We start from the raw sequence: 144,179 nt of genomic DNA, 5'->3' as shown, positions 1-144,179 counted from the left end.
TTAATACACATGTGAAGTCACTGCTTTTTAATAGCACAGCTTTCATTTGACACCACATGGTTGGAATTCCAGCTGAACCATGAATGGTCGCCATGATCACACCTCATATCTAAACACAGCAGGAGTTTAAATACTGTAGATTTTTTTTCTTTATCTTCATGACATTTATGCAGCAATAAGATGCCTGCAGTTACTCAATGAAATGTTTAAAATGGACACAAAGTGAAAAATATTTTCTAGCTCCACAAACACATAGTATTCCTGCTCATTTTAGTGACAAATGCACTGCATTTCCTGGGGATGTAATGTGAAGAAAAACTGGTTTTGCATTAACAGTAACTTAATATAATCCTGTTACAGCTAGAAAAGCTATCAGTGAACAGAGACTTTTCTATCACTTATGTAGATGAAATTATTAATAGTAAACCTAGAAAGCGTGCAAGGATTATTTCTGCCACTCCCTGGTCTATGTGTGTGTAGTTAGTCAGGCATGGGGACGGTGAACTATGAAAAAAGAAAACTATTACTCGAGACTATAAATCTACAATAAGTATATAAAATACTCAACAAAAGAATGGCGCTTGAGATGATAGAAATCTAAAATGTTATGACTTTCAGAAGAGCGCTTAAAGTAAGAGTAATTGATTTCTTACAAGATTACACACTTTGTGACTTTTGCTGGACTTGTTTAATCAGCCCACATCTGCCGACCATTATGTACCTACATCTGTATGCATTACTGTCCGTGATGACCAATGTTTCCCCACATGTCCAGTGTACTTGTTCGTACACTCTCTCTTGCACTCCTCAGCCAGCCACCGTGTGCTGCCTGCCCTCCACCAGCGCCCTTAATTCCAAATGACAAGAACAAGAAGGTTATAAGCAGCAAGAGTGAAGACAAGTGACAAGAGTCGGCTCAGATCTGAGAACAGCAACAACATTTTAAAGAAGTCAGTCGTGCTCTAGTGTCTATTATAAGAAATGTAAGAAAAAATACAATTTTTTTTCTGGCTTAGGTTGATGGCGGCAACTGCAGGATGGAAACGTAAAAAATTTTCAGTTGGGCTAAAGGTGCTTGGAAAAGAAGTGCTTCAAAGAACAAATCCTTCATTGATTCAAGATTCAAGACCTGTATTTATCACAAACACAACTAGAAAAGAACTCAGAGAGTGCAGTACTTGGCCAAGGCTGCTGAGCTGACGTATCATTTCCGACAGATGAAATCTTTAATAAAAAATGACCTTGCATTGAGCACAGGCATGTGTTATGCATGTGCATGTTATGTATGGATACCAAATTGTGTGTAAATTGCTCTTATAAAGGTCTGTTGATCAGTTCATCACTTTTGACAAGCCTTTGTTTTGCTAGTGTCATAATAACCGTTCCCTCCATGCTTTTATTTTGAAGGCATATATATATATATATATATATATATATATATATATATATATATATATATGAACATGTATTTATTGCTTTTATGTATTTATACATTGGACAAACATTACAATGTACAAACAAATTCTGAACAGTCCCGCAACAAGAACATATGCAGTTTCAAAAATAATAAAATAAAAATAAAAATGAAATATTTCTGTAAAATAGAGTCCATTCCTCATAATATACGTGGTACCGTCATAATCACATCATATCTCCAGCACCTCTTCATTATCACCCTTTCTAACAAATTCCAAAAACAACCCCCAGATTTTTTTAAACTCAGAAGCTTTCTTTCTAACTATATAAGTGAGTTTCTTGACAGCCAAACTAGATATTAGATTTTTTGACTAGTAGCCAAGAGAGGGTCAGCTAGCACATTTCCAGAACAGCATGATAGAGCGCCTGGCTTGTAGTAAACAAAGGTCAATCATTTTCCTTTCTCTGCTGGACAGAAGGCAGTTGTCTGGGTAAATGCCTAAAATGCAAATCTTAGAACATGGAGGAATTGGGGAAGATGTCATCTGGAAGATATATTCTAACACCAAACTCCAAATCTTTTTAAATCACCCCTCATTTCCATAGACAATGATACAGTGTACCCTGGTGAATACTCTTGCAGCATAGGTCAAGTATCTTAGGATCAAATTTATTTAACTTTGTGAAACAAAGTTTGTTTCATTATGTTGGCCTACCACTGATCAAATAAGCAGCAGAACCTACTCTTTCCATTGAGAGTAATTGTTCCTTTGTGCGATGAAGATTAGTTTGGTTTGGAGAAAAAAAGCTAGTTCTGACATTACATCCAACTTTGTATGAAAAATAAACATCAAATAACAGAGTCGTTAGATTAGATTCATTTTTATTGCAATGATTCATAAGTTGTGATCAAATATCCAACACGTGTCAGAGACTGAGGACCCGATGGATAGTTAGCATTCCTTGTTTGGGGATGGAAGAGGGGCAAACATTTGTTTAGTTTGCTATCTCTCCATAGGAGGCTACTGCATATGGATACTTCAGTGAATTAAATTATTTCTGTTAGGCACAAAACACATCTTTAAGCACATTTTCTAAGTCATACTGTATTCTGCCATCACGACTCTGATATTAACAGATACTCGACAATCTCAATGACACAGTTAGGAAAAGATATCTCTACTGCCAGCATGAAGATAAAAAACATGAAATTTCATAATCTAAAATGTTTTTACTTGATATAAAAGCGAATATAAAAAATAGGTACAGCATGTATCTGGTTCTTACAATGACTAATAGCTTTAAAATAAAGTTGGTGAAATTACCCTGAAAATAATCAAGGGCTCATAGGGGCCCTGCTAGCCAGCTACTCTAAATCTGAGTGTGATGAACACTGTTGGGTAACATAAAAAAGCACACAAATGGTGGCAAGTGTGAATGAGATTGACCCAGTTGTATGTGAGGGATGTTCTGAGTCAAATGATTTGATAACTGAAAGGTTTCACGTTAACTGCTCCCAGTAACTTCAGCTTCCATTTCCACTGAAGATGACACCAAGCATAACTTCATATTCATAGGTAAAGACAAAATAAAATAAGCCTCTCAAGCAGAATATCATCAATACATCAACCTGAACTATAAAGTAAAACAAAAAGCCATTTTCAGTCTAATTATTAAGCTAACTGATTAGCAATGTAGTGCAGGATGCCGTGCCATTATCCCTCTGTTACACCTACGAGGACCCACTGTGGGCGCACCTGCAGTCAAAAGCTCTTTCTTCTTTGGATTTAAATATCTCTCAAGATGACACCTGACATGGAGTGGCTGGGCAGTGGGAGGGAGAGAGCAGAGTGATGATAGAGAGTGAAAATGACAGTAAGTAAAATGAGGGAAGGTAATGAAAATGAGGACAGCTTGACAAAAAGAGGTCAAGGGAGACTGAACTGCGTGAGAGGAAGTCATGCTAATATGTGGTCGGCCTGTCAGCTGGACAGAAGCAGGACTGTTGGGTTGCTAGTTCTTCGACTTCTTGCCATGTTTGTGTGGTTACGTATTAATGGAGAGTAATAAAAGCCTGAAATTGGTTAGAAATCTCACAGGCATCATTGTGCTGGCCATCAGAATAATAGACTGTCTGGATGCAATATCTAGTTGCATTATCTCCTTCTGGCTGAAGCCGTAGCTTGGATCGCATCCCAGAGCAAAGTGATTGAGGAGCAAGAAGAATCAGGAATGGGGCAAGTGAGGCTAACCAGTAATATATGATAAAATACAACAGATTCACCACACTTGGATATCAGGAGGTGAGAGCGAGAGAGAGATTGTAAGTGCGGCAGAAATTGAGACTGAGAAGAAAAGCATGAAATGATTTAGGATGATGGACTGAGCCGTTTGTTGGATGACAGTTTATGAAGGTTTATGTGGCAGAGAGGTACCTCGCACATCCCACGCACACGCTTTAACACTGTCAGACTAACATCATGACAGCCCACTTCTACACAGACGCGTACAAAGAACCTGGTCCCTGTCGAACTTTTCAGATGAGAAAAGTAGAAGCCACTCCCCAACAACACTCCTGTTGTAAAAAAAAAGAAGAAAAAAAAGGGTGCAGGGTTTTATAATAACCTGTGCTGCAACAGTGGAAGTAATAGGACCAAGCCTATGGACTTGAGACAAGCAGCCATTTTATAATGAGGGATGGAACCGCTCAGCCATACAGCACCACTCTTCCTGTTAGGATCCTTAAATTAAAGAAGCAAACGATGCGTGCAGTAAATTCTGGGCCCTAAATCTCCAGGGCTACCTTTCTCTGAGTGGAATCTAACTCCACTTTCTTCCAGCTCAGCTCTCATCTGCTCCACTGAATCAGCCCTGCTCTTGGAAAAGGGAAACGACTTGCTGTCTTTAGTGTATCATTGAAGTGGAACTGTATTTATCTATGGACCATTTTAAGCAGTTACTTGTGCATTTCATCACTCTGAAATCTATGGCACTTTCTCCGGTGTTCCTTCAAATTCTGGAGTGTTTGCTTCTTTTACTTTATGTGGCAATTAAGATGCCACCAAAATCCTCCTAAGATGCCTGGAAAATTATCGGAGGTCGTGACCAGGTATCAAACGAGCTGAAGTGCAGATGATTATAAACGAAGATGTGATATGAACTAATTAGAAAATATGCTGAAGTTGTGAGTCAGTCTTAAAGGTCTAAACATACTGCAATATAACTTCAAGGAACTTAAAGGTGGAGTGTCTAATTCTGGAAAGAAATTATTAATATATAGCAAGTTACTATATTTAGATAGTTGGCATGTGCACCCTTTACACCTGTTCTCCCCTTTCTCTCCTTCTCTTTCCCCTTGGTATGTGCACGAGCACAAGCCTTGATGAGTACTGCGTTGATCGGTCAGACATTTCTCTTGATTCCCATTTGAAGAGGCACAGGTGTTGTGTGGATTTCTTGTCAGCACAGACGCAGAATGGGCAGTTAACGGACCATGAGGAGATTCTTCTTCTTTTTTTTTCCTGAAAAACACAGTGTTACCCAGGTCAGACACTTCAGTGTATTTTACACATAGATTTTGTTCTGTTAATCTGACAGAATGCAAATGTGTGGACTTCTGCTCACTTTTCCTTAAACTGCAACTACAATCTTACAAGGTTGGCCCTTATTTCTGTGTCACTTTTAACTTTACTTCAAATTTAGTGCAACAGTTTTGGGAAGGCTTTTTCCACAATACAGCACCAATATTGGTCCAAAAAAAACATTGCAGCCAAAATCAGGAAACACTTTTCTAATTCACCGACTTGCCCACTATAATTTCACATTAGTTACATAAAATGTCCATTAAAAAAAATTGTACTGTGATGAAGTTGAGGACGAACAAGTCTAACAAGTTGCGATATCTTAGGTCTTACTTTATCTAGGTGTGACCATTGCTGTAGTTAAAGGTCCCATATTGTGCCCTTTTTCAACAAATGAATGAAGTCTTATTTGTCCCCATATGCATTTCAAAATTTCAGCTCAAAATATTTCTTGTTTATTGGTTTCAAATAGCTCTCAACGTTTCCAACATCTTTGAATTGTCATAAAGCAATCTAAGTATTCCAACCAACCTTCAGCTCAGGAATGCATGAAGATTATTGTGTTCACTCTTGCAGGCAACAGAAGAATATATCTGGTGAGCTTTGCTTGTGTCTGAAACATTTTTCAGTTAGCAGAAGCTGCTCTAGAAGTAAATAAATCCAGTGGACTCTGAGGCAGCAGCTCATTCTGAATAGCTCTAACAAAATCAATTGGTCAGCAATTCATAAAGCAATGTTTGAGCTGGATGAATATTGGTTTATTAGCTGGTATGTAATAAAATTGAAACTGACTTGGAAAGCTAAGATGCCACCCAGTTGTGAAGAATGGCAGAAGAAGTAAATGTCTTCATATCTGAACAGCTTTTGGTGCCAATTCAATTAAAAACACAAATTTAATTAAGCAAAGCAACATGTTCATTAAAAATTAAGGTAATTTTCTATATTTATTTGTGGTATCTAGGAGATTAAGCATCGGCATGGTAAATACAGTTTCACATTTCTAAATGTTTTTGATAATTTGGTGCTGCTTGGGTATCAAGTGGAAAGAAAGGGATATTCTTCATCAACCTTGCCCAGTATTAACTTTATGAAACAAAAACATGTTGTACAGAACTGTCTGTGATAATAGTATTGATTCTGAATGTATTCATTTTTGGAAGGAAAAAAGAATATTCAACATGCACTACCAGTACTAAACAAACAAAAAAACTTGGAGGAGTAAAGGCTACAGGTAGCAGGAATCCAAAGACAAACAAGTGCTGAATCTATTGTCTGACTCTGACGCATGAACAAATACGATGAGCCCTGAAGCCCCCAGAGAACTCAAAACTATTCTGAGGTTGTAGTTGTACAGAAAGTGTAGAGGGCAGTGAATATGTATGAGAGGAGGTATCTACAGCTGAGTTGAGCATACAGATTCAAAGGGGTTTGGAGTAAACAGTAGTACACAGCCTCAGCAGTGAGTGTATTCAACTATTGTAAACTTTGAGGGAAATACATACATCAGTCAGCCACCATATGCACTGGAAAAAGTTGCTCACATAGTGTTTGATTGAACTTGAAACACTCGTAAGAGTTCTCTAGCTGTAGAGGTATGTAGGCTTTTGTCAGTGTCGGACTTGTATGAATACATTCCTATTTCCTTCAGGCACAGGTACAGATCAGGTACTAATTGGCTTAATTTCAATCTCCACACTCTTTGACTTTAACTTGCATTTCTGCCAAGTGTCAAATCATCAATTGCATCAGGGCTCTGATGGTAAATGATGCAACCCATCTGTGAATCTGCATATCTGTAGACTTTTCTGAGGGACTTGATCAAGTTCAAGACAAAATTGGTGACATATCAACATGATTGTCTTGTCCGTGGTGTAGAAAAAAATCTGATATGAAGTTTACCAGTCAGTGAGAGCATCTGTCTCTTCACTGTTGTGGTTATTTAGTATATGAAGAGTTCATTTGCAAAAACAGGTAATTCCGTTTTCAGAAAACTCTGTTTTTTTATTGTTAACTTGAGATAATAATAATAATAATAACACTAATAATTTATTTTTTTCTCCATTTTGTCATGTATTTTTCTACTGAGTCAAATCCACTCAACTTCAGTTTGATTGGTATTATCTGAAGTAAACAATAAAAAAAAGTTTTCTGAAAATTTATCAAAAAAGCAGTTATCTGTTTTTACAAATGAACTCTTCATATATTTGTACAGCTGTATTCAGGTTTAGTGAAACATTCGCAAGGTTCATGGATTTCCTGATATTTGGTAGCTTTCTAAAATATGTAAACCCTGTACTGACTTAAACAGAGAGTTATCAACTGAAGAATGAATCAAACTGTGAAGGAAACATAGGTCCAAATGAACTTTATTTTTGATGCTGTGCTGTTTCAAGGTTATGTATGCTGATACACACATGGTGGAGCACTGTAGATGGGCACAGCTGGATAGATTAATGGAACGTACATGATTTAAGAAAAATGGGAAAATTATGACTTAACATGCCAAAATACAGTTGGGCAGTTGAAAAGTCCACTTGAAGAGTCAATCAGTATTAAGCAGTTGAACATTTTCACATTTGGAATAGAAATGCTCTGTCATGGGGCTGTTTTTCATGCACAGTTACTGTTGTGTTGTATCACATACAGATGCCTGGTTTTCACATATAGGAGTTTCAAGACGAATTTAACATCAGATCCTAATGATTGGAAAGTTTTTCTCTATTCTGCACACTGAGCCTCGGACCATGAAATCTTTACTCCAGTTGTTCAAGGCAAACAACATCAGGACATACATTATGTATAGTCACACCTAAACAAGGCTGTGTGAAGAAGTTTGATTCCTCTGCTTAATATGTTTTGCCCTTAAGGCCTGTCCGTAAAGATGGTAGCGAAAACATGTTCAATATAGAACGTACACGGCATAAAGAATCAGCTGAGGACAAACTGCAAATGGCTTCATGTTTTCTGAACTAATATAAACCCAAGAAAAAGTCAATGTAGGAGAATGCAGTAGGAGTATAATTAGTAATAGGTGTATGCTACTGAGTCTATATGTGGTTTATTAGGTCTGGCTGGAATTGTACAAAGAAGCTGAAATAACTAAGGATAGTGCAGTCAACATTTTCCACTCTGTCCTAGTGCAAAGAGAGAAAACTTATAGGTTTAAATGCACTTCAACTTTCAAGATTTGAAAGATCAGCAATCAATCCACTCTTCTCACACCTTGTTGTAACAGGGAAAACCCCCTGTCATCTGTCCTTTTACTAACGCAGACTGCCTCTGGTCCAGCCTGAGCAGGATATAGCTACAGGCCTGTGGACTAAAATCTCTCAGCCATGGATCATAAACTTTGAAGGCTCAAACTGGGGAGAATGAAAATAAATGAGGTATAAACACATAGTGGATAAATGTGTGCTTTCAGATCAGTGTAAACACTGGTTATTCATTATTAAACGGGAAGTTTAATTGGTGGCAGACTATACGCCAGCAAACCTTACAGTATGAAAAATCATATGACAGCTTTGTCAAAGGGTCGACTCCTGTGCGATTTCTTTTGAGAAATGAGTTTGGCTGTAATGATTAGAAACGTAAACCAGGAGTACAACTGCCAACAGGAGCTTGCAAACCGGCTGTCGTGCATACATATAGATTATAGGGAATTTGCATTTATTAATCAAGCTTGTAGGAAATTATATAAATAACAACTGGCAACCGCTGCAGTTGAAACTAATTATCCACATTCTTTATTAAGCACCATTCGGTAATCCCACTAAAGATTCGCTTCCATGGCAACTTTCCAACACTCTCCCCTGCAGTCAGCCGGTCACAAGAGAGAAGCAAATGTTCTGCACGCATACTTCATCAAATCCTGATTGTCCTAGTCAACTTGGCCATCTACTACATGCAACTGCACAAGTTTAGACCAGTGTGGACCTTGGAGAGATTCCCCACAGAGACATAGATCAGCTACACAACTTATGAAAACTTCCCAGTCCCTTTGGATATTTTTGTGTCTTACAGCATTGAATCAAAGCAGATTTAAAGACTGCATCTGAGATCAATCAACAAAAAAAAAAAACTATGAAAAGAAAATTATTTAAATTATAAACCGATATAAAGCAAAACAACAACAACAAACAAACATACTTGTGTACGTGTTGTCCTGCTTTATTTATACACCTACAGTTGATTTTAAAGGTCACACAATTAAGTTTAACTTAGTTCAGATGTTTCAAGTAAAGGGATTTCAACTCACTGTAGAATGAATAAATCTGTATCTGTGGAACTTTTTAATGAGTGAGTATGGTGCCAAACATCTCTATCAAATAGACAAAGAAACACTCCACAAAAAAGGTGCAGTCAAAGAATGGATACAGGACAACTTCCAAGTCACTTAGCATCTATCGTTACTCTGAATGAGCACCAATGTTGGTCAGTCACTTGTTCTGTCTGCCTCTTTGGTCCTGACTGATTCTGTATAAGACCTCTAGGGTGCTTGTGGTGTCTGGTACAAGACACTGGGAGCAGATCTTCAAAGTCTACTATGACACTGGTGAAGGAGCTGCAGGCACAAGGTTGTCCTTCGAAAATTGTGGATCCCTGATGCTTGCTACAGACTTTTAGGGTCAATAGTAGATACTAGACAGATACTATTCCAGACTTGAACTTTGGATTTTACTTTAAAGCCACCATCGGGAGCAGTTTAGAGGCTGTGGTTAAGAAAAAGGCAAGTGACAATCAAGAGATTGAAGTGTGTGTTTTGTTGTTAGGACTGCTTTACAACTGTCTGATTGTTTGAGCGTAGTTCATTTTAGTAATGTTGCAGTTCTCTGCTGTCAGTAGTGAGTACATTACCATCTAACAAAACCCAGGAAAAGAAGATGTGGGATGTAAGAAATCTGAATTATAAATAACTATTTAAAAAAACTGAGATGCTACAGCTTATTAGTAGCTATGATGCTTTAAGCTAAACGCATACCACATAAATATGCTGACATGCTCCCAATGATAATGCAAACATACTGCTGTTCAGCATGCATGATTCTGATGATCTTAGTCTTGTGTGTTTGCATGCTAATATTTGCTAATTAGCAGCAAACACAAATTAATAATTTATCCCTCAGCAGAGATGAATACCCATAACAGATTCATTGCTATCCATTCAGTACTTGATGAGACATTCAACCTAATAGCAAATTAATACCTGGCGTGCCATCTGACTGCATCATTTAAACTGATCAGCGCCACATATAAATGAACATGTAACATTTGAGGCTCAGAGCATCACAGTTTGCCTTAGAAGATCCCTGGATTAACTCTGATGAGTTATTTGTTTTTCATATATTGCCCATATAGTTCTTACACATTCATTCATGTAGATATTACCTGTAATCAGCATTATAACCAGGACATGCAAAGCGTATTTTAGGATCTGTATGGGCTATGTAACAGGAATGTTATGAATTTCACTGTTTTCCTCATTTTTGCTCATATTTAGATGTTTTTAGGATTTGCTCTTCTGAAGAAATTCCAGTAAATTTGCAGACGAATCCATATTTTTAAGAGCCCATATACATAAAACTGTGTGTGTGTTTTTCCACTTCCTTTAATGAATTGTCTAGGTGTTTAGAGCATGTAAAAGGTCTACAGTCTTTTGAAATTCATTACATGCTGTAAAACATGTATAAAGAGTATGTGGCTGAACGTGAGACTGGTCAAAGTGTCCTCATAGACTCAAGACAGTGAAAGCTGTGCCTGCACTAAATACTCACTTGATGAAATGAATACTTAACCATATATTCAGAATTTTATTTATAATGGTGATTAATTAACTCTGTAAAAAACTGTTTTTTGAAATTAAAGTGGTATTTTGCTATTAATCAGAGTCAATAAATCCACATAAAATTTACTTGGAGTCAATGTCGCAAAATAATAAAATGTGAAACTTTCCTTCAGGGCTGAATTGGCTTCATAGGTACTGAACTGTACTGAAGCTCCTGTTGGAAAGGGATCCCTTGATGTCAGGCGCCCCTTCACACCAGCACGACAAAGCCATGCATAATTTAGGTCAATTTATTGCAAAGCCACTTCTCGGCTGATGAGCTGTCAAGAAACGCAACGACAAAACTGGGCCTCTAATGGCAATAAACAATCCGGGCTAACAAGCCTCCTCTGGCAGTATGGAGCACAAATAAACACAACAGAGTTGGCAGATCAAATGAAAGCAGACAAATAGAAAAGTTTCATGCAAAGGAGGTTGTTAGTAGGACACACAAGTCATATGCACGCACACACATTGTGGTACACATAAATGTGCTTCTGACGATAGGAGTGCTGTATAAAAGCTGAAGTCAATAAGCCTTACTGGAGTAGGCATGCTCACAATTATATAATCAACATCATATTCTCTGCTGTAGCCGGCTATCCATACGCTGTCTGTGCACTGAATCTCTTGGTGAAGCTGTGACTTCGAAAGCATTCGTAGTTTAATCAATTTAACACTGTCAAGTCACTGGCTGGCTAACAAGCAGAAGGGGTGGAGGATGGAGGGTGGTTGGTTGGGTGTGTGTGGGGGGAAATCAAGCCTCATCAAAAGAGGCTTGATTTGCTGTCAGGAAAAGGTTAGGGTGCATTTTGTAGGGAAATTCTAAAGTTTGTTGAGTTGCAAAAGCAGAAGGAAAACAACATTAAAAAGCGTAGAGCCAGAAAATCAACACATCTCTCTGCTGAAGTGCCGAGCAGAGAGCCATCTTTGTGAAAATTGTGCCATTCGTGAGTCATCACGCCTTTACCCATGAGTGTCCAATTTGCATAACTACAGTTGCAACAACCTGGGAAAATCTGCTTCTCTGTGCTAAGTTCTGTCCTATCTTGTTTCTCAGTGGTTCCAATTGTTGCCAAGGGAAATACTTCCGTCATCTCAGCACTTAATACTGTGCAAGGTTCAGGATAGAAGATCTTTTATCAAAACAGCAGATGCCAACATGATTAGATCATGTAGAATCCCCCTCTTGCTTCCTGACTGATTCTACAGGAGAGTCACACTGCAGCTAGCATTTCACACTTCTGCACTTATCACACCTGGTATATTCTGTGACGTTTTTCAACCATCTGTTAACTTTAGGTGTATCCTACATCCTAGCAGAGAGGGTCATAATCTTATGCAAAATGAGTCTCTGTTTATTTCCTGTTGAGGTTAACATTGAGGTCTCAAGGACATTTGACTGAGGAGTTGGCTCGGAGCAACTTCTCCTGACACCAGCCAAGCAAAGGTTGCAGGAGCTGCTTTAATACAATGTTTGTTCTTCTACCTCCGCCCCCGAATAGGAACAGATGGTGAGCTTTCACAGCATTTTGTTGGCTGGAAAACACCCTTTTGATTGAGACGCCCATTCTTTTACATGTCTGAAAAATTATGTTTAGAGAGCAAACAGTAAGAAGCAGAGCCAAATGATATCCTGCTATGTATGCAATGTCTTATAGACCATCTGGCTGGTTCATTTGGCCGTTCAGGTTTCACTGCACTTCCAAGAAAGCTCATTCTGTGACTACAATCACTTTTACAGCTCATGCCTTTCAGATAAACAGTCCAGTGACGTCTGTTTATTCTGTTCCTGTGTTTATTGTGGTGATTTCTTAAGACTGAATAAGAATTAAAGCATTTATTTGCCCCCCGTTTGACATTAGCTGCAGCAATCAGCTAATGGCCAACTCTGCTCGCAAACCACAGGGCTCTTCAAGGCTATGTTACAGTCACCATTAGCCTTATATTGGTAGTGACAGCGCATGTTAGTCCAGCACTCTAAGTGACTCCTGGTATTGTGTCTCCTAATCCAGTAATTGGTAGAGAGAAGAAATGAGAAAGTGTGAGGAGAAGAGAGAAAGGGAGTGTACGCAGAACACACGGAGAGGATTGACCCTTTTCTCTCTTTCTCTAATTAGCAGTATTAGACAAAGGCCCTGGGAGAAGACAGATTGCATCCCATCTCGAGTGTGAGATCACTCATGTTGGAGTGGCCCTCTGAGCAAACTGAGTGCAACGTGCCAGTGTCAGAAATAAAACAGCCAACCCAATGCACCTCCTGTGGTTGTGGAAGGACAGGGGCAGAACCTCTGACATCAAAGCTGGGACATGAAATGACTGAAAGGACTGTTTGCTTGGATAAATGTCCTGGTGTTTTCATACATTAAAAGCATTGCATAATGAATAGTATGAAAATTTGACCAAAATATTAAGATTTATCCCACTTGTTCACATGCAAACTTTGGATCTCTGCTTTTGATTTGTCAAGTCTTCACCTATATGTGAAGTGTTACGACATGACATGTTGTGAGTTGATGCTATATAAATTGAATTGAACTGGTTAAATCAAAACTTACACTGAAGAAGGATCTTTCTGCATGGAGTTTGCATGTTCTCCCTGTGTATGCATGGGTTTTCTCCGGGCTGATATGCTAAGTATATATGCTGAGGTTAATTGATTATTCTAAATTGCCTGTAGGTGTGAATGTGAGTGTGATTGTTTGTCTGTATATGTAGCCCTGTGACAGACTGGTGACCTGTCCAGGGTGTCCCCTGCCTTCGCCCGAGTCAGCTGGGATAGACTCCAGCACCCCCCGCGACCCTCGTGAGGATAAAGCGGTGTACAGAGAATGGATGGACGGATTGATGAAAAATGCTTAAAAATTATTTTGCAATAGTACATATTTGAAGAGTTCATTTGCAAAAACAGGGAACTCCGTTTTATAAATTTTCAGAAAACTTATTTTTTTATCGTTTACTTGAGATAATAACGTTAATAATTAATTTTTTCTTGATTTTGTCATGCATTTTTCTACAGAGTCAAATCCACTCAACTTCAGTTTGATTGATATAAGTTTTCTGAAAATGTATCAAAACTGAGTTATCTGTTTTTGCAAATGAACTCTTCATTTGTATAAACCAACACAAACAGATTTTTGATAACAATGTACAGTTGACAATTAGCTTTGATGGCATGATTTTATGATGTGTTTCATACTATTCACTCCTACTAGCTTTTCTCTAGCTTCAACTAAATTTGCATTGCTTTTAAAAATATTTTGGTGGGCGCTCCTGCAACTCATCAAGTTGAGTGGGCGACCCATAAGCAAGGGCTATGCAGCAGTCATGGGTCCGAGTCTGACCCATGGACATTTACTGCATTCCTCCCACTCCTCTCCCTGTGTTTCCCGTCTCTCTCTCTCTCCACTGTACACTATAATAATTGGCAAAATAACTTTATAGTAAATATATTTTGGTAAAGGTATGTCAGCACTTTAAAGTATCTACGGCTAACATATTGGTAAGCAGTTGCCTATTTACACATCCAGCAGATTTAGAAAAAGCATGTCTGCTAGAAGTGCTGTAGAGACTATATCAGCTTTACTGGGAACAGTAATTAAAGCAATAGACAGATGTTAAAAAGCTCTGTAAAGTTGAGAGGAACTACAGACTTGGGTGCCACATTCTTCACCCTGGCTACAATAAGTTTCAATTTTAAAATGGTGTTTCAAAGCAGAAATGATCTCTGTCCAGGCAAGCTTTATGCATGCTAACAAGGCTGAAAATCCCATCACATGATCATTCACCTACACTTGGCATGTGGGCACCAGTGTAAACATGAAGCTGTACTTGGCTTATACTGTACTTATATTTATCTGTATATATGATGGAGGACAAACAGCATCAGTTAAAAGTAAGACCAGAGATTTTCTTAACTGCACAGCATCTGATGGCAGAGACAACAAGGCAAGAAACACCTGTAATTTATTATCCATGTTAAATTAAGTACTGCTAGTCAAGACTGACTAGTCAAGACTGCATGATAGGAGTGTTAAAAATCAGTGAATGACAAGTGGCAACAGTTTAGACTTAGTCACAAATATTTGTGTCTGCGTCATGCTTCCAACAGTCTGACTCCCCATATGTAGGCAGCTGTAAGCCTGTCATTGGCAAATCATTTCAATCGGCTTCATAAAATGTTATGAAAGGAAATGTATTAGAATGGAAAATGTACATCAACTCTCTGTATAAATAAGTTTCTTGTTTTGAATAAAGCAGTTTCCTTAAGCACCAAACATACAGAGACTAAGTCATTCTTTTTTGCAAAGAATTTCTTTTCCACTTTAGTTCATTCATTCTGTTTGTGTAGCCAAGAGGCCCAGGGCAATTTTCCATGTTGCACTGAGGCAATTACACTAAAAAGACATTCTCCTTGAAGTCCTATGTTAGAGCTTTTAGCAGGATAATTTGGAAAGAGGATGCAGTTAATCTGAGGACAAGAACTCTGTTGAAGGTGTCCTCCACTCTGAAAAGTACAACTGCTTTATCCACCACACAAATGCATCCAAACCAAACCTTTTGATTATCTCAACATTAATATGAGCTAAGGCTGGATAAAATAATGATGACGTGAGATAAAAATCACTGATGGGATAAGAATGGAATATATCTTTATCACCTGACTCATCGCCTATGCAGAAATACAATGATTAAATAGAAACAAGGAGATGTTCTTTTATTTCCGTTGATCTCATATTGAAAAGTGCTGAAGATGAAGCCTGAGGCTTACAGAGCGGGATGCGAGGGGGACTGCAGCCCATACATACCAATGACATTGATCCCTGAGCAGGGCTTGAAAGAATGCTGAGACAGCCATATCCACATTTTTTATTCCGGTAAGAAAAGTGCGCTATGCTCTAACATCAAGACATCTCAGGGCTGTTTTGATGATCTGGGCGGTATTTAGGATGAGTGAGCCATTTCTGTGTCCTTCAATTTTGAAACAGCAGCAGAGCTGGCTGGAAAACGGCCTTTATTGTGTTAAGTAGCAGTGATCCGAAAAAGGACCCTTTGCTCCTTTCAGGACCCCCCTCGCCTACCCTTCCAAGGACCCCAGCGTGCAATGTTCTACCAGGCCTTGAATCACAATGCACCGCCGCTCTCACTCCAGGGATCCATCAGGCTTCCTGCACCCTGAGCTTTATTCTAATGTCAACTCACACATTTCTGTGCAGCCAAACGTGTGTGTGAGCAGCTTGTATTATTTCAACACATTGTTTTGTCTGCATTCTTTACCTGATGCAATGTTTACCTTTACATTGGCATGTTTGTTTTACTGCATCCAAACAATTTATATTCACAAATATAACCTTAACTAACCGCCTGTTTTTTGAATATGTAGTAGCTCGGGTAAACAGTGGGGCAAAAAAGTATTTAGTCAGCCACAGATTGTGCAAGTTCTCCCACTTAAAATGATGGCAGAGGTCTGTAATTTTCATCACTGGTACACTTCAACTGTGAGAGAATGTGAAAAAATATCCAGGAAATCACATTGTAGGATTTTTAAAGAATTTATTTGTAAATTATGGTGGAAAATAAGCATTTGGTCACCTACAAACAGGCAAGTTCTCTGGCTCTCACAGACCTGTAACTACTTCTTTAAGAAGCTCTTCTGTCCTCCACTTGTTACCTGTATTGATGGCACCTGTTTGAACTCATTATCTATATAAAAGACACCTGTCCTCAGACTCCAAACTCCAGCATGACCAAGACCAAAGAGCTGTCGAAGGACACCAGGAACAAAATTGTAGACCTGCACCAGCCTGGGTAGAGTGGATCTACAATAGGCAAGCAGCTTGGTGTTAATAAATCAACTATGGGAGCAATTATTAGAAAATGGAAGATATACAAGACCACTGATAATCTCCCTCGATCTGGGGCTCCACACATCTCATCCCGTGGGGTCAAAATGATCATGAGAACAGTGAGCAAAAATCCCAGAACTACACGGGGGGAACTGGTGAATGAGCTGCAGAGAGCTGGCACCAAAGTAACAAAGGCTACCATCAGTAACACACTGCGGCGACAGGCAATCAAATCCTACAGTGCCAGACGTGTCCCCCTGCTTAAGCCAGTACATGTCCAGGCCCGTCTGAAGTTTGCCAGACAGCATATGGATGATCCAGAAGAGGATTGGGAGAATGTCATGTGGTCAGATGAAACCAAAATAGAACTTTTTGGTATAAACTCGTCGAGTTTGGAGGAAGAAGAATGCCGAGTTGCATCCCAAGAACACCATACCTACTGTGAAGCATGGGGGCGGAAACATCATGCTTTGGGGCTGTTTTTCTGCAAAGGGGACAGGACAACTGATCTGCGTTAAGGAAAGAATCAATGGGGCCATATATTGGGAGATTTTGAGCCAAAACCTCCTTCCATCACTGAAGATAAAACGTGGCTGGGTCTTCCAGCATGACAATGATCCCAAACACACCACCCGGACAACAAAGGAGCGGCTCCATAAGAAGCATTTCAAAGTCCTGGAGTGGCCTAGCCAGTCTCCAGACCTCAACCCCATAGAAACTCTGTGGAGGGAGTTGAAAGTCCGTGTTGCCTGGCAACAGCCCCAAAACATCCCTGCTCTAGAGGAGATCTGCATGGAGGAATGGGCCAAAATACCAGCCACAGTGTGTGCAAACCTGAAGAACTACTGTAAACATTTGACCTCTGTCACTGACAACAAGGGTTATATTACAAAGTATTGAGTTGGACTTTTGTTATTACCAAATACTTATTTTCCACCATAATTTACAAATAAATTCTTTAAAAATCCTATGTGATTTCCTGGATTTTTTTTCTCATATTCTGTCTCTCACAGTTGAAGTGTACCCATGATGAAAATTACAGACCTGTCATCGTTTTAAGTGGGAGAACTTGCACAATTGGTGACTGACTAAATACTTTTTTGTCCCACTGTATTTTTCTTCTACATTACAGTTTACATTCATTAAAGTAAAACATATTCTACTCTTGTTGCTCTGTATTTTCAGAGGCGCTTGAATTGAAAAGAGTTGTTGTTGGTGTCATTAAGGTCTCTTGCATTTTTCCTACGATGAAAAGTCATCACGTTGATATGAAAAAGGCACAAAAATTCATCAAATAAGCCAACCAGGTCAGATTTCTTTAGTGTGGTTAACGTTTATCAAGCTATAACTTTGAAACCAAACACCCACTATGTTACACTTCACTGTTTCTTCTTATTTCATTCAACACCTAGACTGTGCATAGTATTTTTTCAAGTCTCGAAAAAAACAAGACATCTTAGATTAGTCTGACTTAATGGATGTAGTGTAGATTATGAGTATAAGCCTGACAAGGGTCCATCCTGGGACCAGTTCTGTTTTCGTTACATATGCTGCCGCTTGGAGCCATCATTGCAAAGCATAACCTGTCTTTCCACCTGTATGCTGATGACCTCCAGCTCTATCTGCCTGTGCTCCCCAATGCTGCGTCTGCACTGGAGTCTCTACACAGCTGCCTATCAGACATTAAACTTTGACTGGCTTAGAACTTTATTCACTTGAATGAAAGTAAAACTGAATGTATCCTCTTTGGCCCCCCCCCTGCACCTCAATGTATTGTCCAGTTCATCGCTGAGTTTCCCTGTCAGTCAATCACTAAAAAACCTTGGAGTCAATTTTGATAGTAAGTTGAGATTTGACAGGCAAATTGCTTCTATTGTCAAGGCTAGCTTTTTCCAGCTACGTCTCCTCACTAAAGTCCGGACTGAAAACCCACCTATTCAGACGCGTCTTTGAATCCTAAGACTGTTTTATTTTCCTGTCCTCGCTGAAATGGTACCAATTCAACTATGCTGCATCTATGATTTTATGGTATTCCAAGCTTATGGTCCAGCGGGGAGCAAATGAATGAACAGAGTTTATATACCAGGAGGTGTGATCGTGAACAGATGAGTTGGGTGAGCTGATTGTTGCAGCTGATCTTCATCCCAGCAATCAGCAGTGGCGGCAGTGAGAGCAGGAAGAGCAAGAGGGCGAGTGACTGGGAGAAAGAGACAGGAGGGAGAGATGACAGACAGAGGGAGCCAAAGAAAGACAGGTCAAAACACACACAGATGAGCAATAATGGGGGAAAGAAGGAAAAAAGAGGAAAAAGGAGGAAGAAGGGCAGGGGCTGGAGCAGGATCATAACAGGTGCAGATTAAATCCATGGTGCGGTTCTTTATAGTGTGAGCACTATTAGCTCAAACTCAAAGTGATGTAACTTCAACATGAACTCAAAAGCTGAACTAATGATAAATAGACCTGCTGAATGTGAATTGTTCAGAAAGCAATTTTACAATCAATCTGTGATATACAGGTACATATTTATGTAAATCAGTTGTAAACTATGGAATCATGTATGTCAGCTTGTTAATGTGGACATCAGTTAGACAGTCAAAAACAATTCATTAATTATTAATACCCCTTGTAGCACTTCTGCACCAGACATTTGTTTTGTCCTCTCCCTAAACTTGTCGGTCATTCACAACATGAAGTGGATTTTTACTTTAATAATATCAATAATTAAAATGTTTGGATGTGATTCAAGTCTGAGCCTCTCAATATGATGCATGTCAAATACTAAGTCTAATCCAATGCTTGAATTTACCTTGATGTTTAATAAATATGAAGCTGACACACATCAGCTTACACTTCAATGGCTGTACCTTCTAAATCTGACACATTTTTCGCAAGATGCTTGATCAAAATACGCTGATTCAGAAATTACTAACAAAAAAGAACAAACAGTTTATGATCGGCAATATAGCTTATTACGGGCTCTTTCATCAGCATCAGTGGAATCAGACAAACACATCAGAAACGTTGCATGAGAAGTTCTGTGAGACCTGCTGTCAGTCACCACGGTTTGAATTCCCCTCTCGGATCCTGACGATGCACCGGTGATGCAGAATGACATCACCAAAACAGTCCAATGAGTGGGTTACCTATCCGTATGACTTCATGCCTGCTCTTTGTGGTTCCTTTGCTAAAAAACCAGTGTGAACATGAACCAGACCAGAACTAAATTGCAGCAATGCATAATTTTTTCCATTTATATCAAATAAAACAAACCGCAGGCAGAATTGTCAGATGCATCGTCTCGCCTGACATACACTATGATATTGGTGTGAATTAGAGTGCTACAGTGCCCAGTTAATTTAATTAGTCTTTACTATCGATTGCTACTTGTTTGTTGTTAAAAACCAGAGAAACAGTATAGTAGTCTCGTGCTATAATCAACAAGGTTGTTTGTGAACCTTTCCAAGCAACGTTTCTTGCCTTTAAAGTGAGTCCTGTTTTAGCCACAAGTGCTTAAACCCCAGGCAGTTTTTGGATGCTTTTTTTGCTCCCGTAACATTTCCACTGCAATATAAAGCCATGAACCTCCATGGAAACAGCACAATCACGGCTAGAGGTAGAAAGAACTCAAAAATGCGTTTTGTACAGAATAACAAAGCTAGAATGCAATAAGTAAAGAAACATACAAACAACAAAGCAAAAGTTTAATTTCTTTGACTAATTATCCCAGATAGCAAACTATGGGTGAATCAATGTTGAATCTATGTTGAGACCTAAAGTAGAAATTATACAGAAAGTGCAAGGTCGATAAAATGTTGAGTCAACGTTTGCTTTTCAACCATAAATCACACTTTACCCAGATAGCAAAAGATGTTAAATCAATGTTGAATTAGGGTTAAGAAGGTTGAATTGTGGTTATGGTTGAAGATTGATGGTTGGATCAACGTTGATTCAACAACATTTTGTCAACATTGAAGTTTGTGTTTAAAAGATACCATTGAATCTACATTGTATTTTGGTTTAATTAAAATGTTTGACAGGTCAATGTTTAATTAATGTTGAATCTATGTTTGCAAACATGTAATCTATGTAAGCAAACGTTGACTCAACATTTTATCAACCTTGCGCTTTCTGTATAATTTCTACTTTAAGTCTCAACATACACACGTGGACAAAATTGTTGGTACCCCTCAGTTAAAGAAGGAAAAACCCACAATTCTCACTGAAATCACTTGAAACTCACAAAAGTAACAATAAATAAAAATTTATTGAAAATTAAATAATCAAAAACAGCCATTACTTTTGAATTGTTGATTAACATTATTATTTAAAAAAACAAACTAATGAAACAGGCCTGGACAAAAATGATGGTACCTCTATAAAAGATTGAAAACTATTTGACCAGAGTGACATGATTAACTCAGGTGTGTCATTTAATTGACATCACAGGTGTTTCCAAACTCATAATCAGTCAGTCTGCCTATTTAAAGGGAGACAAGTAGTCACCCTGCTGTTTGGTGAAAAGGTGTGTACCACACTGAACATGGACAACAGAAAGCGAAGGAGAGAATTGTCACAGGACATCCGAAAAAAAATTATAGACAAACATCTTAAAGGTAAAGGCTATAAGACCATCTCTAAACAGCTTGAAGTTCCTGTGACAACAGTGGCTCATATTATTCAGAAGTTCAAGACCCACGGGACAGTAGCCAACCTCCCTGGACGTGGCCGCAAGAGGAAAATTGATGACAAATCGAAGAGACGGATCGTTGGAATTGTATCCAAAGAGCCCAGAGCAACCTCCAAAGAAATTAAAGGTGAACTCCAAGGCCAAGGTACATCAGTGTCAGATCGCACCATTCGTCGTTGTTTGAGCCAAAGTGGACTTCATGGGAGACGACCAAGGAGGACACCACTGCTGAAAAAAACTCATAAAAAAGCCAGACTGGAATTTGCAAAAATGCATGTTGACAAGCCACAAAGCTTCTGGGAGAATGTCCTTTGGACAGATGAGACCAAACTGGAGCTTTTTGGTAAGGCACATCAACTCTATGTTCATAGACTCAAAAACCAAGCATACGAAGAAAAGAACACTGTCCCTGCGGTGAAACATGGAGGAGGCTCAGTAATGTTTTGGGGCTGCTTTGCTGCATCTGGCACAGGGTGTCTTGAAAGTGTGCAAGGTACGATGAAATCTGAAGACTATCAAGGCATTCTGGAGAGAAATGTGCTGCCTAGTGTCAGAAAGCTTGGTCTCAGTCGCAGGTCATGGGTCTTCCAACAGGACAACGATCCAAAACACACAGCCAAAAACACCCAAGAATGGCTGAGAGAAAAGCGTTGGACTATTCTAAAGTGCCCTTCTATGAGCCCAGATCTGAATCCCATTGAACATATGTGGAAGGAGCTGAAACATGCCATTTGGAGAAGACACCCATCAAACCTGAGACAACTGGAGCTGTTTGCTCATGAGGAGTGGGCCAAAATACCTGTTGACAGCTGCAGAACGCTCATTGACAAATACAGAAATCCTTTAATTGCAGTGATTGCCTCAAAAGGTTGTGCAACAAAATATGAAGTTATGGGTACCATCATTTTTGTCCAGCCCTATTTCATTAGTTTGTTTTTTTAAATAATTATGTTAATCAACAATTCAAAAGTGATGGCTGATTTTGATTATTTAATTTTCAATAAATTTTTATTTATTGTTACTTTTGTGAGTTTCAAGTGATTTCAGTGAGAATTGTGGGTTTTTCCTTCTTTAACTGAGGGGTACCAACAATTTTGTCCACGTGTGTAGATTCAACATTGATTCACCCATAGTTTGCTATCTGGTAATATTCACAGTATTTTATCAAATGCCATAAGAGTCAGAAAACTGGTGGTTTTACACAATTGTTAAAATATTTTACTGCTTAAAAATTATTATTTTTTCCCATTCTCCGATCTACTCTGGGTAAACACAGCCCAGTCCTGTTGTGTAAGTCCCTCCATAGTTGACCTCATAGACAGTCCAGGGTCATTCTGTGCTCCTCCACAGAATGATTTGTTTTTGCTGAATCTGGTTATTGAAAATGTTCTGTTTTTTTTAAAAAAAAAAACAAATGATGCATGTAAGTGTCGTAGATGAAATATTACAACCTTATTAGGGTACTTCAAAAAGTTCTTGGCTCACCAAGAAACACAGAGTGTACTCCATTTCGGGTCATAACTGTGTACTATAAAGCCTTATGTCAATGTCCACAAAAACTTTTAAAAAATGTTTGCCAACATTTCTTTGCAAGAAGAGAAAAGTTCTGGGCTGGAGTGTTGTTGCTTCAGGACAATTTGTCCATCCACACAGCACATGAGGCAGAAACAGTTAAATGTGGCTTTGAAGTGTTGCCCCGTTAACCTTTCTAACCTGGTCTGGCACAATCTGACTTCTGATTAACAAACTGAAATCTCATTTTTGTGGTTCCCATTTTTAGAATGATGAAGTCATTGACGCTGTTCAGGAATATCTGGAGTCGCAAGATATGACTTTCTTCCACAAAAGGATAGCAATACTTGAACAACGGTGGACCAAATGCATTAGAGTTAAACGAGACTATGTTGACAAATAATACAAGAAAAATCTTTCTTTTTAAAAGCACTCTTGTAAGCTTAGATATGGTTGTCTTTTCTGACTGAACTGCAAATCACAAATGATTGGTACAAGAACCATCTCATAATTGAAACTTTACAATGATTCTCTGTTTTTACTGTCTCTGATAAATGGTGTTATATGGATGATTTAAAAAAAAAGAAAACATGACTTTGAAAACTGCTGACAGGTTTTGGCATTCAGAGGGTTAAAACAATCTGATTTACAGTGCTGTGAAAAATTATTTGCTCCCTTCTTGAATTCTTATTTTTTGGAATATTTCCCCCACTTACATGTTTAAGATCATCAAACAAATTTAAATATTAGACCAAAGTAAACACAAAATGCAGTTTTTATATGATGATTTAATCATTTAAAGAAAAAAAAGCTGTCCAAACTTACCTGGCCATATGTCAAAAGGTAATTCCACCCCTTGTTAAATCATGAATTAACTGTGGTTATTCACATTTACTGGAAAGCAAGTTCAGTGTCACTGATCACACCCAAGCCTGATTACCTCCAGACTTATTCAATCAAGAAATCATTTAAATAGAACCTGTCTGACAAAATGAAGTCAGCCAAATATTCTTAAAAAGCTGTAACAAAATGCTGTGATCCAAAGAAATTCAAGAACAGAAGAGAAATAAAGTATTTCACATCTATCAGTCTGGAAAGGGTTGCAAAGCCATTTCTAAAGCTTCTGGACTCCAGCGAATCACGGTGGGAGCCATTATCCACAAATGGAGAAAGCATGGAACAGTGGTGAACCTTCCCTGGAGTGGCCAGACTACCAAAATTGCCATAAGAGCACAGCAACAACTCATCCAGGAGGTCACAAAGGAACCCAGAACAACATCTAAAGAACTGCAGGCCTCCCTTGCCTCAGTTAAGGTTCATGACTCAACAATAAGGAAGAGAGCTCCAAGGCAAAAACCACTGATGACCAAAAAGAACATAAACGCTTGTCTTACTTTTGCAAACAACCATCTGAATGATCCCCAAGACTTTTGGGAGAATATTTTGTGGACAGATGAGACCAAAGTTGAACTTTTTGGAAGGTGTGTGTCTCGTTTCATCTGGCATAAAAGTAACACAGAAAAAGAACATCATACCAACAGTCAAACATGGCGGTGGGAGTGGTGGTCTGGGGCATTAATAAATTATTTAAATTATGTTGCATTTCAACATAAAGAAGCTGAGAGATCAGACACACTCATTTTCATGTTTTGTGTGTTGAATTCGAGCTTCTATATCCTGGTGTGCTGTGTAGTGTTGTTGAGCAGCTCGACCCCTGTCATTCCATTGTTTCCCCATAAGAGGCAGTGTCAGCAGGCAGACACTCTCTTTATTTGAAATCATAATGAAGGTCAGTCTGGGTTGTCATTCTCTAGAGTCTCTGCAGGGAAGCTACTGTTTGTCCTGTCTGTCTCACACACACACACACGCGAGAGAAACACACACCTGCCACACACAACTTGCAAATGCATTTTCTTCCAACTACACGCAATGTGAAAAGTACACTCATATGAGAGTACGCATGTAGTCATACACACAGGCCGACACACTCAGTGACACAAAGCCAGCTCAGCACAGCTGTGTTGAGGTTTGATGTGTGCATGGTCATCCAGGCAGAAGAGGTCGTTTCCCAGCTTCACTCATGGGTACAACCTTTGATCTCTGTCTCTATCTGTCTGTCTTCTGTTCTCCCCATTCTGTGTCTGTCTTTCTCTGAATTTCTATCAGTGCCTCATTCTGGATTCCATAATGGATCAATGTAGAGGTCAAGATGTTAAATGCAAACCAGTTTTAAAGTCCAACTAACATTAGAAACCGCCACTGTTCCTCATTGAAGTCATAAATTATGTCCAATTGGTTGTAATTTCTGCTTTGCTTATAGGAGAGAGGGCAGACATTTTATTAGCAGCCGTACTGAATCATAACAACTGTGCCATTTCATTTTAAGCTGTTCAAATTAGCTATTTAGTCAGCAAATTGGCATTAGCGCCAAACTTTTCCAGGTCAGATGTTTGTTTGGCACCTAGGGAAAACAAGATGACACACAAATGTGTCCTTAGGTGAAGTTTACATTAGGAACAAAGCTAAAGTGAGAGGCCAGTCAAAGTCTGAGGCTCTTTTTGCGTCCTGTGGCTGGCTGTTGTCTGTTACCATTGTTGCAAACTGTTTCAAGAGGATTGTAGCTAACATACAGTGGATATGACATTCTTATTCTCAAGTAAAAATAGCCATATACATAAAACACTAAAAATATCATGGAGAAACTTTTTTCCCCACAAATGAGGTGTTATTGTTCTGATCCCTGCTCCAGCCCGTTCTTCTCCTTCCTTCTCCCTCCTTCTTCCTGTCTCTGTCATCTGTCTCCCTGTTCTCTCTCTCCCCATCCGCTCTCATTTTATTTTTCATACACCAAAGGACAAGTGTGAACACACTTTCTGAATGGAAATGGATTTAAGCTGCATGCCTCTGGAGACTTCCAAAAAGTCCAACAAGTTTAATTGGATGAAAGCACTAGAATAAGGCAGAGGTATCCGAATCACAAAACGAGTTCAGCAGTCAAAAAACAGGCTGGGTCACAAACACACAGGGAGAAATGGCTTGGACAGTTTTACAAAGACACAAGAAGAACCAGCGAGAAACATGAGGAAAGTCTGGAGGAGGGAGACAGTTTCACACACAGGTAGAAAACATTAGGACAGGTGATCACAGAGGGAGGAAAGCATAGACCGGGGAGTGTAAAGGCACCTGCAATGAGACAAGAGTGAGTGCAGCACGCAACAGGAAATAACAAAATAAAACAGAAATTAAGTCAAACAAATGACCTAAGAGTGGGAGCTAACCCTCCAGAAACCGACATCGCATCTATTAATCACAGTCATGGATGAAGTTTCAAAGTGTATTGCAAATCACCGTTAGCACAACACTCAAGGAAACACGGAACAGCAAATTTAGAAATGTCAGACAACAGTCAAGGACCATTAATTGCAACACCCCAACCAGCTGGAGAGAAGCAAGAAGACTCCACAATAGTAGAAATTCAAGTTGGTGAAAAACCAGGTAGGGACCCAACCCAGCCTTAGAAGGATGCCTTAGCCATAGGAATCAAGTTTTCCACAACCTCACAATATTTACCTGAACTGTAGTCAGCCTCATCACAGCCACAGAATCAGCCATAAGGAACTAGAATCTAGCAGAAGAACTGGGGTTGGACGTTTCAGCAGTAATCGAGAGTGCTTAACCCTCAAGCAACCGAGTGGGGTCATTTATGACCCCAGCCATATAATTATATTTGCCGTTTTATATCTTTTATCTGAAAAATGTTTCCTACCATGAATTTGTCAATCTACTTGTCCTACAGCTGCTCATAGTTTTTTGTAGAGATCGGCCAACTGGTGTGACAAGGATAATGGAAACTTGTCTGGGGTCACTTATGACCCCAGAAAGATGTATAGGTTTTTCACTATTGTAGGCCTTAGTTTTATTTATTTATTTCTATCTCTAATCGCTATATTTCAGTGTTTTGCAGTGCACTATAGCTGGTACACCTATATTTATAGCCACAGCTGCCCTGGGGCAGACTGACTGGCTGCCAATCCACTCCTACAACCCCTCTGACCACCACCAACATTACACAGCATACACATTCATACACCAGTGTAAGTGGCAGCACTGGAAGTAAGGTGGGTAAAGTGTCTTGCATTGGATGAACGGCTCTGCCACCTGAGCCACAGCCGCCCCTAATCTAAATACTTCTCTGCATGTTACATTTCACACATACAGACAAGATGTTTGTGTAGATTTGATTTACTATTGAGGAAACAAAGCGTGTCTAAATAAATGTTATTGCGTTCTTACAATGCATCGTATTGTTCATATGGTTTTACTTTAGCTCTGAGTCAAAAATGATTAAAATCCATGAATAATTATAGAAGGTTATTTTAGAATATCCATCTTAAACTGCAGTGGAGTGGAATAGGTAAGAAAGCACAAAAAGAGGCACTAAAGTAGACATATTCCTGAGTAAAATATAGCGGGGTCATAAATGACCCCAGTCGGTCATTTTAGTGGCTAAAATAGCTTGGTCGCTTGAGGGTTAAAAACATCCTTCTAACCTGACAGCCCATGCAAGTATAGTAGTAACATCACTAAGTAAAGAGGAGCATCACAAATTATTTTGCTATTATTTCACTATATCAAATCATCACGTCAGAAGTTTAAATGCCCTGAGTCCACTGTGGCATGGTAAATTCCAGAAAATTATTTCATGGCTTTATAAATGTCTGATGAATTTGCATCATTGGCAGAATCGGCATCATTTTAACTGATATGTACAGTCAGGGGTTGTCATCAACTAACCAGAAAATTTTGAACTTCTTCTATATACATTTCTTCTTCTTTAACAGATATTTAATCTCCAAAAAGAGAGTTCTAAATTACTCTATCTTGTGACAGAACAAAGATGTACCTTGTCTTTTAGTCTGAATGATGAACTAAGATTGGAGATCTGAAAAATATGAAAATATGTATCATCTACAGAGCAGATGAGACATAGAATGACTTTGTCTTTCTTGCAGCCCTCAGGCAGCTCTCAATCCCCACAGTGTTGAGACAGAAAGGGTTGATGGGAAATATGGTAGCTGGGGCAGTTTACGTCATGTGAATGTGGCCCTGGACATATGGATGATGAAGAAACAGAGAGCCTGGAGATCTCATTAGTATCCCACAAACCATAACACATAAAGGCGTTTTGCTTTCAGCATCGGCTACTGTTTGTTTTGTCTTTGTTCAATTATCAATGTCCACAATATTGCTAAATTTATGTGCTGGCTTTCTCTGCAGCCCCTGAAATTCACTACGGTACATGAAAAAATCTCTCAGGAGAGATGCAGGGTTTGAAGCAACTCTGGGTAATGAGCTGGAAAACTGCATTGATAATGTTGACCGTCACTCACCAGAATGATGTGAGTGTGTCAGGCTCGATAAATAATGTGTGAGGTGTGGTCTCAATTTTGTGAAAGCTCTCCTCCCCTTTCGCTCGTCTATATCTCAGTGAGACTGTTTAATTATGTAAGCTTAGAGCTAGAGATGGGGACCATCATTTTGATGCTTGTGCAATATAGAGAAATGAACACAAAACAAAAACTGAGTGCCAAAAGAAGCACCAGCTGTGGTGCTTGTTAGTTGAATTTGGTATCCACTTCTAATGTGTTTAAGGCTTATTTGTGCCTTCCTCACAAATAAGCCTTGTGGTTTTTGTTATGGGGGATGTGTTTGAAGGAGAATGCACAAAGCAGAATATACAGAAAATATTTCAGCTCACAGTCTATGCAGAAATGGAAAATGCAAGATTCTAAAATGAATTTCCCTCAATAATAACGGCAACACCAACCTGGGAAGCAAGCTTTGCTTGGGTTTGGGAGGCACAGCAGATATCAAAAGAAATTGAAAGATAGCTGAAAGGTCCATGAAAGATAGAAGGAAGGACGTGCATCAGTATGACAGACCATTTGGAAAATTTATGCTCTAGAATTGCATCTATGTTCCCTTCACTTCAGTGGGGGAGAGCATGTGGGTAGAATCCAGGCTAGATGAGAGCAGGGAAAGGACAAGGTTGATGCTCTTCTTTAATTTCTCTTCCCTGCTCAGGGAAAGCCCCTGCTCTGAGAAAACGGTCTTATATTGGCAGCTGTGACCCAGTTTTTCAAATTTGTGTTCAAACTATGATATACACATACACACACCAATACGCCCACACATGCTACTAACGCGTCAGTGAAGAGGAAAACAGAGGCATCTGGAAAAGTCGTCCTCTGGGAGGCATTGACATGATTTGCGGGGGCTCACTGCATTTCCCATAACTTAGGGAGTGTAGTGCTCTGCTAGGTGACTTTCCAGTGCATTTAGGGTGGGAACTGATGGCAGCACAACTAACTGGTGAACTGCATCAGCAGGTCAGCAGTGAGGAATGTACTGTACACTACTGAAAGGAGGCATGTGAGACCACACAATGTATAAATAATTGCACATTAATGTTTGATTCTAGTTTAAGTGTCTCCTCAGGAGTGAAGGGGAACATTGAAATTCCCTGTGGCTCAGATGGAGCTGAATCGACAAATGCCATTTTAAATGTGATGACCTTGTTTAAATGGTTTCTGAATTCCCAAACATATACTGCAAGCTCAGGTTATTCTTATTTAAGGAATCCGGGGGGTGGGGTGGTGGTGGTGGATGTAGACACAAATTTGCAATTTGTTCTCTGGTTTTAAAGCCCAAGTAAGTAGAATTTAAAACCATTTGACTGTGGTGCCACCAGCGCTTAAAATCAACATGTGAAAACAGTCACATGTGAAAAAAGTGTACTTTTTCATCAACCTATTCAATGCACATTTTCAATTTATGAGGACATAACACAAAGAGAAGAGTTTCCAAAAATTACAAAAAAATAAAGCAGTTCATGCTCGGCTGAGGTGGAAAAGTTGGCAATAGCAATACACAAGAAGTGTTTGGAACGGAAGCAGACTCAGTGAATTAATCATGACGTACATGAAGCATGTGACTTCAACATCCACTGAAGCTTCCACTCCACTGGAGAGACAAAAAACAACATCAGATGAAAACATCAGATCTGTGTGGCTTGAAGAGGAAACTGAAACGTTTCTCACAGTAACACATGGAACAAAAAGGACTTCTGTAACCTTTTTTTTTTTAAGTTTGGCTAGAACTCTTTCGTCATCTCATTGTGCAGTCTTCCCTGCAGTGGTGAAATGGTACCAGAGAGAATAAGCACCACCAGCTGCTGATGCTCTCAAACCAATTCCTAATATTTGCATAACAGTAGTGGATGTAAGTGGGAATCAATTTGCATTTACTTTTACTGGTTTTCTCAAAATTTGGTTAAACCTTGTGCTGCATTTGGATGGAAACCTAGATGCTGCTGATATGAAAGCATGGCATTAATCTGTTTACAAGCACCGCCTGTAAAGCATTACTCACTGAAGAAAAACAAGATCACAGATGCTGTGAACAAGACACTGCAGAGGCCTTTTCCTTCAGTGCGCTTTCTTAATTGGAATAAATTATCCATTTAAAAATGTGTTTCACATTCGGATGCGTCCATGTGGGAGCCATTACATACAGTGTGTAATGGAAGCCAGAGTTCCCATGATAGTTAAAAAATGTGATTGTCACTTGCTAAAGTAATGTCAGTGGACTACACAGCGAGGTGATGGGAGTTTTTTTTATTAAAGGATACAAGTAACAGGAGAGGAACAAATAATAAGTAATGAAATGTTTTTGACAGAAGATGTTATTGGATGAGGTGAAAGTAACTGGCTGTTTGAATAATATTAAGAATAAGACTAAGAATAAGAATAAGAACAATGGTACTGCTATTGTGGCTATTGTAATACTTACAGGTAGATCTGATGGTGAATTTATGTAACTGAAGCAGCTCAGCACAGTGCAGTCATTTCCTTTCATATTTAGTTACACCAAACATCTACCGTATAGTAAGAATTTCAGCTGTGCTTACATCTCTCCTAAATATTTTGCAACAGAGCTGATTTGGTCTGAGGTGCATTTGAAGCAGCGCATTCAGCATCTACTGAATGATTATAGAAAAACAAGTCGAATGTTACAGTAATACTACAGACAGCAGTGTGTTTCTATGACCCTGCAGCACTACAATATAGGCTGCTGTGAATACTTGTAGTATACTATATTATGTAGAAAATGTTACAGATCAAGGACAGTTGTGACAGAAGGACAGACTGAGGGGAAAGGATGATAATTCCAGTCCATCGGCTACTTCAGCACCACTGACAGTACTTTGGATTTATCATAACACAGCACTGCTGGCCTGCTGATGTTTCAATGCTATAGTCCGGTGAAGCAAAAATGTATAAATTTTGTTGCAGAAATGTATTCTCACACATGAGCAGCAAATACTAATAAGATGTGGTGTAACAGCCTCACACAGCTGTGCTAAATGAACAGAGTATGTAAAATGTGTAGCCTCACGCGTCTGCACCAGATCACATTGGAACTAAACTTTATGATTAAAATTGCACTTGTTTATCAGGAGCACCACTCAGATATTCAGATAAGCCATCTGGCATACCTTTATCAAGAATATTGCAGGTTGAATAATCATAAATGTATCAAATCTACTTGTATTGATCAGTCTCAAAATCTAAATCCGTGCAGAAAAATAAACTAATTTACTATGATCATCATTGGAGGCAATTGGTAGAAAGGTGAGGAATTTCAAATAGCTTTGGAATTGAAGCCAATTGTAATTTGTAAGTTATGATACTCCTCCTACAAATAATACTTGCGTAGCCTTTGTAGGAGGGAAGGGAAGGCTGCTGCAGGATGTGTAGCTGTCACGATCTGCTGGATGAGTTGGTTCAGGAACGCAGACAGGGAGGCATTTTTGCATATTTGTGTTGAGAAATTGCCCAAGTAAAAATGCTAACAGTCAAAGCAGTTATGAAGAAAATGTTTGCACTGTTGCATAGTAAACATTAACTTAACAAGTTCAGCTTTAGAAAACCAAAGTCCAACTTAAATTGCCAAAAAGAATCCTGAACAAGCCCCAAAAAAGTAGTAAGAATGCACATAAAAAGAATCCATGGAAATAAGTACAAAGAATTCAATTTTAAGCCATAGTTTTTTTTTAAACACTGAGTAAAAGATGTCAAGTAACAAGCCCACCTAAAAATTAGAAAAAGTTGCATTCCAGTGACTTTCTTTTATACAGATACTTTTCGGGTCAAATTTAAACCAGCATCAAACCAATGGATGTGTTCCTGCCAAGGGCTGGTGTTGAGCTACACTGTCCAGGAGAAGTCAGAGGCCAAACACCTTTAGAATCAAATCTGAGGTGATGGAAGGAGTATCAGACCACTGCAAATCTACCAAGACCCGGCCGTCCCTCTAAACTTTCACCTCGAACAAGGAGAAGACTGATCAGAGATGCAGTCAAGAGGCCCATGATCCCTCTGGATGAACTGCAGAGATCTACAGCTGAGGTGGGAGAGTCTGTCCATAGGACAACAATCAGTCATACACTGCACAAATCTGGCCTTTATGGAAGAGTGGCAAGAAGAAAGCCATTTCTCAAAGATATCCATAAAATGTCTCGTTTGAAGTTTGCCACAAGTCACCTGGGAGACACACCAAACATGTGGAAGAAGGTGCTCTGGTCAGATGAAACCAAAATCCAACTTTTTGGCCACAATGCAAAACGATATGTTTGGCGTAAAAGCAACACAGCTCATCACCCTGAACACACCATCCCACTGTCAAACATGGTGGTGGCAGTCTCATGGTTTGGGCCTGCTTTTTTTCAGCAGGGACAGGGAAGATGGTTAAAATTGATGGGAAGATGAATGGAGCCAAATACAGGACCATTCTGGAAGAAAACCTGTTGGAGTCTGCAAAAGACCTGAGACTGGGACGGAGATTTATCTTCCAACAGGACAATGATCCAGAACATAAAGTCAAATCTACAATGGAATGGTTCACAAATAAACGTATCCAGGTGTTAGAATGGCCAAGTCAAAGTCCAGACCTGAATCCAATCGAGAATCTGTGGGCAGAGCTGAAGACTGCTGTTCACAAACGCTCTCCATCCAACCTCACTGAGCTCGAGCTGTTTTGCAAGGAAGAATGGGCAAGAATTTCAGTCTCTCGATGTGCAAAACTGATAGAGACATACCCCAAGCGACTTGCAGCTGTAATTGCAGCAAAAGGTGGCGCTACAAAGTATTAATGCAAGGGGGCCGAATAATATTGCACACCCCACTTTTCAGGTTTTTATTTGTTAAAAAAGTTTAAAATATCCAATAAATTTCGTTCCACTTCACGATTGTGTCCCACTTGTTGTTGATTCTTGACAAAAAATGAAAATTTTATATCTTTATGTTTGAAGCCTGAAATGTGGCGAAAGGTTGAAAAGTTCAAGGGGGCCGAATACTTTCACAAGGCACTGTATATATTGTAATGTTCTGAGTTAACCTTGTTCAGTGCCTTTAAGACAGAGTGCATGCTGATTGGTGGGCTGTCAGTCACATGGGACTTCTAGGCAAGTTTAAGGAAGTTAAGGTGTTGTGTTCGGTCTCTTTTTTCGGCTGAGGACTGAAGCTGGTAACGTTGTGCTGGCGTGGGTTACGGCCAGGACAGTAACCCGTTCTGCGATTGTGTTCAGCGAATAAACGTAAGAGCCAAGCCACTGAAGAGTGATTATTTCTCATCAGTAGAATATTACACTGGTGTCAGAAGTGCTCTTCTTACCCGCGCTGGACAGTACAGAATGCTACAGCCGAACACTGAGGCTAGTGGAGCCAAACCCAAGGTGAAGTCCGAGCAGACGGCGGGGGACGAGGGGGCTGGCGGCCCGTGGCCGGACTCGCATGGGCATTCCGCCAGAAGGCTCGCCTGACGGAGCCCGCTATTCTCCCACCGGCGGTGGCTTGGTGGGCGCCCGGAGCGCCGGTGCACGGCAGAGAAGCCCCACGACATCCGGCTAGCCCGGTGGGCGCGGGAACGACGCACAGCGCATGCATACCCCAAAGCATGGATGGTAATGGCGGACCGCAGTGCAGAGAAGCGATGCTGTCCATCAAAGCGCCAAAGTTCTCTGGTAAGACCGACTGGGAGGCTTTCAAGGCACGTTTTGAGCTGTTGGCTGCGGCTGCTGGATGGTCAGAGGAGCACAAGGCTCTGCAGCTTGCTATGTGCCTCACCGACGACGCGGACGCTTGCTTGCTGCTGCTCAGCCCGGAGGAGAGGAAGGATTATGGAGCTCTGGTCAGGGCCCTCCAGAGACGTTATGGACAAATTAATCAGCCTCTGATATTGCGCTCAGAATTCATCAACCGGCGTAGACAACCTGGTGAGTCACTACGTGTCTTGGCAAATGACATAGAGACTTTATGCAGACGTGCTTATGCATCCATGACGCCGACAGTACAGAATGAGCTGGCCAGAGATCAGTTTATTCAGGCCCTCAGCCCGACTGAGCTCCGCGTACAGACCCAGCTGGCTCACCCTGCCACATTGAGTGATGCTCTGGAACTGGCCTTGGAGAGAGAGATTGTGGGGGGGAGACCTGACCCCTGTTTGAATCAACCCAATGTAAGGGCCCTGTCCACAGCAGATCCCCTGACAGAGGCTCACGTAGTAGCGAGCGTGGATGCTAGAGCTGCTACTATGCAACCGCCCCGCCGCGGCAAAGATGTGAGACTTCGCCGCCGCCCGATGAACTGCTGGGGATGTGGACAACCAGGCCATCTCCTCAGGCAGTGCCCCAACATCAGCCCAGCACAGGGAAACGACCACGGGCCCGTGTAAGTGGGACGACGCGGGCCCGTAAGACACGTCCCCGTGTCTTCCAGCGGCGGCTGCTTAAGGAGATGGGGAGGATGGACCAGCTAGCTTCTGGAGGGAATGAGGTGACTGTGGGGTGGACACATGTGGGAGATTTCTGCCATGTTCCTGTCGAAGTGGACGGGGTGGGATGCATCGCCCTAGTGGACACAGGCTCCAATGCAACCATAGTAAGACCCGACATGATTCCACCGGGAGTGCAGGTGGAGCCCACGTCGGTAAAACTGAGAACAGTGACCGGCACCTTGGCTTCTATAATTGGAAAAATCAGCCTTCAGTTCAAAGTGGGCGACCTGTCTGTTCCATTTAATGCATGGGTGGCCAGAGTGCAAGATGCATGCATACTGGGGCTGGATTTTCTGAAGACCATTAAGTGTGTATTGGACCTGGGCAGAGGACTGCTGACACTGCCTGGAGGACACTGTGTACAGCTCACTTCGCCTACCTCAGCTGTGGTTCCTCAGGTGCAGTCAGCAGACACCGTGGACGACAGAGACCCGGCTCAAAACCCTCGACCACCAATGCTACAGCGACCACCCACAGGCCACAAATCAGGGCAAGAAACACTCGGGGAGCACGAGAGGCTGACAGTCTTGAGAGACATTTGGACCAGGAACTGTGATGGACTAAACCAACACCAGCAGGAGGAGTTATGGCAGACTCTGCTGGATTTCAGAGACATTTTTGCCCTTAGTGAGAACGAAGTGGGCCTCACACACCTTGTCCAGCATGACATTAACACTGGGGACGCGCAACCCGTAAAAGTGCGCCCCCGTCGGCTCCCGCTGGCACACCAGGAAGCTGCAGACCAAGAGCTGGAAGAGATGCTGAGAACAGGTATCATTGAGCCATCAGACAGCCCTTGGGCCGCAGCTGTTGTCATGGTGCCACGGAAGAAGAATCCACGGATGCGGTTCTGTGTGGATTACAGACCGCTGAACAAAGTCACAAAAAAAGACTCCTACCCAATTCCAAGAGTGGATGACTGCCTCGGTGCTGTGGCTGGCTCTTCGTGGTTCTCTACACTGGATTTACGGAGCGGCTATTGGCAGGTGCCCCTAGCCCCAGAGGCGAGACCTAAAACAGCATTCTGCACAAACCGAGGGCTCTGGCAGTTCAAGGTCCTCAGTTTCGGCCTCTGTAACGCACCTGCCACCTTTGAAAGACTGATGGATAAAGTACTCAATGGTGTCCCACGTAGCAGGTGCCTGGTGTACCTGGATGACATCTTGGTCCACGGCAGTTCTTTCAACACTGCATTGGAGTCCCTGCGACAAGTGTTGACCAAAATAGCTGGGGCTGGCCTGAAATTACACCCGGATAAATGTCATTTCATGAAGAGAGAGGTGGAGTTTCTGGGCCACAAGCTGGGGGTGGGGGGAATCAGCACACTGAGTGAAAAAACTGAAGCAATCAAACGCTGGCCCTCTCCATCTAACCAGACACAACTGAAGAGTTTCTTAGGACTAGCCTCATACTACAGGAAATTTGTGAGGAATTTTTCTTCCATCGGGGCCCCACTTTTCCAACTGCTTCACAAAGACAGAGCATTCCACTGGACGCAGGAGTGTCAGCAGGCTTTTTCCACCTTAAAGCAGGCACTGACAGAGGCCCCTGTGCTCTCTCCTGCTGACCCCACACTACCTTTTGTGCTCGATACGGACGCCAGCAATGTCGGGATAGGGGCTGTGCTGTCCCAGATCAGGCCAGACGGGGAGAAGGTCGTCGCCTACTTCAGCCGGGTGCTAAACAAGAGCGAGCGCAGGTACTGTGTCACCAGATGGGAGCTCCTGGCGGTGGTTTGGGCAATAAGACACTTTAAATATTACCTGTGCGGGGTGCCGTTCAAAGTCAGGTCAGACCACGCTGCATTGCAGTGGTTAATGTCATTTAGAGAACCTGAGGGACAGTTAGCTCGCTGGCTAGAAGAGCTACAGTCTTATGACTTCACTGTGGTTCACAGAGCAGGAGTGCAGCACACTAACGCCGATGCATTGTCTCGCCGACCCTGTGCGAAGGTGGGCTGCAGCTACTGTAAAAAGAGAGAGTCAAGAGAAGAGGAGCTCAGCCAGCAGGACTATAAACCCCAGCTTTTCTGTGGAGCATTACAGGTGAGAGATGCTGCTGAGTGGAGGGTTCAGCAGGAGCAAGACGTGGACCTGCAGCCTGTGATGCAGTGGTTGGCTGAGAGGCAGAGGCCAGCATGAGAGAAGGTCACAGGGTGCTCCATCACTTCAAAGGGGCTGTGGTCTAAGTTTGCCTCACTGAGATTAAAAGACGGGGTGCTGCAGCGGGCGTGGAAGGAGCCAGCTACCGGGGAGGAAAAGTGGCAGACTGTGGTGCCCAAGAACCTGAGAGAGACAGTCATAAAGTCCTGCCATGGAAGCACAGGGGTAGGACACTTTGGCATGACAAAAACACTCCGTCGCCTTCGCCAAGGGTTCTATTGGGGCCAGCACAGAAGGGACGTGGAGGACTTTTGTCGGCGTTGTGATACCTGCGCTGCCCACAAAGGGCCACCAGACCAGTCACGCGCCCAGCTGCAACAGCAATGCTCAGGGGGGCCAATGGAGAGAATTGCTATTGACATCATGGGCCCTTTCCCTCACACAGATAGAGGGAACCGTTATGTGCTTGCTGCTATGGACTATTTTACGAAATGGCCTGAGGCCTACGCCATACCAGATCAGGAAGCAGAGACAGTGGCAGATGCACTCGTGGAGGGCATGCTGAGCAGATTTGGTACAGCAGAGAGTATACACAGTGACCAAGGGAGGAATTTTGAATCAAAGGTATTCGCAGCCCTGTGTGAACGCCTGGACATGCAGAAAACACGTACAACTCCCCTGCACCCCCAAAGCGACGGGTTAGTAGAGAGGTTTAACAGGACACTCGCTCAGCAGATGGCAATTCTCACAGCTGACCATCAGCGTGACTGGGATGCCCACCTCCCTCTCATTCTAATGGCTTATAGATCAGCAGTGCAGGACTCCACTTTGTGCACCCCTGCTCTACTCATGCTGGGTAGAGAGATTCGGACCCCTCCTGAGCTAGCGTTTGGAAGGCCCCCTGACGCCCCAGAAGCGCCCCCGGGTCGGGACTACGCCAAAAAGCTGCAGGACAGGCTGGAGACAGCTCACACCTTCGCGAGGGAGCAACTAGGAAAGGCAGGCATAAGACAGAAAAGGAATTATGACCTGAAAAGCAGAGGAAGACATTTTCAGGCTGGTGAGCTTGTGTGGGTCTACAGCCCAAAAAGAAAGAGGGGTCGCTGTCCTAAACTGGATTGCCACTGGGAAGGGCCCTGTTCAGTTTTGGAAAGAGTTGGGGAGGTGGTCTATAGGGTCCAGGTGCCACCCAGAGGTAGAAAAGTGGCCCTGCACAGAGACAGATTAGCTCCCTACAGAGGAAATTCCCTCCCTGCATTCCAAAGCGGTCCTGCTCCAACTGTGACCCCACTGGCTTGTAGTGACAGTACGCCTGCCTGTGCAGCACCTAACCCAGCCCCACAGGCCCCCAGTGACCCCCAATCCTGGTCTCCATCCCTGGATGGTCTCTTGGTTCCGGACCCACAGTTCACAAGAGACAGTGTGCGGCTGAGGAGGCAAAGAAAGCTGCCTACACGTCTCAGAGACTTTGTTGTCCCCTCAGGGACGAGGGACTTTTTGTTGGGGGGAGCAGTGTAATGTTCTGAGTTAACCTTGTTCAGTGCCTTTAAGACAGAGTGCATGCTGATTGGTGGGCTGTCAGTCACATGGGACTTCTAGGCAAGTTTAAGGAAGTTAAGGTGTTGTGTTCGGTCTCTTTTTTCGGCTGAGGACTGAAGCTGGTAACGTTGTGCTGGCGTGGGTTACGGCCAGGACAGTAACCCATTCTGCGATTGTGTTCAGCGAATAAACGTGAGAGCCAAGCCACTGAAGAGTGATTATTTCTCATCAGTAGAATATTACAATATGATGATCAATGATCATCAAACTTATGCTTATGATGAAAGTCTCTCTCTGTTTTTATGGCTGTGACACACAGAAGAGAGTGTTTAGGTATCACGATCAACCTCGTATCACAGATTGAGTCCAGATGTTGGGATCATCACTCCAGTGATGTTGATTTTCTTTATTTTGAGGATTTGAAAGTGTTTCGTAAATTTTTGTTAAGACAATTCTGTGTGTGTTGGAGAGAAAGGTCAGGAGGTCAAAGTGGAGAATGCAATCTCCAGAGGTGTGGTTATTGTCACAATTGACGCTTTATGATTATTATCAGGTTCTTGTGGAGGTAGGAGACATTCTAGATTCTCTGTGTATTGCTTTGGAATGTTCTTCTCCTCAGCCCACTACACCAGTCACAGATTTCTAACCATAGGCTTTATAATAAAAATAGATAAAGCCTCTGGGTCTGAAAAATAAAGCCAACATAGCAGCACCCTGAAGATGCATCCCTCCTCTGGCCACTACTCTTATTGCAAAAGAAATCAGATTGTGTAAAAGTTAATGAGTCAATGATCCTAGTTCTCACTTATTTTAGTAATGGCTAGCCTATTTGTCTGCTTTCCCCATGCAGAAATCTAGTTGTGATACACAAGATGATCCTCTTTTCAGCATTTATGCTAAGGTATGCTGGCTGTTTGTTGCTAGTTGTCAAACTAGCAACAAATATGACTCAAAGCTGTACCTAATACATAATACATAAATAATTTTGAAATGGAATTTTGTGAAATAGGGCTGCACAGTGAATCGGTGGTTAGCACTTTTGCCTTGCAGCTATAAGATCCCTGATTCACGTCCCAGCCTAGGATCTTTCTGCATAGAGTTTGCAAGTTCTCCCATGTGCAAGCATGGGTTTTCTACAGGTACACTGGCTTCCTCCCAGTTTCAACACACTGATTCTGAAAAGAGCCAGGTGCTACATACTCTAATCATTGTGACTCACCAGATGTAGGTTATGGGTATAAGCCTGCCACTGATTGATGTTATTCTCCTCTCTTCTTGCTATCTATGTTGTACTCTTCTTAAAATCCCCTTTCCTACATCAAACAACAAGAAATAAAGGTTTGGATAGTGAAATAAAGCAACCCTATTAGTTTCTTATTTGGTGAACTATCCATTTTTATTTTTTAATCTCTGCATGCAAATATTCCAACAACCCAAGTGCCCCATCACCATTTTGAAGGGACACCATCACTGCATCCTGGCCATAGCTCCAGCCTAGGTTATAATAATTGGCTCAACCCTTTGATGCACAACATGGGTCAAAAGTGGCCCATATTCAATGGAATATGGGTATCTTTCGACCCATGTTGTGCATCAAAGGGTTAAAGAATTACAAGCATGACAGAGCTTTTCCCCCTGAGGTGCAGTCAGACTGTTCTGCACAGCTCTGTGTCAGTGTTAGAGAAAAATCAGGCTATGCAAGACTATGCTTAACAGCAATTAATACAGCTTTAAGAGCCGTTTGCTCAATACAGCGTAAGTCTTTTCAGACACTGCCCTGTTAACCAAATTTGTATTTTGGATCTACTAATACCAGAAAATCAACCCTTCAAGATTCAATGTGTCAAACACGTATTTTCATGATATTTTATAGCATATAGATTGAGTATCCAAAGATTTCCTGAATATGTCTGAAGAAAATGATCATAACCTGTAACTGATTAGACTTCCATTAGATATTCCAATATGAGGGCACAATTCCTGTGGCACTTCTACTACACCATCAACTCCCATTCATTAAATTATAGAAAGTGGCACTTCAGTAACTAGAAAAGCACTCAGAGAGCGCAGTACTCCACCAAGGATGCTCAGTTGACGTATCGTATCCGACTGATGAAATCTTTGAGAAAAAACGACCTTGCACTGAGCACAGCCATGTGTTACACATGTGCATGTTATGTATGGAGACCGAATTGCGTGCAAATTTCTAAAGGTCTGTTGATCAGTTCATCACTTTTGGCAAGCCTCTGTTATGATAGTGGTAAAATAACCATTCTCTCCATGCTTTTATTTTGAAGGTGTATTTTTAATGTTAGGGGCTTTCATTTTTCCACCATTCCAGCAGCATAGGAACTGTCTATGTAAGAAGCGGTTTCTTGTCATGACGAAAAGTCTGAAAATTCACATAAAGATGAAAGAAAAGGGTTGCACGCTGTTGTCTAGCAAAGGATGTGTATAAACTTAGAAGCACCTAGCTGGAATGGGGACAAGCTATTATAGTGAAGAAATGAGTGAAGGACAGAAAGGTGAACTTGTGTTCAAATAAGGCTGACGGCTGAACATAAATAAACGCTTTGTGAAACATCAGGAGCTTTACCATTGTCTGGCTGGGGTTTGATACGTTGTGTGAACTAAATATGTAGCGGGCGGCAGGAATTGATGGGATTCACAGACAAACGTATGGCAATCATCACATAACTCCGCCGTTCCTTGGTGGAGTAATAATCATTTATAGGTCTTACCACTGAGCTCTCTGAATATATGGCCTTGATCAAAAGCCAACACTGAACATCAAACAAGCTCATTCACTTGTAAGTCTGGCTGTAAATTAGTGAGATGTTATAGTGTGCCAGTACTGGTGCCGGAGACAGAAGCAAGGACAGGATTTTAGACGAACAAGACAGTTATGGGAAGTGATGACAGCAGGCTGGCAAGTGCCATTACTTCAGAACTAACACTATTCATCCTTATGAGGCAGCTGTCAACCAGCAAAAAGTGAAGAGAAATATTGACAGGGTTCAAATGTTACATCGCTTGCAAAGTGACATGATGAATTCAGTTGATTCCTTTTGCTGATACCACACAGAAAAGTGAATGGGTGTATGATTCACTTTTTTTGGAATCATATAAAGTATGTGGCTAAAGCAGCCCCTCTTCATCTTGCCCTGTTTGGGAAATGCTCTTTTTCAAATGAAAGAATCTGTCTGGGTTTTACTTCATTGCCCAGCTCGACACTCCGCCAGCTCAAAGCCTATGGCTCAAACTTGTAGCCCTGTGGACAAAAAAACAAAGCATTATCAGAAATTCTTGACAAAGCACTTTCTGGAATAGGACTCAGCAGCACGCATAGTTAAACTCTAGGGGACAGTTTCTCTTAAAAGCTCTTGTACCAGGCTGGGCTCTTTATGCAATTTGGGAAACACAGTTTTCAAAAGAAATTGGGTCATGGTAATGGCAGAAGAACATGGCATGTGTAAAGGATCAGCCCCTGGAGAGAGAGCGAGAGGAGTCAGGAACAATGGTGACCTGCTCAGTCGGGGCTGCGCTTCATTGCTTTGTCAGTGCTGTAACAGCAAAGTCTTGTTCATTGAAAAATTGGTATTCTCCAGTCCTCTTCTCTGTTTCCATATATTCAGGTATTCAGGTATCATCTCAGTGCGGCGAGTGGACACAGTGCTGATCCAGGGCCATTTCATAAACAAATAAGAAGCTTAAAGTGTTTGTTAGCCTAAGATGATTGTAAAGTTCACTGCTTTTCTGCAAGAAAAAAGGTCTTACGGTGGTCATGTGGAAAAAGAGAAATCTAAGGCACTTGGAAAGTGTGTCTGAAGCCTTTATTCTGCATGACTAGTCATAATTGCAAGCTTAAAATTACAGAAGAAAAAGAGAGAGAGAGATCCAAGGCACTCAAAAAATCTGTTAAAAAGCCTTTATTCTGCACTGCTGGTCACTATGAAGTTTTTAACTTTCAGTTATGACTACACACAAAGAAATGCTGGGGCTTTTCAACAGTGCTTTAAATCTTGCTTTCCTACTTAATGATAAACAAATCTTAGAAGTGTCTGTATTTAAAATTCTGCTCTGTCAGACACATGAGTCAAGGAGGGAACAAAATGGAGGAGGGCAAAAGTCTTTTTTAACAATTAGTGAATATGTCAACACTTGATTTTACTGTAGAACCAACTACAATATGTTATGGAAACCCTGGTGTAGCACTCACTCTGCAATAGTCACTCTAATAGCTCATTGTTGGCAATCAAGATTCCCAACATGAACAGACACCTGCCAGTCACAAGCAGTCACAGTCAGTCACTTCCATATTACTGGACCTCCACACTGTCAGTCACAACACCTGAACCAATCACCAGCAATCTCTCTCTCACCTGGAATCCACCCCATTCCTTTGTTTGAAGCACATCATCTTCATTCAGTCACACACAGCAGTAACTTGAACAACAGGATCACCCCACGCTACTCATCTCTGGAAACCATTCACTTTTCACAAGCCTGGAAACCTGGAAATCACACACACAATCACATACAGACAGATCTTGAATGTGTTATATTGTCACATTCACACAGGAATAAAAATGTTTATAAATGTGACCAGTGATTAACTGCATTACATATTGTCTGTGTAGATTCTTAGTCATACAGACCATGATAATCCTAAGTGCTTCAGTAGAAAGTATCTCCTTTTAAGTAATTGAAGATGTTTCATCCAAGAGGCTTCTTCAGTTCTGACTGGTGGGAACACCAGGTATTTATTTTCACTCACAAATCAGCTCACTTAGTCTATAATGACAAAATATTCACATTACTACAGGAGTCAATGGCTGTGAAACTACGTGGGGAGGGATCTCTGCATTGTAGTATCCTCCTGACTAGCTAGGGTGACCATACGTCCTCTTTTGCCCAGACATGTCCTCTTTTGAGAGGCTGTCCGGCCTGTCCGGCCTGTCCGGCCGGCGTTTATAAAGTCCTTCAAATGTCTGGGTTTTTGATCTTGCCTAGCATGAGCGCGTCACAGACCAGTGTATTTATCATTCATGTTGAATGGTTCCTTTGGAAACACGCTCTGAGAGGCGGAGTTTGAGCCGAACCCCGGAACGTGTATTAATCATTCACAAAGCAGTACAGAGGCGCTCCACACTCACTCACTCCTTGCAGACTGACAGGCAGGTAGGCACACTGCGAGAGAACACTCGAACAGAAAGAAAATGCCGAAACGCAAATGTCATTTCACTGATGAAATGCGAAAAAAGTACCCCTGTTTTCGTCCGGGTCGTGTCAAATGGGAGGCAGAATGTACAGTCTGCAAAGCTGGGAATTATGTCTCTGTGGCTAATAAGAAAAGGAAAAAGAAGGAAACAAGAAGTTTTACCAAACTTGGACCGCCCGGCGACAAAGATGACCCCTGTGACCTTGAAAATGAGGCCAAGGTCACCAAATGCGAACTTGACCTGTGTCTTATTATGGTACACCTGTGTACCAAATATGGTGAGGCGACATCAACATTTTATCGAGTTATCGCACGGAAACCAAATTGTTACAGACAAACAAGCAACCAACCAACCAACCAAGACCATGCAGCTCAAAACAATACCTTCCGGAAAACGATGTTTGCCGGGCGGTGAAAAAGGACTGTTGACTTGAGGCATTATTTCTATATTTTTTTCATTTGCCATTAGATACATTATTTTGAAGAATGGGCTAACTGAACATTGAAGAATAGGCTACCTCTCTTTTTTCTTTTTGTTTAATATTTTGAGGCATTATTTCTATTTTTACATAATTGATAATTGGGAGGTTATTTTGAAGAATGGTACTCTACCTCACTTTTCCTAACTAAGGTGTAAGTGTCAGACTTAAGAGAGATGACTGAAAATTTTTCGTGCGCGAGCTGGAAGTGTGTCCTCTTTTCAGAGAAACAGAATATGGTCACCCTATGACTAGCAGTAGTTCAAATTTGTCCTGGTAAGGGATTTTGTAGATCCCTTATCACAAACTATCCGTCTCTGTCCAGAATGTGAACATTGCTGCCCTCAAAGGTCTGTCTTGTCCTTCAGAGGCAGGTGGACTGCTGGGTCTTGTCTTGAGGAGATGATTCTCTTGCCATGCAGTTGTGGAGCAGTTTTTTGGTCACCTGTATTTCTCGGTCTGTGTGCTCCTTTGCATTTGACTGCATATGCAATATTGCTCAGCTTGCATTTGTGGTTTTTATCATTGGTGTGAACCAGATCTGATCTGTGTTGCTTTGTGTAGTGTAGTGGGATGTTGTTCCTTAGACACACCAGCTACGCTCAGGATGAGAAATTTAAACCAGTCATGGATGTGTTTGTCCCAAGGGGTAGTGTTGAGCGTCACTGTCCACGGGAGGTCAGAGGCCAAAATCCTTTACATCTTGCTCTTAGTTCATTTCTTAAATATACAAATCCCATTGTTACCTCCGCCAAGGAGGTTATGCGATCGGGTCCGTTTATTTATTTGTCTGTCTGTGTGCGTGTCTGTGGACAGGATTTCTCCGAAACTACTTGTCAGATCTTCATGGAATTTTCACCAGAGGTGGATCTTGGCCCAGGGAAGACTCCATACAAATTTTGTGTTGATCTGGATAAGGATCTGGATTCTGGATCCGGATTTAGATTTTCCAACTTTACCATCCACATCTTCCCTAGGCGGAGGTCAGAAATCTCGGATTGCTCTTGTTCAATATCTGTGATGATCAAAGATTTGAAATAAAACTGAGTAAGTGAAAAGAATAAGTAATTAGAATGACACAAAACATAACATGTTTATCTCATATGGTTCCTGTGATGATAATGAAACATAAGAATAAATGTACAGATTGTAGACTTTAGGCTACATGAAAGTAAATTTATAACATAGCTAAAACACAAGCAGATACATTCAATAACAAGAAAAATAAGACCTATGAAGTATATACAGTGTTCTGTAAAGCCTTGTAATTCAGTGTATTTTCCTAAAATATTTCCAACTCAGTGCAAGTAAGGGTTACTTCACAATGTGGATTTAATTCAACATGAGTTGAGTTTCTTCTTGACTCTGAGGAGCGAGAGTTTCCCAGTTGTGTGGCGTCGCATCACATAATTATTTAAGTTATGTTATATGCCACACAATTCATTGACTTGAAAATTAATTAACTTGAATGGTGGTTTGCAGGCAAAGTTCAACATCTTGCCGTACCCGTTTCATGGTCCTCATTTATCGTTTCCAACCGCGAGCTCATTTTAGTGAAAAAGTTTCCAATTTCGGAACAGTTGACTGCGTCTGTTTCCAGAGCTTTCCTCTTTGCAGTTCTTGCCTTCTCCATGCCACCCTTGGTCTTTCTATTTTCCATCTTTCTAGCAACACTGACTGTGTGCACGGACATGCTACATCAGGGTGAAAAAAAAACAAAGATCTGCCAGTGGTTCCCATCCCTCCCTCCCTCCATATATCTACATATATGCACACAACTACACATGCATGTACACACACACACGCACTCTCTCACCAGGTATTGTGAAAGATATACATGTTTAACAATACCTAGATCTCAAAAAGTTTATACAATTGAACACTTACACATTTTTTCTTGCCTTATATCACTCCCCTTGCATCCCTGCTACTTAACTGAATGGCAGTTTGTCCTGACAGTATTTTGAATCGTGGTCTGAATGGTGTCAGGGCCATTCTTAAACTCATTTGGAGGTCATTGGTGAATCTGGAACCATATTTCGTTTTGATTATGTTCATAGTTGAGAAAGCTGCCTCACAGCTGTATGTTGAGCCAAACATAGTCAGCATGTGCAGGGCTACTGTCCTCTCGGTGTCGTTTTATTTGTCTTTCTAATTTGTCTATCCTCCTCTCGCCTTTCCTTCGCCTCTCAACTGTTTTGTGAATGCAGAGCTTCGATGTTTAGCCGCTAAACTTCGCAGCTCCAATGCAGAGGCTTCACTGGCTAAGTAGCATCACGTGGGATGCCTGAACTCGTATGTAATTGGTCTGAGTTCCTGAGCTGATAACCAATGTTGTAAACACTGGAAAAGCTACCACTGGAAAATAGAAGCAATTGGTTAAATTTAAAATGGCATTACAGTTTACTGATTACAAGTGAGGGGGAACCTGTTGACCAGCCCCTACTACACATCGGCACATCGGGACAGTTCCCGATATGCCAGATGGCCAGTCCACCCATGCCGGGAATTGCCCCGGTCCTCCGGTTTAGCCACTCTGGGCCTGCATTTGGGTTATTAACGCCCCTCATCTGTGACACTTACATATATTTTGTAACATATGTTACAAATCATTTAAAACCTTTTCTCTCATTATGAATGCTACATATGCAGGGAGGTAAAAAATGAATAAATAAAAAAGATTTGCCTAGATGGGGAAAGAATATAACACAAGGATGAAAGTAATGTGAGCGAAATGAAATCATATAATACCACCAGTAATGACACAGCCGTAAGGGAAATAAAGGGTCGTAGTAATGACACCAAATGCAGCTTCATGCAGAGTGCATTCTCAATCATGTTTATTGCAGGAACAGAAATGGATCTGAAACATTAATGGAGCATCATCCAGCTTGGTCACAAACCACAGCACACAAATGGAGAAAACTCAGGTTAAAACAGGTTAGTCTGTTTATAAACCGGCTTTAGGCCCGTCATGCATTTGGCGATTCAGTAACATGAATCATAAATCATGGAGAAGGAGTTAGGTCTGTATTCCTGCCGGGTATTTGTGTGCTTTACACCCCTGTATGCTTCTATTTGAAGCTCAACTTCCAGCCCTGATCCATATGTCTCGCAGCACCATCTATATCCCATCTTGAAGTCCCAGAGAATAGTTCAGTAGTGAGGAGTTTAAATTTTTCATTACAACAAGTATGGATGGCATCGTAAAACATGGTTACCAAGCAACTGCCTCCCAGCCTCCCAATCAGCCGCGTTGTTAGTTTGAGATTCAAGCACACATATCATCACTCTCTCTTCCTCATCGACATGTCACTCACTGCAAAACCTATACTGAATGGATTCATTTGATTGCTTTAAATTAAAAGAAAACAATGCTTTTGATCCAAAAGTCTTTTGTTTACCTTTCTGTGGAGCAAATCCACCTCGTGATTCTGTCCATCAGCTTCAGCCTGATGTGCTTAAGGTATATAAGCCAAACAGGAGATACTGTAAATTTTATAGGAGAGGTTTAGACTTTAAATTAGGATCTTTTGGTACCTTAACCTGCTGCCAGTCTGGTGATAGTGAAAGATGCTTATGCAAAGCATTTTTCCCCCCTACTGTTCCTGTCAGGGAGCTTTTGAAATCCCCATTCTAATGAGACCTGGCATTCTACCATCCTTCAGTATTTCCTCCGGAGGAGAAGCAGGGAGGGCTAGCGACAGAAGGATGACAGCAGTGAAAGTGTCACAGTCAGGAAAACTCTCCAGCTCTCAGCTTATACAGAAGTTGTACTTGGGTTTGAAATTCGTCTGTTTCATAAACAATGTCATAAGACTGCAAGGCGGCGGTCAGCTGTGTGACCTCCATCTGCAGCAGTGATATCTGATCTGGCACTGCTGGCTGTTCCTGTAAAGCTCTGACAGGCACTGCTGATGGAGGTGGACTCATGCAACTTTTAAAGGTCCTGTAATAATCAGCTACCTCTGGTTTTCAATCATATCACAGCTCAGAAAGAAAAATGGACCCTGCTTTATTATTGCAAACAAGCATAGCTACAGCAAAACATTTTTTGTTAGACTGAACGACAAATACATGGTTTAATTTACAATGTATGCCTGCAGATTTTACACATTTGGTGCTCTAGTGAACACTTCCAGCAGCAGCAAGGTGTATGTGGGATTAGGTTGAAATGAACAGTGTGCGTTTATGATAATGGAGGGTTATGTCAGACAGTGTGACTCACCAGTGTGTTTTAATAGATTCAGAGGAAAATGAAATATCAGCTTATTGTTGGTTTTGAGGTTTTAATGAGATTAGTTGACAATAAATTATAGTGATCAGCAGACTTATCCTTTAACTCCTGTCTTTAGCAGCTCTTTCTGTCTAAATATACACTACCGGTCAAAAGTTTGGACTCACCCTTTCATTTAATGTTTTTCATGACTATTTACATTGTAGATTCTGACTGAAGGCATCAAAACCATGAATGAACACATATGGAATTACAGTCGTGGTCAAAAGTTTTACACTTGTAAAGAACATAATTTCATGGCTCTCTTGAGTTTCCAGTTATTTCTACAACTCTGATTTTTCTCTGATAGAGTGATTGGAACAGATACTTCTTTGTCACAAAAAACATTCATGAAGTTTGGTTCTTTTATGGGTTAACAGAAAAAGTGACCAAATCTGCTGGGTCATATATATATATATACACATATATATATATATATGGCATGCCGTTTAGGAAATTATATATATAATGAAAGTCGATATATATATAATGAAACTTGATATATATATAATGAAACTTGATATATATATAATGAAAGTTGATATATATATAATGAAAGTCGATATATATATAATGAAACTTGATATATATATAATGAAACTTGATATATATATATATATATCAACTTTCATTATATATATATCAACTTTCATTATATATATATCGACTTTCATTATATATATATATCAACTTTCATTATATATATATATCTCGACTTTCATTATATATATATATATCGACTTTCACTATATATATATCAACTTTCATTATATATATATCGACTTTCATTATATATATATCGACTTTCACTATATATATATATCAAGTTTCATTATATATATATATCTCGACTTTCATTATATATATATATATATCGACTTTCATTATATATATATATCAACTTTCATTATATATATATATCAACTTTCATTATATATATATCGACTTTCACTATATATATATCAACTTTCATTATATATATATCAACTTTCATTATATATATATATCAACTTTCATTATATATATATCAAGTTTCATTATATATATATCGACTTTCATTATATATATATCGACTTTCATTATATATATATCAACTTTCATTATATATATATCAAATCTTTTTTCCTACCGAGCCCCGGAAGGGACATGTCCGTATGGCGAAGCGACAACGAAGGACACTCACCCGGACGAGAATTTTATTGAGTTTTATTTTAAAATCGGCCTGAAACACACAGACATTCAAGCAGTGCGATGCGCTAAGAGTCTGCCATGCAGACCAGCGATCCTGATAATGGTAAGTTTTATTTCTCCAACATCCTGCTGTTATCCTACTATGAATACGCTAGCTACAACAGTCCCACATCAGTATTATGAACGTTCCGCCAGCTAACGCGGTCCGGACACCGGATCAGTGATTAGAGGTTGGCGTTCAACTATTGTTTGCCAGCCAGTTAGCCGCTGGTAAGCTAACAAGCTATGAAACAACTCCTTATAAAACCGGAGGAAAGCAGCAGCAATATTTCAGTCCAAGACCTGTATTCAGAACCTCCCACGCTGTTACACAATGACCCATTAATCATATTACTGAACTATATGGTTATCATTGAAATTTCCCTTGAAGAACCAGTGAACTCTTTGCGAACACATTTTAATTTATGTGTTGATTATGTTTCGTATCAGTAATACAAGTCTAAAAAACTGATTGAAATGATCAAGTTAACACAATGAAGTAAAGAGTACTGGTAATCTGCAGCTATTTTCATAATTTCAAGGTGAAATTCTGATGTGTGATTTTCTAGCTTTGCAGATGTGGAAATCCAATGCACTGATTTCTTATACACAGATGCTTTTGGTGTTTTTTATTGTAAAATAAAACAAGGCATTTATCACTGTTGGAAATTATTACAGGTATTATTTGTAACACTTTCTAACATTGTATGGACAAAGCAATAAATCAGTTAATGGATAAAATCATTTGTATTACAGATGCTATCAACAGCATGTCTTGTTCATTTTATTTAGTTGTCGGCCTTGGATGATGAGGTCCAGTTACCAGGAGCACTAGTCTGCAGCTTACTGGTTCCGTCTTGCAGCTCCTCCACGCTGTCCTCCTCTCTACAGACCAAATCAAGTAAGATCTGTTTAGACTATGCAGACATCAACATGATCAGTATGTTATCTTTTGACCCATCCTAAAATCACAAAATAGAACATTTACTTTAAGTTAACTGTGTTTATGAAAATAGAAAATAATTACTGACAACTAGTACTTTTTGGTGCTTTTATGCAGGAAAAGGGAACCAGGAAGCTGCTGTGGATCCTCTGCAGTATCTGGAGAGGTCAGAGGAATGGTTCTTGGAACAGATCGGAAGACACCAAGACGTGACCTCTGCCATGCTCCAGAACATCCAGAAGATGAATGAAAACCTTGGTTGCACTGATGGGACGCATGGTGTCGGTGCTGGAGCAACTGTCCCAGAATTAAACTGCATTGTTGACTATTGGCTTTTCTAGAAAATAAATCTTTTTTAGTACTTCACCTGTTTTGTATTTTACTCATGCACTTTGGATGAATGAACAGAAATTTGTGATGAGAGATGCAAATTTTGTCTATAATCTACAGAGACTTTATTCAGTGTTCAGTGCACACTTTTGTTACACACATTTTGACAGATAAGCAGTTGTGCTTTTCAAGCAGATTTTAGTCAGAAACATCAGTAGCATACGTTGTTGTTTTTTTACTGTTACACCAATCTAGGTAGATAAACTGCACTACTGCAGCAGACATATTATTGAAATGTGCTTCTATTATGTGTCTACATACACTGCTCACAAATAGTTATTCAACTTTTGGGTGAAATTGATGGAAAATATAAAAAGTGCATGCTGTAGTGATATATCATAAAAGTAGGGTATTTAACTAGAAACATGCAATAGTGATTTCCTCATCTCAAAAAAAATTATTGAATCAAAAGCTAACAACAGTGGAGGGTATGTCACAATAAAAATGTCTCAGTTTGGACAGAACAGCAGCCTTCAGCTGAAATCCAGTACAATTGTGTCCCACCAGTGGCGTGATCATGGATGTGTCCAGGCAGCAGCTGACCTCTGCCTCGTAATTAGCCTTAAGACCAGCTATAAAGATAAACATAGATATTATCATTATCATCAACATATGGTGCATGTGTTTAACCTTTAAGCTATGTAGGGATGCAAATGTAGTCGAAGCTAAGTAGCTAAGCTAATGCTAACACGTTCAGTGTTCAGAATCAAAACATCTCTAAAAATTACCTGTTTTCTCAAACGTAGTCGCCGTTCCCTGTGACAACCATGAAGACAGATAGATAATCACAGAAGAGCTCATGTGAAGAGCAAATGTCCAATGAGGTTCCTGTTTTTGTTTGCCATGTCCTTCCAGGGCTCAGTAGGAAAAAGTCTGAATATATGGAATGAAACTTTGAATAGATGGAATGAAAATCTGAACATTCTATATTCCGACTTTCATTATATATATATCAAGTTTCATTATATATATATCAACTTTCATTAAATATATATATCAACTTTCATTATATATATATCAAGTTTCATTATATATATATCGACTTTCATTATATATATATATCAACTTTCATTATATATATATCAACTTTCATTATATATATATATATCAACTTTCATTATATATATATCAATTTTCATTATATATATATCAAGTTTCATTATATATATATCGACTTTCATTATATATATATATATATCAACTTTCATTATATATATATCAAGTTTCATTATATATATATCAAGTTTCATTATATATATATATATCAACTTTCATTATATATATATCAATTTTCATTATATATATATCAAGTTTCATTATATATATATCGAGTTTCATTATATATATATCAAGTTTCATTATATATATATCGAGTTTCATTATATATATATCAAGTTTCATTATATATATAATTTCCTAAACGGCATGCCATATATATATATAAATAAATATATATGTGTGTGTATGTATATATATATATATATATATATATATGTATAAAGCAATGCTAATATTTGGTTACACGCCCCTTGGCCATTTTCATAGCCATCCGCAAGCTTCTGGCAAGCTTCTGGTTGAATTTTTGACCGCTCCTCTTGACAGAATCGGTGCGGTTCAGTTAAATTTGTTGGCTTTCTGACATGGACTTGTTTCTTCAGCATTGTCCACATGTTTTCAATGGGGTTTAAGTCAGGACTTCGGTAAGGCCATTCTAAAACCTTAATTTGAGCCTGATTTAGCCATTCCATTACCACTTTTGATGTGAGTTTGGGGTCATTGTCCTGTTGGAATACCCAAATGTGGCCAAGACCCAACCTTTGGGCTGATCATTTTAGGTTATCTTGAAGAATTTGAAGGTAATCTCCTTCTTCATTATCCCGTTTACTCTCTGTAAAGCACCAGTTCTATGGGCAGCAAAACAACTCCACAGCATAATACTACCACCACCGTGCTTGATGGTAGGCATGGTGTTCTTGGGGTCAAAGGCCTCACCTTTTCTCCTCCAAACATATTGCTTGGCACTGTGGCCAAACAGCTCGATTTTTGTTTCGTCTGACCACAGAACTTTCGTCCAGAAGGTCTTATCTTTGTCCATGTGATCAGCAGCAAACTTCAGTTGAGCCTTCAGGTGTCGCTTTTGGCGCAAGGACTTCCTTCTTGCACGGCAGCCTCTCAGTCCATGGCAATGCAAAACACGCTTGACCATGGACACTGACACCTGTGTTCCAGCAGCCTCTAATTCTTGGCAGATCTGCTTTTTGCTGGTTCTTGGTTGACTCTCAACCCTCCTGACCAATTTTCTCTCAGCAGCAGGTGATAGCTTGCATTTTCTTCCTGATCGTGGCAGTGACAAAACAGTGCCATGCACTTTATACTTACAAACAATTGTTTGCACTGTTGCTCTTGGGACCTGCAGCGGCTTTGAAATGGCTCCAAGTGACTTTCCTGATTTGTTCAAGTCAATGATTTGCTTTTTCAGATCCGTGCTGAGCTCCTTTGACTTTCCTGTTGTTGCGTTTGTGGGCATTTTTATCCACTGAGCCCTATTTAAATGGCCTCAGAGAAGTAACCAGCTGTAGTCACTCATAATCACTCACAAGAAGTTAAGAGGCAATGCTATGAAGCTCATTTCATTGATACAACTTTCTGAGTCACCAAAATTCATGTTGCTGTATGTATATTTTTGACCCAGCAGATTTGGTCATTTTTTCTGTTAACCCATAATAAAGTCATAAAAGAACCAAACTTCATGAATGTTTTTGTGACAAAGAAGTATCTGTTCCAATCACTCTATCAGAGAAAAATCAGAGTTGTAGAAATAACTGGAAACTCAAGAGAGCCATGACATTATGTTCTTTACAAGTGTATGTAAACTTTTGACCATGACTGTATGTAGTAAACAAAAAAGTGTGAAATAAAGCAAAACATGTTTTATATTTTAGATTCTTCAAAGTAGCCACCTTTTGATTTGATTACTGCTTTGGACACTCTTGGCATTCTCTCAATGAGCTTCATAGGGTAGTCGCCTGACATGGTTTTCAAACAGTCTTCAAGCAGTTCCCAGACATGTTGAATACTTGTTGGCTCTTTTGCCTTCACTCTGTGGTCCATCTCATGCCAAACCATCTGGATTGAGTTTAGGTCAGGTGACTGTGGAGTCCAGGTGATCTGATGCAGCACTTCATCACTCTCCTTCTTGGTCAAACAGCCCTTACACAGCCAGGAGGTGTGTTTGGGGTCATTGTCCTGTTGAAATTACATAATGGTCCAACTAAACACAAACCAGATGGGATGGCATGTCTCTGCAGGATGCTGTGGTAGCCATGCTGGTTCAGTGTGCCTTCAATTTGGAATAAATCCCCAACAGTGTCACCAGAAAAGCACCTCCTCGTTCCCCTCCTGCCTGGCATCCCATTACCTTTTCCCCATCTATTCCTCCCTTTCTCTTCTCTCCCCTTCTTTCCTCTCTCTCTCTCTCTCTCTCTTCATCCAGCTCGGCTCCAAGTGAAGTGCAGCCTCACGGAGTCCTCCGACAGCTGCAGCTCATCCCGTGATTACACCTGCTACAATAAAAGACCGGTTCACTCTCCCAGACGCCGCCAGATTGTCTGACTTGCTTACCCAGTCAGTCGCTCTCTAGCCAAGCCTTGCTTTCTCCACACTCTGCGTGTGAGAAATACTAATCCTGTTTTCTCTGCCTCCAGAAGACCCAGCTGCCTGGAGACCTGCCTGCTCTACTTGCCTCTGCGTTTCCCACCCGAGAACCCCGCCGACGTCGTGCCTTCCTGGTTTCCCTCCTGCTCGCCGCCACTTCGATCACCAGTCCGCTGCCTCCGGATTCCTGGTTGCCTCTCCACCTCCGGCTCCACCTGCCTGCCTCCGTCCGCCGGGTGTTCCCTCGGCTCCGTGCGCCACATTCTGTCCTCCCCTCCTGGTCCGCCCACGACCGCTGTTCCCCAGTGCCGGAGCTCCCGACCCAATTTCCCCTCCGTCACCTCCCTCCGGCTGTGCCTCTGGTCCCCACCTCACGTCCTCCCCCTCCTGTTCCCACAATAAACCTGGTTTTCACTCGACTCCTGTCTCGGTAGTGTGGTTCTCTGCTCGGGTTCAGTCTGAAGCGTGACACCTCCATGCTTCAAAATGGGAATCATGCATGTAGAGGCCATCCATTCACCTTTTCTTCTTCTCACAAGGACCAGTGATCTCAAATTTGGACTCATCAGACCAAAGCACAGTTTTCCAGTGGTCTAATGTTATATTTCCTGGGGTGGTCCTCGTGTGAGCCAGTTTCATCGTAGCACTTGATCGTTTTTGTGACTGCAATTAGGGATATATTCAGAGTTTTTGCAATTTTCCAGTCAGTCTGGAAAATTGCAACCACAAGTGACTATGGTTCTTAAAGTAATGATGGACTATCTTTTTTTAAAATAGCTGAATGGTTCTGGCCATAGTATGAATTCTAACAGTTGTCAAGCAAGGTTGTCAACTGTGTACCAACCTGACTTCTGCACAACGCAACTGATGGTCCGAACCCAGGCATGGAAATAATTTTGTCAATATTAGAATTGACAAAATTACAGTAAAGACCACATTCATTTGGCCTTTCCCTGCTGTACCTGACGTTTCTGTTGACACCACTAGATGACGCGCTCCGGACACAAGGGACCTTTGTTGGTTTATTTTCTCTTCTCCTACTTTGCAGCTGCATTGAGTCCTGCCATAACAATGAGTGGATAAAAGAAAAGAAAAGTTGACAGTGAGTGTTGAGTGTTTCAGAAGGAGTGGACTACTAAATATTTTTTGACTGAAGTCCGTTCAAAGGCTGTGTCTTACTTGCAATGAAACCGTTTTTTAAAGAATACAATTTCAACCGACACCTTTCCACGAAGCATGCTAACTACGCTAGCAACCAGTCAGCGCAAGAACGGACAGCTACGGCTCAGAGGCTGACAGCCAGTTTACACACTCAGCAAAAATACATTTTTTTTCTGCAAACTACGATTCAAAAGTCAAGTACGAAGACAAGTAATTTGCTAGTATTCAAAATAGCAAAGGCTAGCAAGCCTTTCTCTGAAGGAGAGTGTTTGAAAGAATGCATGGTAGAGACAGCAGGTCTCCTGTGTCCAGAGAGCAAAAACAAATTTTAAGAAATTAGTTTATCACGCAGGACAGTTACTGGCCATGTTGAACTAATCAACAAAGTCTTAGCAAGCTCACTGAATGAAAAAACGGAGTCCTTCAAGATATATTCATTAGCACTGGACAAAAGTAATGACATAAAAGACACTGCTCCGCTTTTAATTTTTATTAGAGGGATTAATGAACATTTTGAGACAACGAAGGAGTTTTTGATCATGGAAACTATGAAAGGGAAAACATGTGGAGAGGACTTGTAGGACAGGATGTCTGGAGTCATCCAGAGGATGAAGCTGCCGTGGTGTAAACTTGCCAATGTCACCACGGATGGATCGCCAAACTCGACAGGAAAATACGTGGGGCTGCTGGAAAGAATCCAGGATAAGATGAAGGAGGAAAACCCTGAGCTGGATGTGATTTTCCTACACTGCATAATCCATCAGGAAACGCTCTGTAAGTCTGTTTTGCATCTCAATCATGTCGTGAAGCCAGTCGTACAACTCCTTAACTTTATATGAGGGAGAGGGCTTCAGCATCGTCAATTCATTGTTTCTTGAAGAAACTTTGATGCACTGGCAAAAAAGGGTGACCAACAACACTGTTCCCACTGAAACTGAATGTGAGTATTCTTTACTTTGTCAGTATTGTCTTTAACGTGTAATTCATATTAGTTTGCACAATTTCCAACCATCTGATGCTGGTTTGGCCGTCTGTCGAATTTCAAAAGTCAATGTGGCCCCTGAGCCAAAAAGTTTGCCCACCCCTGTCCTAACTCTACTAAGAAGGCAAGAAATTCCGCTAATTAACCTTAACAAGGCACACCTGTGAAGTGAAAACCTTTTCAGGAAACTCATGGAGAAAATGCTAAGAGTGTGCAAAGCTGTCATCAAAGCAAAATTTGAAGAATCTAAAATATAAAACATGTTTTAATTCATTTCATACATTTTTAAATACATAAGTTAATGTGTTCATTCAGAGTTTGATGCCTTCAGTGAGAATCTACAATGTAAGTAGTCATGAAAATAAAGAAACATTAAATGAGAAGGTGTGCCCAAACTTTTGACTGGCAGTGTACAATGGTGGAAAAAAGTTTTTGGACACCCTTAAATTTTTACACAATCTCAAATATTATTATAAAATATTGGTGGAAAGTTTGTTTGTGTGTTTCAAAAGGTGTGGCTGCATTAGACACAAACAGATACAATTTTTTGCTTATTGTTTACAAGAAAAACTGACAAAACTAAATTCTCGACAGCTTCAATATGTCAATTCTCAACATTGTCAGTATCAAAGTCAACAAATAACAGAATGTGTTCAAAACTGAACAAAAATGAATACGTCATCACATAATCAAATTAATACTCAGTAGTCCTGCCATTAGCACACAGAGCTCTAATCTTTCTTCCCACTGTTGAGGGCTAATCTGGTCCCATTCTTCTTGAGTTACTGCTTTTAATTTTTCTAAATTCTTTGGTTTGTGCTTTGAAACAGACCTTTTGATAATCCACCACAGATTTTCAATGGGTCTCATGTCCAGGGATTGAGCTGGCCACTCTAAAACCTGGATACTGTGATCCTGCAGTCAAGTCCTGCTGGTCCTGGCAAAGGCCATTATCTTGTTGAAGCATCCAATTCTGACCTCGACAGAACAATACATGTGCAGAAGGAAACATCTGGGTTTGGAGGATGGCACAATACTTGGCAGAGTTTAATGTGCCATCACAGACAGTGGGATGACCAACACAAGCAGCACTCATGCATCCCCAAACCATGATACTGCCTCCACCATGCTTGACAATAGGTACTGTAAATACCGGAGATAATGTTTTGCCTGACATTCTGTGTACCCTCACATTAGCATGAGGAAGATGAAACTGGACTCATCTGACCACAGAATCCACTTCCAGTTCCTGGCTGTCCAGTTCTTGTGTGCTTGAGCCCAACAAACACCAGGCTAACCTCTGTCTCTCATTGATCAGGGGCTTCTTGACTACTGCTCCGTGCAGTGCGGGTGGAACACTGGACACCAATTTGGTTTGACCACCGCTAAAGCTCCTGTGATGTCATTCAGTGGTTTTCTCTGTGCATATGGATCAGGATGTGGTAATTTCTTGCTGAAGAAACCCTTGGACGCCCAGATCTTGGTTTGTCTTCCAAGGTGTTGGTTTGTCTGTATTTCTGCAGAGTGAATCCAACTGCTGAAGGACTGCGTCTGCTTTTTACTGACTCTGGTGGCAACTGTGTCTTTCCCAGCTGAAAATCTGTATCTTCAGGCGTGTTTCCTGTGTTAGGTTCCTTGTTTTACCCTTTTTTGTCTCTGAAGAGCTTTCAAAGGTGCTGACTTTATATAGACACGAAGCACGGCAACAATAATTATGTCTTTTAATAAAATACATGACCTTCATTTGTGGATCACTGGTACGAAAATGACCCAATACTCAAAATGTCTTATGTATTTTTTTTGGAACCAATCAATCTTACATTTTTAATGGCTTTTTTAGGATTTGTTTAGTATTTTGGCTGTGACTGTACTAATAGAAATTGCATATGTAGACCAATCAGCTAAGAGGAATTCCTCATGCAATATTTCACAAATGTATGGGGTGTCTCAAAACTTTTTTCCACCACTGTACATACCCAGAAAGATTGTTGTTATTTATACAGTACACTGAGCAAATTTAGATAGTTCCAATGCACCAACTTTATCCTCACTCTTATTTACACCGCCTTCTTTTCTGCTGGATGTGCTGGATCAGTGTTTTGGGGAACAGTACGAGCCATTTTCCCACGTACAGTCAGGGCTATGTACAAATATTAGATGTTATTTTTCAGTGCACACTCAGAAATGTCCCATAGCAGATCATAAGGAGACGCTCACTGAATCTGAAAAAAGTGATTTAGATTAGTAATGGTGATTCTGCTTTAATTCTTAATATGCAAGCGTCACAATACTGAGGTTAATTTGAACTGAAAATGATTCATGTGTGTGTGTGTGTGTATATATATATACTGAAAATGATTCATGTATGTATCATGAATCATTTTCAGTTCAAATTAACCTCAATATTGTGATGCTTGCATATAAAGAATTAAGGCAGAATATAAAACATTATAGGGACATGTTAACAAGGCAAAAAACAAGAAGAATTTGACTATTATTTCTACTTCTACCATGACATGCATCGGTCTAAGTTGCTATATATATTTTTTTTATCACCTTGCAACACAGGGAATTGACAATGTGATGATTTAAGAAAAATATGGTATCAATAGGCAACTCATTCTATAATACATTTAGTTGACATGTATTCAGGGGGAAAGTTGTCATCTGCTGGTATTAAGTGCTTTATTTGGTCACGAAAGGCAATATTTAAAGAGTTTAAATTAATCTAAATGACCTTTAATTTTTTTTTTATGCAACATTCACCTTGAAGAGATTTTTATTGATTGCAAAAAAAAGCACCTCTAAAGTTTTAATCACACCTAGCTAGTAAGTTGGTAATAGTTTTGAAGCTGTATTTATGTGATGAAGATCCCTAAGGTTATAGATATTCTTAGTCACTTGGGTACATCTCTCAGATCAGCTGGTCAGCCCACACATCATGTAGTGCGCAACATAAAAGCAATTTCTCATTCTTTGGAGAAAATGCTTTGGTATTGCACAACTGTCTGCTGTTTCTGATGTAATATGCTTACGTTTTATATGCTTCTTTATTAAACAGACTTAACCCCCAAAGCATGTAGTTAATTGCAAAAGTTGTCACAGACAAAATGGCTGAGCCAATGTTCAAAAGCTGTCAAACAGATTTTGTGTACATTTTTATTTGATTATTTTAGAAAATGCATCCTGACATGACCATGTCTCTGCACTACAGAAAACAAAAGGTCAAGCCTGCTTTGCAATACTGCTTAGCACTAAGTAAAAGCAAAAAATAAAATCAGACAATGCAAACATAGAGCTCACCCCTCAGGCAGAGCTGTGTATGGAGCTCTGTATAAAGAATTAGAGTGCAGTGTTTATACACCTCCTGACGTTCCTGTCTGTCAGGGCACAGATGCTTATTCACATCACTGCGGATATGTTGTCTTGAATTGCACAGAAGGAATCTTTTGGATTATCTTATCCAGTCTCTGCAGTCATCTGCTGTTGTTTGTTTCCTTTGTACGATGCAGTGCCGTCTGTCTCACAGTGGCCCTATCTGCCAACAAATTACAGTACAAATAGCAAATGCAGAAATGTGAATCCTGTCCATTCTCTTGTTGTCCATCTCTCACATACAGTAACGTGTAACTCTGTACAGTTAAAGCTGATAAATGCTTAGCCACGTAAAAAGTAAAAAAAAAAAAAACACTCCCAGAGTACACACAGTTCAGTTAAAAATGGTCTGAAGTATGTTAAGTGTCTTATTTGTTCACTGCAGCATGCAGATTTGTCATTCTGACATGTTCATAAATATTTACTTCTCAGAGAGAAACTAAGGGGTTTGAACAAGCTACAGATTTATGCAGGTGTTGTTTGTAAGAATTTTTTGCGCTTACTGTTTTGCAGATGTGAATGATGATACGAGTAATGTAACAAAGTGACTGAGAAAAACTGTAATAAGCAAATTGTTTCACAGGAAAACAAACTGTCATTGCTGGATTCCGTCAGGGGATGCTGCAGAAAGGGGTTAAATAAACATGAGTCACACAGTCCTCAAAGACTCCCTGCTTTCCAAATTTAATTTTCCTTTCAATACAGGTTACAAAGTACATGCTGTTGCATGCAGTATGCATACAGATGGGGAGTGCCACATCGTCATAGTATTGCGCCTCAAACTTTGACTAGCTTGCTCATATATCTGCCACAGTCTGCTTGTGAAATAACAATAATAGTAATCTTATTTCCAAAACATTTTTCACAGTCCAGGTTACAAAGTGCTTCACAAAGCAACAAAAAGACTATGGTGAATAAAAGACAAAAACGCCACATGATGACTAAAACCAACACACTGTTACAAGACGTAGTTACACTATTGATAGGGGGAAAAAAGAAGCTTAAAGGAAATGAAAACTCTAATAAAACGAGAAAAGGATAAAATTATGTTTTAAAGAGGAACTGAAAAGGATCACGAACTCAGCTGACCTGATTTCTTTGGGCAGATTGTTCCAGAGCCTCAGGGCCCAACTGCAAACACTCTGTCCCTTTTAGTTTTAAGTCAGGCCCCTGGAACAGATAAAAGAGCTCTGCTCGAGGATGTCAGCGTGTGTACTGGTGCATATGGTACTAAAAGGTCAGAGATATAACCAGGAGAGAGCCAATGAAAATCTGAAAATCTATCCTAAAACATCTTAGGAATTAGTGTAATGAGGCTGAAACAGGAGTGATGTTCTTGTGTTTCTTAGTTCTTGTTAAAAGCCTGGCAGCCGAGTTCTGAGCTAACTGGTGTCAATCAACAGATTTTTTTTTCTTTTCAGGCAGGTGATAAGACTGGTATAGTACTCCAAGCATAAAAGAATAAAAATGTGTAAAATGAACTCAGTTTCTTTAAAAGTTCAAATTGTCCACATTTTTGAAATATTTTTTTAAAATAATAACAGGATTGCATAAGCTTTAGCATTGTGCTGCTCAAAACAGGCCTGATATGACAGAAAAGAGTCTGCTGATATGACAATCTATTTGGCCATGTGCTGTGATCCAAAAACAAGAATTTTGATTTTCTTTGGGTTAACTGAAGAATATAACCTACACTGTTGCACACCACAATGAATGAATGAAAATATGAAATGATTGTTGACAAATACACAGAACTTCCTAATTGACAGGCATGATGTGAACCAACTAAAACCAGCCCAGATATCCCCACCCACTGTGTCAGTCTGTTGAGCAGGATGCTATGTTGAACTGTGTCAGAGGCTGTGCTGAGGTCGGCTGCATCATTAGTGACCCTGAGCAGTGCTGTGATGCGTCTGAAACCAGGACTGACACTCCTCAAATATTTTGTTCTTTTCCTAATGCAGATTGGACAGCTTTTCTGGAGAAGTTTGAATTAAAAAGTAGCTTGGAAAAGGTCTATAGATCTCTCACAAAGAGTGAGAGATCCAGCCCAGTTTCTTTCAGTAGCAATGCCCTGGTCTGCTACAAGCACTTTTTTTTTTCAAAATCAGGGATACAGTTATTACCATCATCAGTCTGTGCACTCTCTGTGGCTCAAGGTTGCTACTCAAATGAGACACTGTGGAAGAGCATAGGTGTATCACAAAACTGCTTTGGACTTTTTTTTTCTATTTTGTTGTGTTGATAGTGGAAATCTACATTTTTGTTAGGTCTTCCATCCATTATCTATATACCGCTTAATCCTTGTTAGGGTCACAAGGTTTATCCCAGCTGACTTTAGGTGAAGGCATGAGACACCCTGGATAGGTCACTAGTCTATTACAAGGCTACACATGGAGACAAACAAGAGCACTCACATGCACACCTATATACAACTTAGAGTTACAAGCTAACCTGAGCATGTTTATCGACTGTGGGAAGAAGCCGGAGTACCCGGAGAAAACCCACGCATGTTTACAGGGAGAACAAGCAAAGTGCATGCAGAAGGATCCCAGGAAGGTGGGGATGTGAACTGGGGATCTTCCAGCCTCAAGGCAAAAGTGCTAACCACCAAGCCCCTGTGCAGCCCTTAGGTATTGTGGCTCCTAAATTTTTCCACTGAGATGGAAAAATCTTTAAAAAAAACAACTGTGTATCCATAAGCTGGAGAGTGTTTCTTTTTTTTTGGAAATGTAGTTTAAAGGCAATGCTACAAACACAATCATACTTAACAATGTCTGCAACAGACACGTGCAATCAAATGTTTGGTGTGTATAGATAGATCGAAACATAATTCCTCCAATTTACTTTTTTGTCCCTCTATCTGGCTATCTTACAACTCTTCTCTCTAATCTTTATTCGTGCTCTATTGGCCTGCATCATTACAGTCTCCTGCCTGTCATAAACAATGTGCTGTATTCTCATCATGTTCCCATCCGAGGAGGGTAATTACGATTTGAGGCTCCTCTCTCACCCCTCAGCTTCTACACCTCTCTGTAGCTGCAGCTGTCAAGACACCCTCGGCAGTTTGAGATCAGACAGTGTTGGGTGAAAATATGGTGTGCAACATAACTCTGTGTTCTCCCACCAAGTGGCACTGACAGCAATGTGTGCAGGTTTTCATTAGAAACACGCTCTGTACCCGCTGATTTGACTGCATGCTTGTGTGTTCATTATTAAGCGTCTTTATTTGGAGACCTATAGTTTTCATTCGTGGCCATTGGGTGTAGAGGGCTGCAGAGGAACAAAGGGACAGAGCTGTGTGTAGGAGTGAACCACACAGCCTCAGTTCATGTCAGTGCAGCAGTGTTAAAGCACAGTGATAATTCAACCCTACCACTTCTCCATAATCCTGCAGGTGCCATGTGTTGGCTACAGACCCAACATGAATGACTTTATCTGAAATAATGACTGTATTAACCGAGAGAGAACAACCAATTAGTGTTTCATTCTGAAAACGATGCTTGTTTGCAGAGATGTAGCTGCAAAATCCGACCTGTACAGACAGCTATACAGGTCGGAGGATTGTGCAGAAGATTGTGAATCCAAATAAACCTAAAAACCGAGAGTGGAGGTGTCTGCCGGAGATAGCCGGCAAGCATGTTCTGCAAACAGAGGTCTGTTTAGCCATTTAATTTAGAAGTGTTAATGCCAATAACCAGGCATGTTTTCCTTCTTGCTTGGATGAAGGAGGAGGTAGACAAGAAAGGAGGAGGGCTGCAATTTACCGATACTTGGCTGAGTTCTGACGCCAGCATCAAAGTGATGTAAGAGACGGAGGGAGGGAGAAAGCTGAGAAGGAGGAGAGAAGAAGCAGAGAGAGAGGGGAGAGAGAGAGGAGAGGGGGAGGGGGCTCTCAGCTCTGATATTCTCCTCACTTTCGGAGATTCAGACACAGAGCAACTCCCCAGCGGTTATCCTAACAGAGGTAGGCTGGCTTCTCACACTTCCACTCTCAACACCTCACACTTATAAAATCCAGAAAATTCAAATGCATTAACTTCATTTAAATTTTCCTTGAAAACATCAACAGAAATCCTCCATTAGCCTGTTAAATACTGCAATGGTACGGTGTGATGCTTAGCGTAAAGATAACACGGGCTGCCACATTCATATGGAAGATATTTCGCTGTGTGAGTGTCGTGTTACCAAGTTTAACATGCCGCGCAAATTGCAAAAATGAATTCTATAATCTGTAAAGTTATTTGGATTGCTAATTGATTAATGACGTGTCTCTTACGCGAGAATAATACCTAATGAGCTCATTTGGCTTATTTGTTCCATCCAGCCTAACTTTGTCTTCAGCAGACCTGACTGGGTCTTCAGGAATCAGCACCTTGGATAGCGACACACCGCGGCTCCGGCACGCAGCTCAGTCCGGGGAGAGCGCACCGAGCCCCGGCATCCATCTGCTCCCGCCCCGGTCAGGATACGATGTTCTCCTGTCACGGCTCTCCGATGGCTCGCAATGTGCTTTAGTGCTTCCACTGCGTAATAATAACAGCAGAGAATGCCCTTGACAGCAGTCCACACTGAGTTGCATTCAGCATGATGACTCCACAGGACACTGAGCGAGTATGGGAAGACTCGGTGGGTGAACTTACCCAAGACTGAAGCTTTTTCATGTCTAACCAGAGTTGAAGTGTCTTAGCCAGCGCATTAGACTTGAAGAGTTCTTGGCACTACCATGGGGATAAGGCACCTTTTATTGCTGCTCATATACCTGGACCCGCTGTGCGTCCTGAGCGCCGCTACGGGCGGTAAAAAAACGAAACCGGGGCCCAAGAAGCCCAAAGCCACCCTGGTGCCCACGGTGGTCCCCCAGAAGACCCCGCAGCCGCCGGCCGCCAGCAATCACGACACCTGCCGGGGCTACTATGACGTGAGCGGCCAGTACGACAAAATGTTCGAGTGCAACAACACGGACCACCGGTACTGCTGCGGGACGTGCTACCTGCGCTTTTGCTGCGAGTACAAGAAGGACCGGCTGAATCAGGAAGCCTGCAGGAACTATCAAAGCCCGGATTGGGTGAAGACGCCTGCCCCGTCGCCCATTCCGACCGGGGACCCCTACGATCCGAGCATGGATCAGACCAACACAGCGGTCTATATCACCTGTGGGATCATAGCCTTCATCATAGTGCTGGGAGTCTCGGTCAAAGTTGCATATGACAAAGCCACAGAGCCTCCTCAGGAAATGAATATACACAGGTGAGTGGGATGAGGACTTTTCAGAATCACACAGTGACAAGTTAGAAGGCTTGTCAGTACAGATTAGCTTATCGTCTCTCTCCTCTTGATATTCCCTGCTCCTTAGCAACATAGAGAAACACCGACCCATAGTGAGAACTCTTCGATTGCTTCTTTATGTGTAGACTTTAACTGGACACACAGACACATATAGACCAGACAAGTGTCAAAGGTCCAAGAAAGAAGCTGCTCCTCATGTCAAATACAATAATTTTCATTACACCAGCATCCAGTCTGTGTTTTCTTTCTCCATATCAGAAATCCTGAAGTGGCAGCAGGGCTGGCAGAGTGTGTCACTTAATTAACAGATTGTTATCTAAAGCCAGCATCTTTCAGATCAGATTATATCAGACTAGCAGCAGATGTTAAATCCCAAAGAATGAAAGCCTAAAATAATTACAGAGAAGTTGAAAGAGGGCTATTACAGTGATTGTTGTAGGTTGGTGCTCATGAAGAGAGAGTGCATCTGCTATGTGTGGGAGGAAGCAGGACCGATGCCCAGCATTCATACTGGATGTTCATGTTGCAGATCAGAGCTTCAGATCTCTGAGAAAGGTTAAAATAAAAAGATATCCCCTTGTGCCAATCTAACACTAGCCCAGATATTTTAGCTCAAGAGGAATCAAGTCGAGGCAGCCAGCTGTCAGACATCATATTTCACCACGACCTGGCTCCAAACCTCCGCCCTCGCCTCCACCCAGTGCACACTGGCACATTGCTGTCTGGTGTGTTCAGATGGGGATTATGACTGAAATGCAGCGGTACCATGGTGAACGGTCGCCTCTCACCTCCTCAGCTGGCTCCTACATTTACCTGGGGCTTTACCATATGAGAATCATCATCCATGAGTGGACCACATGTTGTAGACTGTTGCCACATCAGTGAACAAATGCTGACACACATTATTTCCTCAAGATTGAATAGTTTTTTTGTGCATGTATGCATTATTCAACACTGGAGCAATCTTAAGACTGTGAATAATGGATAGTGTTAACGTCGGGGCTGTATCAAGGTCGTGTGACATGCATGCACTGCTGCACATTCAATAAGGAACAGGAAGGGAGTGGGGGTGAAGCTAAAATATTAATTTAAAAGCAAAGGTTACACTGCTGCTACATCGGTCGTACAAAAGCTTTGAGCTGATGCAGCGCTGCAAAAGTCATTTCATTTGCGATGCCAGAAAAAGCAAACAAACATTTTTTGAACTTTCTTTCATCACGATTGCTTCTCTCCCTCTCTTCCACTTCCCCCTTCCCCCACCACCCCCCTCTAGGGTTTCATCCTTCCATATGCACCTGGTGCAGTCTGAAAAACATTCAAATTCAACCCAATTAGGCGAGATACTCGCACATCCAACGTTGTTTCTCTTGCAAATGAACATTCGTCATGTTCCCAGATGTAAAAAAAAAAAAAAGAAGTGAGAGGAGAAGAAGAACAAGAAACAGATCAGCTCTAAATTACCCATAATGGCACAACAATGTCTTCACAATTAGCAGCCATTTGGCCAGCAGAAAACAGGCGCACTATCACTACATTTTTGACTCAATAAAATTGCACTGTCACAGAGACAATCTGTACAAAGAACAAAAACATCCTTCTGGTGTAGTATTAACAGTTGCCCTTGGTTTTCTTGTGTTTTTGTTTCCAGGGCCCTTGCAGACATCCTGAGGCAGCAGGGACCCATCCCCATATCTCAATATGACTGTGAGAACTTTGCTGCGATGAACGGCTCACCCAAAGACAACACACCAGTCAGAACCTCGTCCAAGAACCACTACACCCCTGTTCACGCCTCCAAATCCAACCACGGTAAGAGCTCTCCTCTCACTCTGCTCAGAGCTGAAAGCTCTAAAGCTTCACAAGCATCCACCAGTTTACGTGCCATGACTGCTGGTCAAATATAGCTTAAAGGCTGATTTCGGTAGTTTAACTCTTTGCCTCCATCCCTCTCTACATGTTTGTGTAATGCATTTGCGTTTCATTATTTCCATGCAGAATTCTGCGTTCCCCTCCAAAGAGCACCCACTGTGCTCATCCTTTCAGCAGTATAATCTCCAATAGTAACATCCTGTAATCATCCGATTTAAGCAAACGCAAAGAGAGTGAGAGGGGAGAGAGTGACTGAGGGGAAAAAAGAGGGGCCCGCTAGTGAAGATAATTACAGGCTGGCAAGGTAGCGCGGCCCTGCAGACTCTGACAGGCTGGAAGTGATGACCTCTCACTCAGTGAATCAGACAGCTTGATTTAACCCCACAATTCTGAGAACAGACAGGGAGCATAAATGGCCCGAAAACAGCACATGAAAAAAAACCAGAGTCCAGGTTCTCAGTCAACGCCTGCAGGTTCTCAGGCAAAGCAGGTGTTATCAGATGGAGAGAGGCAAACACACTTGGGGAGAAGGACACAGATGGAAAATAATGCAACATTACAAAGGAGTCACTGAGATGGAAAGAAAAACAGAACGACGTTAAGCATTAGCGTGCATGACAGACAAAGAAAAATACAGTGCGAAAAAAGGTGTTGATTTTGTTACAGCATCAACATGATGGTGTGTAGTCAGGCTCTGCTGTTACATGACTTTTTGATTTGTCTTACAAAATGCTGACTGAACTCTTTAAACTATAATTTAGTTTTTTTGATCAAAAAATATGACCATGCTTACCTCCACCCCCTCCAACCCGGATATGAAAACCCCGATGTGTCACAAAAACAAACTTATTTGAATTTTCAGATCTGGTTCAACTACTACAATTCCTTGATGAGTCCTTATGTTAAATCTGTTTTGATGGATGGGTTATGATGAATTGCTACAAGATGAAAACAGAGCTGTTGTCATGAAAAATGTACTTTAATTGATGAACCCAATCAAACTTCCTTTTGAACCTACAGACCTTTAAGCACACGCTGAGCAGTAGCCTTACAATATAACTGATCTCCATCTCTAGTCATATTATTGTCCAAATAATTTTGACCTAAAAGCTTCTGTACAATAACTGCCCCGCATTATCAAATGGAAAATTATAGTCATACATCAAATCATCATATAACAACATATTAATATTAGGAACAAGAGGGTCAAAGACCTTCTGTAGCTCCAGAAAGGAAGAGCTACCAGAGCATTATATGTAAAATAAGACCTTCATTGACCTCTGTTGGTTCTGACAGAGCTGCAGAAACACACACCACAATAGATACAGAACATGTAGGTGTCCTGTTTGATTTGTGCTACAAGACAGCAACAATCTCTGTGTGTCTTTGTCTGGAAATAATAGACTGTGCATATTCTCAGCTTTATTTGGGTTTGCATCCTCTTTGTTTGCCATGTAAACTTGGCCTCTTTCTGCCACTTCGACATCTATCACATACTTGCAGGGAGCATTCTTCCTGCAGCTCAGTGTTCATTGCGACCGCAGGCTGCGTTCATTTACTTAGTGCCTCCCCTGCTCTGCCGCCCCATCAGTCCATTCCTAATGGTCACTAGCCGGCCATGCAGAGCACACGACTGATGCGCAGCTGTACGTGGCAGGCTGCCTTCAGTACGACCTTGCATGCATGTATACTCACTAAGGGTCGGGCATCGCTTTATCTGTCTGTCACTGTGCTTGGCTGCGAGTAATTTTGCCTGCTTGCGCACAAAATCACCATACAGAAAACACAACTCAGGCCAGCTCTGCTCAGTCTACCCTCGCCAAACCCCCACACCCCTTCACATCAGGGACCACAGCAGTCCTGACGGGGTTGGACATGAAAGGCAGTGACAGCGCAGTCGAAAGCGTGGTTAATGTGTGCATATAAATTGGGAGCTCCGCGGTGCTGCGGAGAGGGAGCCCACTCGCTCTCATAGAAAATGCATATTCAAGTGCGCCTAAATGGGCATTTGGCACAGAGCGGAGAAGCAAGCCTTTTAAGGAGAGGGTCCTAAGGTGGAGTCATGGCTGCTGAGTTTGGCACTTCACATCCAGAGGCTTTTTGAAACACTTTCAAATCAGGTGGAGAGACCTCATAAAACAAGTGGCTAAAGGACCCAAGAGGATCCTATCAACTTATGTCAAGAGTGGGAATAATATCCATTTCTCCTTTGATCCCCAGAATGTCACAAAGCCCAGTTGCTCTCTGTGACAGTCATGTCCTCACCAAAGTATTTTTTTACCCTCAGGACCTTTGTTTAGGCTCACTTCTAAAAATACATGCTGAGTTTTTTTTCACATTGCAGGCCTTGTGTGGCGACATGGTACCCTTGGTTCATTGCAAAACTTCCACGCATTTTAGAACAACATATTCCTTTTTTAAAAACTGCCTAAAGCAAAAACACTACAGACAGCATAATATGATACCAGTGCAAGTGCTGCTATTTTTATTCGAATCCACTCTGCGTTGTTGTGGGGCACAGATCCTCTTTTAGGTCGGGGTGTAAACACAGAGTTCGCCTTTGGTTAAAGTAAACAATAACTGCTTCTCTGCGTAATGCAGTTTGGCCCACAGTTCTCCTCAGATGAAGTTGATTTATTTACCACACACTACAGGCAAAGAGTTGGCTTTTTTTTCTTTTTTAAAAAAAGTGTTGCTTGGTTTTCTCCCTGACATTTTCTTAATGCACAGAATGATGAAATATAGTTTGCAGGTAGCACGGAGAGCTGGTGTTTCTTCTTTCGCCGTTTACTCAACAGAAACTAAAGAAAAAACTATTTTTCCCATAGAGCAAATCTGCAAAAAAGAATAGGCAAAATGGGATATGAGTTATGGAGCCTGTGTCCACTGGATTACTAATATCAGAATCAACAGAATGACTCTGTTAAAATATATGCTCAAATCTGCTCAAATCTTTATATGTCTGAGTTATGACATTATAGCACTCAAGGAATTTGAGCAGTCTGTTAATGTTATTTGAGATGGGTAAACTCCCGAGCTGAAAGGTCAGCTGCTGTGGACAATTAGAGGATGTGATGATAGAATAATATTTCCAGCTATTTAACAGCTTTGACATGACCTTCAGATATTTGTGAAACACCATGGTCTGTCTGTGGTTCTTCACCCCAACCACAAATCTGGCCTAAATAACAAAACAGTATTTTAAATAGTCTAGTTATTTGCCGATAGGCATTTTCATATTCATATTCAGTGAACCGTCCCGCCCCCACCACCACCACCACCACGCACACACACATGCAAAACACCTCCCTCCTCTTCCCACAGCCTCCCTCCAATTAATCCGTACAACATGCAGCTATAACATCTCCGCTGTGACCTCGCTGGCTCCCCATTGGCCACATAATCATCACCCCCATGTTAAAAACAACATTTCTGTGCTGACTGCATCAACGTGTTTATTTGTAGCTTTCTCCTGAGTGCACCTGTGTTAAACCTCAGCATCCGAGAGACCCCACCTAATTGTCTTTCGCCCTAGATCTCGTTATTGCCCCTATTATACAGTCGGACCTTGGGCCCCTTCAGTGTACAGTGTGTGTGTGTGTGTGTGTGTGTGTGTGGGGTCGGGGGATGAGGAGGAGGTTTCAGGTGTGGTAGGAGAGATCCATCAGAACTTACTGCACTGCACCATTAGTTTCACGAGAGGGCAGGGGCATGCGTTTGCCAAGCTGGCATTTAAAAAGCTCTATAATCTCATATCTCAAGAGGCTCCAGCATGTATCTCAGGCTGAAATACATGCTGGAGCACAGTGCGAGACGACGGCAAAGAGATGAAGGTATGCGATGCCAAGCTCCAGCTGAAATGCTTTATAAAGATATATATCAAGTTATACATCCACTCCAGCAGATCAGCATCTGATACAGTTATAAAATCAGTATACTGTGTACTGTAAATTACCTCTGCTTGGTTGTGTTAAAGCCTAATCAACCTTTTATTCGGGTAACCTCCCTGATGCCAGCTACACAGAACCATATCCAGCTCGGTTCATGATATAATTATGTTATTATTCACATTTTTTCCCACTGTCAGAGTTAATTCAGAGGTGTTCAGTGAAGAAGCCTGATTAAAAAAGTATTACCATATGAATCCTTAGCGCCCGCTAGCTCAGGCACCCGTTCACTTCCATGGCACATGGTTGAGATGAAAGTCACGATTTTCTTTGTATCAAGGATGATAAATTCATAATGCACAGCCTTCCTTCTGCTGCCTCTTCATGCTACCTCACCTTAATGAGCTGGGAATGGGAGGGGAAAAAAAGGAAAGTGGTTGCTTTTGGAGGGTCTTTCAGATTCAAGGGTTGTCGCAGTGGGTCGTGGAGCGGCCTACCAATGACAAAGGTGACAAAGGAAGACAACAATAGCGTGTTTGTGTGCGTGTCACACACAGACTCGCTGGTATGATTGAATGGGAAAAATAACCAGCAGTCTCAACAACAGATACTCCATCTGCAGCCATGAAAGCAGCGCAGGGAGAGGTGTGATTGAGTTCAAAGTGCATCGGTATGTGGGTGCTGGAAGCATATTGCTTTTCATTTTTTCTACTGCGGATGGTCGCACTTGCGTTTTCTTGTGTAGTTCACATTTTAGCCATTTCCCCTCAGTCTGTGCCTCAGGAAAGCGACACCACAGGGAAGTTTTCCATTTGACACCATGGAAAACACACAACTGCGGCCGATGAGAATATGATAGAAGAGCACAAATGGCATTTTTGTTGTTTTTAACAGGTGTCCTGATGGGATTTCTTTGATCAAATTGATTTCCTAACCATTTGACTGGTGGTGAATTCCAGTGATTAAAGCCAAAATAGCAGAAACACAAAAATAACCTGCAACAATTGTGCTGTTAATTGTGATCATTTGATGTGCTAGTTTGTTCACTGAATGTCAGGCATCATGAAAAGGAACTCCACCGATTTTACAGTCAAAGTCTGTTTGCAAGTGACTGGAATATAGTTGCAGCATATATAAAAGTATAAAGGCTTTGAGTCTCTAGAGGAAGCTGTGTGAAGTCTGATACAGTGCCTCTGGTTATGTCACTTTAATCGATGCTGGCCAGGGCTGTAGACTACAAGCATAAAAAGGAAAACAATCTGTTGGTATGGAGTTTGAAACAAGTGAGTGTACCAGACCTCTACACCTGCTGCAGGCTGCATTAAGGCTTTATTATGTTCAGTTATGGACACGGATGTGGAGTTGTTATATTGTTTTTCTCGTCTGTTGCAATACGCTTCGAGGACTCTGTAGGTTCTATATATCTGAAATAGGTCACATCTGTTTTGTCCATGCATGCATATCATTGCTGAGAATGCACACTATTGACCTTGTTGTGTAGATGCCACAAATTTTGGACTGCACTTGGACATGTCAGAAGGGGTCTGCACAAACTCTCACGGACTTGGGAAGATTAGTAACTTCATGCCTTGGGAGAGTGTTATACTTTCTGGGTCTGTATATATGTGAGAGTGCACTAGATTCCTTGTGACATAAATTTTGTCATCCCCTCAAATCTGAAATTATCTGTGCAGATCCCCCAGGCCGTGGTGTGTATGCCAGAAATGTAGATGCGACTACTGCACATACACTACCATTCAAGAGTTTGGGGTAACCCAGACAATTTCATGTTTTCCATGAAATGTCACACTTTTACAGCCTGGCCATGCTACAGCCATGTTTCTGACGGCACAAGGGTCTAGGGAAGCTCGACAGGGAGGGAGGCGGGCTAAAAAGTTGTCTATCAAATCCCTCTGCAGCAATTGGGTAGGTATACAACCAATCAACGCAACGAATAGGCTGACGTAGTTCCGAGATCACCGGTGGATTGTGGCTAAGTCCCATTAGCTTCCCAACCAGCGGAGCCGCGGAGCCAACTGGTATATTAAGGATTTGCCATATCCCATCGGCATAAGTCCAAATACGTCTTTCTTCTCAATGAAACACTTCAGTGCCGTCCTTTGTTTATCTTTCAAGTTGAATTTTAGCTTCAAATCTTTAAGAGCTGTGGCCAAAGCCGAGTCGAAAGATAACTGTTTATTGTGCGCCGGTTGTTTCTGTCAGAATCGTCACGCCTCTGTCGTCACTTCGTTACGCCCGCCTTCTGACTCTACACTTCATGGTGATTGGTCCGTCCAGTTTTAGGAGAATCCAGCCTCGAGCCTTATGGAGGGTAACTAGACCCACCCTGGCAGAGAATTAAATTCGTTGCAGTGGGTTGTCTAGCGTGGCTAGGCTAACATTTTTATTCATGCGTTGGTGATGGTTGCTGAAAATGAGTGTCTGTATGCTATGTAGATATTTCATTAAAAATCAGCCATTTCCAACTAGAATAGTCATTTACCACATGAATAACGTCTGGACTGTGTTTCTGATCAATTTAATGCTACCTTCCTTTAAAAAAAGTTCAAAAATAAGGTGACCTTAAACTTTTGAACAGTAGTGTATATGGAAGAGAATGGCCTGAAAAATTGTGTAACAACAGCTACGCCTCCTTTGGTGTCGGTCAGTGTTGAGCAGTAAGGCAGGACACACACATATGTGCTGTGTTAATGCTTCATGGCAGCTGCATATGATGTTTGCGGGGGTTGTCCTTGTTTGTGAGGTCGTCATAGACACACAACTGCCAGAAAGCAAACTGATTAGCTGTCATCTGAAATACGAAACTACCCTCAACAGTCGACAGCAACCAACAGATCCACAATTCAGTTCAACAACGCATGAGGTTGCCCCCTTCAAAGAAAATGAGAAGTTAGGTCACTGGAGCCTGAAACATGTACGAATCCTGACAAACACATTACCTTAAAACTTTAGAGTCAACTTCTTCAGAAAAAGGTATGTAGTCTAAGAGATCTGAAATTACTGAAGTTATTTTGGCATTTTATCATGTCGTGGATGGAAGGTTGTTTTTAGTTCTGGTCTGCTACACATTAGCTTGACACAGTGGGGAGGACGCTAACATAATTATTTACCATTTTTCTGATAATTAGAATTATTTGATATAACAACTAATAATTTGCTGATCACTCACTTATGGAAATAATCATGAGATGCAGCTGAGAAAACAATAGTTTTTTACTTTGTGGACAGGTCTGTATGGTGGTTGTTATTTGCTGGAAGACACATCATGAGTAAAACAAGTAGTCAGTACCATGGCTGATTATTTTACAGATGACAGTCTCAAAAAGACAGCTTCAGACTTCCAGGTTTCAAACGTAAGAGACATAGGAAATGAAATCTGTCAACTTGAAGGGTGGATTCGAACATGTCTTAGTGAATTACTTCATTATTACAACTTGACATTGTGCAATGCAAATTAGTTTTACAGTGTTTACAAGGTGAGCTGGTATGCTGAGCTGCAGTGAGAGAGGCCCAGAGATGATACTCAGTGATGAGTTTTTAGGGGCTCAATCAGTGAGCAGAGAGGGACTTTAAACTGAACCAGGCTGAGATATGATGACTTTCAGCCCATCTGTGCATACACAGTCAAATCAGAGATTTTAGTAGCAAACTCAGCCCTTGACTGGATCGTGTTTTGTTTTTGTCCTGTTGCCACTACACAACAAAGTAACTCATTTACTAAATCATGCGTTTTCATACATCTGTTTTTATGATTTGTTTTTCAACAGTTGGTGAACGTTATGTCATGGAGTATTGGGAAGATAATGACTGAGACACTCTATGGTGTTTCATTTTGAACAAATTTGAGCTGCAGTAGAAAAACAGCTGGGCCTCCATTTCTGAATGACAATAAAACATGTGCGACTTAAACATTTGAATGAAAGTCTCTTTATTATCTTGTGGTGTCACTTTATTTGGAACATTAGTCTCCACTACGGCTCAAAATCCCTTGGTATTTTAATATCTTGATGTGTATGTGTTTCAGATGGCACGTTGCTCTGTTTATGATTTTGGATGCCAGATTAATGTTGTTGTTTTGTTTTCTGAAATGTTAATTACAATTTTAATCACATATGAGTCATATTTCTTCTTAAGTCTGACTTTTTTGGGAGGTATAATTTGTCCTTTGTCTTCTCTTATTTTGCTTCTTGTAATTGTAACCCACTGTTATTGCTGCGTATCTTGGTAATGACTCTATATCTCAGTTACTGGTTACTTTACTGGATAAACAAAATAAACATAAATTAAGAATAACAAATTTGACATATCCTATAATTAGTAGCAATTTTGTTATGCCCTCTCTGCCCTTAAACACTCACGTCTTTCAGACTCTACATCACCAGTGCCAAACACAGGAATTTGATTCTAAAATGCGTATTTTCTGTCTCTGAGCTAAGACATTCTTCTGATGTTATCAAGCTTATTTTTTTCAGACTTGACAAAGCCACTGAAGAAATTGCAAAATTGTTAGAGGCTGAACAGAAGCACAAATGAGTAGCAAACTGATATTATTTTGTCAAGTAAAGCTGTGTGTGTTATTTGAGTAACTTTTGGGGACATTTATCTGTAATTATGAGGAAAAAAAAACAAAAGTTCTTTGTGCTTTGTCAAACTTGTAATCTTCTTGTGACCCCTTGTTCGAGCCCCAACCACAGATTAGGAACCACTATTTTGACTACAGGTAATTGTTATGATGCTTAATTGATCAGAAAACTAACTGCGTGCTTCTATTTCTGTCTGACTGATTGTATGTGTGCGTGCTTCCCTGTGTGACTGTGTCTGCGTGTCGCTGTATGGTGGCCCTGCACGCCTGCCTCGTGTCTGTGATCAGGTCTCCACTATGGAAAGGAGAGTGTCCGGAGCAGCGGAGGTGCCGACCTCCACAACTTCATCTCCTCTGGCTTTGTGACGTTGGGTCGGGGCCATCAAAAAGGTAAAGCGCCATTTCTCTCCTTCTTTCTCACTCCTTTTTTTTTCAGATGAGAGTTCGAATTGACTCCTCTTGTCTCTGCTGTATACCTGCTGAATGCTAAAACGACTCGCTAATGTTCCACTTCCAACACCGGTGATCAACAACAAGACACCCGGTGGAGGTGAAATGTTTCCAGATTCAATTTCCCTCTCTGAGCAATTCGCATCAGCTCTTGCCTCTACATTTTACAATTAAATACAAGCGCACGTGTGTGTGTGTGTGTGTGTGTGTGTGTGTGTGTGTGTGTGTGTGTGTGTGTGTGTGTGTGTGTGTGTGTGTGTGTGTGTGTGTGTGTGTGTGCGCAAGTGCTGCAAGGCGACCTCTTTTACCTGATTCTGCTTTCAAATTTTTTAATTGAATGCTTTCATGGTAGATGAGTGCTGCAGTAAAAATCCACATGATTTACATGTAACTCCACTGTACTTTAATGCGTTTCTGTTCTTCCTCTTTGCTATCAAACCTGCTGATTTCCAGCTCATCAGCCTAATTACAGCAGCTCACGACCTGCCGGAGCTTTAATACCAGTTCAGATTTATGTGTTGCTTGGCAGGCGTGTGTGGGTTCTCTTCTTTACCAAGTAGCACAGCTTTGTTTCCAAGTGCACAAAACTGCAGGGGCCTAGAAGTTTCTCTCTGCTCTTACTTCTAATGAGGAAGCATTGTATTTATGTTTACATGAAATTAGCTGTTTTTCTCGTTGCTTTTTTCTTTGTTTACTTTCATCCCCAGAGGGGGTCTGTTTCATGATGGTAGTCATATAGAGCTGGGAAAAAAAATCTCTGATATTCTCTGTAGTCACCTCCCTGCTTCTCTACCAGAGATGAGTAATGAGAAAAAAAGATTTGGTTTTATGAATCCTAATTCTTTTAAATAGATTTTCCCACTTGTACAAATATCACAATAGCAGTACTCCCGCATCCTTGTCTATGTACTTGTCACAGCAGCAGCTCGGTGTTTAGCATCTGTGCAGTTGAATCTGCGTTTTCTTGCAGAGAGTAGCCTTTGATTCCTCTGCTGCAAAAACAAATGAAATGTGACAGATTGAGATCTTGGAAAGGCCTGCTGACGCTAAAATTTCAGACAAAATAGAAGAAAAAAAAGAGAGTATGTGAAGCATGTGCAAGATCGTCGGTTCTTAAACAGTATTGTTCTTTCTAACATCTCTGTTTGGCTGCCTTGTGCCCAGAGGCAGGTATTACCGTGGATTGAATCCTACGATCAATAAAACACTGGTCTGAAGTTTGGTTTAGGTACTGTTACTGCTTGGTATTATCTTTAGCTTTTCACTAGTGTACAATCACTTTAGGGCAGTGGAGTGGAACGGACAGTTTAACCAAGCCTCACCCACTCTCTCATAGCCTCTTACACGTGCTCTTCAAATCTACAAAAAGAGAACAGATTAAAATGTATAATATATCACTCGTCTCCATGACTTAGTGAAGAATATAAATGGCTCCTTTGATGCTTTTTCCAACTCGCGTTCATTGTTTCAGTCTTATGATTTGCACATTGCTCGAAAATCACTTGAGCCGTCACTTGACCTTCTCTGGATTGATCTAAAATCTGTGGATGGATTTGAAATGTCCTAAGAGGTGAACCTGTGTGCTGACAGGAACCTTCAGCGATGAGATGAGTCATAATAAGGTTAACAGCAATTGAACAGTCCAGCTGAATTTAAATCACACCAACCTTCATTATTTTTTGAAGAGGTTTGCACAGCTTGGTTTGCTCTGGCTGACAGTAACAAAGCTGGGAAAAAAAGAGTGCAAATAAATATTCACAGGTCAGTCAGTGGAAAAACTCTGCTTCCACACGATTCTGGGAACAGATGTTGTCTGTTTTGCCATGTTTCAGTTGTTTTTTAGCTTATATACATGCCTTTTGCCACACTGAGAGAACAGGGTTTGAGACTCACAATGTCCTCTGGCTTGGGTAAGCATGGCGTCTGTTGTGGTGCTTAATTATACAGGCAGAAAATGTGTTTGGTTGTTAATTATATGGGAACCTACTTGTGTGTGTGTGTTGCGGCGCAGCCCTTGGGGAGGACAGGTGAGGTCAGGGGGTGTTGCTGAGCGTCAGAGCAGCTGGATGCTTCACATCTGTGTGGCAGGATACAAAACAAGCATGTGCTAAACAAGATCAGCCGTGAGCGCTGGGGAGGGAAGCTAACATCCAAACTCAAAATGTTATTCACATTGCCGGTGCACAACCTTCCCCTCAGCTTACCCATAACCCGTCTACTTCAGTTAGTGGCGTCCTACATTTCCCACAATGTCTTTAGAGTCATAGCCTCTGGTAAGTATGATTAAGTCCAGTGTGTAATTAGGCTTAGACAACACCTTCACTTTGGAGAAGATTTGGTAAAGATTTGTTTTGTGCAAATGTTAAACCTGATGTTTTTGTTACCTTAACCAAGGGTCGCCATGATCTATATAGAACCATAAAAAAGCTCTTAACCAGATGGGATATTTCCATGCTATCATGCCCCACTGCTACAAGAATACTAGTACTAGAGGTGGGATTTATGGGTCTTTGAAGGGAGCCTGATTTTGAGGAGCCGTTCCTTTCAAACAGCCGTTCAAAAGACTGGCTCATTGTTTTATACATTTTTTTTAAAAAAGTCAGCCGGAGGTAACTCGATTTTATCAAGGAACCAATCACTGGTAGCAGTGGTAAGGTACAATATGGATCAGCATAATTCAAACTTGCACATCTCACCAATATGTACTTTATAAAGTTTTATTTAGATTTTTTTGTATACATGCACATTTTTATTCTTATTTATGATTTTTAATTCTTTTTTTTTTGCTTTCTTAAAATGTTCTTGTGTGGTTTACACTGTTTTTGTAATTATTTCTATAGATATATCTATAATATATGGCTGTGTAAGTTGTTTGTTGACCCGGACTTGACAGATGTTTTTCTGACAAATACTCTGCATTCTACTCTACCTTTGCATGTCGTCCCCAAAAAAGTGCAACCAAATGCTGCTACGTTTATTTTTTTTCTGTTTTCCTTGGACTCTCCAATGAAAACAGAAAAAAAAATGCTCTTTATTTTTGCAATATTAGAATATATTTAGGAATTTTTTAATGAAAATGAGCAAATATGACTTCCAAATATGTAATTTTTTCATTATGCTGATTGAAATGTGATGCAGTCACATTCAACGCCAATGTTATACTTTTATGGGAGCACTGAGTGTCTGCTAGGGTCAATGTGATGCAAACTTTCTTCAAGTCAGAATCCAGGGACAGCAGCAGTACTGAGCATGTGCAGAAAGTAAAATTTGGAAGAACATCCGTGGTGTCTGCAGCTGTGCGTGTGTCTGCAGTGGAGTATAATCAAGCATTAAGGCCAACTCATGTCTTTTGCATCTGTCTGCCTGCAAGGCAAGTACCAGATATAAATTTTGTCATCTGCCCAAGTCCACAAGGGTCCGTGTGAGTCCCTCTGTGGGCCAGCCCAAAATTTGGAAACGCATACTGTACACACTTGAAGTGCTCTGACTGCCCATGTGCCAGGAAAACAAATAGTGCTCCAAGCAAATACTTGTTTTGATGAGAGGTTGGGTGAGGAAAGTGTTGGTCATCTACATGTTTGTAATTTATCCTGTTAAGATTTGTAGTTGAAGTAGTGGCTGCTGGACTTTGGGTTTGCTTTGATTTGTCCATGCTTTTCACTGATGGAGCCTAAACACAGTGTGAAGTTTCAGATTATCTTGAAACCCTGTGTAATGTCCCCTGCTGTGATTCACAGTCTTTCAGAAGCATCCACAGGAGCCTTGTTTGCTTTTATATGTCCACATCTGTCCGTGTTTAAAGTCTGCACGTCTCCTGTTGCAAATTAGTTGTATCCAGACTTCATTTCTAACAGACAGGGTTGTCGCTGACATTTACAGAGATGGAGAATTTTTTATAAAATTGCATCCTCCAAAATCTGGCTGCTTATTAAATCCGGAGCTATCGTAAAGCTTTTATGAATAAGCAGCTGGAGAAAATACGATGTTTGGCAGTGTTTTGTTCAATAAAACATCCGTTACACAGCATAGCTTTTTTATGAATTGTCTGTACTATTGTGAGTATTTTACTGCAATTTATGAAAATCAACACATTATTAAAATAAACAAAACCTTTTGTCATGACACGCTGTCCAGTGTAACTATGTAAACCAGAGACCACTCTGCTTGGATGGTCACAGCTGGTGCATGTGCTTGATGTCTGAGTGTGTGCACTGTTTTCCCACATTGTATTGTCAGAAGAAAAAGAGGAGGTGCACTTAACTGCAAAACACTGTAGCGAAGTTTCTTTTATGTTACTGTTTTGGCCTTTTAGGCTTTATTATATAGGACAGTGGAGAGACAGGAAACATGGGGAGAAGAATGGGGAAGGGACCTACAGCAAAGGGTCATGGACTGGATTCAAACCCATGACCACTGGGTCGGCGACTATAGCTCCTGCTTATGGGATGCCCACTCAACCAGTTGAGCTACTGGGTCACCAGTATGGCACCATGTTTCTTACACGGTTGTCCATCATATAGTTGAGTCATCAATTTGTAGTCCTGTGTGAAAAAAATCTAGTGAGAACTGCTGTAGTCCATCCAGTAGTCATAGTGAAATCCCACACTGCACTATATATAGTGTACAAAGTGTACAATTGATTGCCACTAATGTGGAACGAGCTACAATGATTCACTGCAAACACAGAAAGAAACGCAGATTGAGATTACTGTCAGAGAAAGGAGAGAATTTAAGGAAAGTCTGAAATTTTGGTGGGATTTTCTATCTGATGTAGCACCCTGAGAAGGACCCTGATCACTTGGTCTGTATCGCACTACAATAACAATGTAGAATCAGTTCATTAGTTACACAAAGCTAAACAAGTGCAGTCTAATACAAGAGTCCTGCAACGAATTGCAGACTTCCTTTATTGGGGTTTTAATGTTGGTTTTTGCTTATACTGTTGTAGAGAAGTATGGATTATTATTATTATTGTATATGTTTATTTTGGAAAGCTGTGATGCTGTTGAACTACATTGCACTATACCTACTGAGAGTAGATGAAATGCTCCCCACATGTCTTTTTAGTCAAAAAAGGTTGGTTCGTGAAGTTGTTTATCACATATGAGACTGAACATGTGATTATATGACATATAGATACCTGGTGCACAGACACAAACGTGCAAAGAATCCACATCATATGCATGTGATTTCCAGATCTTCTAAAGGTAAAACCTCACATGTGACAACTTTAACCCTTAGATGCATAAGTGGGTCAAAAATGACCCAATATCTTTGCAATGAAATTTTTTATCATTTATATTTCAGCTATTCCTCCAAAAATATGTTTCTGATATAATTTTGTATTCCTACCCCAAGCTCTTTATCACTGATGAGATCATATAAGAGGCGATGCAGTGCATAAACTTGGACAGATGAAATTGACATTCTTCCATTGCTGTTCTGTGTAATATTCTTCTTTTTAATCATCATAATGTTCAAAATCATGGAATCATGGCATCTTGAGAGTCCACTTCAGACCAGCTTCAAGACTTTTCACGTCTCCTCATATAGAAAAGAGATGCAGGGCATTATTTGGTCCCAGCAGTCAAACCACCAGCTTTTTTCTTTTTGTGTAAGAACATTTAATTCCTTGCAATTTCATGACTCCATCTGAAGCCTTCTGCTAATGTATTGACTCAGGTATAGCGTTAGAGTGGATGGCCGTCTGTTCCCGGCATGATCTCCCTTTGCTCAAAGTCTCAGGTTGATGCACAGCAGAAACGCTGGCGGCATGAGTGGTTTTGATTTTTAGTTTTTGGACTTCAGTGGAACTCTTGTTTTGTTTTTATTTTCTTTCTTTTGGGGGAGATTTAATGACAAAAACACACTGGGCTTGCTTTGTTGCAAAATTCCCCATTATTGGGCAAAAAAGTCTTTTTTTTACGCAAGCATTTTCCCAGGGTGACAACCTTTTGCTAGTGATAAACTTTATTTAGCATTCACAGCTGCTTACCTTACCCCTGTCCCCTCAGCCATCTGTCCAGATCGATGCACCGCCTCACACATTCCTTTGCTCTTGTGTATTCTCTTGTCCAAAATTAGGAAGCAGCGAGGTTGAGGCTTCTGTCAAACTGAGCCAAACTAATGAGGATGCTCACTGATCTGTTGTGTGTGTGTGCTGCTGTCAGATGGGACTGCACTGTTACACCGCCTTGGGTGTAAAAACTGCAGAACTCAGTTTGAAGCTTCAGAGTCCACAGTAATTGTATAAAAGTTCTCTGGAAACATAATCTCAGAAGATAGATAAGAGGGAACTGGAGCAACTTTGCTTTCCCTTGTTTGCTGGCAGTGGTGATGCAACGCTACACCCCATCATCACTTCTAGCCTACACAGACTGACTGAGAGCGCAATTGCAGGCTTATATTAATTGTTCTTGTCATAGAAGAACTGTGGTGTACTGTTCTATTCACTCACTGTCACCCACCAAAACTCGGCACTGTAAATCACTGTCACCCTGATGCTCATATTTCCTCTGTGCTGGAGTGTGCTTCAAGAAAAAAGCTCAGAGTGCTGGTGCTCAGATTGAGAATCCTGCCATTGATGTAGCTAGATTACAACTCTTACACTTTGATTGATTGGAATTTTCTGCCTCATGCAGGAGCACTGGATTGACAGCCAGCATACGCATTTGATGTTGCAATAAACATTCTGCTTGCCGGCCGTTATTGGTTGAATGCGTTTGCTGTAATTATTTTTTGATATGTCACTCTTGTCGATGTGAAAAGCAGCCAAGCCACAGCATCCGGAGAAGCGATTACTTCAGACAAAGCCTCCATCCTTGACTTAGCGTGTGCCGTACTTCATTACCTTGCTAAGCCCAACTTTTAATTCTGCTGTACGGAGGAAGTCAAATTGGTTTTCATGGCAGGCAATTATTGTTTTTATGAATAGGATGTGTCTGGAATGGCGGATGTGGTGATGTAGCTGCAGAATTAGCGGGGATGTTATCACAGAATTTTTATTTACAATGCAATTTCAGCACATTAACAAGCGCAGGAGCCACTAATTGTTGTGCTCCTTTTGTAGCGAGTTGTGCTGTACAACAACGCAGTGCTGAGAGACTGCACGAACTGTAGAGGAGAAGGACATGGGGAGAAAAAAGAATCTAACTGAGCAAACATGCACTAACAGCTGTTTGTCACTAATTTGTCCCTTTTTGTTTACCTTTTGTGAAGAACTTGATGACAGGGTATAAAAAAAAACCCTCTCTGCATTTCAGTACATCCCTCTGATTGTGCCACAGTCATCTCCTGTTCTTCGGAATGAATCAGATGCCGTGGAACAACAAGCCCACAGGCACTATCATCATTTCCAGCCTGTGTAATCAACACTCCAGGCTGATGAGGCAGAAGATGAAAACATTCACCCATGAAAACCTTTGGTGTTGTTTAAGGTACAAAAGGAAAAACAAGCCCAGGCATGAACTGACTCACACAGTGAACACACATCAGCAGGCAGGAGATGGAAGATGAGATCTTTGATGCAATACTCAAATTTTGAATTAAATCAAATATTGGAACACTTGCTCCCTTCAGCTTTCAGTCAGGCATTCGCTGACTTCATGATAACTTGTGCAGTTTGCCAAGCTCTGGATGAGGTTGTGTTCTTCGTTAGCAGCATTATTGAGACTTGCAGTGCTTTAATTCTCTTCAAACTCATCTGTAACCATTAGTGAGGAAGCTGCACTGTAAAATGTTGTTCTATTATGTTATGGAATGGTTGTAAAATGATTGTATGCTGTGAAGCGAACAAAAATATCAAGAAATTTACAAAAAGACTGTGAATTTACATGTCTAATGTAAAAATAACATTGAAAACCTGTAACTTTTGCAAACCATCAAATTCCAATTTTTAAGTAAAGTATTTTTTGCAGAAAAATACATTTGCAAATCTACCAACCAACCGGTCTTGTGAAACATCTAATGTGAGGTAATTTTCAGCTTCTATGCTGCTGCTGATAGGAAAGAAATCTGGGACAGTTTGTACCGCTACATTTATATGTTCCTAACACTAGGAAAAAGACAGCTTTAGAAAGTTATTGGAATGTCAATGGAAAGAAAGACAGGCTTTCTTAGCTCTTTCGTGAACCCAAGTTGGATTTGTGGAATTCTGCATTGCACAAGCATCTTAGATTTAAATGTGACTGGAGAAAGAGCTAGTTTGAAACTGGACCTGAGCCCAGACGAAGTTAGTCAAAACACGCACAGAGGGGAGAGAACTGGATATTTAACCAATTATAAATTCTGCTCTTTGTTCTCTGTGGTGGAGGACCAAAGTCAAGTGGGAAATAGCTACCGAAGCAGCATGAAGGTCAGTGGATCCACAGTGAGTCAAACACAGCTTGTAACTGATAAAATGTAATGTGCATTGACTGGCTGAATGTGACAGTTGAAGCTACTGAAAATCGCTGCTCTGTGAAGTTCACACAGACGCTCAGCTGCATGGACAACAAATTCCAAATTCTCTAGTACACTTTACCACTACAGTTAGTCTGTCACCGTGTTTCACATTGTGTGATCTGTAATTGTTTAGAACCTGATGTTTGAGTTTTTTCGTGTTTCCTGTGGTTTGCTAACCTTAACCCGAGTTATACATTACAGTCTGTGATTAGAAGTTACTCCATAGGAAGTAATGTATACTTGGTTTTGTGTTTGCTCATTTTAAAGAAATCTACAGAAAATGATGGAGATTATAAATAAAGTATTTTAGGGAGAGGCAGAATACCCGGAGACCTTCTCCTGATTAATAATACAATTTCATAATGCCATAGATAACACATAATTAACATAGAGAATAGCATGATTGAACAACAGTGACGACAAACAATAGATATTGTTGGTGGAATATGATCTGATTGGTGCAGTGTGAAATCAACATTTCTGCTAAACTGAACATATTTATATTGACAGTGAAAGTAGAGATTATACAGGCACTGCAACCTAAATACTTATAAATGTTGTTCAGTCTGAAAAACTCCAGTGTTACTGGTGTGTAGTAAACTACAAAACTATATCTGACTACTCACTTTATTTTAAGTGTGTGTCATTACTGGATCTACAGGATCTTCTGGATACTTTTTTTTTGTAAATGTCCACTAAATGCTGTTAAGAAGAAAATTTCTTCATTTAGATTGCAGGCTTACTACACAGATTTACAAGTGAGATCCTTCTTGGGTATTGACCCACAATCCATATTTATCCGCAGAATTGAAAACCTTATTTACATAAACTCTCCCATTCAAAAATGTGGAGTCATTTAGAAATGCCCTTATATTTGAAAGAAAGTTTTTTTTCAATGAAGACAACATTAAATTGATCAAAAATGCAGTCTAGATATTGTTAATGTGGTAAATGACTGTTCTAGCTGGAAAGGAGTGATTTAATGGAATATCTACACAGGGGTACAGAGGAACATTTCCAGCAACCACCACTCCTGTGTTCTAATGCTACATTGTGTTAGCTAATCATGTTGAAAGGCTCACTGATGATAAGAAAACCCTTGTGCAATTATGTTAGCACATGAATATAAGTGTGAAAACATGAAATTGTCGGGGTGAACCCAAACTTTGAAATGGTAGTGTATGTATCCTTAAACCTACAATAAATGACTTTTTGGACAGAACTGCAGAACTGCTTATTTACTCATCCAATAGTTCATGTATAGTTTAGTACAGAGGAACAAAAGTAATCATTTGGAGTCTTGTTTCTGGTCATGAAGAAATCTGAATCCAGTATTTACTGTATTTATTTTTTTATTTTTTGCTCTGTTTTGGTCCTACCAACTACTGATAAAAATGTCAGTCTCTTTACCTGCTAAGTTCTTCACTATGTTCACCAGCTAGTCTGTAACTGCTGATGCTAAATTGCATGGAACAGCTAAACAATAAGCTAAAACTTACTATATTGCTCTGCAAAGATTCTGCTGATTATGCTCTACCAGTTCAGCACAAAGAGGGACTCTACACATTGTCACTTGACATATTGCTATTACAAAAATATGAGTTTCATCCACTCTGAGTGTGGTTTTGAAAATCAAAATGAATAGAGGCAATAATTGTGAATGGTAACATGAAATAATGGTAACATTTTGTCTACACTACCAGTCAAAAGTTTGGACACACCTTCTCATTCAATGCCTTTTTTATTTATTTGTACTATTTTCTAGATTGCAGATCAATACTGAAGATTTGCACTTTTTTGTTTACAGTATAATTCTATATGTTTTCTTTTATCATTTTGATGTCTTCAGTATTAATCTACAATGTAGAAAATAAATAAGCATTGAATGAGAAGGTATGTTTAAACCTTTGACTGGTAGTGTAGCTATAATCACTGGTGTTGCATTGAGTGAGGATTACATTTGATTGTATTAGAGAAAGTCCACTGTTTTGTATGTAAAACTTAGATTAAGGACAAACACAACAGTTACTTTTCATATCCTTACTAGTGCTATAAAAATTGTTCACAAATCAAAAAATCCAAGGAGTGGTGCTTTGTTTGCTCTCAGCTGATTTTCTTTAAATATGAAAGGCATGCTATGACACATAGTGTTCCTACCCCTTGACTGCTCCTCTCATTCTGTGATATGAGAAGCAGTCTTATAGAATTCCCTCAAAATGTTCTATTTTTCAAGACAGTTCTGCTTCTTGTGATAAGATGAGATCAGAGTTAAATCTTTCTGCACTTCACTGGTTGCTGTCCCAGCAAAGGTTCCTTCACTGACTCAAATTCTTCTCTAAACACTTTGAACCAGGTCCCACTTCAGGGTGCAATCTGTACCCCCAAATCAGCTTTAAATGATGAAAATCCATCCAGGCTGCTCCCTTTCTCGCTCTGTGGCAGTTTTTGATTGACAGCGCTCTCCTATTGGGGCAAAGTGTTCCTGCTCATACAAATTGATGGTCAGGTTCAGGGGAGGTGCCACCACTGACCTGCTGGCTAAGCACTCTGTGGAATAACCAATAAGAAAGTGTTAATAAGGTCCTGCACAGAGCAGGACTGGGGCCACGGCGCTCATTAGCAGACAGAGAGATCAAGACAAATTTCTCTTACACACAATATGGAGAGATGACCAGACAGTTCTATCCCTGCCCCGTCTGGAGCTTCTTCTACTGAATATGCAGCAGAGTACAGGACAAGGACAAACGTGAATAATTATTGTACTGAACCAACAAAGAGCAGTTCTTTTTCTGGTAAATATAGTGTCTGCTCACTTAGGGGTCAATGGGGTGTAAAGTGTGTGTGTGCCATGCATGTTTTCTTATTTAATTTGAGTACAGAGGAGTGCAAAAGTAACTGAATGGTTAGGAGTGCTGAGCATTTCACCCAGCCTTTGAATTTAGTGTGTTAGAAGTAACTCCTAAGACTTGCAGTCTGTATTTATGGCTGTTATAAATGGAAAGCAGAGGACTGTCATGTTTAAATAAGGGGGTGACAGTGCACATGTTGAGACAACCTCTCTAACATGACGTTTACGGTGTTGCATATGGTTATTGACATGAAAAGTAACGTAACCCATGAATCACAGAATGAAGAGGTTGTGAATCTTTAACCATCAGTTTCAGAAACTTCATCATCAGAGAGGTGCTGGGTGAGGCGGTTTCTGATAGTGTTCGAGCACCAGCTGGCAGCTTTGATTTAGAATAAAGCCAGTTTAAGTAACCTAACTGCTATTTTTCTTCTCCCTAATTTCCCCACCTCGGTAGAAAACCTCGATGTCCTTGAGCCAAAGAGTGAATTAACAACTATCTCTGGCTATTGAGCCATTAACACGTGTGACAAACACCTTGTAGCATTTTTCAAAATACCACCAGAGAACAAATATGTTGAGGTCAGTGAATGACAAGCCACCGTACAATTCCTGACAAGACTCTTGGGTATCCTGAGGAACAATAGCACTTCCAGATACACTGCAGTCAATTACAGTGATGTGAGATGTGGGGGCAGACAGAGGAAATGACAGTTGGGAGACAGCTCTCTTATCATTGTCCTTCTGTTGTGGCCACTTTGAAACAAGTGGAGCTATTTGTCTGGCAGCGAGGTATGCTGGAGGGGAAGAGAAAGAAAGCTTTTATCTCTTGAGAGAGACGGGAGAAGGGAATATGCAAGAAATGTAGTGCAGATGGAATATGTGAGTGGTTAAAAAGAGAGCAAGCTAGAAAAGAAAGGGGATTTGGAGAGCAGGAGTTTGGCAGGTAAAATGACAGGAGAAGAGATAGAGAGCTCTTGCAGGCGGGTAGTAGGGGGACAATGGGCTGACAAGGCTGCCGTGATGTTTGCTCGGGCATTGTAGCATACTCTTAATGTGTAGCATCAATCAAGATGCTGCCCACCGCACAGCATGGCAACTTTTATCACCGCTCATTAAAGTAAGTGCAGATATTTTATGCATCAGTTGGAATGCAAGGACTTTTTCATGCTAATTTCCCTCCTTTAGATTCGTTATTCATCATCTTTGATCAACGGGGTCCTGTACACAAATAAAGCGGAGTGGAGGCTGTACGCCTGATGAATCTGGAATCCGCCATGTGCTGAAGCATCACATCTGTGGACTGCTTCCACTGCTTGAGTTTATTTAGCCAGCTCAGGAGTTTTATTTATGTCTAATGAAACTATATAATATATTAAACCCTCCTTCAGTTGTTTAACAAGATTTTTCAATGGAATTAAAGAAATGTAGCTTCTTTTTACAAGGGAGTATTTATCATCCTTTAAAGTGGAGAACAAACAGAGTCTGTCGCTATCTGAACTCCAACTTTTTTTTCCTGGAAGTGACTCCCTGATGAAAATGGCGTTTAGCTACTTTTCACTTTACATTTTCTTCTGCTTTATCACTGTCACTTCTATGTGTGCACGTGAGACTAAAATATGACTTCAAAGGTTGTGGACCGATATGAAATAAAATGAACTTTGCTCCGAATATCAATCCCCGTGGACCATTTTGCCTCCTCGTGAATGTGTTAGCGCATGAAAAGAGGCTGGCATGAGTGGTTGAATTGTGTTCTGGGTTTGGTCCCAGTCTTTGAATTCCAAGCTTCTCCACGCTGGGGCATTTTCCTCTTCTTCTGTTTCACAAGCTAAGCAATGGGAATTGAATCCAGTGTGTAGTTTTAATTGATTTTTTATGACTGAACGTGAGCAGTGAACACCCTTTCTCATTAGAGACATGGGCGCAGATCTGAGAGCAGTTAATCCACTGCTAAAGGACACTGTCGAGCCTTTGAATTAAACAGCTTTGGTCTTTCAACCCTCCGTATTTCAGATGCCTTTAAGTCTTGTCTATATTTATTAAATTACACAGCAGTTGTTGTTTGTATTCTTATTGTCTCTAAATACCTCTAACCTGTTTATCAGCTGTTGTCGCTCCCACCAGCAGAGAATTCAGCATGACAAGGATAAAGGCAGCTAAGCTCCGAACAGGAGGATAAACTGTGTTAAGCGCACAACAGTAGCGCTCTCCAGAGCTTGGGTTACCAAATATTTGGCAACAGAAGCACCAAAAATAGCTGGCTCAAGCTGTTTATCATATTGAATAGAATGGCATTGTGTTTTGAAACACCATGTCCTTCACAGAGTTGCTTTGAGTGATAAAACAGCAGTTATAAATAGTCATGTTGAGGGCATTTTGAGGATACTTCTCCAAGTATTTCAGATAATCCTGGTAAAAGACTGATGTTGGCACTGCTGTGTTGACCTCAAGCAGCTTCATATCCACCTCCCTACAAGGCATACTCCCGCTCTCATCTGTAATCTATTATTCATAACGAAAAGGCAGAGACGGAGACTGCGAAAGGCAGATAACTTGGTCGCTGCTTCTTCTATCCACCCCCACCCCCGTTACTATTATCCAGAGGCCATTGTGTGGGAAAACAAATGGAATGATTGCCATTTGTTGTATAGGAGGGGTGAAAATTCTGTATTCTGTGCAGAATTTAAATGTAGACTTCCCATTCAGCGCACACAAGCTATGACTGCCAGTTGCATTGTGCAAATAATTATGCAGGGAAGGGATCAAATTAAAATTTATCAGCCCTGGATTGGTATCCATCTCTATTTCCAGCAGATGAAAAATTGAAAAGGCAAAGGGGAAGGCATGCTTCGAGGTTGGTGATGATTTGCCTCGTCATTCTTTGTTTTTTGTTGTTGTTGTTTTTATAGATTTTGGCCAAGCTAGCAAAAAGAGTTTGTAGTTAGTCTGTTGGCCGGAGATAGTGTTAGTGTTGATTCCAACACTTAAGTTAAAACATGCACAGTTTAAATACTTTATTTGGATCCACCTAGAGCAACCCTAAGCTAAAAACTAACTGCTGAATGATGGACCCCAACACTGACTCAAACCCCAGCCTTCAGTTTTAAGCCTTATGTTTACTACGTGGGCGTAGCTTTTTGCTCCATAATGGAAAATCCACATAATGAGACAATTTTCGCTCCTCAGTGTCAGCTAGACGAGCATATATCCACCTATGTGCACACGAGCACCCTGCAAATAAAAACAAGCCAACAACCAGCAGCCCCGATCTTAGTGTAGAGGCTGATAAATGACTCCCATTGTTTTGATAATCAGTAATCATTATCAGTTCGTGGTGGGCAATTGTTTACTGAGCACCTAAACAATTTTCTAATTGTGCATTCAGAGATGATAAACTATTAAGAGGCACCTTTTGCTTGTTGTTTTCAATCAATTAGTGATAATATAATTTGCTGAACTGGGCTGACAGAATCTGTAAATGTACCTTTTTGTTCCTGCGGTAAATATATTTAACAACAAACACAGTCTCTGTGCGTCTCCGTAAAACAGGTGGCATTTTTCCTGGGCATCCATTTCACACTGTTGTTCATGCGACACGCAAGCTGGAGGGACAAGGGATCAACACCCTGTCAAGCTTGGCATTAGGCTCCAATTTGAAAAATCACACGAGATGTGAGAGACTCGGCATGCTGCGAGGAGCTCTGTTGGGCTGAAAAAGCTGCTCCAGGAACTGTTGGTAGAGGAGAGAAAGCCATGTCCACATCTCATAGCTGTCACTGACTCCATTCCCCTGCTGCACATTACAGCACAGCATTCCTGGCCCTCTGTGACCAGAGCGGCAAATTGCCTCCACCTTGTCGCTAGGGCAGCTTCTCTGAGGTTGGTGGGCACTTGAATTATCGCCAGTAGAGGCCACAGGTATTCAGACTGTGGGGTAATGGGGAAGGAGGCTGAGGTATTATATTTGAAAGGCCCCTTCAATAGCGATAAATAATGAAGTTTCCCTTGGGGCCATTAGGGGCTGGGGAAGGGAGTGTGTCGGATGGAGGAAGGTGTTCTCACATATACTGAGTCAGCCTGTTAACCCCCCACTGTGTGAGGCATGGAGGGAATATGATATGGGTGTGAGCACACAGGAGGGGGGCACTCACACTGCTTCATTATGAATCAACCGGAACAGGTCTATAAATGACGTAGCTGTGGTATTATCTGAGGTGCTATTCACTGCCATTATAATTTCAGTTAGACATTAAAGGAACATACCAGTAGTTTACACCTGCGGTACTACACATCATGTATACTTAATATGACTGCTTGCTGTTTTGCAAAGTACAGTAAATGGATATATTTTCCAAATCTGAATAGATTTTTTGGAACTTGAATGTATTTCTACATAATAGAGTTTGTTTCCATGTATTGAGCAAACACCATTAACATCTTCTATCTTCTGGAGGTGTGTACGGGGAACAGGCAGCATTTGTCAGAAAAATGTAACCTGTGTGGAACATTCACTGAGTCCATCTTACTACACAGTGTCCCTAAAGCCTGGACACAGGCAAAGATACTTATTTTCAAGAAATGAAAATTTTAACAACACTTTATTCAATATATCTATATCTATATCTATCTATCTATCTATCTATCTATCTATATATATATATATATATATATATATTTAAATTTATTGAATTTCATATATATTTGCTAATTAATCAAATATTTATTATATAGCCATATTTAATCCATGGAGGCAAAAAAATACATAGTTAATGGGATTTCTTATGTGTCCAGATTTTAGAGACACGCTGTAATCTGACTAAAATGGAGGTAGTGCTGTTGTGCTTTAGTTCTGTCCCATCACATTTGGAGTTGGAATTTTTTACAAAAGTGCCTGTAACATCAGTGTCACTGACTCATTGCTATAAGACTGTTATTCACTCTCTAGTTTACAGTTTTGATCGGGCAGAAGTAAAAACTATGGAGACAAGGAGCCTTACAGTGTATCAAAATTCTCCCAAGTGTCTCTGATCCATATCAACTGTGTTTGTTACTTGTAACTCTATAGTTAGAGCTGTTCTTGATTGGATTTGGGGATGTCTTTCAGGTGGATATAGCCAAGGGCTTAAGTGTTTTAACACCAGTAAAAAATATTAAATAATGAAAACCAATGGCTATGATAACAGAGTGGATTACACAAGTCAAGCAGAGTTTCAAGAGCCCATCCATCCATCCATCCATCCATCCATCCATCCATCCATCAGTCCATTATCTACACACCGCTTGATCCATGTTAGGGTCACGGTGGGCCAGAGTCTGTCCCAGCTGTCTTAAGGTCAAGCCAGATGACACCCTGCACAGGTCACCACTCTTTCGCAGGGCTACACATAGAGACAAACAGTCACACTCACATTCACACAATGGATAATTTAGAGTTACCAATTAACCTGCATGTTTTTGGACTGTGGGAGGAAACCGGAGTACCGGGAGCAAACTTGTTCCAAGAGCATGCTAACAGATTTTTGTACAATGTAGAAATAATTAGCATCAGTCTTCCTTATGGCCACACTGTTGATGTCATGTCTGTATTAGATCATAAACCTGACATTATCATTCTCAGATATTGAATTAATATATAACTATTTATTTTCATGACAAGTAGATTTAAAAAATCTTGCTAGGGTGAACTGGTTTCTATTCCACATGTTATTCTATATAAAAGCTGTTAGGAGACTGTGATAAGTCCCATAACTCAACTTGGTCTGAAAAGCCTTTTCATACTGCTCTTGATTGAATGGAAACCAATGACTACAATCATTTCAATTCAGCTTTATTTAAATATGGTATCACTAATTCCACACACAATATAATATTATAGAAAGAAACCCAAGATTCTGTGAGCAGCTTTGGTGACTGTTCATCACTGATTATGATAGTGTACAGATGTGAGCAAAACCCAATGGCTGCCTGGAGTAACAGAAAAAGTTGTAAACATCTGTACTGCAGACTATGCGTTTGAAAATGTCCAGCAGAAATACAATCTATGTATGATATACAATTAAAATGAAAAAATGTGCTCATTTTAAATCAGTTAAAGCTTCTCTGATATAAAGAATATGTCTGACTTCAGGGGGATCAGACTCTGCAGCAGTGTTTGGTTCATCATCTGACTCCAAAACCATGGATGTTTTTGTTTTAGATGTTTTATTAGGAGGTTAACAGGCATATAAATCAGAAAGATCCAGCCATCATTTCTCTGTTAGGGCTGTCTGAGGGTTGCATTAATGCAAATTGCATTTTTCAATTTTATTGCAGGTTTTTAATGTGTTTGCAGTTGAAGGGAAATCTTGATCGTAGCAGAGATGGGTGAATGGATGACTGAATTCTAAAATATTGAAAACTGTAAACATCATGACTTTCTGCTATCTGGTTTTCATCACAAGTTTAAAAATACATTTGTCTTTGATCTGGTATTTCATAGAAGGTAAATATATGACCGTAGCTTGTGTGTAGTATGCAGTACTTTGTGGTTGAGCAGCTGCATCATCAAGATGCAACTAAACTTTTCTTCTCCCAAAACTATTCCTTCTCATCTCTGCTACCCGACTCACATGTCACTGCCTATAGTATATGCACATAGTAATTGGCACACCCTTGAAGCGCTTTCGAATCAGGCAAAATTAGCAGCATGCTGCCGCTTCTGACAGATATGAGCTTTTCAATCCTCTTCCCAACTGAGTGGAGGAGTTTTCTGTGTCTTAATTACCTCACATTTGGCACAGTGCACTGCAGAGCTAGAGGGGGCCGCTGGGAGAAAGGGACTCAGCTGAGATGCTCAGACAGTGGTTGGTGACAGAAGCCAGGGGAGGACGCAGCAGAGAAAAGGCTCCCAGCTAGCATGCCTGGGATGACAGGAGCAGTGGTGGAGGGGGGCAGAGATCCCAGAGGAGGAGCAGAAGAAAGAGGAAGAGCTAGCTCAAGGGAGAATTCCCTTCAGGCACATATGGCAGAATTGAAACATCCATATGCCGGTGTGATGCAGAAGGTATTCAGTGTGTCGATACTCAGTGTCTGCTCTCTCCTTTCTTTATTGTGTACTGGTTGGTCTGTTTTATTTTGCTCACAATTTAAAATCCACAAAGGAATGCTCTCAGTAGCAGAATGAAGACAGAGATGTTTCTGAAGCTCCACACTTGGGAATACAACATCATGGCCAGGGCATGGGTGGAGCTATAAAGTATACTAGTCTACTACAGAACAAGTGTGACATTTATACCACATTAAAGCTGCACTGGAATTTCATAAGAAACCAAGACTCAAGATTTATGAGTTATTTGTTTTCTCATGCTCATACAGTATATGCAGTGGAACACAAAGTGACTGTTTCTCAGGACTGTACAATAGCAATAAGACATTTGAAAATCATTCTTTAAAAAAACTAGAAGATAGTGCATCATACATAACAAGGAGGTAGTGCTAGAATTCACTATATTTTGACTTCTGATTGGTCAAAAGTGTATTAACCAACAACAATGATATTTCTGAAGTCTCAACAAAACCTTACAGTTAGGTTCTTCAATGGGTGTTTGCTGGATTGATGAAGTATGTATGTATAATATATCTGGATGGCAATAACTTTGTGGGCTGAAACCCTATATGATGTCCCTGCAGTCAGTGTTAATCACTGACAGGGTCGCTCGTTGTAGGTAGACAATACATGCAAAAGGTTTATGTGCTGAGGTCTATAGATCCATTAAAGTTTCCTGGTTAAGGTAAAAAGGTAAAGAGGTATTATTTTTATACAGATTATTTTATTGACTTAGTAATTCAATCTCACTAGAACTTATGAACTCCTTCTATGATGCTCTGTTCAGTTTCCTCTAAGCCAGGGGTGTTAAGCATACAGCCAGCTGGCCAAAACCGGCCCGCCAGAGGGTCCACTCAGGCCTCTGGTGCAACTTTTGCAAACTGCAAAAATTACGGACAAGACATCAGCTGCAATTTGTAAATTTGTAAAACCAGTCATTTCAAGACCTTGACAAGTTGTTTTGATCAAAAAGTAAAATACTATGTTATTCAGTTCCAGATGCCTGTGATTGAATGTTTTCCGCATTTCTTAGATACACTATGATCTGTAAGTTGTAATATAAATGTGTAAATGATAAACTGAGGCATAATGTTGTGGAAATTGAACTTTTTTTTTTGGAGAAATTTCAGATTGTTCATAATGTCTTATAAAAAGTTCATTAAATGTAAACATTTTAAGAATGTACTGTTTTGCACTAAAACAAACAAAAAATTAGGAGTTGTCATTACTGATAGGTTAGTTTGCTGTGATTTTACTCGTCCGTCCCACTAGAGATCAAATTAATGGCCGCTGAACTAAAATCAGTTTGACACCCCCACCCTAAGCTGTGGGCTGAACTAAGCAGTGCATGTCGTTTTGTGTGTGGAAGGGTCTTAATAGTTTCTCAAATGTTAATAGAGCAAGGATAAATTGCTAATGTTTGCTAATGTCCATTACCCTCTTTTGATGGACTGAAAATCATGCGACTGTGTGTACAATGCAGCTATATCATCATAGTTTGTGTTTTCGTTCACAATTTCTTAGTCACTTTTACAACCACGCTTTTCATCTGTAAAATTGCTACAAGATTGCGCCTGTCAATATGGATGCCAAACTGCCAGAATTAAGCAAAATTCTATTAGCTGGTGTTGAGACACCACAGGACTCCAATCACTTAAGGGCACTTCAGTGCTGTTTCCAAGCCTAAATCAGTATTTACAACTGAATAATCTAATGGAAATTACCCAGTAAAATTAAGAACACCTTTTAGGTAGAAACTTAAAATAAAAGACTACTGTGTACGGCTTAGACCCAAGCAATTCCCTGCCAGTGTTCTCTCTGTCAGTGTATATAGAAAAGCAAAACAGGACCTTGTAGTGAGAGTTGACTCCTGCAGCCACGGGCAATGAACCGCACAGCCTGACAGCGCAGCACTCGAGGTGTTAGTGTAAAAATTGTTTCTGTATCCATGCTACACTCTGCTACCCTAGTTCCTGTTTGCTGGCGAAGTCTTTTAATTATAATAGTCAGCTGATCATGGGGAAGTCATGCATGGAGGCAGCAGCAACATGACACTAACGTGAGCTGTCCTGATGCTGTAAAACACGGTTGTCCACATAAAGGACTAGATTTGCTATGGATGTAAAGAAGCGTTCTCTGCTCAGCATCATCGCAGTGGCTGTTTTTGTTCCCCTGATAGCACACAGTCCACTGAGGCTTTACACTGTTGCCTACTGTGAAGAATTTCTGTCCATTCTAAACCACACAAGTATATCTGAATCCAGTTCAGTTGTGCTTCTTTCACTAAACTGCCTTTATTCCCTTGATGTGGCATTGATCCGTCTACTCAGAGCATTGTCTGTGCCAGCCTGACCAGCCCCATCAATATTGCATCAGGTTCAGTCTAAACAGCCAAAAACTCTTTTGCAGTCCATCTAGGGAGAGGCAATAAAATTCATGCCTGTCTTCATTCCCTGGGAGAGGAGAATCACATGCCAGCTGATCTCACACCAAAGTTTTATTTTTTACATTAGAGAGCAGAATAATTCCGACACACTGCTTGCGTAGCAAGAGGTGAAGCTATGAAATGATGCAGGCAAAAATGTCTTGTTATATTATTAATCAAGCTCAGTATTAACCACTGGTAATTAGTATTTGGTTCTTTCATCATTTCAGTCAGCTGTTCTAAGAAGATTTTGGGGTCTTCAATCTTTGTTGTAGAGTGAGTTGTCCCCTGATCACAAGGTTGGGGGTTCAGGCCTGTTGAAGTGTCCTTGGGCAAGACACTGAACCCTTGAACCCAAAGTCCCCTTGCACGGAGGTCTGTCACTGCTAATGTGTTAATATGTGAATAGGTGAATAAGAAACCCATTGCAAAGCGCTTTTGGCATTAAGGTATAAAACTGCTACTTAAATGCAGACCTTTCACCATTAAATGTGTACAGGAGGGTGAGTCAATATTTGCTTGCAGGAAGTTAAATTGAATTATCTCAGAATTATTTCTGAGTGCTCCAACCCACCTGAGCAGCGTAGGGAATTAGTACCGTCCAGCTCTGTTCTCTGGAACCAGATTTTGGCCCAAACTGCACACAGCTTGTCTTTGTTTCCTTCTCTATCTCTCCCCTGACCACGGTGGTCTATCTGGCAGACGCAGCAATCTAGGGAAGCATGAAGATAATAAATTAAACCAGGAGGAATCAGCCATGCAGCTGTCACAATGTCCCTTGGGAAATATAGTAAACGTAACGGAAAGTGTTTCCAGAGGATGATATCAACAGTGCTAGCAGCTCATTGGTTTTAAGTCTTTTAGCTAGCTCATTAGCCTTTACTGATTCTGCAGACTCTAGTGGTGTTCCGGTTGTGCTCATGTTATGGTACCTTGGATTTAATTAATGGCCTGACAAAGTGATATCAAAAGCCATAGTGTGTATTGTTGTGACACTAAATGCCATCCGATAGCAGTGTCCACAGGGGAGAAGGGACCAACTCAGGGCACAGCCTACATTCGAGGGTGCTGGCTAACGATCTTGCCCAGTGCAATAACTGTGGGCTGCCATCTTGGACTCTATTTTTATTACACTAATTGAGTAAATGTCATTTTTCCAATTTAGTTAAGATTAATTAATCCACTGAATCCTGAATTTCATAGGCCATGCATTTTCATGGTAGTAGATCTAAAGGCTATATATGTGTGTGTATGTATATATATATATATATATATATATATGTGTGTGTGTGTGTGTGTGTGTATACAGGTGTGTAAGTAGCTCCACCTTATCATTTAATAGGGCATCACTAATGTACTGTAATTTGCTGTAACTGAAATGCAGATGCCTTTGTGCAAAGAAAAACTCTCCTCTACGCTGCCTTGTGTTTTTACGATTGTTTTATCAGCAAAGCTCCGGCATCAGAATAGATCGCTGGAGTAGCTGGAGAGTTTGGTTAAACTACTGGCACCACCCTCGAATAAGTTATTTGAAACCGTGACAACAAGTGAAGGGTGGATGTGAGGACACTGTACATGGTGATATGATAGTGACTTGTCAATCACAAGGTAGCGCCCCCCTAAAACATAACCTGCTTTATAATCTATTTTCAGGTAAATGTCATTTACAAAATGAACATTGTGATGTACTCAAAAGGTTTTGACACTAGTGATTGAGACCATAAACTCATTAGGAAAATGTTTACTGAGGTATCAGATCAAGTGAGAAATAGTGTCATTTTTGCATAAACATTTATATCTTTGACCTTTTTGCAACCAAAGGAGTCACACCCCCCTGGTTGTTAGAAAAAAATTAAGTTTTAGGGCACTCTGACTTTGGCCTTACTTTCGATATTCGGAGGCTACGTCCATCTTTTACACACGGTCTATGGTAACCAAGAAATCCATCAACTGTGAAAAACATCAACAGAAATTCGAATGTTGCTAAATTTTGCAGTAAGGTGCGTGACATCACCTTTCTGTAACTGAACCCCATCTATTTCAAATGAACGAGACACGGACAGAAAAAACCCAAATAAAACAAAACAGTAAAAACTTAATTGTGAAAATATGTTTACAGCATCTTGAATTAGAACATTTGGCAGCTTGTGAAGAATTAAAGAGTTTTGGGAGTCACCGGAAATGCAAGATTGCCATGATATATACGATCTTTACAAGTGTATGTAAACTCTTGTTCAAAAATGTAACTGAAAATCTGATGCTCTGTTAAAAAAACACTGATATCCATCACTGCAGGCTTGATGTCTCAGAATGTAACATAGTTGTAGAGACTAGACTATTAATGAGATCTTAATGGCTTATGTTATTTATAAAGATTTACATTTAAAAAGTACATTAATTACAACTTATCAACTCTCCATAATATGTTAATTTTAGCGTGCGATATCCCCTTGTTGTTTAATGACAGTACAGGGCCCATAAGACTGCTGGTCCTAGTTTAGAATTTGAGCAAGCATTCAGACAGACAATTGTAAATGCTTCACCATGAACAGTCACTCACAATGTATAAGCACAGCTCTGCGTTAGTTGTAAATGTGACGAGTGAAGTGTTGGAGCATTTTGGTTTTGACTACATAGACAAAAAAGTAATGCATGAAAGCTGCTTGCTGTCTTAAAAAGGCAGCATGCCTTACCATAACGTCAAGGCAACTTTGACGCTGTCTATTAGCTTGTCAGTCAACTAAAGCAGTGAATTAAACATCACTCCTGCAAAATGTTGTAGTTCTGGGCTAAGTGATTTACTTTCTAAATTATTCAACCAATATACATGCTTGTTCAGACTTATTTTGTGAATTATTGATGGGTCAAATGGCTTAAAATTTTCAGTAAGCAAACATGCTGGATGTGGATGTTACCTCAGTTAGAGGGTCAAGCTCATAGTTTGTCACTGTTGCAGCGTCTGTTACTGTGTGCAAAGGCTAGTCAAGGTCAGCACAGACACATTCCTCCCAAAATACCTATGACAAGTAGCACAAGGACTTCCAGGAGACAGTTTTTGAGTGATATCTCTAAAAGTCCTCCAGCCTCGTTCACAAATAGCCACGGCTGCTATCTGTCCTTCAAGACTTCCATTTCCTGACAGGTTGATTGATAACAAAATGCATAATCCATTATTTTGGCTCATTGATTGAGCCCTGCAATCAAAGATCAGTGTTATGGCAGAGGTAACTGGACCCTCCTATGAGATGGCTCTGTCACGCAGTCGCAGGCAGAGATGTCAGCCACCGGCCTACTAATCACCCAATGCTGTGAGTAATGGCTATGAAAGCAGTCAGAGTAGAAATGCATCATCTCTCCAGACCCCATATCTATCAACCTGCCTCACTCTCATTTGACTGAAACGCATGCCAACGTGAAATATGACGCTTTGTCAAAGGCAGAGGGAGCACGTTGGCTCCAGAGCTGCAGTATGTAGTAATTAAACACACCCATAAAGACCCATTGTATTTCATCTATTGACATGTACGTGTTGTGCATTTCTGAAGCGGTTCCCTAGGTAAACATTTCATGCTTGGCTCCGGTGCATAATTACAATGCTTCACCAATTTATATAGAGTTACAATATACTAACAGTCATTTTCCACTTCAGTCATCTTTCAATTTGTTTCCCCACATGATATCAACAGTGTAATGGTGGAAGGAAGAAGAAATGCCTTGCTTGCACACCATCAAATAACTATTTGTCAGGAGTTTGGTGAGTTTCGTGCAAACAAAAGCCACAAACAGGTCGGTCTTTATTGACGGTTTGCATTATGAAGCAGGAGAGATTCCCTGGTTTTCCTTACAAATCTGGCAAATCTCAAGCTGTTCGTGTTGCAGTTTGTGTTGTACAGCTGTAATTTCACGCAGTGGGAAATGTTTCCTTTCCAATCACAGGAGTCCTGGGTCCCATCACCTTGCAATCTGCAGGATGCCCTCTTCCTGCCCTTCTTTCCACAGTGCCTCTCCATTATGCAGCATGTTGTTCTTCTCAACAGGTGCCCAAAATATTTGCACAAGGACCCCCAGATTTACATGATCAGGAGGAAACCAAAAGTAGACTTCAAGGCAGAGTCAGAGTGAAAACATACACAAGAGGATTTTCTTTCAACAGTTGCTAATGTGCCAATTTAACAAAGCAAATTGACCAACAATGTCAAACTGCCTTTCTCTCCATAACAAATTCAGAAGATGATTTATGTTTTGGACATCTAACAAATGCAATATTTGTCATTTTGAAGCAAATTGCTGCTTCATCTCTGGAAATGAATTCTATAGATTTTCCTCCCAACTTTTTCTGGTTTTCTCTCAGCGAGGGTTATTGCTTAATTGGATCAGAGAAAGACTCTGTTAGACATTTCCACTGCCTCTGACTGAGGCTCACCTTACTGCAGCGACTCACATGGAATACTGATCACTCAGCAGACGCTTTAACCAATTACCTGGCAACAAATCTGAAATAATACATGAATACATTTCCACAAAGCCTGTTTCTACTTTGTTTTCTGCAGTAGTGGTGAGGTGAGTCACTGTTTTTCAAGGCTGGATGGAATTTTAATCAAGTTTTACTGCTCATGAGAGAATACAGCAAACTTGATTTGAATTGAATTGTACTATAATTAAAACTAAATGTTACAAAGGAAGGATCCCCACAGCATATCTCATCGTTTTCGTGTACATGATGTTCTGACTGTGTGCAGAAGCTTTTTGAAACAAAGTGTGTTTGAACAGAAAGCTACAGTCTTTCAAAAAACTGTGTACCAGGACAACACATCAAATCATTACCCCCAAAAAATTCAATGATTGCTAATTGTTTGTTCCCCATGTCATGTAAAATAATTTCAAATTCATGCAGAAACTACAGTATTTTTCAAAAGTGCTCATAGCACTTGGGAGTTTTTATGTCAGGGTCAAGCTGAGTTTAGGTCCTTTCAGATTATAGAAGCTTCTTCCTGTTGGCTTCAGAGTCTCCCATATGTTATCCCACAACCTGTAGCTGACAAGTCATAAGGGATTTTTTTGAGTGGCTTTCTCTCTGGTGAATTTGGTGAGGAACCAGTCTCAACTGCTGCCTGCACAGTCTCTTCAATCTGAGCCTATGAAGCTTGGAACCTTTGCAGAATTGTCAGAGTTTCACTTTCTGTTCTTCCTCACTCCTTCTTGCTTGCTCACTAAGACTTACAGCTGTGCAAACTTTTTACATTTCTTAATGATGGACTAAAATGGAGTAAAAGGGATGTTTGGTGCTTCACCAGCGATGTTTTAGGTCTGTCCAATTTAGGATAAGAAAACATGGAATTTTTGATAGTTAGAGACCTGTTTTTGCTCGAAGACTAATGTTATATTTTCCGTGGTCATGAATACGCAAGGGTCAGCAAGGCGTATGTGACACTTATATATTATAATTATTATATAATTATATTGTCATCTTCCCAAGTTCATCAGCATCCATGTCCAGTCCTCTGTGCATGTCCGCACATGACCATACTACAAGAGCCGTAGTGTGCATGTTTCAAGTAGTGTAAAAAGCAGTACAATAATCACAACTACGTGCTCATGGGCATCTGCACCAAAATATAATCAAGGCTCGCACTTCTGTGAGACCTGAATCCTGGAGTTTCCCAACCTGAACCATGTGACCCTTTCCACTGTATTTTACAGTATCTAAACTGGGATGGATGGGAAACACATCATTAAAAAGCCAACTGCTAGACAGGAATCATATTTATTAATGTGTCCAAAATATGCTCTCTATTATTTGTTGTAACTGAGATGAAACATCTGTAAGATGAATCATGAGTGACAGTCCAACAGGTGCCCACCCCTCCCCCCTGTAAGTGCCTGGATCTTACTTTGGCAGTGCCAAAATTTACCCCCCAACTTGTCTTCAATGCAGGTGGAACACAATGGAGACAAAAGTAAACCCTGAGTCTATGAGTACAAATCTCAAAGTTAGATTAGAATAGTAGCTGAAATGGTCCATGTTAATTGTAGCATGTTAACATGCAGGTAGACTAATCCCCCATTACTCTTGCTTAGCAAACATTCATCCCCACAGTGCTGTGTCAGTGCTTCATTATGTGATTATAATTTTGCTTTGCTGAAAAACCACTCTGTCTTCTTTGTTTTACTTTAAACCATTTGTCTTGGGTGGTGCTAAGCCCAGTGGTGCTAGTGACAGTAAGAAGGTCAGTACTGTCTTCAAGATGGCAAAAATAATTGCCTGAAGGAATCAAACAGGATTCTGTTACTCATGGTGTTTTGGGGTAATTGTTCAGGGAATCACCAAAGTCATTTGTATGCATCATCTCGGTGTCATGTTCTAAATTTTGCAAAGTTAAAATCTCTGACCCTCTCGTGGTGGTACAGGAAAAAAAAATTCTCCTCATTTTCAATGTGGTAGGGGACTGACCAACCAACAGACAGATTGGAATGCCATTAATATAGTCTACTTTAAGAAATCTAAAGGGGCCTGAGTATTTTTTACAGGCACTGCGTGTAGTGTGATGAATGCGAACTGAATAGAGAAAATGTCGAAAAGAGAAAAGAATTGACTTCCCTGTAAGATCCAGTCATGATGAAAAATTAAAATGCCTACATGGTGCCTTAAACCTCTTCCCCAGTTACTCCACCCTACCCCCACTTAGCACCCTCCAGTCTGATCTGGCAGGCCATGGAATTAATCACAATTGCTGTGATCAGTGCAGCTGATGTGACCAGTGGCACTTTTCTGAAATGTTAATAAAGCCATATTGAATGGTGCACTATTCTCGGCAGGAAGTCAGTAGCCTGTGGCTACTCACTAAATCTCAATGACTTTATTAACTCATTACCATGAGTCACGGCACACAGTGCCAACAGCAATTAAAACATAACCAAAAAAAATGGTGTCCTTGGGGTGCTGTTCTGCTTGCCAGACTGCTACGCTTTACCAGATTTAGCAGGATGATTGACATATCAATAGGTGCCTCGGTGGATTAAATGGCCCCAGTCAATATTCAGATTTGTCTCACTCACACCTCGCGCCTGGAGCAAATTGTACGCATCTTGTCATTGCTGTCGGTTTTTGTGCTTCAGGCTGCTGTTGAAGCATTATACACTCTCTGTTACATCCAGCAATATGACACGCCATTGAAGGTTTTATTTGAATTTTTAATGGTGAAGAGAAATCAACTCTTTAATTTATGGTAGCTGAAAAAATATCAAAAGCCAAGCAGGTTTTAATAAAATCCTAGAGGGCATGGAAGGTCACTAGGATTTTCGTCCCAGTACAGAAAAGACTGGTTAATATTCATCCAAACCTTTTGTCATTTTATTCCTCATTCAACCAGGAAGCCAGAGGAGACAGAAAAATCGCAACTTTCAAGGAATATGTCAAGGCTTTAATTCAGCTCCCTCCTCTGTCTTTTGTGGAAACACATTTCTATTCATGAAGCCAATCCTCCGTAGTCATGACACTGCATACTTATGTTTCCTTTGTAAACTCCAGCAAAATGGTAATTAAATTGCAACAGTGGGCTTCTGTCCCCTATGCAGACTTAAAGAAGCCTTTATCTTAGCAAATGACTGACAGTAGATTATGAAAAACCTAGCATTTCTTTTTTTCCCTCTGCGTGAAGGCAGTCCACCCACACCTTCTGCTTTTATGTGCACTATTGTTATGGTTCCATTGTTAATGAGTTTAGAATTAACTGGCTGTAATGAGTGGAGACTGGAGCCCCTGCTTAGCCTGATTGTGCTGCTGAATAGGGGAGCTGCAGGAGTAATGTATGGACGGAGGTGCACAGTGTGTGCAGGTACCTGTGTCTGCCACTCGCTAGGTTAAAAATACAAGCACTGCCAGAATTGCAGAGGGGCGTTTTTGGGACGATCACGCTTCGATGTTTCATGCTGTGGCTATTCATCTACTGTTGGTTTTATTAGGATTTCTGATATAAGGCTGCTAAAGCTGTGGCCTCAGTCAAGTGGGGGCATTAGACACTGTCCCATGTAATCCATTACACTCTGAATTAGTGCTACAAGCCTATTCAGAGCATTGAAACATTGTAGAAGTGGATACATTCAATAAAGAACAGAACAATATTTTCTTTGTGTCATGTTGGTTAGAAATCTTAATTGCAAGAAGAGGTGATTACAGACCACATCTACATATCTGCATGCAGAATTTTTTTTTTTCACATGCCACCACAGTAGTTTTTGCACAATTTAGTAGTTCCCACTTTTCTGTTCCTCTTGTCAGACAACAGAACATTATATCATAGTTGATGTTGGTTTTGAAATACCACCTAGGTATTTCTTCCCATAGACTTCAGTCATGTTACTGCTTTAAGATGACAAAGCCATTTGGGAAGACTAAGAGTACTTTGAAGTGTAGTAAGGGCATCTACTCTCATGAATTTGAGCTGACATGATCAGCACTCCAGACAGTTCTTCCCAGTGGTCACTTGTATTACTGCAGCAAAGAAATCCCTTGTGTCACATTTTCCCCACAGACCATGACTATGAAAGAGACAGAACACTTCTGGCTACAGACAAGGTCGGTTTTATTCTCTCTGTGATGAATTTTTAATGTATAGAAATTTCAAATTTATACAACCTCGTAACAGTCTAGAAAAGTTTGCTTTATTTTTGTGACGTCAACACAATGTAAAGTCTATGGGCCCGGCAGGAATTGTGGGCGGGGCCTGCAGAATTGGGGGATATGCACAAGGTGGAAGCGCTTGCATCTCTAAGTCCAGTATCCAATTCTCCTTAATGCACGTATGGTTTCCACACAGAAAGCATTTCAGGAGCAGAACAGATGCACACCTATTGTAACCCTTAGAGCCCTCAGACACGTTTTCTATCCAAACCCACATCTCTTCTTCTCAGTTGAATTGCTATGGAGGCATTTGTTGAATGAACTGTGAATGAATTGTGTATATGAAATGAAGTGGAGAGTCTAGACTGTTCTTTAAAAAAAGTCATTAAAAGGACTACATACAAGATCTATGTTTAGAATAGGAGCTTTAAAGTAAAGATCATGATATATTCCTGAAAATGTCCTGGGGCTCATATGGCTAATTGACCCAAGTTTAACTTGTGTTTAACTCCTTTTAGCGCAGCTCAAAGCATATTTTTACATTTTTCTATTTTCTTGTAATTGATGCATCTAACTACACTGATAGTGCAGGTGAGCTGCTGCTCTGCTAATGTGCCGCATGTGCTACATCTTCTGTGCAGACATGGCTTTAATCTTAAGAAAAAACGTGCCTTTATATTTATCCAGCAGTGGTGGGGTTTGTGTAGTGGACTGTTTGATGTGCTCTTATAGTTATTTCCATATTTGATGTGAGAGCTGATATCAGTTTCGCCTCCATATGTTCAAAGAAGAGACAGAAAGGAGCATGCTAGCTCATGTGGGTTTTATCTGCTAAAAGGGCAGAAGACAACTAAATCAGCTTTTGGACAGAAAATGCGCCTTCCAGTTATTCCTAAGTTATCTGGTTTCCATTGTGTCCAGCTATCTGTTGCTTCGTCAACATTCAAGAATAACCTGGGTTGTGTTCTAAGCTGGAGGGTATATGAAAATGGGAGGGCTGGTTCTTGGTACATGAATAGTCTTGCATGGGCAGACCTATTTTCCAGGAGTGTGACAGTGCTTGAGAATGGTCTGACTGCACATCTTAGGTGGTGCTAAACTCAGGAGGCAGCAATGGTGCCTGTGCAACAGAGTGAAAAACTGTGGAACTGTTTTGGTGGACCATTTGGATAGAGGGAGGGAAAACTGACATTATAATGACTAAATTAAAAAAAACAAAACAAGCAGGGTTACTTTACTGTATGATCAAAATCTTTAAGAAAGCTTGTCATTTTCAGTGTGGTAGGTTGCTGCCTGGAGGTCGATGTTGTTGCCATAGAAAGGGGGATTTTAAAAATGGTAACGTGCAGATAGAGTTTACAAAGGGAGTAGAAAACTGTGTGAAAGGGTAATAGACTTATTACTGACGTCTACATCTGTTGGAACTGACTAGTACATGACGTACCAAACTCACAGTCTCCAAGCCAATTTATCATTGTCTGTCCTCATGTGTGTTTGTTGTCTGCCAAATAAAGAACATATGGCAGGTGGGTGCAGTGGCTTTAGAATTGTTTGAAGGCAACATTGATGTTTTATCCAGGGGTGTTCTGCTCGGACTGCATCACTGGGAAATACCTCAGCACTGAAGCAATGGTCACTCTCATCCATTTACAACATCCATCACAAATCAGACTGATAACTGCACACCAGTCTTTAAGAAGAAATACTGTAGTAGTCTGGCTGGATTTTGGAGGCTTCGTCTGTCTCTTCTTCAGTCTCTGTTTCTTCTCTCCCCCTCTGTCCTGCAGCATAATAGTCTAAAATGAGCTTGTGGACAGGAGATGAGATATGATTCTTGGAATTAAAACAACATTTTCTACTTTGATCATCCAGCAGTGTGTGAAGCACTGAAATAAGACTCTCTCCTTCTTTATCGAATCTTTGCTCTCACTCTCCCTCTCTTAATCTTTCCTTTACCCGCTTTCCCTGCTCTATCTGAGCTTGGGGGATTGCTGTATGAGATGGAGAGTTAATGAAGAAAGCTTTTTTTTTCCTCCATTGCAAGAAGACTGGTAAACTCTGGCAACTTTGTTCTCTGCTTTTGTTAATCGCGTCACGATCGGCTGTCATGCTTTGCAATCCCAACCCATGAACCAGTTAAGCATGAATATTTAACATTGTTATTTTCAAGCTCCTGAGAATACGTCTTAAACAATTGCATAAGCTGCTATGCGCAAGAATCAGAAGTAATTTTTTGCTTCTGAAGTTGGCGAAATAGCTTTCAGCCAACTTTCTCCATGAAACAATCCCAGTGACATCATCCCCCTGTATTCCTTTCTACTACAGACCGTCTTATTTTACAACATTTAGAGGCACAACAGCAGTCTCACGCCTTGTCTTCATGAACTGCAAGTGAAATGCAACATTGTCAGAAAGCCATTTAAGATGCTATCATCTAATATAGAGGCTCACGTGGGCTGGTGCTGGCACTGTGGTTATGTAAGCAGCTTTCTCAGGGACTGATAGCAATCCAACACACCCAGCAGGGGGGCAGTGGTGTGTGTGTGTGTGTGTGTGTGTGTGTGTGTGTGTGTGTGTGTGTGTGTGTGTGTGTGTGTGTGTGTGGGTGTGAGTGTTGGGTGAGGGGTGGGGGGTGAAACAATTCACACATTCAGTGAGGTACATAATATTGCACCTAGTGTTTTGCCACAGGTACAGAGAAATTCACTCGTTCGTGCCAATTCATTTGTTAATATGCTAATGCAGCGTGATTAACGAATCATGAAACCAAGTGGGTCTTCGCTCAGTGAGGTGTTGATTGAAAGAAATCAGCAACCGGGGTGGCAGATGAGAAAGAAAGACAAATTTTGGAAATCAAAACTTGAACTCTGTATTGTAATCTACTGCTGTCTTCCATACTGGCCATGAAGCATTAGGTAGGTGCAAGCTGGAGGGAACATTTCCAGGAACAGCTCTGTGATTGGTCCTTTAGGCTTTTCTCTTTCATGGCAGTGTAGGATCCCCCAGCTTTGACCTCGATCTTAACTCAACATGCACAGAAACAATAAATAGTTGTTGGACAATACTTTGAGTCCTATGAGCACGTAGGAATTATTCAATTTGCTGTTAGCCTCTGTGGTCAATTTGATGTGATTGATTTGTTGATCATGATGGTACTCAACAACTTGTTTTGTTGTCCTTTCTGAATTTAACCAATCAGCTCTGATTCCTGCACTGCGGTTTTTGATTGGCACTCAGAAATGGTAACCCCAGAGTAAGTACAGTCTTCTACCTTGAAAATGGACCTGAAACAGTTTTTGCAGGGACATTTTCAGCAGTTGAAGGACGTATACAGGTTTAAGCTGCCCTAAAATGGCCCACAAGTTCCTGCAGGGAAAAAAGAAACAATAATCTCCATATAATGACTACATCCACCGTTGTTTGACTGAAGCATAGCAGAAGCTAACATGTAGCTTCAGCAGCAAAGGTTAGTCAGAAGTGTCTGTTTGTTCTAATATTACCCTTGACACTTCCTTACCAAGCTACGTGGTACATGGTTTTTAGACAAAGCACTGGCAATAAACTACTTTGCTAACTGTATCACTGAAACCAATATCAGTTCTGACTTGCTGACTTGGTTGTTTTTTAAAGTCATGTTTGAGGTGGTTTGGGATGTACTGAAACTGCAAAAATTTCAAAACTCACAATCAACAGCTGGAAATGGATTTGAGTCAACGTTATTTTGTGGCTAAGCTTTATATGTAATGTTGTCAAAAGGTAATACAAACTAAATGACAACTACGTTATAAGAGAGAGAGAGCCATTGGTGATGGGCTTGAAATCTGATGTCGCCGCTCATTTGCACATACGAAAACCCTGATGACTGGACATGTCATAATTATAAAGGGCTCCTTCACAGTTTTTTTCACAGTGGACTGAAAATTATTCCCAAAATTGTACGTTGCTTATAATGCTGTGCATTATTACTATAGGAATTTGCACAGTTGAATGTATTAATAAATAAATAAATATTTTATTATCAATTGCAGCACTCGCAACACTTGATGGAGTGTAACAGTAGGGGGAATAACATGCTGCAGAGCTTAAACTGAAGTGTTTTCTGTCCTGCTGTGCTGGTGTTGATTACAGGAAATCTGAGAGTTTGGAGATCACTGCCCACCACAAAATCAAGGGTATAATTCTTCTTCTGTTTTCAGTTGGAACATGTATGGCTGAATTACTCCAGTATTACAGTTTTGTGCTCCAGCAGCTATGACCAGGAAAGGAGACACACGTGGGGATCTCATAGATCTGCACATTCTGGAGAAAGCAACAGTGCAGAGTTACATCTAAGTTATTTTATGTTAATTCAAACATTGCCTTTTAATCCTTTTCAAATTAGTTTGATCAGGTAAAAACATTGGCATCAACTGTAAACCTAGCATCTTGTCAACATTTGAATTCAGACACATTTAGTAAGTGGACACTACTTCCTGGCGTTAAACACTGACATAGGGCACAAATTGTGAGGCTAGGATGTAAACCAGTAGAAATCATGGCCCAAACTACCAAAGCATTTTAATAAACCAGACAAATCTTAAAGTATCTTTACATTATTACAGATTTCTGCCATTTGAGATTGTTTAGCAGTACGGATGAAAAACAGCGTAGAACCTAACAGCTGTTTGCATATTGCACTAAAAGCTCAAAGCTAAAACATTACAATCATTTAAGAGAAGATTAAGTCTCGCAGTCCTAAAAAACATTTAGCTTCATTGCAACATGCATCTAAATCTGGCAGCAGCCCCTGGAGCCAGTAATTCTATCATATAGCCACAGTGTTGGTAAATTGCCTATTACTGTCAACAAAACCAACAGCACTGATTGCTAGCTGGTGTATTCTCCTCAATAATGATCAGTGGGATCAAAACTGCACTTAGTTTTCTCCAAAAAAATTTCTTTTGGCTAAATTTGGCTGCAGAAGACTCATAAAACTCCTCTATCCTTGGGTTTGTGAAAACGTGACATGCTTGTGGCTGACATTTGAGCAGGCGGACTCCACAGCATTGATTTCAGGAGATGGCCCTGCTGATATGTCAAGGCCTGCCGGGGTACGGGTGACTGGAAATGCAGCGGAGCCCTTGTTGAACAAGTTACCTTGGGCTGAAAATCTGAGCAAACATTGTTTAGTGCTGATGGTGGGCATGCTGGCAAGTAGATTTGCCCTGGGAAGGAGGTCTCCTCCGTGCATCCACATCTCTGCAGCCTTTGTCTTTTCTTTGAGTGGTGCTGCAGCAGAAAGTCAGGAATTTCTGCCTGTTCCAGTCAGTTCCAGCCAACATCCCTCCTGCTGAATAAATGCAGTTGTAGCAGCCAACTGTAAAAACACAATCCTATTCCAATTAAGGAGCATAACCACTGCTGCTGAGCTGCCAACCTCACTCGTAATATTTGTAACGTAGCTTTAAAAGCCTCATTTTTTAAATATAAATTCCACCCCTCCACTGACAGTCAGCTTTAAACCTTTTGATTTATCTCCTCTCCCTGCATTGCCAGAACATTTCACGTCAAAATAACTGACTGCTGGTGGCAACAATTACAAATAAGATGACTGTATTTGCTTGTGCAACGCTGAGTTTACGTTGACTGAAACACAACACAGATCATAAACTACGCTGCAAAATATTGGGTCAGGAGAACTGTAAGTAATGCTTGGGCATCAAGGTTTCTTGTCACACTTTGCTTCTCAACAACCATGCGAACACTCAGACCGTGGATGGATCAGGTTGGTCTTATGCAGCTCTTTGTGTAGGGTCACAAAGAGATGAATTGCCTGCATTACCTTAAACAGAGCAAAAGAAATATACTCTGCAGGTAGTAAAGCTGAAGGTTTACTGCAGCTACAGATTTTCCCAGGCTTTTAATCATGTATAGAGTTCACTCTAATATGTCCCACACGACATCTGCACCGTCCTCATTATCGGCCCTTATCAGGCGGAAGACATCCGGTACAAGCCAAACAAAGGATGCAGGAGATGACAGACAGTGTCCTCTTGGGGAAACACTCCAAAACCATTAATATGTCAGCCTTACATTACATGTGTAATTGATTTATCAATGTACCGATTGGCTGGAATAATGCTCAAGGTCAGCTTGTAGGAATCTCCAGTAACTTTCATCATGGTGCAGTGAGAGGTTAATGTTAGACGTCCCTCCTGCTCCTCTGTGGTGCAAGGAGAAAAGATTTCACTGACTCATGAGGTCTGAACCTCAGGAGGTTATCATACACTTGTGATCAACACCAACAAAGCTCCAGGCTTAATATTCAAATGAAAACATTAAGTCAGAGTGCATGACAAAACGATTAAAATGGAAGAAATGAGTCAGCCTTTGTTTTTTTTTTTTTGTTTTTTTTTTTACCAAAATCATCCTATCCTATTCTAATATTTGTCATTTTAATACATTATCTCTTCATTAAGCATTTCTGACAGATGCTTGTTCTAATTAGCTAGTTTATTTCTCGTTTTTACGAAGATACAAGCTCATTATTTATGTTCGCTGCGGGCTGTTGTAAGCTGCTGTGTGTTGTTTACTGGCAGCTTGTAGTAAAGTGAGGATTGCATCTAACCATTGCCATTTTGTTCACTGTGGGCTCATTTTTCAATGCAATAAAAAGTCCTGCACCTCTATGGAAACACCAAACAATGGCTAGATGTAGCGAGAACTGTAAAATGTCTTTGTTGTAGTATTACACAGTTAAAATGTCAAAAATCCAAAAAATTAAAGGCATTAGAGGAGATTTAATTTCTTACGACTTTGAACGTAGCATGCGCATGCGCACATACAACCTCTCCCTCACCCCCCTCTAACCTCCCCCCTCTTAACATTTACGGAGAAACGCCCCCCTCCAGAAACTTGCGTAGCACTCGTGAAGTTGTCTTTTACGGCTGGGTCCCCCTGGATCTTTATCTGCCATTATGTAAAAAAAGATGAGCAAAGCAAGTCGCCAGCTACCGACGAAGCTATACCAAAGCAACACATACAGAAAACACATAGTCCAAGGTGTACGTAATCTACGTAACGAGGCCTGAGCCGGAAGATTTTTGATTGACAGGAAAGGGAGCAAACCAAACGCCTCGGTCCGAGCGCATTGATTGGCTGATGTTTTTCAGGTCCTGCCATGTCCACAGTTATTTTTTTAAAATTTTTTATTCTTTTAGACACCATACATACAAGTCCGCTAAAGGTCAGTACATTCATTTTATGTGAATCAGACAAATTAAACAAAAAAAAAAATCCTCCATAATGCCTTTAATTTTTACTTTATTTTATGGGAAAAAAATGCAAGCAATGTGCAGAACATTTCTGCAACTGTCCATAGGTGTTACCAATAAAAAAATGGAGCTCCACACGGATATTGCACTCTTTCAATTTTTAGTTTCTTCCTTTCTGCTCAGCCAAAAAGTCCCTGAATTTTTATCACCTGACTGTTGGTTGCAGCTGAGTCAGTCAGGAATTTGTTGTGTTTTTGCGTAATCTGATGTGAACAGGGGCTGCACAGTGGCTTGGTGGTTTGCACTTTTGTCTTGGAGCTAGAATATCACGTTCACGTCCCGGCCTTCCCGGGATCTTTCTGCATGGAGTTTGCATGTTCTAGCTGTAGATGCATGACTTTTCTCCAGGTACTCCGGCTTCCTCCCACAGTCCAATTACATGCTCTAAAGCAGGGGTCGGCAAGTAGATGTGGCTTCGGGCCAAAATGTTTGTAAACAATCGAACAGCGGGCCAACCTGCGGCGGGGTGCGCTCCGATTCCGCGAGCGGGGGGGGGCTGGCGATACTGCGAGCAGCGGAGCTTCTACAGCTGATCGCCGCTGCTTGGGACACACGTCTCAATTCTGATCACAGATGTATTAAAAATGACTCCCGAGACACACACGTGTTTTGCACACACTGTTGAAATCTGGCTGGTACAACCGTGTCCGACCAGTAGTGCAAACGCGGAAATGCCCGGCAGCAGCCGACCACGCGAGTTTCATGTTGCAGTGACGGACTGGCTTGGCTCCATGCCAAATCAAATTTTCAAAATCATCTGGCGGGCCAGATATTATTCCTGACAGGCCAGTTTTGGCCCGCGGGGCGCCAGTTGCCGACCACTGCTCTAAAGTATTCGTAGGTATGAATGCAAGTGTGATTGTTTGTCTGTATATGTAGCCTTGCGATAGACTGATGACCTGTCCATGGTGTCCCCTGCCTTCGCCCCAAGTTGGCTTGGAAAGGCTCCAGCCCCCCGCAACCCTACTGAGGATTAAGCAGTGTATAAATAATGGATGGATGGATGATGTGAACAGATTATTTTTGGTGATTTTTTTTAAAAGAGACATACAATGAACGAGAAACAATTTTAAGCTTGGAGTAAGATAACTTTCCAGATTGAACAGTGCATCACCGTAGTAGTTCAAGGGCCATTGAAAAGTTGAAAATGCAACTATTTTTGTGTTTTTGCATATTCTCACGTTGATAGATGCTGTAATTTTGGTGATTTTTCAAAAGACAACATGCTTTTCAAGCCTGTCAGTGGGTACTGGGGTTCCTAACAGCCATAATAACGATATTAATAACAATAAAAATAATAGCAATAAGTAGAAAAATACTCTTCCAAGGTTGTTCATTCCCCCATATGGCATTGTCAGAAATGCAACATTTTTTTTTAAATACAGCATTTGTTTATTATTTATTGATGATCAGAAATCCTGACAACAAATACTGAATCTGTGGGTGGCGGGAATTGATGGGATTTGGAAGCACCACCACAATTTAATCAATTGTTCCTTGCAACATGTCTCACGGATAAGTCCCGATAAGTCCGCAGCGGTCAATTTGTAGTAGGATCACAATCATGTGATCGTCAGCGATCATTAGCGTGTTCAACGTGAGTGTTTGCTTGTTGTCATAGTTACATAGTTGCTGTGCCTCTATCTTGCAATGATAAAGGCACTTTAACAAATCCGTGGATCCAGACTATAGGCCACATCACTGCCAAAACCTAATCAGTTGGTCTTTGTGTCATCTCTGACCTTCTCTGAAAATTTCATCCAAATACTTTTGAGTAATGTTGCTGACAGACAGACAAATGGATCGTCACATAACTCCACGTTCCTTGGTGGAGTAATAATACATCAAAATATGCTAATAATATATACTCACTTGCAAATAAAACATATGATAGTATGTTTATGATAGTTTGCATAAATATATGTACTTATATGAAATTAAAAAGGATCAGATCATATTGCACATTATAGTTACTTTAAATTATGAGTGTTTGCATTTTGTGAAACATCAACATCATTGTCCACAAGTGGCAATTACCAACCGGTAAATGTTGGTGTAACTGTTGGAAACAGTATTCATTTTAAGCTACTGGCCATAACAGACCATGACCACCACACTAATAATAATACTACTAATAATAATGGATTAGATTTATATAGCGCTTTTATGGCCACTCAAAGCGCTTCACAATGGACCCATTATTCATTCACTCACACATTCTCACTTATTCTTGCTTATTAGATTTATCTGGCCTACAACTCTTTCAAAAGGTGCATAGTGTTGCTTTAATGTTTATGTGTAATAAACGGTTCAGTTTGAGTTCTATTGAGAGGAAACCTGCATTAAGAGAGGGATGCAGGAAGAAGGCAGTGTGCATCACAGTAGATGGAATACAGTAGTTCACAGTGCGTGCCCTCACTCTGCTGGGTGGGTGTACTTTAGCATTTTAGTACAGAGATACTGTTTGCATACTTATCTCACAGGGGATTTCATGTAAGCTGCTATCAGTGCTCTTATGTAGAAAAATCTGCAATTCATGCCCATCAGTGTATCTACAGCGCAACTGCACTCCCACCTCTTATCATGAATGCACTCTGCTCTATAAAGGTTCATTGGGTCAGTGGGTTTAAGGTCAGAGCTGTTATGCAGACGTAGAGTCGGGGAACACATCTCTGTAGCTGTGTGTTTCTGCGTGGGAGGCAGCAGTGATGAGAATCTGATGGTGAATCGATAGTGATGGATCAAAGTGGCGCATGGCTGGAGCCCTGCCATGTCAGGGTACGGGAACAACAGCGACTTTTACACCTCCTCCCTTCACCTCATTATCCTCTTATCCTCTCCTCCTTCCCCAAATCTGTCTTTTCATATTGAAATTCCATCCCTACTCTGTCTTCACCCTGTGCTTACCAGTATTTTATATTTGTGCATGTCTGAATGTGTGTGCGTGTGTGTACATAAGAAATGGAGAGGTGACTTGATGCTTTGTGTCGTGGTGTCAGGTGGCATCAGCCAGTAGTTGATGGGAAGATAAAATGTAACACAATCGATATGCCAGCACTAAACCTGTTCTCATTTCCAGCGGCCTCCTGCAATACGTGTGTCCACAAATCTGTTGCTGTCACATGTGAACACCGTTTGATGTTTTTCTAGAAATAAGGCACTGTGCTGTTTTATTGTCTAATGCTGGGGTGCATAAAATAATACTCATTTTCACAAAAATTGACAATTTCACTTATAAACAAGACTGATGCTGTGAATTGAACCATATCCCTGCTTTGTAATGCAAAAACTGTAACTGCTGCTTGTTCAGTGTGATTGCATTTTCTGTTATATTACAAGTAGCCCCCTCTAACAAATAACCACTTGGTTGTGTTTTCTAGGAGAAAAACATTGGCCGGTCCGCTCCCAGAGTCACCATGGTAGGGATGGCTGTTTTCTGTTCAAGGGTCGAAGTTGCCTCTAACCACTTCGTCATGATTTCTGTATTTGTTTTATGAGCCTGTTAATGAATAATAACAGTAATGAGAAGTAAGACCAAGTTCCTGATCAGTGTTTGGAGGCAGCTTATACCTGATGTGTTAATCGTGCAGTGCCTTCCTGTTGACCTCTTTATTTCTATTTACCTAACCTGTGTATTCTTCCCTTGACATTTAGATCTCCTGTGTGTGTATGTGTGATGAGCACATGTGTGCAGTCTGGTGTGTGGTTGTATGGGTGTAACGGTACATGGAATTGGTTTGGTAAAAATCCTGATTCAATAGGACATTTTTGGAGCATATTACATAATTAACCATAAGGGTTAGACGTACTGGAACATCTGCTATGTCACTTTCTTGTCAACAAGACTGATACCACACTTGTTAAGTACGAGCCTAGTTTAGCCTAAACCCTGACAACATGAGGAAACATCTAGCCTGGCAATGCTCAAGGTTCAATAAAGCATCAACCAATGTGCTAATTCAGCCCGATCTCACGAGGATTCGTGAAACTGTCACGTAAATTTTTGTTTCGGCTTCGTGCGCACCAACACGATTTCGTCATGTTTTTCGTGCCGCTCACCACGAAATGCACACCAATGTATTTTAAACGGCGGACTTTTCGTGCCACTCAGAACGTATTTCAAAAGAATGTGTATATTATATTTTTAAAGTAAAACCGCGGCGAATCCAACGCTATATTTTGCATGACATCGTCCCTAAACATAACCCTAACCATAATCCTAACCATAACCTAACCATAAGCCGGTGGTACACTTACCAATTTGCATAGGAATTTCAAGAATGTCCGGCGGCCGCAAACGCAATCACACAAGCAGTATACGCCGATGGACAGCTTAGATCGTCATGAATCCGCCGGTATAAACCACTTTCAGATGTGATTACCACAGCGAAAAACATTTCGAAAAACATTTCGTGGTGAGCGGCACGAAAAACATGACGAAATCGTGTTGGTGCACACGAAACCGAAACTAAAACTTACGTGACAGTTTCACGAATCCCCGTGAGACCGGGTTGATCATTCAGTAGGTGCACATGGGTCAGTCGGAAGCTCCTCCACCTTCTAGCTCAGTAGTCTGTGATCACCTCATTTAATGGTCCATCCACAATTTAGCTTTTCTAAAGAGGAGGTTGGGGATGGAGGACGCATAGGTCAGTGAACTTTAACTCATGAGACTTGAGTTTGAGTCCCATCTTGGACCATGACTATAGTTCTATTTTTCTGACAGTTAAGTCTTGTTTTGACTTTGACTTTAACTCACTGTTTTAGACTCAGTCTTTGATAAAGTTCAGACACCAAAACTAATTGGTTAGGTTTAAAAAGGTTCTCGGTTTGAAGTTGAAATACACCTTGTAGCTACATTTACCACATGATGCAAATCTCCATTTTCTCCAATTCACATGACTACAAGAAGTCTCATTACTGGGATTTATTACTGTTTATCAATTAGATGAATGGGTGATAACACACCTGCTGTGCCTATTAGGATGTGGAGGTGGTGCCCATAGGATGATAACAGCCATTTACTGGGTCGATAATGTTCAAATCAAGGAAGTTAAGTTAACTATCCCTCTGTAGCCCTGAAGACTAATCTAAAGGTTCAGAACTGTAAGAATTAGTTTATTTTAGTACATTTTATTATGTCTTGTTCCAGAGACATAGTGTCACTCATGTCTCAGTTCCATGGGCAATCCAATCTTTGTCAGTGACGATGAAACTAAACAAAAGTACAAACAGTAGCTGTTTCAACTGCTGCCTCCTTTTTGTCATGATTTGTCCATTCAGGTTCTAACTAGGTACCAACTGTGGTTCTCCTTACACTATGATGAACACTATGTTAGACAGCATTACATTAACTGATAGTAAATTACAGCCAATGTCCTATAACCAGCCAAACACATGTACCGTGACACCCTGCTGTGGTTGTGTTTAAGTCACTGCTGTGGAAATGTGGGCTCACCTACAAGAAAACATTGTAAAGAGGAGATCTCAGCTGCATGACTTCTTTCTTTCTCCTTCCTCCTTCTACTTCATTCTGTGGGTGGAGTTTGGTTCGAATTAATGAAAAAAGAAACCCTAACCAAAGTAGGACATACTGTAAACAAGAAGATTGTGTACCTCCTGATGTTTGTTGCAGCTGGCCCACATTGTATTATTTTTTTATTGTGTTGTGCCTTTAAATCCAACTAGTCTCATTTCCCTCCTCTGTTCTAATTCCTGCCTTTTGAAATGTATGTTTTGAACTGTTTCACTTTTCTGTGTGTCGTCCTCTTTACTGAAATGAGTTCTCTAACCGCTATGGTGTGTGTGCTCTTCGACTCTGTGCGTCTCAGTGGAGAGGAGGGCTGGTCTATAAAGGCATGGATAAAGGCAGTTTTGATGATGTTACTTCTTTTATTTTAAGAAGACATCAGATAAATCTGTGCTTATCCTTGCTTACGATATACGGACCCTCCTCTTCCTCCTCTACCTCTTCCTCGCCCTCCGCCTCCTCTCAAAGGAAGTCTGCTTTTCAACAGCCTGCGAATGGAGTCGGCTGGTATGTTGATCGACTGTTGAGAAGACAAATGGCTTTTAAAAATTTTTTATTGGAATATTCTTCCTGCTATGTGACATGCGATGAAAATCCCTACTGTTACAGTGTTTGATTTTCAGCACAGATTACCTTTCGGTGCCTTGGTTTCACAGAGAGGAAGCAGAATGAAAACCAGATAGGCTCTGTAGAAACATCATGAAGCACTCCTTCAATAAAATGGATCTCTTATTGTCTTTTAACACACAGGGTCACAGTCGTCCACAGTGGGTTCACTGTCCATCACATTTTTAAATGAACTGGATATGAAGTCCATCTCAACCTCTTGTCTTTCTTCATCCCTGCTGAGACTATCATGGCACATTTGTCAAGCAGAAGAGGCAGTGACATGTCAAGTAACTACTTGGCCTTTGGTGTCTTGGGGGCGATTGTGAGTTATGAGATAAAGAGCGATACTTACTGGCAGTGTGGATAGAAACAGCCTGGACTGGGATTTTATTACACTTGGAACAACACAGGAGTCTGCAGCTCTAGTGACTCCTGTTAATGGAGTTATTTTTGAATGCATAATGATATTGGTGTATTTCAGTGCCGCTATTAATTTCAACTGATTCAAAACACATACCAATTAGTTTTCTCTCATTAACAAACATGAGATGTAGATCAACCCAGAAGCACAACTGTATAGCAGTTTACTGTATTTGCACAACTGCAGGTATATAGATGGTCATGGCAGTGATACAAAAACACTTACGCAGAATCGGAGCAATATTTGTGAAATGACATGCCCTCATAAACCAGCAGAAATTGCTGATTGTGCAGCAGTATTCAGAGGAGTTTTAGTTTTTACATCTCTGCACATGTTGATAGTGTTTGTCATAAAACGAGCACAATCCATACATTCCATTTTTATACTAATAATACTAATAATCAATATTATTACATCGACAATGGGTCAAGGATATAATGGGTATAATGTATAAGATGCATCCATGGAGAATTACCAACAATTCTGCAGCTGTGCAGAACACTACATGTACAGCAGACAACTGTAGATTCTGATTAGTGGACCTCATGGGACAATGCTATAAAAGCCAGATAACCAGAGTTTAAAATAAATAAATTAATTAAATAGAATAAAGAGAGAGAGAGAGAGAGAGAGAGAGAGAGAGAGAGAGAGAGAGAGAGAGTGTACTGGAGTTCTGTATGATGAGGTCATTAAGCTAATGTTCTTTTTAAGTGCATTTCCATTCACTTGTCTTTATTCATGTTTTCAATTTGCAAGTTAAAAAGAGTACAATGGAATCGTTAAAGCTGGCTGAAGCTTTATTGTGTATCAATAAAACAATAAAAATAGACTAAACAGATAGAAATTCCATATTTGGTTGAATATTTTGTGCCAGATATCAGCGCACACATTTTCCATATCAACTTTAAAAGGCCACAATATGTCAAATGCTTTGTATGGAGTTCTCGCGCTGCGTAAAGAAAAAGAGCAAAACAGTGTGTGAGTGCAACTTTTTGGATTTGCTGGTAGAGACCTAAAATTTTGCATGTCAGACCATCAGTAACTGAGATGGCTGATAGGACAGCCCACATAGCTCATTATTTTCAGGCTTGTTCCTGTTGGTTTTGCACATCCATCACAGTTCTGTCTGCTAGCACAGAACCTGTGATGAAGCTACAGAAATACAGCAGCTGTGGCTGCAGCTTTAGAATTTGGGCACTTTTGGGATCCATTAAGCTTGTCTTATTTTTCTTCAAACAAAAGTAATGCCATCAGATTAGTTAAAATGAAGCAAACAGTTACAGTTATGTTACAGTATTTTTGTATTACACAGATTTTGTTGGTCAGACATGATCCCAGTTCTATCTTTAAACTCTGTTGTGTTTTACTTGCATAGTTAACACAGTGTTGCTAAAACAGGCTGCACAAAGTCCTGCTTTATATGTGCTGATTAAGTTGAAGTGTTCTTATGGTTTTGAATTTCCAGACTTTTACTGACAGACATAAGTTAAGCATTTGTTAGTTAAAATCATGCTTTTAGCTTAAGTCAGTACTCTGACTCACAGTTAAGAATGAGCAGTGCAGGCTAAAATTAGCAGAGCTAAAAGTGCTATAAATATAACTTATAAGCATTATCACCAGTGCTGCAATTGGGTCAGAGTTAAGCCTCCTTCTCTGCCAGTGAAATCAATGAGGAGGTGGGAGCTACTTCTGTCTAGGGGCCGAAAGCTTTGTCCCCCACTAACCGAGTGAAGTGGGGCTATTATGGCAGTTAACATTTAGCGATTAAATGTGAACACTCTTTGTCAGCTGTTAAATGTCAGGCCCACAGTGGCTTCCCTTTCCTCCGCTCACTGTGCTGTGAGAACAGTGCAGGGATGTGTTGGTAGCACTGATAGCGCTGTCAGCAGTGTCAGTGGGACACAGAGATCTGCATTCATACCTGTCACAAACACTTTGCGCACATACATGTGAATACACACATGCAGTCTGTACTGCCTGAGCCCACCGCCACCACCTCCTTTGGGCCTTTCATAACTCCAGTAACTCCACTTGGCAGTGCTAATGGGATGGCAGGGCTGTTGGTTTTAGAGGGATGTCATGAGGAGAGTGGACCAGAGAGCTGAGGATGGCTCTTCTAATAGATGTGGGGGCGGTGTGGAGTCGAAGGGCACAGAGATGGCTTGTGATCACTGGCCCATGTTGCAGTTTCCCTCTTTTTTCCCTCCCAACACCCTACCATATCCACTTTTTCTTTCTTTTCCTTCTCTTATCTGCTTTATGTCTCACTATATCCTGTGTCCACTGTATTTCTGTCTCTCCAGCCTTTTACTTCCTTGTCCCCTCCCCCCACACTCTCCTCCCTCCTCTTCTGTGTTGTCTGAGAGATCAAGCCTGTAGGGTTTCCATTAAGTTGTGACGGACTGTCTTTCTATTCAGTTTTTTTAAGCCTGTGTCTACCAAGATTTCTCCCATATCCATATTTTCTACCATATCCACTCACTGGCATTTTCAAAACAGAGGTATAGTTTCCTGCTTTAAATACATATTCACATCTGATGCATAAAGCATTTAATTTTTTGATATTACACCTGCAAATATATGTATAAAGCTAAAGTTATACATCATGCCAGTGATTTTAAGTTTTTGTTGGAGGCACAGGTGGAAAAATAAAGACTAAAAACAACATTAAGTGTCTTAAACAGTTACAACAACCTTCCAGTGTTGGCCAAAATAGCCTTTTGTTGGTTTCAAATGGTGTGTCATATAAACATCTCAGGTATTGATCAACCTTTGGTCTCCAAGCCTACTAAAATAGTTAGGCGAATTTCCTCTGTTGGAGGGATAAACAGCTTTATTCAAACAGATATTCTGTCATTTGGTGCTTTAATGATGATGCTGAAACATGTAGCTCCAAAATTTCTCCAAGCCAAGTAAATTGATGTGAGACTACTTTGTATTATGGTTTTTGTAGACTGCCAATATTTTCAAAATTCTCTCTTTCTACAGTGTACAAACTTGGTGGCTGTTTAAGTTAGGGAAACATTGTTATGGCCAATAAACTATAAATAAAGTATGATTAAGGTTTGACTCCATTTACACCTGACGTTACCGTGATACATATCTGGAGTCATTGTCTGGATTGTCTGGATCTGATCATGGGTCCTTGCGGTTTCCCCTGGTAATAATAAATTAGCTAATAAGTTAGTGTAAATTAGTTTGGCAAGACTGGCTGACATAACAAACCAAGTGCATCCACAATCCAGGTAAATAAGTTATGGGCTATATTTCAATTTCCACAGTCAGGCTAAAGTTATAGCTACTATCTGTAGCTTCAGTTTGCTTGAGAAGAAAAAAAAACAAGTCACATTAAATGACCTTTAAAGTTGCTGGTTGGATTTTGGTCTGAGGGTATGGTAACGCTGACAGACTGGTGCACACCTGCTGAGATACAATCACAATGCGAGTCTGATCACCTTGTCTCCGAAGCATTCCAATCTACACCTGCAGTAACATCCCGTTCATTTATCCATACATACATCACAGGCTAAAGGCAGATGTATATTTGGTTGAAGATGGATCAAAAGATTGTGGTTCGAGTTAACTCTGCAACAGAATTGGAACTTCTGACCTCTGCAGTCTGGGTTTCCAAGGTGACACTGCACTGAATGCAGAGTAAACCCTGAGGATACTGAGATAGAATGAAAGAATCTGCATTTCTTATATTTCCGCCTTTATATATTAATGTCTTTCCTTAAATATGGCGCCTGTCAATACGTGCCAGACAGTTTTAAAGAGGTGGCCAGACTCAGACTATTATTCAGGAGGCTTAGAAATAAGGGGTTCTTTTTCTTTTTTTCTGTAGGCTAAATAGTAATTTTTTTAGATCACTTACTTTTATCGTTCCCTTATACATTCATAGGAACTAATGTAACCCTGAACTGCATTAAAGAATATATAAATTGGTGATTCTAACTTATGCTTCTTTTAACTGTTTGATATAACAATTGTTGGACTGCACAGTGGCTTGGTGGTTAGCACTTTCGCTTTGTAGCTAGAAAATCCCTCGTTCGTGTCCTGGCCGTCACGGGATCTTTCTGCATAGAGTTCGCATGTTCTCCCTGTGCATGTGTCCATTTTCTTACAGTTCTACAGGTTCCTCCCACAGTCTAAAAACATGCTGAGGTTAACTGATAATTCTAAATTGTCCGTACATGTCAATGTGAGTGTGATTGCTTGTCTCTATGTATAGCCCTGAAAGACTGGTGATCTATCCAGGGTGTCCCCTACCTTTACCCTAAGTCAGCTGGGGTAGACTCTAGCCCCCTCCCCCTGCCCCCGTGACCCTAATGGGGATTAAGTGGTGTATAGATAATGGATGGATGGATATCACAATTGTAGCTACATTAGTATTAGACTGTAAACCTCTAATAAGCTTCACTATTGGTTAAGTGGTGTGGCAGAGAGGAGCCACACTGTAGTCAGAGGTGGTTGCCGCCCCCTCTTAGCTCTGCCCCTGTGTGGCCCAAAGAGTTTGCTTTTTAGTAGTGCAGGGGTCTGACGTTAAGAGTCTGACCTCTGGAGGTTACACAGTTGTTCAGGCAAAAGGTCTGGTGACCTTGTTTGATTGCCAGCTATTTTCCTTCCCTTTCATTCTCTCACAGTGATGACTGTTTGGCTGGGCTCCACTCCACTCATCTCATCTCATCTCTGAGCATAGCGTCAGTATTCATAGAAATACAAGAGCTTGTGGCCAAAACCACACACAAACCGCATCCACAGAGAGCTGACTGGATGCCATGACGTTGCTGTTCAGCTGCTGGACGGAATGCAAATTCCTAGAAATCAATGTTCTGATGGTTTCCACGATACCTCAGAGTATGTGACTGCAATCGATTCTGCAAATGCTTATTTAACCTTGGCACAGGGTTCAAGGTGTTTTGCGGTCGACTCGGTGTGCCTTCTCTTCCCTCCGCTGTGTGCTGTATGTGGCTGTGATGTTTGCAAGTGTGATGTGAAACAAAATGCCACGCCAAATGTCAGATTGCTGAGTCACTTGCATACCATCTGGTTGCTATTAAGTAAACTCGCCAATGAGGTATTCTCCAGAGATCACTTATTGTATAAGCACAGGGAAAATGAATGTGAGCAATCTTCTTGTGGAGATAACAGAAAAAAAAACGTGTCTAAGACCGGTCTCTGCAGCCCACTGATCACAGATATATGTACGTGGTTGATTCAGCCATTAAATCTGACTGACACCTTCTGACAAGCACACAGCTGCGTCATCGAAATGCTAACAGCCAAACAGCCATTTAGCAATTTAGATAGGGACCCTGTTAACCCAACAATCTGGAGAGCATGCCAATCACAAATAATCAGCCCATCATATGATTAGACAGCAGCACTGGCTTTGAATCAGTTTTAATATGTCAGTTTAAAAAGATGAAGGCAGTAGGTATTGGACAGCGAAGCATGCAGGAGGTCTTAACCTTGACTGTAAGCTCACTTCATCAATGGAAAATAGGTTCCAGGTGCTGCTTCATAGTTACACAGTGATGGAGGTTTTTTTTTTTTGCCATGTCAGCTCCAGGATGTGAGGGTGATGGTGCAGTGGGGTGTTCTGGGCTGATAAGCAGACCCGTCTTCCTGAGAGTTTAGGGGGGCTAACTGTGCTGGGACTCTTAGCTGAATGTGCGTAATTGGTCCCCAGATTAAGGAGGCTCGCTGAACACGGCTGCCCAGCTCCTAATGAGCTACAGTCTTCTGCTTGTTCTCAGTGGGTCGTCCAGCTCGGCCCTTCTATCCGGACCCTTCAGATCGGGCTTTGTGTGGAAATCACCAGATGGAGATGAAGCTTTGAGAAAATCGCATAGTGACCATGTCTGGGTTCTCTAGCTGTACTTCTGAGTGAAAAATGGAGAGCAGTGCTGATTCTCAAGTACATACAACCCTTCAATGATGAGTTCCCTTGTCAGCATGGTCTGGTCTGTTCCAACTCTCTTCTCTTCATGAAGTTTGCCTTTGTGTAGGTGCAGAGAAGCTTTGAGTTGTAGGAGCAGTGACCATCTACATTTTCTAGAAGCATGTTGGGTAGTGTGAAGTAAAAACACACATTAACTATATACTGTATATCTTCATACATGACTGGTGGTGGACTGATGACATATCCAGTCATTAACTAAGTGCAAGCTTGAAAGGAATGGACATATTTTGTACATTCCAATCAGTGTGTTCAGTGATTCTGAGAAAATTACAACACTGTCTACAAAAACACTGCAACCTTATCCAGCTACACTGCGTTCACGTGGTCCTTCCCAAACACAGCTTTTTACAGCTTTGTGAGAAAAGGTTCATATTTATTTGCTACAGTAGTCACTCCTGTCTATTGAAACATAATGAACATTTTTATAGTTCTGTTTTGGTGACTTCAGCTCTTAGTTATGATCACAGAATGAGCCAGTGATGGCTTGAAGCACACGACTGATATTTAACTGAAGCAGCTTTTACTTTTTAGCTACATTTTTTGTGAATTAAATCCAGTGTCTCTATTCCACTTTCTAGAGTCCTGTCTAATCTCATTTATGATTGGTTGCAACTGAATGGGTTTCCCTCAAAAGATAATAAAAAAAATGCAGTTTAGTATATTGGTGTCATTTTACGCAGACAGGGCAGAACATGAGAGTTACAGTGTGGTTTCAGATGGACTGGTGAACTGACTAGACGGCAACTTATCCACTAACTACAGAACAGTATAGGAATTATGCTTAATATGGAGGAGATCCATGTGTGTGTATCATTAACTGGCCACTTCTGATTACATTTTATCACTTCTGAGGAACTTCCCAGACACTAGATGTTTTATTTTACTGCAGTCTGTTAATTTTAATCACATCCATATTACAACACAAGGCAATCTGATGATAAATAATAAGAGCATTTACTGTACTGAATTATCTGAACACAACTAGAGCAGGTTCATAAGGTTCATGGGGCTACAGGCTGCTCCAGTTCTTTATTTTTGATACATTACCACTTAAAATAGATTTATTGCAGTGTTGATACTGCAATAAATGCATTCATCAGATCATGTATCAAAAAACTGTTATGCTTGTGAATTTGGAATAAAACCTTCATCCTAACACTAATTTATCTTTAGCAAGGTATTTCAGGTATATTCATGTACTGTCGTTTCTTTTTTCACAAGGTTGAAAACTAAACTCCACATTTTTTGGTAATAGGATGCGTTAATTACAATTTAATTATCCTTGGTTTGATTTGTGCAAACGCTGCTACCTTGTTATTGCTTTTTATTGTAATTAAAATCCTTGTCAGGAGTGGGATACAAAACATTCTGCACCCTGTCAGTCACACATAGGTCGTTTTTTTTTTTTTTTTTGTTAATCCACCAAGGAATGAGATAGCTATGTAACGACTGGCGTTGGTTTGTCTGTCTGTCTGTCTGTCTGTCTGTAACGGATTTGGATGAAATTTTCAGGTAAGGTAATTTTGTTTGTGGGTACATCTGTATTAAATGGCCACATTCTATGTTGCCATGATTTCTGATCATCAATAGCTAATAAACAAATGCTGCTTTCTAAAAAAAAATAAAAAATAAAAAAAGCTGCGTTTCTGCCATATGGAGGAATGAACAGCCTTAGCAGAGTACTGCGCTGTCAGAGTGCTTTTCTTGTTGTTAATGCTGTTCACGGCTCCATTGAGAAATGTCCACCACAGTGACAGAGTGATCTATTGTACTTGCACTACATTTAATATAGAGGTGAGACTTCACTTTACATCAAGTTTCAAGAAGTTACTAAGATTAGACCTAAACTAATAGTAAGCTAATCTAATTACCCAGCTCACTGTTGCTGGCTGAAATCAGCATAAGCAAACAGGTTTATTACTTACCAGTTTTTTTTGCCTGTCAGCAGAACTCACCTGGATGTCCCAGCATGCAGTTCAGATATGAGGACCATGTGCTTATGAGGATGACATATTCACATTAATGGAAAGTAGTCTGAGAGGGAAAAAGCTGTTTGTATCACACCCTTATGTCCTCTGACTTTCAAGAAAAAAGAACCATCCTGTTAAATTTAGGAGTAATTTAGGTGAATTCATGGAAACAAGGATTTTCCAGAACGTTTTTATGTAGCCAACCATATCAAAATGTATAATCTTGTTGGTTGTGACATCTTAAAATTACTCTTGAAAATAGGAACATTGCAAAGAACTTTAAACTCATGGAAATAGGTGGTGGCTTTAAAAAGCAGACGATTAATTCGTCATGATGCTATTAGTGATTAATAATTAGTGCTAGGACTTTAATTTGGAAAGTTACAGACATGGCGAGCTTTGCCTAACACGTAATGACTTTCACAAAATGAAAATTAGTGCGTATAGGGTTGACATGTAACTCCAATGTGTCACAAAGCGTGTGGCCGCAGGTTAGATTGTCCTTCTTAGACCACAGTTGGTATCTAAACAGATTTAAATTGATATTGCAGTGCTGCTCATTTAATACATTTGAAAGGAGCAGTCTCTCATATCTGTGAATTTACACCCTCAAATAATCTTTTCTGTGAGAGTCAGTGTTAAGCATTGATATGACAAAAGAGAAAGCCAGTGGAGAGACACAGAAGAGACACATCTCATCTATCTCCATAGCTCGAGCAAATATTGAAACCTATGATGTGAGCACGTCGTGCCTCACTCTCCTCCTTTCACTTCTGTGACAGATGTAAATGGATGTTTCAGCAGTTGGCTCTAATGCATTTTTAAACAGGCACAGCAGCAGACAGCAAATGAACGTGTCGCGACAGCAACACTCCTCGACTGGGTCTCCATCTAATGCTGCCTCCTCCTCACATGCAAACACACAAACCCTCGCTCACACACACTTCCCTACTCACTGCTGCGAATAGCTGTCATTCATCAACTTTCGCAGTACAATGGGCTCAGTAAAGGTCCCATCTTTCAACTAAAGCACCTCCACAGTGCAGTGCCCAGCCGAGCACCGAACCACTGCATCACATTCCCTGTCATCCGCAAACACTCCTGCACAGTAGGATGGATAGATGATTAAGCAAAACTGTTGTTTATTCTCTGAGTTGAAAATTAAAATGGCTCTGCTTGCCCAGACGACAACACCGAAGACTGTTACTGCTGATTAGACCGTCCTTGGAATGCAGAGCAAAAACAGGAAAAAGGGCAGTGACCAAAGACAGGACAAGTCTGTGTGATGGCGCTGAGAGAGCTCCAGGGACTGCAGTTTCAAATATATATGTAAATAAAGAAAATGAAAGCAAACGGAGAAACGCGTCGGCATATATTCATCATCATGAAGTGCACTGCAAGTACAGAACACCCAAGCAAATATAGGAATTCTCCAGTCATACATACACAACACAGCTGGTTTACAGCATCACTAAAAGACATCAGATTTTTTGAAGACTTGTACGGAAAGCTGAGTGGGAAATATTAATTTTATTTTCATGCAGTAATCTTTTTAGGATCCACAGTATCTTAGCTACAAACTCAGTCTTTCTATCCTGGAGGTTCCTGTACTGAACCAAATCATGGTCTGTTATTAAAATACGGCCACGAGTTTAGATAGTCGGCGAGGTCAGTGCTTTCAATATGGAGGTCTCCTATTGTGACCAAAATGAATGAAACACTGTTGTGCTGTGTTACTGTTCCATCAAATTTAATAGAAAAAGAAAACATCTTCCCCTGCAGATGTTTTGACCATGTACTCAAATGCACCATTTCAAGATAAAAATATAATCAACCAAATTAGATCAATGTTTTTCATCCATCCATCCATTCTCTATACACCGCTTTATCCTCACTAGGGTCGTGGGGGGTGCTGGAGCCTATCCCAGCTGACTCAGGCAAAGGCAGGGGACACCCTGGACAGGTCGCCAGTCTGTCACAGGGCTACATATACAGACAAACAATCACACTCGCATTCACACCTACGGACAATTTAGAGTAACCAAAGAACTTCAGCATGGTTTTGGACTGTGGGAAAAAACCCACGCATGCACAGGGAGAACATGCAAACTCCATGCAGAAAGATCGCAGGCCCAGGCCAGGATGTGAACCGGGGATCTTCTTGCTGCAAGGCAAAAGTGCGAACCACGACGTCACTGTGCAGCCCACCACTGAATTTTTTTTTTTTTAAAGTTAATTAATTAGACAAAATGTCAATGTTGAAAGAATTTGTTTATTAAAAGCTACATCAAAAAGAAGAAAATTTAATTAGAGGAGCTGAATTTTTTTTAAAAAATGTTTGTCAACGCCAAAACTGTTTTCAATGATTCGGGAATTCCTTTTGAATAATGTGGAAATACTGGTTGGAACTATTCAGTTTTTAGGAGTTATTGCTTTCTACCTGTCATTAAATGAGTTGTATAACTTTTATACGTCTTGTTTGGAGAGGAAAAGCTGATTCCCCAAATTCAGTTCAAACTAGGTTTAAATACATGTTGTCCCAACTCAAAAAGGTTAATACAAACTGTTTTGCATTGTTGTTGAGCCCTGGCAGTAGTTTGTGGTGTAAAGTTGCAGCTGATTCATTGACGTCAGTGTCACTGACTCATTGTTACAAGGCTGTTATTCACTCTTTAATTTGAAGTTTTGATTAGGGGAAACTAAAAATAAGTGAGTTTTTCAAATCTAACTTTGACGAAGTGACAGAGATACGGATATATTTAAAAAGTATGTCTCTTATATCTCCATAGAGTCCTTAATTGTTCAGTTACAGATGTTCATTTAGGTAGAATTATAAAAAAAAAAAAAAAAAAGAAGTTCCGGGCATTGAGAGTCAGTCTAAAAATGAAAATGTGTGACCATTGTCATTACTATCATGTGGCTTAAGGTCCCTGTGGTCTGCGCAGCAACAACGATTATTGCGTGTCGCAATGTGTGAGATGGCTCTTATAAAATCTTGGTCTCCATCTGTGTCTGACTGTATGATATCAGTTTGAGGCATGCCAGATTGTGAGCTGAATGTCTGCTGAATCGCAGCGCTGCGATGTAAATAGATAAAGTATATGAAAGCAGAGCAACGCCATCAGCTGCTGTCATTCATGTGTTCTGCTCTCATGCTTTGAGAATGAAGCTCCACACTTTTTTTCCTTATTGCTGAAATCACACAAATTCCTGATTCCTTTCTCCTGTAACACTACGAATTGTGTGTTTGTGTGAGTATTTATTTACCTTATACTAATATTAACACATCTGACTGGACTGAACACTCTGCAAGTTTCATGACACTCTTTGAATTTTGTTGCAGGTTGTCTTTGGTCAGCACAGTGCTGTTTACAATCATTGTTTTTGATTGATGACCAGAGGTTTTATATTATTTCTCTCATAAGCTGTGTTGCCATTATATATTTTTATGCACATTCAAAAAACTGAACGTTTTTTCTTTAAAAACAATCCTACTTTACAATGACGTTTTTGTGCTTGTTTAAGGTGTTTTTGACTTTTTTGGTTGATGTGTATAATGGGAGATATAAACACATGGTTACAATTAGTTCTCACATTGTGAATTGACATCACTGAGCAGCTGTTTCCACTACTTTTGTTGTCTTTATCTCCAGACATTATGAAACATAGCAGATACCAGCTGATACAACTTTTCCAATTTGAAACAATTCCTAAAGACTTCTGTGCATTTTTCTCTTATAGATGGTCAAAGTTTGGTTTGTTTCTTCTTCTCTGAGGTTTGTTCATGCTTGGCAAACAACTGGTTTTGTTTCCAGCCTCTTTTTTTTATTACTTTCATGTTTAACAGAGCCTATATCATCACCTTCTGATGACACTACAATATCGAGTTTGTTTGCTCCAGATCAGCTGTTTGGCCTGATGCACTTTTAATTTTGTCATTCTTTTTTGCAACATTTCAAAAGTTTGTCTCAAGTTTGCCTCGACAGTTACATGAAAACAGTTATAGTTTTTAGACTTCATGACAAGCAGCTAAAAGCCGCACTGTGTGAAGCGTAAAAATTTAGTCTTGTGATTTTTAAATCCACTGAAACAAATGTAACAAATATTATACGATAAATAGTAATCATAAAAAAAAAACCCACCACATATCCAGCATCTCGTTTCTATTTGCAGTGTATTTCAGTAAACTGCCTATATGATGTAGAATAATGGAATGTGTTTCTTAGTTTGCTTGTGTTTTATTCATTTCTGGAGGTTTTTACTAAGCACGGTGTCTGCATAGTCAGAATGATGATGTTCTATTTACCTGCTGGTGGTTTCTTGCATTAGACTGCACTCCACATTTCACAGATCTTCTTTTCGACATAAATGCATATACTCATGTCGCTTCTGTGTCTTTGCTCTTAAATAATACAGCTTTCAAAGAATAAGAGTGCCTGTGTGCTCTAGGACAGAGAGTGATTAATATTGCATGCCAGCCCTGTTTCATATACTTTTTTCTCCCTTAATGTTTCTACTGTAGCCTCTGACTTTGTGGATTCTGTTTGATGTAAACATGCTCTGCGGGGTAATGCTGAGGTTAACAGCGGACTCCACTTACAATCACTCATTCCACAGTCTCTCTCATCTCTTTTTATGTCCATTTCCCTAATTTGAGGAAATTAAAGGGATATTTCACCCACTAAATAGGTTTACCAGCAATTGAAGAATGGCGATGTGGCACGCTGTCTTATTTACACTCTTAAAGTCAGTTCAAAATGCACAAATTCTCCACATAAATCTGTATTTTGTGATTCATATAAAGGCATTTCTCAAACTGCTAGCAAAAGACAACATTGCCAGCTATTGGTGAATTATCTCTTTAATTATCAGCCTCACACTGCTAACACTCTGTATTTGAGCTGATACAGAACATCTCTCATGGACACTGAACGGATGTTTCATTGCTTTTGTCATTGCAGGTACCCATCAGCACAACTATAACCATGTGGCTCTAGGTAGTCCTACACGCACACCTAAGAATGGTAAGAGAATTAGAGGGAGAGGGGACATTCAAGCAAATTCACAGCTCAGCTCTGTAGTTAAGATGCAGTCTGGACCGGGGCAGAATGTAGTGCTTGACATGGATGTGTGAAAAACCCCTTGACATGGTCCCCTTTTCAATTCGCTCCACCGCGAATCCATTCTCTTATTGAGGCTTTTTTGCTGGAGATTGAATCATAGAAGTGTCAGGGCCCATAGCCATGAACATTTTTCTGGGAGCAGGATCAGTCACTGCCCATATTGGGTTTTTTTTTTAAAAAAAGGGAATACAATTGGCTGAGGATCAACTTAATGTTCTGTCAAGGTCATACTGTCCTGTGGTTGATGGACCGTGTAGAACCTGTGATGTTCCCTGCTGTTATCCCCAGTAACAAAAGTTATCACCATAACCTCATGCTGCCTGAGAGGAGCATCACAATGAAGCGTTTTCATTACTGATGCCATTCAGCTGTTTGTTTGCAACGGCTCTTATGAAGGAGTGGAGGCTGGCCCGGGGTCGAGGACTGGCAGATGTGAGGCGTAGCAGTTGCGTAATGATACAAGGTGGAGGCTGGAGAGAGGAAAGACAGCAGAGATAAAAGGAAGGAAAAGGAGGCCATAAGCTGAATATTCACTGCCTTCTGTGTTTATTAAATCACTCTGATCTTTCCATTTGATTCATATTCTGTTTGTGTCAACCACAAAAATGAAAAAAAAAATTATTTGTTAGCTTTCGAACGCTCAGAGCAAATGCTTGAATTCTGCATTTCTGTCTTTATGAACTTAATTGACCATGTGGTCCACTCACACACACACAGAAGCACATTAACTCAGATCAGCAAGCCACATACTGGGAACAAATGCCTTGGAGATCCATGGGAAACATTAAAAATCCATTTCAACAACACATCTAACACAGAGGCTTTGATCAGTAGCTCCCTGAAATCCTTTAAATTTCAGCATGCAGTGTATTTTCCAGATAAAACCTATTGCCACGACCCCGCCAGCGGCCTGCAACCGAAACTACCCGGAGATACCGCTCCATGTCACGAGCAGAAACTACACAACCGCACACAAAAGTGTACATCACATGCCTGCAAAGGATAGAGCTGATTTCCTTTGAATTATCTTTATGTGGGGAGATTTTCTGTGCTAGTCATGCTTAGTTTGGAGGATGTCTGTGTACAGTAGCTTCTGTTTCTCTCGTCGTCAACATGTTTCTGAAATATTTGTTTTTCACTTGGGTTTGGTAGCTCACCGATCATTGAGGCGTGGTAAGTCATATAAACATATATTTAATTTAGTACTCATTTATTGCACTCCAGCACACATTTGTGTACACATACACACCAAACCAACCCCTACATCTGTCTTCCTTTCTTCCACTTAAACTGGTGCATTTTCAGACCTGATTTAAGTAGCATTAGTTTGACATGAAAATTTGATTTGCCCCGTGGAGCTCAAGAGTCCCAGAATTGTCCCAGAAAACTATGTGAAAGCTGATATGCTCATGTACAGGATCCAAGGTGATGAGTTAAAGACTGATTTCGTCATGTTTTATGTTTCTTACTGGCAATAAATCAGATAAAATAAAATAAAAAAAAAACAATATTGTGTTATGCTGCATTTACCATGTTACAGCTTCAACAGGGAAACTGTATCATGCAACCCACTTGACAGAGACATATAAAAATGCCCACAGAGGCAAATATTCCTTTACATATTCCCATGCTGGCCCCAACAGCCAGCATATGGAGATTCCTGCGGTTGCAAAAAGAAATCAAATTGTATTAAAATCTATGAGAAAATTACTCTACTTCTCATCTGATCTGTTACCTCAGTAAACATTTTCCTAATGTGTTTATGGTTTTAATCATTAGTTTCAGGACTTTTTGAATACAGCATGGTGTTAATTTTATAAATACGATTCCTTTAAGTGTACAATAGATGATGAAGTTTTGCATACTTTAAAACTGGGCTACCTTGTGATTGACAAGTCGCTGCATGGTTTCATTCAGATTCATCTGATTTCAAAACAACCAAATTCCAAAACTAGTTTTGTTTCAAAACAGTAGTCCACAAATCAACAGATGACAATATGACAAGCTAGCTCCGTAGCTACGATCATAATATTTAATGATAAACAGCCACAAAAATATCAACAACCATGAATGAGAATGACACAGTTGTAAACATTGTAAGTTTATTGAATGAACAAATAGTGTTCAAATTTTCTTTCAGTCATTAAAGCTGCTAACTACAAATGCCAGGCTGTCGACACAAAATGAGATCAATGTACGCTACTGACAGAGTGAGCGCAAAAACAAAGTAAACCATGTTGCAACAAGAAATCTGCTAAAATGGACAAAGTATCAATCTGAATGAATGATAATTCCGTTATCAGGATAGATGTGAGGTTGGTTCCAAATAAACGGCAGCGGTCTTGTTCATCTTAGTGTAGCCACATGTGATGCAAAGTCCAGCACCAGTTTATTGCTACAGAAGTAGTACTTGTTACTAGAATCAACTCATTTCTGGTTTTGGCCTTTTCATGTGATTTGTTGGCAATAAGAAAAATATAGATCATCCCCAGTCTTATCTTGTAAAAGCTCCTGCTGAAATTTGCAACTAGATGACTATTTGAGCCAGGTCTGTGTGGTTGTTACTGTCCGTCGTGATGAAGCAGTTAAATGTGTTTGCTATTGAGATAGCTTACAGCATGCCACAATGTGAGTCAATTCCCCCTTTATTGATGCAGTGTGGCAGACAGTCCACTCACAAATCGTTCACATCCTTTGAAGCTCCCAGGATCCCTTGCTGCCTCCCGGCCCTGCTGCCACCCCTCCGTCCCACTCTCTGGAGCTCCACTCCTCGTTCCACGCTCCTTTTTGTCTTTTCCTCTTGTATTTCAGTCTCCTTTTTGTCCCTTTTAGATTATCTTATCTCCATCTCTTCTCCTCTTTCCAGTCTCTCTCTCTCCATCCTGCAGCAGTTGCTAAAGCCCTATTTTTATCTGTCCGTTGGAGGCTGGTCTGGAGCCGCACCCATGCCCGCTGCTCTGCACTGCGTGACAGACTCACAGCTCACAGGGGTAAAGCGAGACAGAGCAAGAGTGAGAAAGAAAATAAGAGAGGAGGGAATACGGAATGGGCAAGAAAGAATTATGGAGCGGAGGGAAGTGGGTGGCAGCATGGTAGGACAGATAAGATTGACAGAGCGAGGCAGACGCCGGAGAATGGGACAGAGTGTTTGTGTGCGTGAATGTGTGAGGAGGAAAGATAAAGAAAAAGAGTAGAGTACAGAATAATAGAGGGCTTGGGTCCAGTCACACTCGTCGTACGTCTTCCTAGCATCATATCACGTCCTATCAACAACAGTCAGTCTGGGCATTACTGTCCCTGATCACATCACAACGCTGTCACTAGCGGGGTCACTCTCCTGCGCACAACTGTTGTTTGGTGTGTTGTCTCGTTACCCCCTCCACCCCCACTCACCCTCTTTTTCTTTTTTGGACCGCTGTTTCCTCCCGTCAAACCACCACGTCACCTGTCAAGTCAGTCCCACACCAGGCGCTCCGCTGAGTGTCTGGTGTGTCCGCCTTAACTTCCCATCACTGCCACCAGCAAGTTGGAGTTTTAGATATGCAACCGTTTCTCAAAGGCAGAGGCTTGACTCACTGGCTGAGTGACACTTTTTTTTTCAATAAGTAATGCTGAACCTTAAAGGCAACATGAGGAAAAATAGCACTTTAGTCCTGGTGGTTGTAATATTAATGCTGACTCACATAAAACAACAACTAGGGATGTGAGGACCAACAATGTCATCGGTAGGCACTATCAAATTACATTTTCTTTATATTTTATCGTGTCAAATAAACTGCATCAAGGCCCTTTCCACAATGCCAGCCTATAATTCAGCAGTAACATTCATTTATAATGTTGCTTTTGGCCTAGAAACAGTCAACTTCATTCTGTACTGTATTACTGGAATTCTTTAAAGAATTTGTCTTATGAGCTGGTTTGCGTTAACTACTTTCATACCATGAACTGCATTTTTCTGTATATGACATCAAATCACACATGGTGCTTCATGGTATTTTGTGAATGGTTACCGTTAATCATCTATTTTCCCGATACAGCAACATTTGCATGCAGTAGATTTCACTGCGATTAAAAGTGACAGCACTAAAATCTGCTGCGACTGATTAACATGCATGGCCTGGAAAAAGGCTCAAATGAAATGTGTCTGTAACAGGCCAAAGAGTATTTGCTAGACAATGAAACACCGCTCTATACTATACTGTTATCACTGTTTGTCTCTGTGGTTCATACCCCCATTAAGAAGCTAAACTGAACAAAAGTGAATTTTCGTCACTCATTTCCAGTATTAGAGGAACTACTAATAAAACAAATAAAGCTGAATTTGGTTTAAACAAAGAAAAGATTCAGGTTAGCAGGATAGTAGTGCAAGTAACAGAGCACATTTTAATAATCAGGCAACTTTAAGCACATTCAGCATTCTTTCCCCCCTCTGCAGTGGCTCTGTGGCACCTTAGGGTGCTGACAACTACCGACGAACTTGAGCGATCAGTATGTTTTAACATTAATGTAGCTTAAGTTTGAAAATGATCTTTACTAAAGTATGATGACTCGGCTGTTGAACTCTAACCCAATCATGTTCATAAAACAGACCAGCTAAGAAGTCATGCTTATGCCTATTTGATCATTACGACCTTTGAAGTCCCAGAATTATGATGTTCTCAATAACCGCCCAGGCAACAACAATGAATTATTTACTTGCTGCTCAACAAAATTCACTTACACACAATAAGTGAGTTTCATGAATCCAACCACTAATTATTACTTAATGCGATGAGATGATTTCAGAGATTATTTCACAGCACCTCTGCCTCCAGGAAATATTTGTATAAGTAAAACTCCAGCCTGTCTGCCAGCTTACTCTCTTTTTTCTCTACTTCAGCAGGTGGTCTTCTGCGACGGTTGCCTGGGGTCACAGTTTTGCTAGGTTGTACTCAGGAGGGATGGGAGTTAGGAGTAGGCAGCTTGCCCATTTTTTCCTCTTCCCTCTTCTGTCTCTGTATATGTACGTATGTGTCTCCAGAAAATAATCGGATAAGTGGCATCCTGACGTCGCAGACGGAGCCCTACGACCTGTCTTTCTCACGCTCCTTCCAGAGCCTGTCACACCTGCCGCCCTCCTACGAGGTGGCCGTCAAAGCCGACCTCAACCGATTCTCATCCCTGAAGAAACTCAGTAGGTCCAAATTCACTGCACTAATGCAAGAGTAGGCTCCCTGCCCTGATGCCTTGCATGATAGGAGTACTGCATTAAGTTTGCTATCCCGATTCCTGACGGGACATACTGAGGGCCTCCAAAGTGCTTCAGCTGTGAAAATAATCTGCCTGCTGTACTGAGGACATCAAACAGTAGATTAAAGCACTCATACACATTTTTCTGGAGATTTTGCAGCCCCCATTAGAGAAAACATTTAAGTGAACGGAGAGAGCTTTGATTCTGGATCAGAAAGTATCCATTTCTCTTCTCTGATTCTTCATGAAATCAGTCTCGTCATCTAAAAAAAACCCAAAAAACTGAGTCATTGATATTCCATGCGTCCCTTGTCTCCACTTAAAGGCTGCAGCCACTATTTCGCTTGCAGCGTATAAGTACATTAAGCGGCTCCATGTGCCTGGCCTGGCTCAGTATTGATTTAGTGGTGCTACGCTGGATTTCTGCTGCGTAATGAGGTCTCATCTCATGATATTCTCTAAGTGAAATGCAAATATTCCTTAAGGCTTCTGTAATTTCATCACAACTGCCCCACTTCACTGCTGGCTTGCAGTCAGAATGAGGGATGACGATCTAACAACTCATCCCGTCAGGGCTCGGTCCACACTGGCTCCTACTTATAGCTGCCAGGCACCATCAAACTAAATGGTACAACGGGTTTGCAAGATGCAGTGCTATTTACTGGTTCTCAGTTGCATTGAAAGAGGATAAACAAACAAAAACATTACCATCTTTATACTTGAGGAATGCTTGAGAAAATTAACGTAATAGTTTGTGATGGGCGGCAAAACAAAACAAAATGAATTCAAATAGTCAGAGATAGAAGGCCTGCAAAGAGGCAGTGCTCAAATGGGAAAATATCCTTAGGCAGTGTCCTTCAGTCTTCCAAACTTTCTTTTTGCTTCCAAAGCAAATTATTTTTTGCAGCAAATAGCCAAAAGCCTCTGCTGCTTCTTTTTGTTGCTCAACTAGTGTCGGCACACTGATGGATCATGTTGGATTGTGCTGGAGGGAAGATAGAACGGCATTTTCATTGTTGAGATAATAAAAGAGAAGAATGCTCCTGCTTATTAATGCAAATTGATATCAAACTGAAGAAAAAGCATTTAGCCCATTGCAGTGCAGGACAATATACAGTTTGAGTTATTCATTCACTCCATGGTAATATGGTTGATGAGTTTGCAATGCCCTGCCCAGACCTTGAAGACTATTGTGCTTGAGAAAGGAACATCTTGTTTTTATTATCTCTCATAATGAATCGATTTGCAGCAAGCACCCATGGCTCGCTGCTGATGGGGATTTTGGCTGAGTGTAATCTGGACAGGTGGCGTGAACATTGCTTTGCCCATTATTGAAAAAGGGCAGGCTCACACTCAAGAGTCATCGGAATAAGTTGGAGAGGTCTGCTCTCCGTAATTTATTTCCACCATATAAATGACTCTGGCATTCACCTCGAACGGTGAATGACAGTTAAACATTCAAGCACGGTCATTCATTCATAGACTTATAAATATTTCCATATTTGAATGGTTTTATGCAGCTGTCTTTTTCACAAGATGTTTGACAGAGTTTTTGTGAATGTGCGTCACTGTGTGTGTGTTAATGTATTCAGAGTCGAGTCTTTATGCATGGATTTGTGTTGCGTGGCATGAATTTAATGCTAAATTCACTCCTACACTCTGTTGTCTCTGGAAATGTATTCTTGTCTTTTTGAACTGCTTCTGAATGCATGTTTTCTTGTTTGTTTGGTTTTTGGTTGCACACATGAATAAGGATGAAACATCCACTCGACGATAACAAAAGACTTGCAGCTCTCAGTGCTGACATGATTGTGCAATAACACAATTAGCTTTCCAGCATGTAAATATGAGGTGCCTGTGTGTTTCATGTATGTATGATTTGATGATGTTTGTTTACAGACTTTTACATGACCTTTGGAAAGTTTACCCCCACAGCCAGAGCTGCCTGTAGAATCCCCGATGAAGTCTGGATATGTGGATGTTATGTGCCTAGCATGTAATATTGTCTGACTGTGATCCTCTGCCTCTATTTTCTATTCCCCTCCATGAGCTTGGAAAGGTGAAACAGAGATGGGTTCGCCAACACTAGTCTCTGCATTGTGTGCAATGCTCTCCAATCCCACTTTATCCGATTTCTCCCTTGCATTCTAACACCTACCCATGTTTTCTCTTTCCTTCACTCCCTGAATCTCCTCTTCACCCTTTTGCTTCTGTTTCTTTATTCCCGTGTACTCTGCAGCAGATAAAGAGGTTGAAGACTACTACACTCGAAAGCGCCACCTGCCCGACCTGGCAGCAAGAGGCACTCTTCCCTTGCATGTTCTCAAAATGAGTCAAGAACAGGTGGGTACACAAGTGTTCAATTTAAGCGCACAGGCTTCAAAACAAGGTCATGTACTTTGCAATTTTGATGCATCTATGAGGCAAAGCACAAGTGCTATCTCTGAGTCTCCAGATTTGAATATGTTAGAAGGTATATAGCTTGGCTTTTACTTCTGCAGTAGTGGGTGGCAAAGCTTTTAGCCCTCAGCTTATGAATAAACTCACCTCATTCATCTTTTTCTCAACAGCACCGGGAACAGCAGCAGCTCCAGAGCCAGCCCCCGCAGTCCTCCATCTCCCAGGCCCCTCCTCAGTCGCAGTCCTCACAGCAGCAGTCTCAGCCAAGGCAGAGGCCCCGTCGTGTCCAAAGGGCCATGTCCCAGGACCGCGTCCTATCCCCGCAAAGGGCCCCACAACAGGAATATAGCATGTCTTCTAATGGTATGTCCCCATATGGAGGCAGGATCCTCTCCGATGAACAGCTCCTGTCTGCTGAACGTCTTCGATCCCAGGAGCGTCTGCTTCCACAGGACCGCCACACCTCCCAAGATCGCCTGTACTCCAAGGACCGCATGTATTCCAAGGACCGGCTCCTGTCACAGGAACATCTTTACTCAAAAGACCGCCACTATTCCCAAGACCGCCTCTATTCACAAGACCGCCTGTACTCACAAGACCGCCTCCTATCCCAGGATCCTCTGCTCTCACCAGACAAGCTGATGATGTCATTGAAGCGTGGCATGGTCAGTAGCATCTCTGGTGGGTTTCGTGGCAGCGACAAGTCAATGTCCCGTGCCATCTCACACACAGATGTGTTCATACCAACCACGCCTCTCATGGATCGCTACAAGATGACCAAAATGCACTCCCATCCAAGCCCCTCTAACAATGGAGGCGGCGGTGGTGGCAGTGGAGGTGGGGCACCAGGAGCAGTAGGAACTGGCCACTCCAACACTTTAGCCATGAACCAGACAACAAACAAGAGGCAAGCATTTGCCGCCAGACGGACTCACACTGTGGAACAGCTCCATTACATCCCACAGCACCACCAGCAGCAACAACAGCCACAGCACTACCGCACAGGCAGCAAGACTGAGGTGACTGTGTAACAGAAGCCAGGGACTGCCTGAACTGCATGGGAGGAAGCACTGTTGTGTGTCAGGGGGTTGGGTTGACTGAGGTACGTGGATACACTGGCCTTCTTTTAGAGTAGAACAGTGGTGATTTCACTTTCTTTGACTGAGGTCCCTGCACAGTTAGAGATTCAAGGACCAAGATCATCCACTAACTTACTGTGAGAGACCGGAAAAATGAGCTACACTGTACACTGCATACACAGGCCCTGCTAGATATTAAGCCAGAGAGGGTTGTGGATGGGGGAGGTGTAGTATTATCCAGCTAACTTGCCTACTATTATTTCCACTAAAATTATCCTATTCATCCACAGGCTTCGGCCTCATTCTGTGTATGTTTTAGTGGGAAAACACTGATAGTGTCTGTTTAAGCTTTTATCAGACCCCTTTGTCCAACAAATCTACTCTGTGACCTTTTCTGGCAAATCTTAAAGGGCTTTGCATGGTTAACACAAGACCCAATTTTTCCGTAACTTCTGTGGTGCAACACAACGCCATCACAGGTGATGAACTAGGATGAGCCTGTAATTACTTTATAAATATATAAATAAATGAATAATAAAAAAACAGCCATTTGTACGCCCCATCCTACTCATAGCTCTAGAGAATCTCAATGAGAGAAATGGATGTTATCAGCACTTCTACTTGGTGCCTCCGACAGATGTTCCATTTCTAAAAACGAAGTGGTTTTGTGGGTTACAAAGCACAATCAATAAAAAAATCTGTTCTGTTTTTGAGTTGATTTTTCAGTTTGAATAGTGATGGCTAGCTTGTTTTGTTCTTAAAGCAATGGCAGGTTTTTTTGCTTCCAGTAGATGATTGTAAATAAGCTATTCTAGAAGCAGTACTTTGGACAAGTCTGTACTGGATGGACTTTGTATTAGACTGTCTGTTTTCAATAGATTCTTAAAAAACAACTATAAATCATCACTGTTTCGTGAGTTCAGAATAGAAACCCACTTAACCGAGTATTTGACAGGATAAATTAATACTATACTGTATGTGTCTTTGCAAAACTGTTTGTAGGATGAGAAGTGAATGGATGCGTTGCTGACAACAGATATATCACTGTTCATATTTGGATATAGACTGTGTTTCATCAACATCAGAAGACTTGAACACCATGGAAATGGATTATAATGCTTGTCAAAGTGGGGTCAAATAAACCATCCATATTTTTCTAAACATGCAACATCGTTCCTTGAGAGATGTCTGTTTTGTGTGTTTACCTCACAAATGTAACACATCGCATTACCACTGAGTTCCAGCTGCCCAGTCATATTTCTTAAAGTCATGTGCTCACTGAACAAATAAGTTGTGCGTCACAAATAACCTCAGTGGTTGAGTTCCCTTTCAGCACTCTCTCACGTCTAGGAGCCTGTTTTTGTGGATAAAGTTCGTTTTGACTTCATCACTCTAAATATGGCTGCAGGTAATGAAGGGAGTATATTACAAAGCCTGGTGTGTTTGCAGCAAACACAAAAACAAGTCACAAATGAACCAACTAGTCCTCAAAGCTGAATGGGAAAGCAGATGCTTATGCAGTGCCTTCCAAAACCCATATGAGCTTAATGCCAGGCAACAGGAACTGTTTAGTTAGGGTAAATAAAAGCAGATTTCAAGAAGGTGAAGAGTTGGTTAAAGTCATTGTCCTCATGTTGAATGGTTTTCATATTACCCTCAAAGTTCATACTATATGCAATCATTATTACAACGGTGTTTCAGTATCTATTCCTCAGGAGCAACTGCAGATACATTAACGTGGAGCATAGTGTTAGGACAAGCAGAGCGTTGAAATGGGGCCTGAATTCTCTAACTGGAAGAAGCTGCTTCAAATATGTGTCAGCAGCTGTTTGGCTAACAGATGTCTAGTGACAGCCAATCACGTTTGTTCAGGTGTGTGGTATGGTTGGACAACTCTCTGATGCGGTCTTGCCAAGGCAGCCAGTTTGCATTTTTCTGGTGCAGCTCGCTCTACTTTCTATACATCATCCTTCTGTGGGGTAGTTTGGCGATTGTTGATTTAGATTAAGGTTTATAGACTGTATGTGTCTTTTAAAGGCTTCTCTCAGCACAAGGATTCATTGCTGCTCACGTTCTTTGGATGATTCATTTTCAGAAATCTGAAATACAATAAGAGTAATATATGTTATATGTAACACTGACAACTGAATGCTTAGACTGGTATTAATCAAATGGTCTTTATTTTATTACAATCATGTCACTCAGTCTGGGCCTAATTGGCATGTTATTCAAACCACCTTGACCTCTGACCAAAAAATTTGAAATTAAGGGCAATTAAGTATCATGTAGGTGTCAAAAACTCCTTTTTGTTTCACAGCTCTCACAGTCAGTACCTTTATCTACCCCACCTACGTACATTACAGTTTTTGTCACAGCGTATCAAAGTCACACAAGCAGATCTCAAGAAAACTGAAAACTCTCCACTCCACTGTGTGGCCTGCAAATCACAGCAATCAAGTTTTTCTTTTTTCCTTGTTAACATGTCCATATGGCGTTTTTACATGCAAGAACCATTTAATGAGAAAAATAAATTGCCAACAGTATGGCTCAGTATTTCAGTCTTGAAACTGCAGCGCATCAATGACAGTTTCAGAAACACAGATTCAGACTTCCACAAGTTCATAGGTCACAAACCCAAGAAATCAATCCTGTTAGCTTGCAGCATGAGACCTTCTGTATCATTATTCGTTTTCAGAATCGTTTTTTGGTAAGAGAATGCATAACTACATTACTTCAATATTACAACTTGCCATGGTGTAGTGGAGAGCAGTTTTACAGTGTTTGAGCAGAGTTGTAGGTGAGCTGGTGTGCTTCAGTTACTGTAAGTGGAAGGGGGGATGAGCAACAGCATGCCAGTGTCAGCACTTAAACATGTAAGAAATACAATACTTCGTTATGAAATACAGCAGCACT

General features: G+C 40.7%; 1 protein-coding gene and 1 long non-coding RNA gene across 14 annotated transcripts; both read left to right on the top strand.

Annotated features, from left to right (window-relative positions):
• Nucleotides 1-49,510: 49,510 nt before the first annotated feature.
• LOC127531116 (uncharacterized) lies at nt 49,511-51,407 on the top strand. The gene is made up of 3 exons (XR_007938013.1): nt 49,511-49,669; nt 50,398-50,506; nt 50,666-51,407. It is a non-coding gene; the product is annotated as an uncharacterized LOC127531116 (long non-coding RNA).
• A 12,529-nt stretch (nt 51,408-63,936) lies between these two features.
• Nucleotides 63,937-142,434, top strand: LOC110961117 (protein shisa-6). 13 transcript variants are annotated; one of them, XM_022208600.2, is made up of 10 exons: nt 63,937-64,077; nt 64,438-65,360; nt 67,048-67,208; nt 76,047-76,148; nt 116,321-116,359; nt 132,397-132,459; nt 133,711-133,731; nt 137,579-137,731; nt 140,027-140,130; nt 140,358-142,434. In XM_022208600.2, the coding sequence occupies exons 2-10, from the start codon at nt 64,837-64,839 to the stop codon at nt 141,216-141,218; spliced, it is 2,028 nt and encodes a 675-aa protein (XP_022064292.1). In that variant the 5' UTR covers nt 63,937-64,077; nt 64,438-64,836; the 3' UTR covers nt 141,219-142,434. The 13 variants fall into 13 exon arrangements, with proteins under 13 accessions (XP_022064292.1, XP_022064294.1, XP_022064293.1 ...); XM_051939299.1 differs by lacking the exon at nt 63,937-64,077 and adding an exon at nt 64,188-64,282; XM_022208602.2 differs by lacking the exon at nt 116,321-116,359.
• Nucleotides 142,435-144,179: the final 1,745 nt, after the last annotated feature.

Source organism: Acanthochromis polyacanthus, chromosome 19 (genome assembly GCF_021347895.1).
Source record: "Acanthochromis polyacanthus isolate Apoly-LR-REF ecotype Palm Island chromosome 19, KAUST_Apoly_ChrSc, whole genome shotgun sequence".
Lineage (NCBI taxonomy): Eukaryota > Metazoa > Chordata > Actinopteri > Pomacentridae > Acanthochromis > Acanthochromis polyacanthus.
Note: the sequence above shows the minus strand (reverse complement) of the source record. Positions and strands in the feature narration are given on the sequence as shown.

Bases quoted from the DNA above. Each gene is read 5' to 3' on its own strand.
- LOC110961117 (XM_022208600.2), top strand. From the start codon at position 64,837: ATGGGGATAAGGCACCTTTTATTGCTGCTCATATACCTGGACCCGCTG. The intron at 116,360-132,396 runs GTAGGGATGGCT...TTGTCATTGCAG, and splicing joins CCGCTCCCAGAGTCACCATG to GTACCCATCAGCACAACTAT. The intron at 137,732-140,026 runs GTAGGTCCAAAT...TGTACTCTGCAG, and splicing joins CTCATCCCTGAAGAAACTCA to CAGATAAAGAGGTTGAAGAC.